The following is a 143,782-nucleotide window of genomic DNA, read 5'->3' on the forward strand; positions in this document are numbered from 1 at the left end:
TCGCCTCTTTCTCCTCTTGTCTTCAATCTTTCCCAGCATCCAAGTCTTTTCCAATGAATTGGCTCTTCACATCAGGTGAGGTCACTGTTAAAATCTTTCTTCAGCCAATGTCTCATGTCCTGAGGGAAATTAATGATAGTTACAAATCCTGAATGGCCCCAAGATGTGTCATTTCAAGTAGGTGCCAACTTCCAGCTTCCTCAAGAAAAACAGTCTTTTTAAAATGCCGGGTAAAGCCATCCAGTGAGTCCAACTGAAAGAAATCGGGGCCAGCTGACAAGTTCTCAGGCAGCCGGGCAGCCAGGCGGAGAGGGAGGGAGCTCGTGCAGCCTGAGTGAGGCTCACACAAAACCCGGTTCACAAGGAACCAGTGGGGAAGCACAAGCGCAAGCAGTCTTCCCGGCCGTCACAGACTGTCCACTTTGGACGGAACAATGGCTGCTCTTGTTCTTGCCGTCCTGTTTGTTGGCTTTCGTGTCCTCCGCTGTGACACTGGTGGATCCGGCCTGATCGATGGGGACAAATGAAGTGCAGGCTCTGGCTTGTGTTCCCTTCTGCATCAGGCCTTCTCCAAACACTCATTTCATAAAATCATATCCTTGAGGTGTGTGCAGGGAATTGGGACTGCTTCTATACCATCGTTTCTGGTCTTCTGCAATTTAAGAAGACGTGAGACACACCCTTGATAAGTTAAACACCATGCCTTTTGTAAGATCTTCTTGTTACAAAAAAAGGTCAAATACACCTAAAAGCAGAGAAAAATAGCATGATAAAACCCTAAGTGTCCGTTCCCCATGGGCTTCCCAGGTGGCTCAGTGGTATAGAATTTGCCAGCAGTACAAGGGACATGGGTTAGATCCCTGGGTCGGGAAGATCCCCTGGAGGAGAAAATGGCAACCCACTCCAGTATACTTGCCAGGAGATTCCCATGGACAGAGAAGCCTGGCTATAGTCCATAGGGTCTCAAAGAGTCAGACACAACTATAGCAACTTAGCGACTTAACAGCAACCCATTACCCAGCCTCCATAATCATCAAACCCAGGTCATGTCGTTCCCAAGTTCATTCATTTAGGAAAAAATGATCGGATACACATTCCATCCCAGGATGGCTTTAGGTTTTGGAGACACAGGTCTGAGTAAGGCATAGTTCTGACACACACTGGGCTTGAAGACTCAGGGGAAATGAACAGTCAGTGTTACAACACAGGGCAGGAAGTACTGTGGTTAGAGAAAGCAGACCCATCCTGGGCGAGATCCCAAGGAAATGGCATCTAAGGTGAGTGGGAGATGGCTCTTGGAGAAAAAAAGAGGCCTCCACGGGGAAAGGGGAGGGACTGCGGTAGAGGTGACAGTCTATACAAAGAGCAGGAATGTGAACGAACAAGGGGATTTTAGGAACTGAAGGAATCTTAAAATGATTGGAACTTCGAGTATAAAAGAACAGTGAGAAACTTGGGTGAGTCAGCAGAGTGTCAACAAACCAAGAAAGGTCTTCTATGCCCCACTGAGTCCTGCAGAGATACCACGAGCCACTGAATGGTTAGATGGAAAGAGTGAAAACATGATCACATTTGCCAGCAGAGACATCACCCCTCATGCAAGGTGGGAGTGGATTAGACTGGACAGAAGCTCAGTGTAGACGCCAAGGCGGGACCTGTGAAGGAGGCAGCTGTAATTTAATTAGCGCGCTGGGCAGTCCCATGGCGAATGCTGAAGTGCACACTTGGGAGGCCCGCAGGCTGTAGGGCTTCCTCTGTGGATTCTGCTCTGCATTTCCACTTAAAAGAGAAAAAATTGATGTGCACCATTTTTTAAATAATTACTGAATTTGTTACAATATTTCTTCTGCTTTATGTTTTGGTTTTTTGGCTTGAAGCCATGTGGGATCTTTTCTCCCAGACTAGGGACCAAATTCTCACCCCCTGCATTGTGAGGGGAACTCTTAATCCCTGCACCACCAGAGAAGTCCCTGGGTCTCCACTATAAGGCAGGGCCAAGGTTTGGATCTGGGGTTAGTGATATGTGTGTTTAGGATTCAAATGACAACGGCATGGGAAACTTCATATACACATACATACCAGTCTGATATTTTGGCCACCTGATATGAAGAGCCAACTCATTAGAAAAGACCCTGATGCTGGGAAAGACTCTGAGAGCAGGAGGAGGAGGGGATGACAGAGGATGAGATGGTTGGATGGCATCATGGATTCGATGGACATGAGTTTGAGAAAACTCCAGAAAATAGTGAAAGACAGGAAGCCTGGGGTGCTGCAGTCCATGGGCTCACAAAGAGCTGGACATGACTTGCAGACTAAAAGAACAACAACAACACAGTGAAGAAAGAGAATACTGATGATCGTGAGCATCTCTGTCACCTGCACCAGTCAAGCCTGCACTGGTCTCCACCAGCTCTTAGGGTTTTAACAAAAGAGCTTTTCATTTCTTGAAGTTACTGACATCAAATCTGGAAAAGTCTTGGGATGAAATATCACAATATAAATCCTTTTTTAATTTATTTTTTTTATTGAAGGGTAATTGCTTTACAGAATTTTATATAAATCCTTCTTGACCTGCTCCTTTGTCTTCTTAAGAGAAACTTTATATGAAGTGAAAAAGAAATGCATGATTTACAATTACATTAGACTATGGCTGTCAATCATTTTGGAAGTCTTGCCGCTTCTAAATTTTCTAAGACTGAAAGCTTTCTTGCAAAAAAATAAGTAAATAGAAACTTTGGACATCATACAGAGTCAACTATATTGAATTTCATTTCAGAATAACAATGTTCTGTATTCCATGGATTTAACTTACCAAAGGTGTCTGACTTTTATGAGGCTGACTCTCCTAAAGCTTTGGTGTAAATCCCTCACTAACTAAATTATCAGAGGCTTCTCTGTTAGGCCCTAAAGTTCTATTCCTTGCACCATGCTCAATCACATCTGACTCTGCGACCCCATGGACTGTAATCCACCAGGCTCCTCTCTCCATGGGATTTCCCAGGCAAGGATACTGGAGCGGGTTGCCATTTTCTCCTCCAGGGGATCTTCCCCGACCCAGGAATTGAATTTGCATCTCTTGCTTTCCCTGCCTCTTTACTACGGAGCCACCTGGGAAGCCCCCAAATACTATTCCTTAAGTTCAGGTAAATCAGGCTATTATAGAGCCTTTATTATTCTTTTAGGACCTCAGAGAACTAAACAATTTAGTAGGGAAATAGAGAATTAACAGCCATGTGATGAATTGACTTGTACCTATAGAGTTGAACTCAGTCATTCAATCTCATCTGCATGTTTGGAAGCATAACTAGTCTTGGAATCCTCACTACTGAGTATGAGAAGAATAAGACATTGGAATTTTGATCATAGAGAATCAGTGTGGTCAGATGTACATAATTACAATGGGAAACTATCATATTCATTTGGAGACTAGGAGTTAACACCATCACTGTCACAGATTACTGTCACTGGTGTCAGTAAATAATAAGCACATGTCTGTGGATGTGGGGCCACAGAGCATTATGCCCAGGAGTTGTAGGATGGGGCCCAGCTCTGCTTTTTCTTTGCAGGGGGTGGGGGTGGGGTGGGATATAGTTGCTTTACATTGCCATGTTGGTTTCCGCTGTACAATGAAGTAAATCAACCATATATGTATATATATCCCCTCTCTCTTGGACCACCCTCCTCCCCACCTTCCCTACATCACCCTTCTAGGTCATCACAGAACACTGAGCTGAATGCCCTGTGCTATACAGCAGCTTCCTACCAGCCATCTATTTTACACATGGTAGTGTATAAGAGGGAGAAGGTAGTGGCACCCCACTCCAGTACTCCTGCCTGGAAAATCCCATGGACGGAGGAGCCTGGTAGCTGCAGGCCATGGGGTCATTGAGTCGGACACGACTGAGTGACTTCACTTTCACTATTCACTTTCATGCCTTGGAGAAGGAAATGGAAACCCACTCCAGTCTTCTTGTCTGGAGAATCCCAAGGACGGGGGAGCCTGGTGAGCTGCCATCTATGGGGTTGCACAGAGTTGGACACGACTGAAGCGAAGAGACTTAGCAGCAGTAGCAGCAGTGTATAAGAGAGCTCACTGGTCATAGCAAACACCCTCTTCCAACAACACGAGAAGACTCTACACATGAACATCACCAGATGGTCAACAGCAAAATCAGACTGATTATATTCTTTGCAGCCAAAGATGGAGAAGCTCTATACAGTCAACAAAAACAAGACCAAGAGCTGACTGTGGCTCAGATCATGAACACCTTATTGTCAAAATCAGACTTAAATTGAAGAAAGTAAGGAAAACCACTAGACCATTCAGGTATGACCTAAATCAAATCCCTTATGACTACACAATGGAAGTGAGAAATAGACTTTAGGGACTAGATGTGATAGATAGAGTGCCTGATGAACTATGGACAGAGGTTCGTGACATTGTACAGGAGACAGGGATCAAGACCATTCCCAAGAAAAAGAAATGCAAAAAAGCAAAATGGCCGTCTGAGGAGGCCTTACAAATAGCTGTGAAAAGAAGAGAAATGAAAAGCAAAGGAGAAAAGGAAACACATAAGCATCTGAATGCAGAGTTCCAAAGAATAGCAAAGAGAGATAAGAAAGCCTTCCTCAACGATCAATGCAAAGAAATAGAGCAAAACAACACAATGGGAAAGACTAGAGATCCCTTCAAGAAAATTAGAGATATCAAGGGAACATTTCATCCAAAGATGGGATCAATAAAGGACAGAAATGGTATGGACCTAACAGAAGCAGAAGATATTAAGAAGAGGTGGCAAGAATACACAGAAGGACTGTACAAAAAAGATCTTCACGACCCCAGTAATCACAATGGTGTGATCACTCACCTAGAGCCAGACATCCTGGAATGTGAAGTCAAGTGGGCCTTAGAAAGCATCACTAGGAACAAAGCTAGTGGAGGTGATGGAATTCCAGTAGAGCTATTTCAAGTCCTGAAAAATGATGCTGTGAAAGTGCTGCACTCAATATGTCAGCAAGTTTGGAAAACTTAGCAGTGGCCACAGGACTGGAAAAGGTCAGTTTTCATTCCAATCCCAAAGAAAGGCAATGCCAAAGAATGCCCAAACTACCAAACATTTGCACTCATCTCACATGCTAGTAAAGTAATGCTCAAAATTCTCCAAGCCAGGCTTCAGCAATATCTGAACCGTGAAATTCCAGATGTTCAAGCTGGTTTTCAAAAAGGCAGAGGAACCAGAGATCAAATTGCCAACATCCGCTGGATCATGGAAAAAGCAAGAGAGTTCCAGAAAAACATCTATTTCTGCTTTATTGACTATACCAAAGCCTTTGACTGTGTGGATCACAACAAACTGTGGAAAATTTTGAAAGAGATGAGAATACCAGAGCACCTGACCTGCCTCTTGAGAAACCTATATGCAGGTCAGGAAGCAACAGTTAGAACTGGACAGGGAACAACAGACTGGTTCCAAATAGGAAAAGGAGTATGCCAAGGCTGCATATTGTCACCCTGCTTATTTAACTTCTATGCAGAGTACATCATGAGAAACATTGGGCTGGAAGAAGCACAAGCTGGAATCAAGATTGCTGGGAGAAATATCAATAACCTCAGATATGCAGATGACACCACCCTTATGGCAGAAAGGGAAGAGGAACTAAAAAGCCTCTTGATGAATGTGAATGAGGCGAGTGAAAAAGTTGGCTTAAAGCTCAACATTCAGAAAACAAAGATCATGGCATCTGGTCCTATCACTTTATGGCAAATAGATGGGGAAACAGCAGAAACAGTGGCTGACTTTATTTTTCTGAGCTCCAAAATCATTGCAGATGGTGACTGAAGCCATGAAATTAAAAGACACTTACTCCTTGGAAGGAAAGTTATGACCAACCTAGAGAGCATATTCAAAAGCAGAGACATTACTTTGCCAACAAAGGTCCATCTAGTCAAGGCTATGGTTTTTCCAGTGGTCATGTATGGATGTGAGAGTTGGACTATAAAGAAAGCTGAGCACCGAAGAATTGATGCTTTTGAACTGTGGTGTTGGAGAAGACTCTTGAGAGTCCCTTGGACAGCAAGGAATCCAACCAGTCCATCACAAAGGAAATCAGTTCTGGGTGTTCATTGGTAGCACTGATGTTGAAGCTGAAATTCCAATACTTTGGCCACCTGATTTGAAGAGCTGACTCATTTGAAAAGACCCTGAAGCTGGGAAAGATTGAGGGCAGGAGGAGAAGGGGAGGACAGAGGATGAGATGGCTGGATGGCATCACTGACTCAATGGACATGAGTTTGGGTGGACTCCAAGAGCTGGTGATGAAGAGGGAGGCCTGGCGTGCTGCGACTGAACTGACTGAGTGTATATATGTCAATCCTAACCTCCCAGTTCATGTTCTCTATGTCTGCACCTCTATCTGGATGCCACACATATGTGTTTATATATGTTTTTGTTTTACTCTACCTGACTTACTTCACTCTGTTTGACAGACTCTTGGTCCACCCACATCTCTACAAATGACCCAATATCATTCCTTTCTATGGCCGAGTAATATTCCATTATATATACATATTGCATCTTCTTATCTGTCAATGGCTATTTAAGTTGCTTCCATGTCCTGGCTATTGTAAATAGCACTGCAGTGAACACTGAGGAACATGTGTTTTTTTGAATCATGGTTTTACTTGTCCTAACAAACATCATCTAACCTCACTGCTCTGCAGTTTCCTCATTAAATAGAAGGGGGGTGGGGGCAGGGGAGTAGCGATTAGTCGAGTAACATACATGAGAACATTTTGAAAATGCTCACACATCAGGGTAAAAAGAAGTCAATATTTTTTATGATAAAAGTACGTGTGCAAAATATAGTGGAAATTTTATTAGGGGACTTCTTAGGAATAGCTTATTTGGTGTCTATCTATTTATATATATTAAATTATACATTATAAAATATTATATAGCATTATATTATGTATAATTATTCTATAATTATAAATTATATAATATATAATTTTTAAATTGTAATCATTCATAATTTTTAAAAAACTCTACTAGTATAGACAAATGTAATTTTTATAGATTTAGAGACCCCCAAAAAATCACTAAAGCTTCAAAAATGAGCTTTGAATTTTTCTTTTTAATTTTCTTATATGTAATTTAAAAATTCCCTCCTGATCTCTGGATATATGGAATATTACAGAAGACAGTGCAGGCTTTAGTTTACTTTTCTTTTCCTTTCTTTTCTTTTTCATCCTCTTAAATGAGCTAACAAATAAGAAAGATGGGGGAGAAAGATTTTGAAGTCTTAGGACTTTGGTACATGGATCCTTTTTTCTTATCATTTACAAATGCTTCAGTTCATTTACATTTTTAATTAAAATATTCAAAATTAGAACCATGCAACCCTGCAGTTGTGAACTAATATGATCGTTGTGGTCATGGAAAAACAACTTCTACCAATGACAGAAAATTAAAATATATAGTATGGCTAAACCACAGCAAAATAAAATTAAAAAATAATAAAGTTCAGGAAAAATAGGTCAGCTCAAAAAATTAAATCTAACTTCAAATTCCATTCTGTGATTTTCATTTAAAGGCTCTCATAAATTTTTGGTAAAAAAGTAGTTTAATTCCACCGTGGATGTTTCCTTTATGAAATGTGCTATTTAGGGGTGAATGACATTTCTGAATTTTCCTTTTGAAGGGAGTGAGACTCTGTTCATATTGACTCTGCAGTTCAGTAAGCAACATGAACAGTTAGGAAGGTGGATTCCCCATCAGAATCAGGGATTCCCTAAGACTTCTGGAGTCCCTGGGAACAGTCCTTTTAGGAATACAGATTCCAAGATGATTCCATTTGGAACTGTTTCTTAAACTCTTGGACTGTCATACAGAACCTGGCCTAGAAGACCGGGCTTTTCGGCGTGATCCGCGCCGCCTGCGGCTGAAGGTCTCTCCTCGGATAACTTTTCTCGGATGGAATTTTGTGGCTGCTTTAATATTCCGTGCTCTGACCTTGCCAAAACGAGCAAAGGAAGTGGCTGGGTTTCAGGACCCGATGCCTCCAGCCTTCACATCCCCGCTAGTTGGAGAAGCCGGCGGTCCTTCGCAAGACAGGAGCCAGAACTGGGGGAGCGGACTGCTGCCCTAGGGAAAACACCGCTCTAGAGAAGAGGAAGAGGTGAACTTCTCCAGAGGCCCAGAGGAGCCGGGCTTTTATATTCTGCCTGCACATGTCTGCGGTTTCCCTCACAAGCGTCTCTGTCTGGGCTCACAGGACCGCAGCGCAATGCCTAATGAAGCGTGCCGAGGAAGGGGCGTCCAGCAACTCCGGAAGAAGGGCTGGGGCGGGAGAAGAGTCAGGTTACAGGTTCCATGTTCTCGAAAAACCACTTGAAAATCTGATCTAGAGACTCAAATTCCGGGACCCGCGAAAGGCCTGTGGAGCGACCTTCGGGGCCCCGGCAGCCGCGAGCGCTCGGCAGAGGTGCGCCTGCGGCTCCGGTTCTGCGCTCTCCGCTCTGTTCCAGCGCTTGCCTGAAGCCGGTTGGGAAGGCCGCGGGGTGGGCTTGCCAATTCCGGGTCGCCGGGAACCAGGCCTGTTTTCTCTTGACTTGCCTAGCATAGTGGCATAGGCCTGCGGACACGGGCACCCCTCTGGAGCTGCCGCGGCCGCTGGCCCACGGTCCCCGCAGGTGCGCCCGGGGCTAGCGGCATCCCGCCCAGATCCAGGGGCGTAGCCGCAGCAGAGCTCTCCTCCCACCCCCCGCCCAGGGGCTGGTCGCCTGCGTCCCTCCCCGAGAGACAGACCCTGGGCGCCGAGGCCGGCTCTGGGCTCTTCGGCATCTCTCACTTCCCCCCTCGAGTGAGCCTTTGGCGCGCATCCAGAAGACTCGGGGATTTCCGGGTCCAAGCCCTAAAATAAACGCTGCGGAGGTCCAGAAAGCGGGGGAGGGGAGAGTAGCGTCCGCACGCGGAGATGAAAACACTATGAGAACGACCCCGTTCTCTAGGAAAAGGTAATGAGAGAAGCTCAACAGTGAACTTGCTCGGAAATGCAAACCCAGCTCCACTCTCGCCGGGCGCATACCAACAAGCGAAGGACGAATCAGCCGGAGAGCCCGGCAGCTTCCCAGAAAGGGCCTCATGAATGAGAATGGGTTGCTAGGTTTCCTCGCTCCCTCCTGACACCCGCTTCCCACCAGAGAAAAGGAAGAGGCCTGGCCCTGCCACTGCCGAGCGGGGACGCGCGGCCAAGCCCACGCGGCCGCTCCCGCCTTCAGGACCCTGGAGAGCGGTCGCCGCGCCCCGAGGACGCCCGCCACGCCCCCGGGTTGCCTGTATTCGCTGCTTCCCGCCTCCACCTTTATTTTTCTTGGCAACCACTAGCTCTTGCTTTTCACACACATTTAATTGTCTTTTCACTTTGCTTGCGGGGGCTGTTTGGATTGGCTGAGTTAGGTTCCGGTTTGTAACTTCACTAAATGTTAGTGGATCAAGAAGCTCTGAGAGCTCCAAAAACCTGAACAAGGAGGGTGACCTCAAAAAGCCAAAGTTCAATCCTTTTACTGCGTAAATGAATCGGATGAACTCAAAGAATAAGAATTTCCAAAGGTTAGCCATCGCGTTGGTAGCAAGGTAGAGTCCTGAGGCCCTGAGTTCTAAATTAACGTTTACCTATACATAGCAAGAAAAAAGTTTATCTTTACCTTAGCCTCTTAGACCTCCCACGCAACAAGTGGAAGGTGAGAGGCCTGCCTCTCAGCTGGAGGCCTGCCTCCAGCATTGGCTGGAGGAATAGATGAACACAGGGTGTGTGGAAAGGGGGCTGTAGATTGTGCTAAGTTCTGGTCTCTCCTGACCCCAGTACCCAGCACAACCGAAATCAAATCGCCAGTGCATTTTCCTCCAGCCTGAAGGCCTTCAGTCTCCTGCCTGTAACCAGGCCTCCCCTGGACTCTTCTCACAGGCCCTGGTGACCTCATCCGTCTCTAGTAGAGCTCTGGGCACTTTGGACGGTGGAACAAGACAGAGGGAAAGAGGCAGGATGAGAGGAGGAGGCAGAGTGAGAGTTGCAAAAGTGAAGTAGATTTTCAACCATATTCGAAAGAGCCAAGAGAGGTGAACTCAGACACTGCTGTGCACTGCACCTCACAGGGAACAGGTCTCAGAATTCCCTGGGAATGTTAACATTCCCATTCTGATGCGGTGGGTCAGGATAGGGTCTGAGATTCTGGTTTTCCAACAAGCTCCTAAGTATTATCCAATCTTCGGGTCCAAGGACCACACCTTAAGTAGCAGGCAGTTAGAAGGGGGTGGGAGGAGAAGGCGGTGAGGCGGAGAGGGAAGAGAGGGGAGGATTAGCAGCTGGGAGAAACTAAGCAGAGTCCTCTTCCTCTTGCTCTCACCGACTTCTCTTGCACCCCCAAAGTAACGCCTCAAAATGCCGCAAACTGGTACTCTGCACTTCCTCTTCGGTCTGCAGCAGGACCCCACAATGACCTTGTGTGGTTTTGTCTCTCTCCTCCCCCGCCTCTCGCCCTGCCCGCCGGCCCCGCACAGCTCCCAGGTTCGCCCGCTGCCCCGACGCTGCTCAGCCTCCTCTTCGGCACGCTCTCCGGCCTCGCGCGCTTCTTCGCTCTCCTCCTTCGGCGACCCCCTCCTGAGGCTCCCCTGCGGCACCGGAACTTCTCCGCCCTGATCCCGGCCCTGCCAGCCGCCGGGCTCTCGCCGGGGCAGGAGGAGCGGCCCGGCCGCCTCTCGCTCCTGCTCAGGGCAGCTCTGGCACTGCCTGGCCGACCCTCAGGGGGACGTCTGCCTCGGGAAGTGGACGCCAGCGCCGGGCAGAGCTCGCCCATACCCGTGAGTACTGTGGTCTCACAGTCCGCGACCTCGCCGGGACGCCAGCATCCCGGGTTCCTCCCTAACTCGGACTGGCCCACTCCACGTGGAGCCAGCAAGGGGAGAGCGGGAGGGCAAGCGAGAAGGTCAGACCCGGCAGCGCACGTTCAAGGAAAAGACGCCGGCTGCCCGCCTCACACCCCTCCCCCCAAGAGACCCTCGAGGCTACTTTTCCCTGACCTCTTCCTTCCAGAGTCTATGGAAGAGGGAGGGGGCCCCCGCCGTCTGCGAGGCGGCTTCTCAAACTCTCAGTCTTTACGCGTCGCTCTCCTCCCGCTACTCCAAGCCAACCGGGGACAAGTTTCCGCCCCCTCCTCGCGCTCCCACTCCCCAGCCCCCGGCTATTGCGGGCTTGGGTGGACAGAGAGGAAATGACGTGATGTTATTTTAGGGTCAGGTCGGCTTCCAGCTTCAGTTCAGCTCTCCGCGCTCGGGCGCACGGCCCCGGCAGTCAGACTGCGTCTCGATCCCGAGGGAGCGCCGCGGTCTTAAGGCCTCCGCGGCCGCAGAGCTGCACGGCGGGTTCCCCCCACCCTTCAGGTCTCCTCCTTCCTCGGATTCCAGTCAGGAGTTAGTTATCCCCCGCTCGCTCCCACCCCCACCCCGCAATCCAGCCAGGTGGGGCCTTCGACTCACTCGGGCGGGTAGGGAGGGGTGAGGAACCCCTTTTCAGTATCGGGCCGTTGGCGGCTGAGGCTGCAGCCTGAGAGGGTGGGGGGCGAGCTGGGAGAAGCACTCGGGGGAAAGGAGACGGTGGGGACTGCCCTCCCGAGGCGGACAGTCGGCGGCCGAACTCTCCAGGTAGCAGCACCTGGGCGCGCGGCCCACCCCTGCGCGCATACTGGCTCCTCCTTCCCACCGCTCCATTCATAAGGTCCCACGCTCTTTCTCCCGCACGCCTGAGTCCCATCCAGTCCCCGCGAACCCCAGCGTAAGGAATAGCCGAGGGAGTTCTTTGGCGCCCACTCTCCGTACTTCCTAATCAGGGGCTGGAGAAGGGGACCAAGGTCCGGGCGTGGATGGGGACCCCCAGCTCTCGCGGCAGAGGAGCGCGCCGCCGGAGGCGGGCCCTGGGATCGCGGAGCCAGGGAGGGGGAGAGAGGGGTGGGGAGAGGCAGAGCCGAGGGAGGGAAAGAGCGAGAGAAGAGGGCGACTAGAAAGGCCGAGAGCCAAAGGCAGAGGAGAGCCAGGGAGGGCGATCGCGGGCTTAACAAGGGCTGCACTTGGAATTATAATAAAAATCAGGCACTCGCGGGACGCATGCGCACAGAGGACGGAGGCGAGCTGGCCCCAGCCGCCCCTCCGGCTCTCCGGGTGGACAGAGGAACCGTGAGTACCGCTAGCTCAGCTGCTCCTTCTCCCTTCCGGACTCGCGCTCAGACCTCGGATACCCGGGCGGCGGGGGCCGGGCGGGGAGCGCACGGGGGGCAGGACGGCGGTGGCGGGAGCAGGCCTGAGTCAGTGCGCAGCGGGTGTTGGGCTTGGACTGTGACCGCGTTTTCAGGGTCCCCGCCGGGGAGTCCGCAGGATTCGACCCCGGTGGCCCGGCGTCAGTGAGTGGGTGGGCTACTGACACCCGAAGCGGATTTGAGAAACTTTGGGCGCCGGAGGCCGGCAGTGCGCCCAGGTGGAGAGGAAGTGGAGACTTCCACTCCGGCTGGCGCGCTCCACGGAGCCCCGGGGGTCTGACTCTGTGTCGGCCCTGAAGCTCTTGAAAACCCAGTGGACAGAACTGTCTGCACCCTCTGCCCGCGCGGAGGAGGTGCAGGCGGCGCGGCGGGTGTTTTGCTTGTAGTAACCGCGCGGTTAGTCGCCCGCGCTCTCCCGGCTGCGCTCGGAAGTTGGAACGAGTCTGGCACTCCGATTGCGGAGATCTGAGCGGGCCCGGGGCTGGAGTGGACCTCTGGGGCAGCGGCGCGAAGCAGGGAGTGGGCTTTGGGGGGGTCGGTGGGCGCCGCTACTCCCCTCCTTGGATTGTGGAGGAGTGGGCAAGGGAGCGGTCGCGGAGGAGGCGGGGCGCCGGCGGGACTGGATTGTGCGCCCGGGGCCCTACAGCGGTGGGGGCAGCGGGCTGGAAGGAGTGGGCAGCGGGTGTGGGGGGTGGTCTCGATGCTGCGGGAGCCGACTAGGGTAGGGCCTGAGGGCCCGAGTGGCTTGCGAGCCCCCGGGACTGGCCAGCGATGGGGAAAAGCCTGGGCACCGGGCAGGGGGCGAGGCCGGGAGTGCAGCTCTGTCCCCGCGACCCCCGCGGTTGACCGGCTGCAGGAGTGGGCTCCGAGGCCCAGCTTCAGTCTGTGAGGAGGACGGAGCTCCGGGGGAACTCACCCCGACTTCCCTTCCTCCGGAGAATCCGGCCGAGGCCGAGCGCTCTTTGTCTGACCCCGTCGAGCCGATTGGCCAGAGGGCGCCGGGTGTCCCGACCGCAGCGGATGCCTGCGGCGCCGGCGGAACGCCCCTCCGCCACCAGCGGGCCGAAGCCGTCATTCGCCCGTGGGGCTCGCTCTGTCCCCGGAAGCGGGGGCTTCTTCTCGTCACCCTCCGGCGTCAGCTCCCCTCTTCTGGAGCGCAGGGCCCCTGCGTGGCTGGGCTTCAGTTCCCTTCTGGTGGTTCCAGATCGCGAAGTTGACCAAACGAAGGTCCGAGTTGACGAAATGGATGTGACTTCTTCCCCAGACTTGGCAAAGGAAATTGTAATGAAGAGGACCTGCCTGTAAAGTCTTAGCTTTTTTTTTCCTTTTGCTCACGACCTGATTTTCTCCTGGGCCTCGTCCTGTATATTTAGTGGCATCTTTTGTATCGCGTGTCAGTATTGCGTAGGAGGCACAATATTTCGTAATAGGTAGAAGGCCTGGACTCAGGAACTGTCTAGATTCAGATCTCCGTTTAGCTGTGTGACCTCAGGCAAGTTACTCAACCTCCCTGTGCCATAGTTTTCATCGTCTGTAAAATAGAGATAAGAAAAGTAGGTATGCCTCCGGCGCCCAAAGTTTCTCAAATCCACTTCGAGTGTCAGTAGTCCACCCACTCACTGGGTTGACTGCCAGCATTCAGTAAATTCCCTGGAGAAGCAAATGGCAACCCACTCCAGTATTGTTGCCTAGAAGACGCCATGGACAGAAGAGCCTGGCTGGCCAAAGTCCATGGGGTCGCAAAGAGTCCCACATGACTGAAGCCTCTTAGCACACATTCAATAAATTAATGCAGTAGAGCCCTGTTCAGTTCATTTCAGTTCAGTCACTCAGCTCAGTCGTATCGGACTCTTTGTGACCCCATGAATCGCAGCACGCCAGGCCTCCCTGTCCATCACTAACTCCCGGAGTTCACCCGAACTCATGTGCATCAAGTAGGTGATGCCATCCAGCCATCTCATCCTCTGTCGTCCCCCTCTTCCTGCCCCTGATCCCTCCCAGCATCAGGGTCTTTTCCGATGAGTCAGCTCTCCGCATGAGGTGGCCAAAGTATTGGAGTTTCAGCCTCAGCATCAGTCCTTTCAATGAAATAGAAGATGTCCATCAAAATTAGGAAAATATAAAATGTTTTCTGTCAGTATCTAAATTTAAAAACAATACATTTCTACATTATAAGGACCCTTTTATTTCAAATAATTACTTTATTTATTTATAAACTTCAAATAGCATTTTAAGAATATTATCTCAGGACCTCCCTGGTGGTCCAGTGTCTAAGACTCTGTGCTCCCAGTGCAGGGCACCCAGGTTCAATTCCTAGTCAGGGAACTAAATCCCACATACTACAGCTAAGAGTTCCAATGGCTCAACTAAGACCCAGTGCAGCCAAATAAATAAATAAAAAAGAAGAAAAAATTATCTCTAAACTTCAAAATATTTCACTTTGTAAAACAAATATGCATTAAAACTATGTTTTAGGTCACGCTATATTTGGAAAATCCAATGTCTGCATTAAAATACTACACTGAGTCCATTTTAATTAAGAGAATGTGGAAACTTGGGAGCTAGAAATGCTAACTTTCCTAAAATCCAATCAAAGTCGCTCAGTCATGTCTGACTCTTTTCAACCCTATGAACTATACAGTCCATGGAATTCTCCAGGCCAGAATACTGGAGAGAGTAGCCTTTCCCTTCTCTGGGGGATCTTCCCAACCCAGGGACTGAATCCAGGTCTCCTGCATTGCAGGTGGATTATTTACCAGCTGAGCTACCAAGGAAGCCCGATATCAAAAGTATAGAATGATAAAAGTCAGATTACTCACTTACTTCACTTTACAGAAGTGGAAACATTCAGAGAGGTTAACGGCCTTGTCAGACATCTCCAGCTAAACAGAAGCCAAATGAGATTAGAATTAGATCGGACTCGATGCCCAGGGCTCTTACACACCAAACAGATGATTTTCTGTTGACTGCAGATTGATGCATGTGTGTGCTCAGTTCCTCTTGCAGACCCCAGGACTGCCAGGCTCCTCTGTTCATGGGATTTCCCAGGAAAGTACTGGAGTGGGTTGCCATTTCCTTCTCCAAGGGATCTTCCCAACTCAGGTTCAAATCTGAGTCTCCTGTATTAGCAGGCAGATTCTGTACCACTGAGCCACGTGGGAAACCCTTGCAGATTCATGAACCTCTAACAAATAGGAAACCAGAAGGAAAAAATATACAAGCATGCGTTATCTTCAACTTAAGAAAGGCCAGGCAGTAATGTTGTTACTACTGTCAGACCCCTTAACTGTGGTCCCTCACACCAGAAGATATGACCACGTGACTTGCTCGAAGTATGGAGAGGTGTCAGATCAAAGCAGAGACAGCATTAGAATTTCAAATCCCACATTTTGCTGAGGCAGTCTGAGCATGGGTTGGAAAAGAATTCCCAGACACAGCATTTCAGAAGGGAGAAGTTTATTAAGAACAAAGAGCAGAGATAAAGTGGGCACTGTGAGCACAGCAGTCTGACCACCTAATAGACCAGGGAAAGCCGACAGTGTTCGTGGGTTAATAGTAAATTTTTACAGCCTCAGACAAAATTCCTTCTGGAAGGTTGGCATTAGGTGATTGGTTGGAGTGCTATAGGGTATTTACTGGAGTGGGCACCTTTGCCTAATTGGGAGTCAGGAAGCTTGTCAGTGATGATCAGGGGGCTTTTGGCAAGGTTACACGGTGGCTCAGTCAGCTTCAGAGGTGACCTTGATTCTGGGCTTCGCTTCTGTGGCGTTGGTGCGAGGCCTTGCCCCTGTGGCCTTCGGGGCAGGACTCAACACATTTGATTGATTAATCCCTTGTAGCAGTTTTACATTAGAAAACATTTTTGACCTTTTCTTAGATTTTTAATCCCCTTTCTTCTGGCTTTTGAAAGTCTTTAGCCTGTAAAGTCTTCCAAGATTGGGCTGCCCAGGTGGTTCAGTGGTAAAGAACCCGCCTGCCAGTGCAGGAGACATGGGTTCGATCCCTGGATTGGGAAGATCCTCTGGAGAAGGAAGTGGCAACCCACTCTAGTATTCTTGCCTGGGCAGTCTCATGGATCCAGAGGAGTTTGGCTGGCTACAGTCCATGGGGTTGCAAAAGAGTCATACACAACTTAGATTATATACAAGGAGATTTTATTATTCCAGATTATGTAGACAAACAAGAGTGAGAGAGGTAAAGAAGTTTTCTTATTTTAATACAGTGGCCCGGATGGCTGGTTTCATTTCAAACACTTAAACATCAGTTCCCAAAGTCCTGGTGTTCTTTCATTTCTGCATGGAGCCGGCTCATGACATTCACCTTTCACTAACAGATGCAGCTTAAAGGTCCAGACTTCACATAAGTGGTTTAGAAATGACATGACGTGTGTGCATGCTAAGTCACTTTGGTCATGTCTGACTCTTTGTGACTCCTTGAACTGTAGCCTGCCAGGCTCCTCTGTCCATGGCATTCTCCAGGCAAGAATACTAGAGTGGGTTGCTGTGCCCTCCTCCAGGGGATCTTCTTGACCCAGGGATCGAACCCTCGTCTCTTAAATCTACCTGCATTGGTAGGTGGCTTCTTTACCACTAGTGCCACCTGAGAAGCCCCCAGACTTCACATAAGTGGTTTAAAATGACATGGCAGAGCCTTTCAAGTGAGTGGTCTTGCAAAGTTATTCACAGGAATGATGAATCTACCATGGAAAGTACTTCTAGGAACTGCATCTGCATCCTTGAAGGAGACCATGGTTCTCTCCAGTTGTGAACTGGATATCTTACCCTCAGTTTTGCATTTCTGTACACTTGTTCATAGATGGAAATCCATGGCATTAAGCAAGGAGTGACTTTCTAGCAGGCTCCTAAGTCAGCTCAGCAGAACTGAGTTTTGAAATCGCATGTATCAAGTCAGCCCCTTATGATTATCATGTGAATCATGGTCCAACTGGGAATACAGCAGATTGGTTTGCTACAACACCAGGTGACTCACAGGGTGTGCTTCTATTCAGATTCATTTAGTGTCAGCAGCAGCTAATAGGGGTCAGTCGAATCAGAGCCTAGCATTCAGTACATTACGCGTGAGTCACTGACTCCCCAGCCCTTCTGAGATGGTCCCTGAATGTTACCTTGAGCAGCCACTGTAAGGGACAGCACTGCCCGGCGTGAGTTAGTTCCCAGTACGACTGAATGGGCTTCTGCAGCAGCTGTTCACAGGCAAGTCTGATGCGACTGAGTGCTCAAGGTGGTGTTCCGCAATTACAAATTCATAGAACCCAGCTGATTTCATTCTAGCTATTTGTGCGGGGAGTCATTTGTGAAAATTGAGCAATATGCTCCATTACCCGGCAGTGATATTTCACTGGAGTTATTTCAATGATTATTACAGCTGATTGACCTTGCCAGTTTGGGAATTCTCAATTTCCAGTTATTAATAAACTTTACACTATAAAATCCTTCTCAAGTACGTATCAGTGTTTGGATTTTAGACAATGGTATCTCATGCAAAGTCATCTTGCAGTTGAACTTCCTAATGTCCTGGGTTGACTGTGTGCACCTCAGTCCCACTGTGAAGTGGAGGGAAACATCTTGTTTTCTTGGTTTTTCTCTGTTTGTGCGCCTGTCACATCTGATGCTAACTGGATGCTGTTTGCTCCAGAGAGCCAGAACACGAGTTTGCAGCAATACATGCAGCGCTCCCAAGCCTTCTGGGGCTGTTTGACTAGGTCCATGCAAGCTTGTATTGCTGTTCTGATGCAAGTTGGTGGAAAGAATTGTTCAACCCACACCCTACCCAACCCTTGTAGATGACTTTCATGTCTGGCGGGAGGAGGTTGATAATGAGATTTAAGGTTTTGTATTTATTTGGCTGTGTCCCGTCTTTGTTGTGGCACATGGAATATTCGTTGCATCATGTGGGAACCTTCCTGTCCACCTACAGGTTCTTTAGCTGTGGCACCTAGGCTCAGTAGTTGCAGCCCTTGGGCTTACTTGCTCTGCGGCATGTGGGATCTTAGTTCCCAGACCAGGAATCAAACCCACATCCCCTGCAGGGCAAGGCAGATTCTTAACCACTGGACCACCAGGGAAGTCCCAAAATACAAATAATTTTTACATTAAGTTTCCTGTTAGGGCTTCCCAGGTGACTCAGTGGTAGAAAATCTGCTTGCTGATGCAGGAGACACAGGAGATATGGGTTCAATCCCTGGGTCAGAAAGATCCCCTGGAGGAGGAAATGGCAACCCACTCCAGTGTTCTTTCCTGGAGAATCCCATGGACAGAGGAGCCTGGTGGGCTACAGTTCATGGGGTTAAAAAGAGTCAGGCATGACTGAGTGACTGAGCTTAAGATGGAAATAGTAGTCCTGGTGGGTGGTTGGGCGGTTCCAGAGTTGCCTGCCTCTTCAGCCCCTGGCCAGGGGGACAGCGCTGTGGTCCTACATTCCTGAGGTCAAAGGCCCTGCTCAGAGTTCGGTTGCTCAGCGTGATGGGGGCCACTGGAGCTGGTTTTGCTGCTTTAGCCTCCAGACTCCGAGAGGTCTGCCCTCGTCACAGCAGTGAAGGCTTGAGAACTGTGGGGTCTCAGGACTTCCCTGGTGGTCCAGGGTCCTTTGCCTTCCACTGCAGAGGGCACAGTTTTGATTGCTGGTCGGAAAACCAAGATCCACATGCTGTGCAGTGTGCAGCCAAAAAAAAAAAAAAAAAAGAATTATGGGATCTAGTTTTACAACAACCTAGAATTTATCAAATTCTCATTAGAGCTAAGTCTCTGCTACAGAAAATAAGGCATTTCTAGACCTTTAAATGACCTGGAAGTTCTGTACTGTACTTCTGGCAAAATGAAGTACTTGCTTATGAACAAAAATATCTGAACAGCATACCAGACCAGGTGGAATAAATGTGGGTTAAACAAGGGTGAAGAAAATGGTACAAGAGTTATGGAAAACGTTTGCAAAATCTAATAACATGAACAACTTGCCTGTTCAGGTTAAACGCATCATAAACTAACCTCCAAAAGATACCTCTTCTGTTATCTTCTAGTGATGTATTCAAAATCCTGAGGGTATTAAGCTATAAGTTCTAATTTTGATAGAGCACTTTTTTGTTAAAATATATCAAATGTAGTCTGAGAATGCAGAGACTGCATAGAGATTATTTTTAATGGAAATTGTTCCTTTATGAGCCTTTTATGCATCCTTTAGGATGGGGTTTTATTCCTAGTTCCCTATGTCTGACTTCTTTATGTGGTCACACAAAAAGAGCTGAATGGCTATGGTTCTCTACAGTCTAAAATGCATAAGCATTAAACATTCCAACTCACTGAGAATTTTTGCAATTTTGGATCTGCTTGTTCAGCATATCTAGCCATCTAATACTTCATGCCGACAGGGCGTGGGGTGGCAGGGAACCGAAAATTCAGGAGATATTTTGGTGCAAATCGTAGAAAACCAAAACAGAGATTTTGTCACACATGTCCTAGGAACAGCAGACAATAACGTCCCAACAGCTCAGCCCCTGGAGAACTGTCTTGGGAACAGGAAGGCAGTGTGGAACTGACGTGAAGGTGTCCTGGTATGTCTGTTAGCCCATTCTCATCAGCAGCAGACCTGCTGGAAAAGGACTCCAGAGGCATCCACTGATGGGCATCAAAAAGTAATCCCAGTCTGTCTAAAGGTGGCCCATGTACAGCTGTGGGGTGAAGAGTGAGGCTCTGTGGGTGGATGGTGTAGATCTGAGTCAGTGTGGAGACTGCCCCACGGAGTAAACAGAAGTAATGTGTGCTTACTACTCCATCTGCTCATTCAGACAAAAGGGAAACTGCACATAGGTTGGAAATGATTGAGAGAAAGCAGGCCCTGATAAGGAGTTAAGATTTGATTCTGGTGTCAAGGATTACCATTAATGGCCACAGGAGGGGGACTAACCAAGACTGGATTCTAGATAAAAAGAGTAAATATTTTGGGCTTTGAGAGCCACGTGGTGTCCATTGCAACTACTCAACTCTGTCACTGCCCCTAAAATCTGTGGGGGAGAGAACTGGAGATGGACTGCCCATGGCCACTGGACTTACTCTCTAGTCCTTTACAGACAAAGTGTTACTTCTGACCCATAATCTAAATGTCAGTGTGGAGTACCACTACCAGGATCTTGTAGGAAACGGCCTCTAAAAAAGTAAGTTCAACCAATAACAATGACATTTCCTAGAGTGATAAGGCACTCTCAAGAAAAAAAAAAAAATTCAGAAGGACAGACCACGAATCCGGTGAAAGACAATCTCCTATAGGAGATAAAAGCAAAGGATCTAATTTAAGTTTCCTTCTGGTATCCACCATTTCAACATTCAGCATTTTCATATGAATGGGAAAACTTAATGACAGTTAGCAAGTCCCAAAAGTACTAACGCAGCGACCTAAATGGGAAGGAAATCCAAAAAAAGAGTGTGGATTTATGAATACGTACAGCTGAGTCACTTTGTTGTACAGCAGAAACTGACACCACATTGTAAACTATTCGCCCTAAATAAATAAATAATTTTTAAAATTGATGCAGAAAAAAATGACACTGGAGGCAGGAAATAATTAAGTACAGATATTTTATTAAATTTGGTATAAAATATTTTTTAAAAGTCATGATGAAGAAAGGAGAGGGAAATGATCCACACAAAGATTTTGTGGATGGGCGCTCAGACTGTGAAGGCTCTTAGGGATTCAGATTACAGCCTAAAAGCTTTAACAGGATGGGAGTGAATATTTCATATCATTTATAATAGGATTATCATCACAGATGAAAATTCTAACTGATAATGTACAAGAGGCCAAGTCTGACTAGCCAACCCTACCATCCAGTCACAGATGGTGGAGAATTTCCTATGGCGACAAGTAGAATTTTTTGGGGGGAAAAAAAGAGATAAAAAGTTTGCCTAGACAGACCTGAAGGTAGAAAAGCCTAGTTGAGTGACGTACGAACACACCTTTCTGTAACTTTTATTATCCTTGGTTTGCATGTGCATTAGTACATTTCATAACCCATCTGCTGTAACTGGTGGAAAAGAAGTTCTTCAACCAGCAAATATTCCTCCAGGCCTGATGTGTATGAGGTTTGTGCTCAGTAAACACAGAATGGGTCAGGAGAGCCCGCAGACTGGACCAGACTACAAGACTGCAAGGGAGCTTCCAGAGGACCCTCTGGGTTTCCCTGGTAACCACCATTTGTCTCTGTTTGTACAGATTGAACTTTTTTTAGATTCCACATGTAAGCGATACAGTCTAGTACTTTTCTTTCTGTCTGACTTACCTCACTTAACGCGATGTTCTCAAGGTCCATCCATGTTTTTCCCAAATGGAAGAATATCTTCCTTTCTTGTGGCCAAATAATATTCAGTCCTGTACATATACCATCTCTTTTTTATCCACTCATCCTCAACGGGCACTTGGGTTGTTTCAACATCTTGGCTGCTGTGAATAAAGCTGCAGTAAACCTGGGTGTGCCGATAAGATATCTAAATCTTGTCTTCATGTCCTTTGGGTATCTACCGGAGTCAAGTCGAATTGCTGGATCATCTGGTAGTTCTATTTTTAGTTTTTGGAGGAACTTACATATCCTTCTCCATGTAAGTGGCCACACCACTCACGTTCCCACTAACGATGCTTCAAGTTTCCTTTGTCACCGCCTTGGCAACGTCTATTGTCTCTTGTCTTCTTGATGAAACTGGTTTCTCTCTTAATGCTCTTCTGCTTTCATCAGCATTTCAGGCACTTTCATAGAAGTGTGGACTTGTAGAGGCTTTACATTCATGTGAAGTTTCTATTCACATTCTCAGGGTTTCACTGAAGCACATGTAATCCATGATACCCTCCAGGCTCTAGTTTTATTTAGATTTTAAAGCCAGAGGTAGAGATGAAATACGTATGAGACTGAACAGAATCAGGACTTATATGGCATTCATTGCACTTACCCACTGTCTTCCCTATTAAGTAAAATCTGAATTGTAGTTAGTTACATTCTGTTCATTTTGTTTCTCAGGGTGCACTTTGGGAACCCACTTCTTCCCTGTGGATTGTAGGAAAGGCTATAAATATCAAAATTCTCTGGGCCAAAGAGCACTCAAATGCTTTTAACCAAGAAAGAGCTTGCATTCCTGACCTTGGTGCTAACCTGTGTGGATAAAGGAGAGCACAGGGATGCTGTCTCGCTGGCCCAGCATCTTCATCTGGACTCCCCACTGTAACATGCCATGCAGGGAAAGGATTTCTGTGGCACTTTCCCCCAAAACACACAATTAAAGATTTGTGATAAACACCATGGTTCTGGACTGGGCTGCAGCATTTCCCTCTGGAGCCAGGCTCCGGTCCCCATACGGACCATGCTCCAGTGCCGTGGGGTGCTCCATTCCTGTCTCCCCAGCGTCACCTTTGTTCTTGGCATCACCACTACCCCCCATGCAGCAGCACAGCACAGGCACTAGTCCCCACCACCTTCTCTCTCCCTTCGTCCTTGGATATTTCTCTTTCCTTTTCTGATGTGTCTCAACTTTCAGTCATGGGCTGGCTTTATCATTTCCAACCAAATGACCACTGTCTGGTTAGTTATCGTTGTTGTTGCTGTTGTTCAGTCGCTAAGTTGTGTCTGACTCTTTGCGACCCCATGGTCTATAGCCCTCCAGGCTCCTTTGTCCATGGGATTTCCCAGGCAAGAATACTGGTGTGGGTTGCCACTTCCTCCTCCAGGGGATCTTCCCAGACTAGGGATCGAACCTGCATCTCCACTGGCTGGTAGATTCTTTACCAGTGAGCCACCAGGGAACCCCAGTTAGTTACTACACCTGAGTCGAGTGAACTTGATGAAACAGAAAGCAGGAATGACAGCCACCAGAAGCACAGTGCAGGCAAGTGACTTATGTCAGAGGACACCCATTAGACGTGTGCAGTTTAAGGACTGTTAGTAGATTCAGAGTGAGTAACTATCACCGTTATCCACTTGAGAACATTTTCACATTTGCATCATTTCAAGAAGGAAGCCACCTCTGTCAGCTGTCACCAACCAAGTCCCTTTCTTTTGCAACCCCGTTCGATTTTTGACATTCACTTGTCTGTGTTGGAAATATTTATTCCTGTTTTTTCTGTAATTTGCAATGATTGCTCAGAAATTCTTAGAGAGCCAGGTGGCTCAGTGGTAAAGAATCTACCCGCCAACGTAGGAGACGCACAAGATTCAGGTTTGATCCCTGGGTCAGGAAGATCCCCTGGAGGAGGAACTGGCAACCCACTCCAGTATTCTTGCCTAGGAAATCCCATGGACAGAGGAGTCTGGCGGGCTACAGTCCACAGGGCCACAAAGAGTTGGATGCAACCAAGCTCGTGTTCCTTGCTTTGAAAAGAAGTGGTACAAGTTGGCAGAAATTCTTACCCAAACCTGGCACATTCTTTACCAGTTTGAAGATTGCCTGAAACAGCCCTAGAGACAAAGATTTAGTAAATGCTGAATTCTTTCAGAGGTGCCCTGGGCTAAGCAGTCATCTGTAGTCTCCTTGAGAAATCCCATGGCCTCATGGGGTAAGGAATGCCCACGGTCAACATTTCAATCAGTACTTGCAAAATACACTGTAACTGTTGATTGGTATTAAGAAAGAACAAGTAAAAGCATGTATAATTCATTTACTTCCTTCTGATCATACTTTAATTTCCCAAAGGCAGTTGCAAAAGTTGAGTTATACAATATGTTCATTTAATAATGACAGAAGAAAAGCGCATCACTATCCTAGTCTTAAAAACCGTCAGTGTGGTTCAAGTTACAAACCTGGTGACAACCAGTTAAACAAAAGAGTAAAGATTTCCATTCAAAGTTACTGAAAAACAGATGGTCACTTAAGTAGTTCTTTTAGAAGCTAAGGACAGATGTGATCATCCATCTGGAAGTAATTATAATTCTAAAAAGTCTATTATTATTAAACTCTCAGTTGATTTCCCCTACTAAAATAATGAACCAGCTTTTCCCTAAAATAGACCCAAAATTATTCAGGCAATAAAACCAAAAGGCAGAAAAATTTGAAAACTAGAGGACGCATTAAGATCTCTTGCTAAAACTGGTAGGTTACTAAACATTGATAGCTTTCTGTGTCCTGTGAAGTGGAAGACACAGATTTGATTTGACTTTTGGTCTATTAACTGTGCTGAAGTCAGTGCAAGTAATTCTAGCTCTTCATTAATATTTCATGAGCCAGAGTGAGTTGGATTTTTTTTCTGGTGATGACTAGACCACAGGATTCACACACTTAAAATCAGCTGACTTCAAGATCCCACGAAACAGTAGAAACACCGTTGTTGACAGGATTCATCTTACTTCTCAGCCACTAATACTAACAACAGGTGGGAGCCCTGGGCAGGCTGAGGGCCTGTTTGTGACTTAATTGGCACCAGCTGATTGGTGTTTATGCCTGGAGTATGTCATTCAGAGAAAGCCACCTCCACCTGTTGCTATTTTCAGAGTAGGCAGCTAACTCCAGGGAGAGTTCTGCACTGTGTGATCCATCCACCCTCTACTTTCAGTTGGTCTGGTTTTCAAACCCCACTGTGTAAATTCCCTTTTTCAGTTGATTTACTGTGTTGTGTTACTTTGCACTGTACAGGAAAGTGATTCATTTGTATGTTCTTTTCCATTGTGGTTTATCCCAGGATATTGAAGGTAGTTCCTTGTGCTCTACAGCAGGACCTTGGCTATCCGTTGTGTGTATTCTTTCTTCCTCCTTCCCTCCTCTCTCCTTTCTTTCTCCCTTCCCTCCCTGAGTCTCCCTTGCTATGCGAGGGTTTTCTCTAGTTACAGTGAGCAGGGGCTACCCTCTACATGTGGTGCACAGACTTCTCTTTTCAGGGGCTTCTCTTGTTGTGGAGCTCTCGGATGTATAGGCTCAGCAGCTGGAGCACACTGGGCTTCGTTACTCCAGGGCATGTGGAAACTTCCCGCACCAGGGGTCAAACCTGTGTCCCCTGCACTGATAGGCGGATTCTTAACCACTGAGCTACGAGGAAAGTCCCACTGTGTAGATTCTTCAGTGAAAGACAACAAGAAGCCGAAAAAGACTTCTTGTCGGATTCATCAGCCTCAGAGCCACTCATCCTTAGAAACAGCTCCTCTGGGTTCTGGAAGCCTGCGTGCCTGGCATACCAGACTGCTCTCTCCTCCCTCACGAGTAAGGACATCTAACAGTTCCTTTCCTCAGCCTGTGCCCTAGATTTCTTCCAGTTCTACCAGGAGTGAGGGGCTCGGGCTGAGAGGGTCCTGGATCACAGCTTCCTCCACCCCACCCTGGGGTGAGTGCCGGACCTCAAGGAGAACCTGTGGCAGCCCTACCCCACCCTCCACCAGGTACCACCACTGAGAACTCCCTGGATGCACTTTCCCTGCAGGCGGGGTCGGAGCAGAACCTAGAACTGACACACATCTGCGAAAAATCATCCTGCATCTGGGGGAAGGGTGTTATTAATAGAAAGAGTTTTCCCAGGCTGGGAAGACTTAGAAGGCAGAAAGACCGAAAGGAGGCTAAAATTAGGAGCAAATGGGGCTAAGTCCTCAGAAATGTTACTGCAGAGAACAAGGGAAAGAGTCTCAGGAGGATGCAGAGAATGTTCCTGGAAGACTGTTCTCTTGATGATGTTGGTACCCCTTGAGGGGAGCTCAGGAAGGAGCCAAAGGGAAATGAACAGATGTGGCCATGGAGGAGAGGAGCTCTATTCTGAATTCAGAAAAGCAACAAAAACCTGATCCTTTGAACAGGCTCCAGGAAATATTGGGAGAGACTTCCCTGGTGGTCCAGCGCTTAAGACTTCCTCTTGCAGTGCAGGGAGTGTGGTCGGGGAGCTAAGATCTCACACCCTACCTCGGGGCCAAAAAACCCAAAACAAAAACAGAAGCAGTGCTGTAACAAATGCAATGAAGACTTTCAAAAATTATCCACTTACTTAAAAAAAAAATCTTTAAAATAGTATTTGTTGTTCAGTCGCTCAGTCATGTCTGACTCTTTGAGATCCCATAATTCCAGCATACCAGGCTTCCCTGTCCTTCACAATCTCCCAAAGTTTGATCAAACTCATGTCCATTGAATCGGTGGTGCCATCCAACCATCTCATCCTCTGTCACCCCCTTCTCCTCCTGCCTTCAATCTTTCCCAGCATCACATAAAATATTAGGAGAGGAAATCCAGTCAATTAATGTGCTAGCATAATGTGCTGCCTCTGCTCAGTCGCTCAGTCATGCCCGACTCTTTGGCGACCCCATGTACTGTAGCCCATCAGGCTCCTCTGTCCATGGGATTTCCCAGGCAAGAATACTGGAGTGGGTTGCCATGCCCTCCTCAAAGAGATCTTCCCTACCCAGGGATCAAACCCATGTCTCTTATGTATCCTGCATTGGGAGGCAGATTCTTTACCACTTAGCTACCAGCAAAGCCCCATAACGTGTATGAGAGGTGGTCAGATACTATGGTCTAGGCGGGAGCATCTCCATTTATTAGCTAGTAAACTTTTGTAAGGGACTTCCTTGGTGGCTCAGTGGTAAAGACTCTGCCTGCTAACGCAGGAGACTCAGGTTCTATTCCTGGGTCAGGAAGACCTCCTGGAGAAGGAAATGGCAGCTCACTCCAGTATTCTTGCCTGGGAAATCTCATGGACAGAGGAACCTGGCAGGCTACAGTCCACAGGGTCGCAAAGATTTGGACACGACTGAGCAACTAAACAACAACAAGCAAACTTTTGATAAAGAGAAATTTCTCCTTATCAACTCTTAGGTTACCCTGGAGTCATGTTTGTGTTGAAAAGGATAGGATAAAACCTTGATTCTCTGTCAGTATTTACGAGTTTTCAAAATCAGTTTGTTCCCTAACATTTTCTAAAAGTAACAGTGAGTGTTTTTGCATCACTGTGAAATCACAGATTCACACACATCTGATGTTTTTTTCATTGCAGTTAATATTTTCTTTCTGATACTTAAACTTTCCCACACTTGGCAGGGGCAGCCTTGTTTATATTAGCTCATGGCTCCCAAGTTTAGAATTTTTATATAGTCAAATCTGCCAATCTTTTATGGTCTCTAGGGGGAAGAGTAATTGTGTCATGATATGTCGAAGCATCTAAAGTATGAGAGCCTAGTCACCTATTAAATGAAGGAGTCAGAGCTACATGTCCTATTCAGTAAGATTTCTGATATATTTTTAAAGCAAAAAACATAAGGCATGGAGTCATACATAGCATCCGAGGCTGTTTAGATAAGCATTACTAAGACTGTGTTTTAAACTAAAGTTAATTATGTGTTCTTATAATCATAGGAATGGTTCTGGAGGGACTTCCCTGGCAGTCCAGTGGTTAAGATTCCTCACTTCCAGCTGAGGGTTCGATCCCCGGTTGGGAAACTAAGATCCCAGATGCTTCGTGGCACAACCAAAAAAAGAGATAAAGAAATGGTTTTGGAAAGAATCCCATCAAAATCTTAATAATGGTTATTTCTGGGGTTGGGAGAAGGATTAGAGAGTTCAGCAGAGCTGTGATTTCTCTGTGTTCAGCATGGAAGCCTGGTTGAGGATTCATCAGCATGTATTCCTTTTTTCATTGGGGATTTTCATTTTTTAAAATAATTGGTTTTATTGGAACTTCCCGGGTGGTCCAGTGGTTGAGACTCCACGTGTCCACCGCAGGGGGTGTGGGCTGGATCCCCTGGTTGCAGAACTAAGATCCCACATACCGCTCAGCAAGGCAAAAAAAAAAAGAAGTTTTGTTTTCAAATTCGGTTTTAAAGTTTTGCCTTTGATGAAATCTTATATCTGCAATTACATTTGCAAGTGGTTTCTGCATTTGGGGCCAAAAGAAATGAAAAACTGATTGGAATAGCTAAATACCTAAAGTGAAAGTGAAAGTGAGGTCTCTCAATCGTGTCCGACTCTTTGCGACCCCGTGGACTGTAGCCCACCAGGCTCCGCTGTCCATGAGGCTCCGCTGTCCATGGGATTCTCCAGGCAAGAATACTGGAGTGGGTTGCCATTTCCTTCTCCAGGGGATCTTCCCGACCCAGGGATCGAACCCAGGTCTCCTGCATTGCAGGCAGATGCTTTAACCTCTGAGATATTAATGTTTATAAAAATATCATATTAAGTCAGACAGAGAAAGACAAATATCATATGATATCACTTACATGTGGAATCTTAAAAAATGATACAAATGAACTTTTTTACAAACAGAAATAGAGTCACAGATGTAGGAAATAAATTTACGGTAACCAGAGGGATTGGGGAGAGGGATAAACTATAAGTTTGGGATGAACACATACACAGTACTGTATATAAAATGGGCTCCCCTGGTGGCTCAGATGGTAAAGAATCTGTATATAAAATAGGAAAAAAGGACCTACTGTATAGCACAGAGAACAATATTCAATATCTTATAGTAACCTACAATGGAAAAGAATCTGGAAAAGATTATTCAAAGTAACCAAATCACTGTTGGGCATCTGAAACCAACACAACATTGTAAATCAACTATACTTCAATTTCAAAAATGGTTACAGTTTTTTTTTTAAATGTAAAATATGTAGTCTCAAGGGAAGAAGCATAATGTATAGGAAATAACATGAGTCACGTGTGTGTGCATGTGTGTGTGAGCTGTTTGTAGATTCTGGTCGCTTATACACTGTCAACTAGCCAAGGGGCCATGGAAAAGTCGCTTAGCTCCCTTGGCCTAAAAATTAAGTAGATTAGATAACGTACAGGTCAAAGTAAACATCATAACTAGAAATATTGGCACATTAGTGTGTTATAAAATGCAGGCATCTGAAAAAAAGAAAAATGCGTGTGTTTGTGCTGAGCTGTCAGATTTCTGAAGAAGGCCCTTGGATTGGCAGACTGGCATGAAGAAAGACAATGGGCTTGGCCACCTGGGCTACAGGTCCATCCGAGGCAACTCAGGGATGAGGTAAGCCTCTTTAAGCCTTGGTCTCTTCACCTGAGAAGAGGAGCTAATAACTGTCTTTCTTGGCTCATGGAAATGTGGGGAAAAATACAAATGAGGTAATACATATGAAAGTCTCCTGTAATCTGTGAAGCCCCATAAAAATATGAAGCATTGTTCTCTTAATTAGCCTTGAATATTGTTCACACTCGTAAATGTGGCCTTATTTGGAAAAGGGCCTTTGCAGATGTAATCAGGTGCAGATGAGGCCACACTGGACCAGAGTCTCCTTATAAAGACCAGGGTGTCCTTGTAAAGGTTGTCCTTATAAAGGGTGTCCTTATAAAGAGAGAGCACTCCCAGCTTGAAGGGGAGTTTGTCTCTCAAATTTCCTTATGTTCTGGCTTAACTCTTTCAGGGCCCATCACTTCTTACTGATGGTGAGATCATCCTTCTAAAGATCGCTGGGGATGGTTTTAATGTTATGTCCTTGAAGGTTCTTGGTTCTCCTTTATCAGGCCCTTGTCTATGATTCTACAGCTTAGAATCAGGCCCTTTCAAGAGAGAAGGTTTTTTTTTTTTTTTTTCCCCCGTGCAATGCTTGTTCTTTCATCATATTCCCTATGTGTAATTGAATAATGTCTATTTTCAGAATTTGGAAACCATAATGAAAATAAATAGCTATTCATGGAATCCAACTGCCAAGTTTAAGTTTACAAGAAAATAACTTTTCTGAGAAAGTCACTGTTAGGCTAAATTTTTTTATAACTAGTTGCTCCTTTCAATCCCAAATTACCAAATATTTTGATCAAGATTAAGAATTTACTTTCTTTTTTTCTTTACTTAATCTTGAAAAGAGTTCTCTTAAATGTTGGGTTCCTGGGAATGGAAAAGCCATGTTTGAGTAGGATGATCTCTTAGTTGAGATCTAAATATTTAATAGGGCCTCCCAGGTGGCTCAGTGGTAAAGAATCTCCCTGCCAAGCAGGAGACGTGGGCTCGGTCACTAGGTTGGGAAGATCCCCTGGAGAAGGAAATGGCAACCCACTCCAGTATGCTCGCCTGGAAAATCCCATGGACAGAGGAGCCCAGTGGACTACAGAACATTTAATAAACTGCCAACCTGTTTTCTACCATTTCCTCAGGCTGCCATAAATTATAGAAACAGTTTCTGAGGTCACTGACATTGGCTTTACATTCATCCAACTTCTAAGCCTCTGGACCCTCAAACAAAGGCCAGTTGCTGGGGCCTCATGCTTGGATCATGCCAACAGACACTGAAATTATGGCCAGTAGTCTGTGCCACACATAGCCCACAAGAGGAATAGAATGGCAGTGTCCAAGGAGTACTGATTCTGTGTTGCTTAGAGCAGATGGAAATGAAATGTATTCAGAGTTCTCCCACACATATGATGGAGGCCACAAAAAAGATGCACAAAGCTCGTCTGGCAAATCAGACCACATATCAGTGTCTGAAAGGATGAGCTGAACTAACACATATGACAAAGGCATATTTTTAAAATCTTGTATATAGGTAGGTATTTAATATATGTTATTAGTCTTCATATTAATTAACTATGACACTTGAAAACTTAATTCTCTACAAATATTTAGTGACACACAACTCTCCCATAAGTTACTACGTTTGCATTTTGAACAGGCCTGCAATAATTGAAAGCGTCTCGATCAAATAATTAAGATAACCTATAATGACAAGTTCCAGTAAATTTGAAAATGCAATGAAAGGGATGGCTTATTTTTCAGGAAATGAAAAATACCCACACTGACTCAAAGAGAGGAAGAAAGTGTGAAGAGAACAGAAATCAAACTTTAAGACCCAGTCTGCTGACATGACCACATCACAATCCTTCTTTTTTTTTTTTTTTTTTTTGAGAAACAAGTGGGATTTTAAAAAATATAAAATTCCTTATTTACTTTTGGCGGTGCAGGGTCTTTGTTGCTGTTCAGGGTTTTTCTAGTTGCAGTGCTCACGTTCCTCATTTTGGTGGCTTTTCTTGTTGCATAGCACGGGCTCTAGAGCACCTGGGCTCAGAATTGCAGGTCCTGGGCTCTGGAACACAGGCTCAGTAGTTGTGGCACGCTGGCTTAGTTGCTCCGCGGCATGTGGGATCTTCCCAGATCAGGGACTGAACCTGTCTCCTGCGTTGGCAAGTGGATTCTTGACCAGTGAGCCACCAGGGAAGCCCTGGGATTTTTTTTTTAATGAGGCAAGTTGCATCAGTATCTTTGAGAAAATAACAGTTACCCAGAGCATCTGTGGTTCAAAGCTGATTAGTCTGGAGACTGTGCTGGCTTGTCCTTGCCCCTCCACATCCTAAATGAAGTGAAAGCATTGTCTGTCTCTGGCTCCACTGAAATGCCACTGATGCGGTGAGAATTGGGTCCACCTGGGAGGATGGACTGCCCAGGCTGGTGCTCTGGACAGGTGTTGTGAGCATTGTTCTGCCTGTGGATGAGGGACAGTACAACCCTCTGATGAGTCTCTTGTTCCGTCCTGGAACGTACATCCCCATGTAATGAAAAGACGAGGGCTAATCCAAAGGTGTTGTTAATGAGTTTTAATTCATAAAGAGAATTTAGCCTACTCAATATGAAAATACATAATAAAACTATGATAATTAAAACAAAGTCCAATAACGTAAAAAGATAAGTTATAGTAAGAATAAATCAATCTAATGTTGGAATGGAATAGCAAATACAGAATTTAATTCCAAAGACCTATTTAAGGTTCTTTAACGACTTAAAATTTTTTTTTCCTTTTACTCTGCCAACAATTTTTTAACCACTGTATCAAAAGTTAAAAATGGATTCAGCAATTTCTCTTTCTTATGCTGCTTTTATAGTTCTCTCCTGTAGACATTCCTGTAGTCCTCAGAAAAGGGGAAGGTTGAAGGGGTTTCCGGTGGCACCATGTCCGGGGAGGAAGGCCAGGGCATCGTTTCTGCAGGTGGCAGCACGTTTGTGGAGGGGGCGTCACTGTCTCCTGGGTGTGCCCAGAGCATCACTGAGCAGGACACAGGCGCGGCTCCAAGAGCTTTGCCACTGTGATCCAGTCAGTGCAGTTGCCCCCACGTGCCCCACGATGTTGGTCCAGCAGGGGTGGGGTTGGGAGGCGCACTCAGACTGGGAAACGCACCTGTGGGAGGTCCTCACTGTGATGTCAAGGGATGTCCTGTCAGCATCCACCTCCTTGATGAAACTGTGAGCAATTTAGTGCAGGGACCTCCATTCGTTGTTTCGCTACTAGAATTTATCACAGCACATGGCAGATTCTAGACAGTGAATAAATGGTAAATGAATGGATTCTAAGGGTTTCCCAGGTGGCGCTAGTGGTAAAGAACCCACCTGCCAATGCAGGAGGCATAGGAGACACGATTCAATCCCTGGGTTGGGAAGTTCCTCTGGAGGAGGGCACCGCAAGCCACTCCAGTACTCTTGCCTGGAGAATATGGACAGAGGAGTCTGGCAGGCTAAGTCCATGGGTCGCAAAGAGTTGGACATGACTGAAGTGACTTAACACACACGCATGAATAGGTTCAAAGGACCAACTTTTACCAGAATTAGCAGAGATGACAGGATAGAGTCACACTGCATCTTCTCAATGACACAAACAGTGGACTCTCCAGCTTACCTGATGCTAACTCTGCCCCTCCACTCCACTTCTCCTGTTGCAGCCAATGGGGTCAGAATGGATGGAGATGCGGAAGCGGCCCGTGTGCGCAGCCCAGGAGCCCGCAGCCTGCGCTCCTGGCCAGCCCGGAGTAGAGAACCAGGGGTCCAACGCTTGCTGCTTCTGCTGGTGCTGCTGCTGCAGCTGTTCTTGGTAAGTTGGTGGCTTTGTTATGACCATGCTTATGATAAGAAAACGGTGCCTTGAACAGTGCCAGCTTATGATGATTCAGTAAGTGCTTTGTAAGCAACTGCTGTATGGCTGACACTGATGTGGGTTTTGTAAAGGACCACAAAAACAACAAAACAAACAAAAAACCAAGACAAGGGCTTCCCTGGGGGTCCTGTGGCTGGGGCTCTGTGCTCCCAAATCGGGGGCCGGGGTTCAATCCCTGGTCTGGGAACTAGATCCCATATGCCTCAGCTGAAAGATCCCGCCTCCTACAGCTAAGCCTGGGGTCAGCCAAGTGATTAAAAACACAAGGTCTTCCCTGGTGGTCCAGTGGTTACAAATCTGCCTGCCAGTGCTGGGGACATGGGTTTGTTTCCTGGTCTGGGAAGATCCCACGTGCCATGGGGCAGCTGAGCCTGAGAACCACAATTACCCATGGACTCTAGGGTCCCCGGTAAGGCAACTACCGAGCTTGTGTGCCTCAGCTACTGAAGCCCGTGCACCTAGAGTCCGTGCTCCACAACAAGAGAAGCCACCACAATGAGAAGCCCACACCCACCACAACTTGAGAAAAAGCCAGCCTAGCAATGAAGACCCAGCATTGCTAAATTTTAAAAAATAAATAAATATTTTTAAAAAAGACAAGGCTGCATCCTAGCTCTGAACGGACAAAATCTAGTCCCTGAAATCAGGCTAACTAATATGTATCAAATGTCTGAAGAACAATCTAAGCTAGCTGATAGTTGAATGTTAACATCTGGGCAAAAATGGTGCCTATATTGTCAAAAAGGAGTGAACTCAAGGCCCTCTACTTGGAGATAGAGAGTTTTTGGAGGAGTTACGATTTAATCTGGGTCTTAAAGATTAGGGTTATGAAAGAGCATGAGCCTGCATTTTATATTCTGCTGCTTCTGTTCTATTAATACTGTTTTTAATAAAGAAAATTATTAAAATTTATGCTGGACAGAGAGAGGAAAAGCTAAAAATATAGGCTAACTTACTCGAAGAGGAAGATACACATTCATTGCTTAAAAAAAGAGAAACAACTTGACTGAGTCACTGCTGAAGATCTGGAGGAAGGAGTATGATTTACACTCAGAAATCACATGGGCATTAGATTGCATCTCTGATATCTTGTATATGAAACATACCTCCTGCCAACCAAATGTGCGTGTAGCTTTAGTCAATGAAACCATTGTAATGTACTTGGGCTTGACTGCAAGTTCAACCCAGACCATGCAGAAGAAACCCTGGGATAGATCAGTGACAGAATCACACGAAGTGATGAGGGGACCAGAAGGTTGAAAATGGAAAGCCCAGGACAGTTTGTTTGGTCTGCTCCTGCTTGCCTTGGGCTGGCATTAATTTCCAAGAAGCTCCACTCTGGTGGGTAGGCCTAGAAGTGCGACCCTCCGAGAACAGATGGAACTCGATGCTGGGAGGTCTGTCTATTCGGAACAGAACCCCAGACTCTGGTGGGAATACAGGGCTGAGTGGCCTGGCATTCGAGGCAAACCTACAGCCCTGAGTAGAAGTCTAGAGGACCCAGCAGGGGACCGGAGGAAAGGGTGTGTTGGCAGCCCCTGCACCACGTGTGTCCAGGACCCCCTAGTGGGAAGAAGACCACATTTAAGCCCCTTTTTCTGCACTTTTCACTCTGCTCATCAGGCTCAGTGAGATGGTACCTGAAAGATGCTTGGAGATGTCCCCGTGAATGTGGAATGACGCTGGCATTTATCCTATCTATCCAGTCCACGATCTGCTGCCTTGGGAGGCATAGGAGGCAGGATTGTGGCCTGAATAAAGTCTGGGACTGATGTTATGGCGGGGGGCGGGGGGGGGGGGGGCGGGCAGGTGGTGTCGGGCCTCAAAGCAGGCTCCTCCTACTAGTAACAGCTATGATGAATAAAATATAAATCTATGCCTGGACATCATCATCACAGCCAGGAACCAAGTATCATGTGGTATGTGCGCCTGTGAAAGATGAGAGCAATGTCTTCAAAGTATGGGAGCAAAGTAACAGAAAATTTAGTCGAATTATAACTCAAGAAGATGTCTCCAAAGAAGATGGACAAATAGCTGGTTAATACTTGAAAAGATGCTCAGTGTCATGGGTCATTAGCAAAATGCAAATCAGACACACAGCATGATACCTTTCGTACCCACTTACATGGCTAGAATTAGAAAGACAGACAATAGTAAGGGCTGGTCTGGGTGTGGAGGAACTGGAGCCCGCCAGCGTTGCTGGTGGGAACGTGACACGGTGCAGCTGCTTTGGAGGAGAACAGTGTGGGACTTCCTCAAAATGTTAAAAATAGAGTCATCATGTGACAATATTTCCACTCCTGAGTGTCTACTCAGGAGAAATAAAAACAGACATCCACACAAAATGACTACAAATAGCCCCAAAGTGCATACAACCTAACTGTTCATTTGTTTTACGAAAAGCATTATTATTCTAAATGTCAACTGTCCCACATTCATGTAGACCAGAGTATTATATATAGAATTTATTTTGCTGATACTTGCTTGTCATACTCTTGGTTTTCTTAAGAAAACAAAGCAGAGTCATTTGTGTCAAGAAAACAAGGAACTTGTCACTTGATACAGAATGATCCCAACCCTCATCTCCTTTCGTGCAGTCTCACTGTAAGAAACCAAGAGGAACAAAGACTTAGAAGGACTTCCTATGAAGTCAGAACAGAAGACCTTCCCACCTGTGAAGAAAGGTAAACTCTCATAGTGTTTAGCTTGCTGAATAGACAGAAATGCCAGCCTTACTATTTTTAATTCCTTATTATTTTTTCTTCTTCCAATTTTTTTTTTGAGATATAGTTGACATCCAGCACTGTATAATCCTACGGTATACAATGTAAATATTTAACTTGCATACCTCATGAAATGATGATCACAGTAAGTTTAGTGAACATCCATCATCCTATGGATGCCCAGCTGGAATTTTTTGATGTTTTGCATTATATGTGTCACTAGAATAGTTTATCTAGCTGCAGTTTAATATCAAATCATAATGTTGCATCACATTTTCACTCTGCACAATTCCTTTAAATTATTATTTTTTAATTTAAAAAAATGTTTTGACCGCATTGCATGTGGGATCTTAGTCCCCTGACCAGGGATTGAACCCATACCTGTGCTCCTTGCATTGGGAGTTTGGAGTCTTAACCACTGGACCGCCAGGGAAATCCCAGCAGATTCCTTTCAATTTATTGTGTGACAGGGAGAAAAGTCAGTGCCATTTATTAATCTAATGCCTGTTAACCACAAATATAAATTGATGCTTCTTGGCAAAACATGTGATATATTTTATTTTTATGTGATTCACCTTTTTAAATAAAAGAACATAATGAAATACACATCATGTTGAGGTTCAGGAAAATTTTAAAGGTCCATTTTTTTCTTAACTCTTCTTTTATGCTTTAGCTAATATATTATTTTTTGAAGTGTTTTTTTTTTTTTAAAGTTGGAAAAAACATATAAATTACTTTCCATAATGCCAAATTTAAAAGTGTCTTTTTTCTTCCTGTATTATCAATGGACTTATTTTCACTTATCGACTCATACCTTTTCTGCATGTGTCTGTCTGTATCCAAATCCCCCTTTTTATAAGAATACCAGTTATACTGAATGAGGACCCTCCCTAATGACCACATCTTAACTTGGTTAAATCTGCAGAGATCCTACTTCTAACACAAGGTCCAGGGTCAGGACTTCAGCAACTCTTTTTCAGGAGACACAATTCAATCCATGCATCTCTTTTTTAGGAGACACAATTCAATCCATGCTCGTATTTTTGCTGAAGGCTTTAGGAATGAGGACAAGTCTTTCTCAGCCTGAAAGGGCCTATGTGCACATTTTCATTCTCAGAGGGAAAAAAGACATCTGTCCAGGGCTGAATTCCCATCAGCTCCCTATCCCGCAGCTCCCCACAGCCCTTTCTCCCACCCCCAGCCCGGGTCCCACCCTGGAGGAGGCCAGCGCCTGGGCTCAGTCCTTCGACAAGCTCATGCTCACGCCCGCGGGCAGGAACGCCTTCCGGGAGTTTCTGCGGACCGAGTTCAGCGAGGAGAACATGCTCTTCTGGATGGCGTGCGAGGAGCTGAAGAAAGAAGCGAATAAAGCCATGATCGAAGAGAAAGCGAGGGTCATATACGAAGACTACATTTCTATTCTCTCTCCTAAGGAGGTAGGTGCCCACCAGAGGTCGAGGCCATGGGCCCAAAGGACCCCTTCAGTGTCTCGTCGCCTGGCCCGCTTACCGCTGCTCCAGAATAAGGAACCCTCCTGCCCCCTACTCATCATAGACTTGGGCAGTGGTCCCACCAATGGGTACCAAGTGCCCTTGCTGCTGCTGCTGCTAAGTTGCTTTAGTCGTGTCTGACTCTATGCGACCCCATAGACGGCAGCCCACCAGGCTCCTCCATCCCTGGGATTCTCCAGACAAGAACACTGGAGTGGGTTGCCATTTCCTTTCCCAGTGCGTGAAAGTGAAAAGTGAAAGGGAAGTCGCTCAGTCATGTCCGACTCTTAGTGACCTCATGGACTGCAGCCTACCAGGCTCCTCCATCCATGGGATTTTCCAGGCAAGAGTACTGGAGTGGGGTGCCAGTGCCTTCTCCAAGGGGATGGAGAGGGTGGAACAAGCCGAGAGAGTAGCATGGGAACATATATATATTAGCATGTGTAATAGACAGCCAGTGGGAATTTGCTGTGTGACACAGGGAGCTCAACCCAGTGCTCTGTGACCACCTAGAGAGGTGGGATGGGGAGGGAGATGGGGAGGAGGTTCAGGAAGAAGGGGACATAGGTATACCTGTGGCTGATTCATGTTGACGTTTGGCAGAAACCAACACAATACCACAAAGCAATTATCCTTCAATTAAAAATAAATAAATTTTTTTAAAAAAGAAATACAGCCCCCATAAGCATCACTTTACCAGCATCGCCGAGAACTCATGGGAGATGTAGATTCTCACCCGCACCCAGACCCACTGAGCCAGAAGCTCTGCAGGGGCTCCACCCGGTTTAACCAACCCACCAGGGGCTTCCAACACCTCTGAAGTCTGGGACCCCTGTTCTCTGTTCAGTTCCTCCTTTGGTAGCTTAGCACTGGGGACGATCTTGCTTCGTTGGGATTTTTATAAAGCCAAACAAGCTGTGGGAGTCGGGGGTGGATGTCCAGAGAGGACCATGTCTGACAAGCCCGGTGTTTCCCCCGTCTCCACCAGGTCAGCCTGGACTCACGTGTGCGGGAGACCATCAACAGGAGCATGGCCGAGCCCTCCCGGAACATCTTCGATGATGCCCAGCTGCAGATCTATACGCTGATGCACAGGGACTCATACCCCCGCTTCACGAACTCCGCTCTCTACAAAGACCTGCTCCGCTCCTTATCCGAGAAAGCAGTGGAAGCCTAGGATATCAAAGATATTTATTATTAATAAAATAATCCAAGAACTCGTGGGCTCCGTCTAGGACAGGGACTTTAGAGGCGGTAGTGTCTTCTGCTGGTCGTGCTCGGGCTGTTTTAATAACAGATGCTTTCTTCTGCAGAAAACTGATACATGCACCAAGAAAACTGCAGCCACCTTTCCTGATCCTTTTGGAAAGACTGGGGTATGGCTGTGTAGAGAGGTTGTGTAGCTACATTTACGGTGACAGTAGTGTGTTCTCAAGTGACAAAGGATACACAAGAAGATGCCACATTGCCTTCAAAGAGTACATCATGGGAACAAACAGGACCCAGATTCCCATTTTATAAAAATGTGACCGCTACTTGTAAAATTGGTACCCTGCTGTATCTTAGGATACATGTATGTATTGCTAAATGCGTATATATGTTTATGTGTATCTTACATGGTTGATGTAAAGTGCTGTGCTCTTAACTGGATCAGCCTCAAAAGTTTGGTAAGAGAAGCAGTGTTTAGAAAATCCTTTTGTTGACAAGTTACCTTTATTTTTTATTACCAGAGCCTGCCAACCTAAAGAATGAATTTTCAACTTAGTGACATTCATCACAAACATTCAAATAAGCATATTTCCTTTTTTAGTACTGAAAGAAACATGGGCATTTTCACTCTAAAAAAATAAAGCACAAGAGTTTTATCTCAGCCTTTCTTTTGTACATGTAACTATTTGAGAAATAGATGGGGAAACAGTGTCAGACTTTATTTTTGGGGGCTCCAAAATCATGGCAGATGGTGATTGCAGCCATGAAATTAAAAGAGGCTTACTCCTTGGAAGGAGGGTTATGACCAACCTAGATAGCATATTAAAAAGCAGAGACATTACTTTGCCAACAAAGGTGCATCTAGTCAAGGCTATGGTTTTGCCAGTGGTCATGTATGGATGTGAGAGTTGGACCATGAAGAAAGCTGAGCATGGAAGAATTGATGCTTTTGAACTGTGGTGTTGCAGTGTCCTTGGACTGCAAGGAGATCCACCCAGTCCATTCTAAAGGAGATCAGTCCTGGGTGTTCTTTGGAAGGAATGATGCTAAAGCTGAAACTCCAGTACTTTGGCCACCTCATGGGAAGAGTTGACTCATTGGAAAAGACTCTGATGGTGGGAGGGATTGGGGGCAGGAGGAGAAGGGGAGGACAGAGGATGAGATGGCTGGATGGCATCACCGACTTGATGGACGTGAGTCTGAGTGAACTCTGGGAGTTGGTGATGAACAGGGAGGCCTGGCGTGCTGCGATTCATGGGGTCGCAAAGAGTCGGACACGACTGAGCAACTGAACTGAACTGAAGATTAACTAAGTACAGACACACTCAAGATTCTCTCTTAGTTCCCAGACCAGGATTTCATCTTTAGAGCCCACTGTTTTTTATCACAGGTGAACAGAATAAATTCATAGTTCACAGGTGAAAATACAGGCTTACAGATCTAAACCATCACTATAATGAGTGGGGAAGAGATGCATCCAGAACGTAATTTGCATGAAGCTCAGTCAGTAAAGAACCCGTATGCAATGCAGGAGACCCAGGTTCAACCCCTGGGTCAGGAAGATTCCCTGGGGAAGGAAATGGCAACCCCCTTCAGTATTCTTGCCTGGAGAATCTGACGGACAGAAAAGCCTGAGGTCACAAAGGGTCAGACACAACTTAGCGACTGAACCACACTTGTGCCTCAGCCTTCACAGGATGGCCTTCCTCTTGGTCACCCCCTCCCTGGCCCTTCAGTCTGAAGATTTCTTCATTATACTCTTCAAGCCCCTGGTCCTCATTCTCAGCAAACACCTCCCCTCCTCCTTTACTGCGACCATGGCGCCCCCCAAGCCTCCATCGCCCTGACGACCTATACATCCGCGTGGACCAGCATCCATGCCCTCTCCTGAGCCCAGCCCCACTGAAGGTGCTCTTTCCCCCTTTCCAAGACGTTAAACTCTCTCGTGTCCTTTTTTGTTGTTGTTACAGTTGATTTACAGTGTTAATTGATTGCTGCTGCACAGCAAAGTGATTCAGTTGTACCTATGTATATTCTTTTTCACTATGGTTTATCCGGATGTGAGAGTTGGACCATAGAGAAGGTTGAGCACCAAAGAATTGATGCTTTCAAACTGTGGTGCTGGAGAAGACTCTTGAGAGTCCCTTGGATAGCAAGGAGGTCAAACCAGTTAATCCTAAAGGAAATCAACCCCAAATATTCATTGGAAACACTGATGCTATACTGAAGCCTCAGCTTCAGTACTTTGGCCACCTGATGTGAAGAGCTGACTCACTGGAAAAGACCCTGATGCTGGGGAGGATTGAGGGCAGGAGAAGAGGGTGGCAGAGGATGAGATGGTTGGATGGCATCACTGACTCAGTGGACATGATTTTGAGCAAGCTCTGGGAGATGGTGAAGGACAGGGAAGCCTGGCATATGCGAGGTCACAAAGAGTTGGACAGAACTTAGCGACTGAACAACGAATGGTTTATCCCAGCATGTTGAATATAGAGTTCCCTGTGCCCTACAATGGGATCTCGTTGCTTATCCTTCCTACATAATGAGTTTGCATCTTGATTCTGACTCCATCTCCTAGGGTCTCATGTTTCTCCTTAGACAGAGAGGATGTCTTAGGGATTGAGGCATCGACACTGCCCTGCAGCCACTTACACCTGAGTAAGGATGATAGATGTGTGGGGCAGAGACAGCAGCCGCTGTGAGTACTGGTCCAGAGAGGAGCTGAGCTCTCGAAGCCTTCTAAGTGACAGGGAGCTTGTGAAGATGACCCGAGCTCCCACCAGGCTCTGGTCCACCCCTTCTCACCTGGGAACCTGGTACTGGCTGACAGCGCCCGAGAATCCCCAGGGGAGCATCCTCACGTCCAAGTGCTACCTTCCTGCTCTGAGCCCGCCCACCTGGCCCTCACGATCCGTGTGCCTCCCACCCTAAGCTCTTCCCTGGGTTCATTTGAGTGCCCCTTCCATTTCTCCCAGAAGTGTCAGTTGTGTCTGACTCTTTGCAACCCCATGGACTGTAGCCCACCAGGCTCCCTTGTCCATGGGGTTCTCCAGGCAAGAATACTGGAGTGGGTTGCCATGCTCTCCTCCAGGGGATCTTGCTGACCCAGGGACTGAATGCCCATTTCCTGCATTGCAAGCAGATTCTTTACCATCTGCATCAACAGGGAAGCCCACCATGAACAAATCCAGTGTGTGAATCTGTAGGGTCATCTGTGTACATGCAACAATCTTGAGATAAATCAGCCTGCTATTAACCTGGGACTTCAATGCTTCTTCTGGATCAAAAACACTTCTGTAGTTTAACTGGAAATCTTAGCAGTGTTACCACAGGTTTTGATGTTGTATTCTCTCACTTTTATTTAGAATCATGCATTTACTTTGAACTCAAGTATTCATCCTAAACCATTTAATATGAAAACATCTTTCTTTTTTCAGCTGCTTGTTATAGAAGTCTATTTTAAACTAGCATAAAGTAAATGGACCAGCTTCCATTGACAGAAGTCCAGGGTAGTTGCAATGCCTGCAACTACCTGACCTCCCTTCCCCATCTCAACTTCCCTTGGCTCATCACACAGAGGGTCTCTGCACACAGCGGGTAGAAAGTACAGGGAGCCCAGGGGCAGCTCCTCCTGGCTCAGCTTGTCCAGTGGAAGCACTTGTCTATCACCCCACCTTTCATACAGTAACCCCAGGGAGGAGCACAGGTGAGGAAGGGCAGAACACTGACAGACCCAGCAAGGTCACATGGGGATGAAGTATCCCTTAAATGAATCAGATGTTTGGGAACTAGCGCCAGAGAGACAAGAGATACAGCAATGCTCTCCCTTCCCAGGGCTCTCACAATTCTGCTTTTTGATCAGCTACCCTTTCTAACAGCATTATTACAAAGGTAACTTGGATACACAGTCAGCTGCATATAAGAGTGGAAAAGCCCTTTCGTGTCAAAGCAGCTGTCTTCCAATTATGGAAACACCTGGGCTAATTTAATCAGACTCTATGGCACATCATATATGAAATGTTGTTTCTCTCTGCAGTTGGGGCCATTAAGGAAAAAAAAAATTAGCTGTCTTTTTACAGCACTGGGGAGAGGAATCAGAACAGTCATTGGAGGCAGTCATCTGTGCTCTCACCTTCCATCCACCACTTAGATAAACAAGCACCAGAGTACACAGGTTGATTTGAATAAAATTTTTAATTAATAATAAACCTGTTGCATCACTTTGCAGAACCAGAGTGCCAGAAGAGACCTCCCAAGGCTGGAGCTTGTTACTTCTTCCTGGAACTGAGTCCATAACACTGCCAGCACTGGTTAGCTGCCCTCCCCCAGGTCCACAGTCGTGGGACTGCCTTCATGGCTCAGCTTCCCCAGTCGAGATATAACACAAACAGAAGCAAGAAAACTATTCCATGAGCCTCCACTGGGTGCACCCATTCTCCGAGGTGCTGAACACAGCAGTGAACAAGTTTCTCACAGAAATGCATGGGCTCCACCTTCCCCAACTCACAGCTGCTCATCACAGCTGTTGCGCTGGACTGGTTTCACCTGTGTCATTCAACCTAGGAACTACGTAGGGGGTGAGGGGAGCCCCCACAACCAGTTTGACCTAGGAACTCGTCAGGCAGTACCTCTGTCCTACTCACTATGAAGTAGCATCTTCAACATTGGCACTTTGCTTATTTCTGAAACACGTGGATTTTTTACATCAGTGACTATTCATCTTACATTTCCTGGTGGGACATTCTTGTTTCACTTTTCGGCTGTATCCTATGGCATATGGGATCTTAATTTTCTTACCAGGGACCAAACCTATATCTCCTGCAGTGGAAGGTAAGTCTTGACCACTGGACCATCAGGGAAGTCCCTCAATTCTTCTTGAATGGCTAATTTTCTACATACAGCTAAATGGGGTGAGGTGGAGGGCTGCAGGGAGCAAGAAAGAGTAACTGTTGACTAAAACTCCTTAAATCTCATCACTTTGTTGTTTTTGATACCTCAAATCCCCAAATTATACTTTGAACTAGAGGCAATCATTGTGGAAGTCTAATGCTAACACTTTAAACGTTGTTCCATCTGTGAGGCACGTAGATTGTGACGCACGTGTGTCTGTGTGTCAGAACTCTTGCCGTGGCTCCCCAACACTTACATGAACACTCATCACTCTCAAGGGGAGCTGGAAAACCAAGGTGATCTTCTGCCTTCTGGGGATGGTTCTTCATTAACTGTCACTACATCTAACTTTATGATCCAACTCTCATATCTGTACATGGCTACTGGAAAAAAACATAGCTTTGACTATATGGGACTTCTGCCAGAAAGTGATGTCTCAGCTTTCAATAATATGCTGTCTAGGTTTGTTATAGCTTTCCTCTGAGAGCTGGACCATGAAGGCTGAGCTCCAAGGAATTGATGCTTTCGAACTGTGGTGCTGGAGAAGGAGCAAGGAGATCAAACCAGTCAATCTAAAGGAAATAAACCCTGAATATTCATTAGAAGAACTGACATTGAAGCGGCAATACTTTGGCCGCCTGATACGAACAGCCAACTCATTGGAAAAGACCCTGATGCTGGAAAAGACTGAAGGCAGGAGAAGGGGGTGACAGAGGATGAAATGGTTGGATTGCATCACTGACTCAATGGACATAAATTTGTGCAAACTCTGGGAGATGGTGAAGGCCAGGGAAGTCTGGCGTGCTGCAGTCCATGGGGTCACAAAGAGTCGGACACAACTTAGCGACTGGGCAACATCTTACTTCCTCTATGTTAATTTAACACAGTTGCTTTGTCCTAGAAATAGACATTATAATAAGATATTACCCTTGAGAACTGTTTACTTCCAGTTACTTTATAACTGGCTGGCGTTTTCCAATCTAAGACTCCCTGTTTGGTTTTTCATATCACACTGAGTGCACACAGAGGATGCACGCATGTACTCTGCTCTGAACCAGCCTGAATCCCTCTCTGGGGTCCAGGGAGGAGACAACAAACGTGCTCTGCACCACTGCTCGATACCTGTCCCTTCATACCTACAACCAGGCAACCATTAGTTAAAACTGCACTTTAAAAACACCTTAATAGTTGGGAAAGCAGAACTTTTTAAACAAAAAATAAAGCAAGTATAGATATCCAAATAAAATGACAAAATGTGATACATGTTTAATAACAAGAAACTTTATTGAATTACAAATTTAAAAATGGCTCACTTAAAAGTGGGACTATTTTAATCTTCTTACACCCATTCTTTCAAAAATTCATGTTATTTTCCAAGTGATAAAAGGTTACTCTGTGACCTGACAAAGTAGAGGTGGGATGGCACCAGTGGCCAATTCTTACATGTGGTGTCTTCATGTGGACTTCTGGATGTTTTCTCTACTGCATCAAACTGACCTGCGGTGAGCAGTGGGGAAAGGGAGGGAGGAGGGGCATGCAAGCTGGTGCTGAAGTCTTTCCATAGTGGTTGGAGAGGGGAGATGGAGCAGGATGAGATGTGGTCCTCGTAGTTGGAGATTCAAGATGTGCTACAGCCAGTGAGATCATTCTTCCTTATTCCCAACCAAGCAGATGGCACACACTTAACTGCAAGGTCCGTCCCATAAACGTGGGCCATGTTATAGCCCACACACTCGTCTGTCCCTCAGCCTTACTCCTGTGTAACAGAGGCAGCAAGTCAGTTAGGACAGAAATGTGCTCCATCAGTCTCCATATGGAAAGACCACAGCTTAATGATCTATATAAGCCTTAAAGTCCTCAGTCAGGACAGATTTCCAAATCAAAGTCAAGTCAGGAACTGTTCACAGGAACCACACTATTTTAAAATGCTAACATCTTCCTCCCAGTGTGTCTTCCTACAAAAGGTAAAAATGGTCCAAACTTTCCACTCTTTGCCTGTCTGGGATTTATGAAAAGCATACCAAATTACGACGGTGTTCTGTAAAACTAAAATACACTACAAAGTCAAACAGGTAAATAAACAACAAACCAAACTGATTTCAACAAAGTCAAGTCATATTTCCAAAAACTAAAATCTATTAAGAACAAGTAATACACATGTACAAGAAATTACAAGAAATGAGGATCACAGTTAGTTACAAATGCAAAATAATATCTAATTATCCCAGACTTGTGAACAGAATAATTAAAATCAATTTCATATGCTAGTTCAAATATTATATACAATTTAGATAAGCTGGTCAAGTATTACTTGAATACACACCATGTCTGATAAACTTATAATTACACTGCCTCTTATCCTTTTTTAATATTTGCAGGTACATGCCAATATAGGAAAAAAAATGTAATTTCCACTTGCGTGTTAACTGAGAAGAGTAACATTCTACTGCGTATGTTTTATATTGTATAAAAGTTGTTACATTTTCTTTTAAGAAGGAAAAAAAGGTAAAAATTAACTGCCAAAAGTTTATAAAAATGAAAAAAAAAAGTTTTGAAACAGATACCATTATGTGGTCTCCCTACTGACCTGAAACTACAGAAGGCGTTTAAGGAAGGGACACTATGTCAAAACCAGAGACTAACCCAAGGGAGGCAAGTTACTTTAAAAATCTGATTTGCAGGAAAACTAGCTAGTTGACCTAGTCTTTAAAGCTAATTAATTACAAAATCCATCTTCTTAATGGTCCAGGTGTTTTGCCAATGCTTCCAACTCAACAGAACTGTCAAAAAAGAAGAAATATTTTATGAGACCTTTAAATACAGACAATGGGGTGAACCTCCTTCCCTGTTCAACACAGCATACACATGACACTGCTAAACAAACAGGCATTTTTAAAAAATATGCTGTTTTTTCCAGACATGAACAGTCACCTATATTGTGTTTGACTCTTCCAATTTAGAATTGCTAAGCATACATAAAGAAATAGTATAAAATATTTTCTTATTAAGCACTTCTCTCCTTAATTCTTAGGTTAAAAAAATTAATTCCAAATTTGAACTTCCAGAGTAAGCCACCATAGGCATCAGCTTTCTACATTACATTGAATTTTCTTAAATCCAACAGGAACTGTGTCAGCACTTTGCAGCAAACTGCCTGTATTCAATACAAACTGTGATATACCCAGTCTTCCTCCTCCTCCTGATGCTAAACAAATCCAGCAGAGCGCTGGAAAAACCGGGTTTGCCCAACAGGATTGAACAGCATGAACATCTCTCCCGTAGACCAGTTAAAGAAACTACCAGCTCCAGACAGGAGACACTGCTTCAAGCCATGAAGACACTGTCAGCACCATAACCTTCAGGCCCAAGAACAGAATCTCTGTGTGTAATGTAACAGGCACTGGCCTCACCCCTGGAACCCTGCTGGAGCCCTCCGCCCACTGTCTTTTTTGTTCACTTCTGATTTCAGGAAATGCTTTAACCTCTGTGACTGTTTTAAAGTAAGGAAAAGTCTAAGGTAAGAATAACTTGAAAAGAAGCTTGTAGAATTTTCATACACACACATAAAACTAATCACAAATAGAAAGCATTTTTGGAGTATCAACAATGACCAGGCACTTTTAAATCTATCATTTCTACTACTCAGCATGACCTGTAATGTGGGTCTTATTTATATTTGTCTGTGAGAATATCAGTTCAGCAACAGTAAGGGGCAAAGGAGCCGAAAACGTGTCTGGCTCCAAAGCCCACCTTCCTCCTGTGGGAGCCCCCAGTCACACACTCCTCGTTTCCCTACCTCTGTTTTAGGTGATGTTTCTGTGGCTCACAGAAATCACTGAAGGATGGATCATTCATGTAACATTATTTGCCTGTGTGGGGCTAATTTAGGAGAACACAGGCAACACAAAAGGCTTCGTGAGAAGCCTACCAGATCATGGCAGTGCTCATCTGGATTTCCTAGAATAAACACTGAAACCAGTGGGCTGGACTTCAATGAGGCACAGCAGTTTCTCCAGGATAAACATTTATGCAACCATACACACATGTATGTGTTCCAGAAGAACAAGCATGGGAGCGCCTGAAAGGACAGCGTGCGCACAGGATGGCGACACAGTAGCTACACCTCTAAGATCCAACCTTGACTCCTGCACCAAGACCACGCAGAGGGCAGTGTCCGAAGTCACTGCCTAGTTCTAGCAGAGTACCAAATAGTGTGATCCACAACAGACGCCAGCCCTAGCCTCCCCAGCATGGGGCAGTGTGAGCATGGGACACACGGGACAGCCCCCAGAGAAGAGCCAGTGTAACCACCCCAGGGAGAAACCACCCCACAGAGCCGGGTGAAACAGGAAACCCCCGGGAACCCTACCTTCCACCGGTTTCCACACTCGTTGCAGACGACAAACGTTGTCATGGGTTCATCAGCACTCCGCGTTTGTACCTATGGCAAAGTTGGGTGAAAAACACTGCTTTTCACAACACTACAGAAAATCCAACTTAAATTAGGATATCCTACATCAACTACAATGGTAGCACTATAAAATGTGTAACAGTCTAAAACAAGCTATTAACAAATTAGCGAAATAATAAGGAAAGAACACACATTTCTAAACAAAAGTCCTTGTCTTCTCATCTTTATCCCAGATAAGTGGGAAAATCATCTAAACTCGCACATTATACTACTGATAAATGGCTAACAAATATGAAACATTTTAATCATAAGCAGCACAGAAATACTAATTAAAAGACCTCTCAGTTTTCTTACAAATTCGCAAAAACGTAAAAATTACAAATACTTCATTCTGACAAAAACTGCCAAAACCTTTCTAAAAGTCAGACAGCAACAAGAGCCTTCAATACCCATCCTCTGTGACTGAGGAACTTGACATCTGCTCTAATATAAGACTGTAACTAGAAACACAAAGTTACTTTGATATGTTTTGAAAGAGATCTCAAGTAGAAGGATGCATTCTTAATACTAACAACAAATCCAGCTAACTGAAAATACGTTGGTGTTTGTCTTGAAACAGGAGTCGTAAGCCTCTTAGTATGAAAGTCCATCTATTAAGTCACAAACCTGGGTGTAAGTGCAGTTCTTCTTTTTACATTTGCCGCACGTGAACAAGTCTGTCTGGGTCCCGCCCGTCTTGGCCATCTGGTGCTCTCTGATGGCTTCTTTGGTCAAGTTTTTCCGCATCTCTTTGAGCTCATCACTAGCCATCTCCTATCACAAGGACAGCAATACCACCCAGTTACAGGCACCTTCTACATACATGCAGAATGCTGTTTATGCTCTAATAGTTAAACAACAACAGGATCAAAATCAACTTTTAAAATTTTGAAAGTGAAATATCATATTTTTCCTCAAAGGACTCATCAGTTTGTTTACTCTTACATTTTTCCCAAACACTCAGAAGTCTGTGTGTGAAAGCTGCATTTAATGCAATCCTATAGTGATGAGCGTATCCAGACCATGGACTCTAGTACCACACCCACCTCCTTCACCGGAAAAGGAACCAGGGGCCTCAGAGGAATGTTTGGTTCCAGTTTTGAGTCAAGGAATGCACAAGAAAGGCAGAGTATCATCCTGTGCCAGGAAGCGAAATAATAAGGAAAGAACACACATTTCTGAGCTGCCTGACCACTGTGAGCGCATCACTGGACAGAGGGGCTACGTGACAGAGCTCCATTGACCAGACAGAGGATAATTTCTTTAGCCACCATGATAAATCACTGAAAAGATCAACCCCACTGGATAAATAAAGTCACAAGTCTGTAACGACACTTAAAAAAGTAGAGCACAAACACATGCAAAAATGGCAATAAAAGCCCCCGTTGGGGGTTACTGGGGCGCCAACCACTCCTTCTGACAACTGTTAACCAAAGGGAAGAATTACACATTCACCTGCCTTTCCTATCCTAACCAATGGCCTTAAACTCAGAGCAAGTGCTCCTTTATCAAAGAAGTCTAGCTAAGAAAGGTGAAAGGACTTTCAGAATTCTAGAAATCTGTTTTGCAGTTCCTAATGACATCACCAGTTCAGGCAAGGATCATCAGTGGGTGAACAAGCAGATGAAAGGCCAGTGGAGAACCTCACAGAGAAGGGATGAGACTGTCTGTACACAAATCCCTGATAAATTTCCACACCCGAAGAGAGCAAGATACATGTCTCCTGAAGTGATGCAGTATGAAGTAAGAAGGACCACTGATGAAGCATTTGTGCAGGGAAAGTTAAACCTGTATATAATCTAAGCTACAAAACTAGCTTCCAGTTCACAGAAAAGAATGGAGACAGAAAAATTAGTGTAATGAGGAAGAAATGGGCAATTCAGTGTGAGATACCCAAGAGATAAACCAGTTTCTTCAATAGGTCAATGTCATAGAAGAAAAGGGGGCTGGAAAAGGAGACTTAACTGTGTTCATACACAGCCTTAAGAGACCAAGCTTAAGGTGACATCTAGACTTCAGATCCTGATACAAAGTAAATGTACAACCAGGAACATACAATGACTATAAACCAGGTATCAGATACACCAAGGAATCATCACTAGACTTGCTGGATGCAGTGATGCTATGAGTGTAGTTACATAAAAATGTCAGATTTTTACAGATTTCTCTGAAGGATAGAGAGGTGGAAAGATACAATGTCTAGAATTTGCTTGAAAATAATTCAGGGGAAAAGAAAGAAAAAAAAGAAGAGACAGATGATAAACAAGTGACAAATTACTTAATATATTTGAAGCTTAGGTGATGGGTAGATAATAGGACTTCATTACACTATGCTCTGTACTTTGGGAAAGTTTAAAATTATTCAAATGAGGTTTTAAAAAATGAATCTTATAAATATAGTTTTCATTAGTTATACAGAGAGACAAATTCACTTGGATGCTCAGTAAGACAGTGAAACTGTAGACACATTTCAGCTTATATCTATGAACTGCTACATCTAAAAAAGCAAACAATGAATTTCATTTTCTGCATCACTTTCTAAATAAATATAAGGATAGTCAGTAAGATGTAGCCAATCTTATAGTATTTAACCAAGAAAAGAGCTTAGAGGTTACAAAGTCTGTTTGCAATTAGAAATTTAATTCTGATTCTACATGAATCTACAATAAATAACACTTTTATTTTTTGATAATAATTTAATAAGGCAACCACTCAAAGATCACGGTACAGTTATGAAAGGGACAAAGTACTAATGCTAACAGATTCAATCACCTAAGTTCTTGTCTAGTATACTGTATATACTGTGTATAAAAGTGTACTAGGATAGCTATTACAGATGTAGTATTTATTCAGTACTTCATGATTTAAACAGACTTTACACTTGACATCATGGAATACCACCACAGAAATGTTCTATTCAAATACACTCACCTCTGCTGTCATTCTAGCAAACAAGTCAGGAGGAATGTTCCCACACAGCACGTTTTTCCTTAAATTTGGATTTTTGGCATCCTTAAGATTTGATATCCTACTTCGTACTCTATTTTTGTATTTCATGTCTGTATTCCTTATTTCTTGATAGATAGGTACTAGGCCGTTAAGGAAAAAGGTTAAATTATAAAGGTCCTAAGATCATTTTTTTCAAATTCTGCCACGATAAGAATTCCTGAAATTTCTAAGCAGTATTTCCAATTCAGATTAAATTAATAAGGCACTGTTTTCCTAATAAGGCCTGATTTCCTGATCAGTACCTGGCAAAAAATAGTGATTTTATGCTATGAATGCTATTAAACTTTCTCAATGCTTAATGCCAAGTGACACAGATTAAAAGGGTTTAAAAATGTAACTCAGGTATTCAATCTGAGTAAGAAAACTTTAGAAAAAGAGCTTGAACTCATACATGCTTTCCCTGGCCCAAATCTGCATTCCGCCAAGGATCCTAAAAGCCTCAAAAAGACCACACAGCCAGTTCGTAGTGGCCTGGAGGTTCATCTCCTTCCGGCTCAGCAAGAAGCCAGGTTAGCAGGAGGTTTTTCTCAATGGGACAGGCTCCAGCAGAGGCCCAGCCCTAGAGCAGCCACCCCTCAGCCAGGACAGGCCTGCAGTACACTGTCACCTGTCACCAGATGGTCCCTGCTGCCGGACCCATGTGCAAGACTCCCTCTCCCCAACCAGAGTTCTTTCTGAAGCAACCAGCATGAACACACAGGATGACAAGCTCAGGGGATTTCTATGCTTTGCTGAGGGCCCCCTCTCCACAAGGTGAGACCCCACTTTACACTCGCTAGCACGTGTCCATGAGACGTTACGGTCTCAATTTGCAAGGCGGAAAAATAAAAGCACTATCACCATTACGTGTCTTACTTTTGCATAAGAGGAAAACAAGAATAACATGTCACAGACAGCCTTTCCCTTTCCCACCAAAACAATCAAGACAAAAACTGTAGAATAAGATTTTCTCTTCTTTACAGGAAGAAAAAATAATCTAGTGGATTCTTGACACCATTGTGAATATACACGCAAAGGATATCTTCCTCAATCTGAGATCCCAATTCTTCCTCGTCAGCTCCAATGGCGATGTAGTCATCTAAACACAGACACAGAGCAGTGTCATGAATGAATGATTACCACACATTAAAAGAAAATTTCAGTACAGAGCCAATTAAACTGTATTCCTATTTCTTCAGCCCCACTTGCCCTGTACAAAGAATCCTTTCAGTATAGTTTCCTTAGAATCTGGTCTTCTTTGTGACTCCCTCGGCTCCTCCTCTGGATTCAGCTAGTGTCCACAGGGCTCCTGCATGGATGATGCCTTATCCCTCAGGAGTCGGGGAGTCACGCATCCAGCAGGCAACCCCTCATTTCACAACTCCAGAAATTCTGGCTGTTCCCACAGAGAGCAGAGAAACTTATGCAAAGTACTGTCTTGTCTCCTTCCCGCTTCAGACTTCCATGCGAAGAAACCATTCATTTCATCGGCCAATCACATATATGGACACACTCAAAAGACTTCTAGGCAAACATTCAAAGCGACAGAAGGAACAAAAAGAAACTAGAAAGAAACAAGAAAATATACATAAAGAGATAATAAAGGAATCAGAGTAAAGAAAAGGCAGAGTAAGAAGAAAAATAGGTCATACTAACTAGGGCTCAGGATAATAGAAAAGGATGCATTTTTAGAAGACAATAAATATATATTCCTATATATGAAACTTTAAAGCCAAATTTTACATAGGAATGAATACCTCCAGATTAAATTAAAGCTCCCATATATAAACCAAAATCTCTTTCCCACTTAAAAAAGTAGGAAATGAAATTATGAATATAAAACTTATTATATGTCACAGTAACATTTAACAACAGGACAATAATATGTATCATTAACTCTCAATCTGAGGGGGGCAGATACTGAGTTTGCAGATTAAATGTGAGGAGAAAAAGGATTGTGAAAAAGAGTTTAAATAACGACGACTCAGGGGAACATTCGCCAGAAGGAAGGAACCTACTGTTTCTGAGAATCCCCCGTAATAAGCAGAGGCCTGGATGCCTGCGCCTCACTGCTCTCAGTAACGTCCGGCACAACAGCCTCTCCCTCGGCCGGGCGGTGAGGGGCAGCGACCATCGGGGTCCCACCCAGAGGATGAAACGAGATGGACAGGGCAGCGGCGGCCTTGGTCAAGGGACTGAGCAACAACATTTACCTCCTGTTCGGAGAGCAGCAGCAAGCATCTCCCTGCACTTTAACCGCACAGAATCAGAAGTGCTCGGCGCCCGAGGGAAAGATGAGACGTACGTGTCCCGGGCATTGGTCTCGTCCTTTCTGCTACTCATGTTGCCACTGGAGCTGCTAGAATATACACACAGACACAAAAAAAAAACAAAAAGAGAAGTCAGGAAAACTCTCTTAAAGTGAGTATCATTACCATTACTCTCTAAAAACAGTAATTCTGGGCCTAAATAAATGAAATAATATTCCAGTGATTCTTAAATGGAAAAAGAAAAAACCTGCCTGTATATAGATTAAAAAGAAGTTAAAACTTTTAGTAAAGATGAGACAAGTCTTTTATTTTTTTAACTTTGATCCTCCTTTTAAATGTTAAACAATATTTTTAATACAGAAAATACATGTTACGCCTCAATACAGCACATGAAAAGACGGGATCTCAGTTAGGAGCAGAGGTGGGAGGGGAGGGCACAAAGACTATGATTGCTCTCGACCAAAGCCAGAGAGAAACGCTGGCAAACCCTGCTCCAATCAGACAATCAGTGAGGCTTATACATGAGACACCACTTTAGGATAAAAACCACATGGAGTGAGGAGTTGTGAAAATACAAACATCTCTTAATATCTCCCTAAAAACATCAATACCATTCCAACAATTAATAACTCTTCCAGTCAACCTAATCACTTCAAACACTCCTGATTTAACTTGCTATGTTAGATTCTTACTGAAATATTTTCGGACTAGTGTCAGTTAACTTTTACCACAGTAAAGATTTCCGCCAATTAGTTCTGCCAAACTAATCCTGCCTTTCACTACATGGACGTCACCTGGTGCTCCCTACCGGCAGGCAGCCCCTTGCCCTTGCCGGTAACCCAGCGGGCCTCCACACAGGGCCTGCATGGACCTGGCGGCAACTCCACAGGCCTTCTAAGGTCAGTCCTGTGTTTTCTGAAGCCTCCATGACCCCTGTCTCCCAAAACACATGAGCTTCCATGAAGTGAAATACCTTTCCTCTCTTGCTTCAGGGCTATTCTGTGACGTAACTGCAGTATCTTTTTTCTTTTCTTCAGAGTCTTTATCTGTTGATGGTCCATCTGAAAATTTATGAAATTCCTAAGTTTCAGCACTTGTTAAAACAAAACAAAAAACAGGACTACTACATGTTATCAAGCTATTTATGCAAGCAAAAAAAGAAAACAAAAACCCAATAAAATCCTAAGCTTTTAACAAGTAAATGAAGTTTACGCAAGCTATTCTATTAGCCAATGTACATGGAAAAAACACTGCACATTAAAAAAAATTAAAGTGCAAAGTATATATAACAATGTTGTTTTGATAATTTTTCATGAAGTAAAAAAATTTGAGGTGGTACTCAAAATACAAATAAATATTTCAGAGATAGTAAACAAAGAAGATTTTCATAGAATATACTTCAGGATTATGAGTTAGGCCTACTTAGCATCTCCTCTATCTTAAACAATCTGAAAACTAATACAGGTTATTAATACTAACAAAGCATAAGCTTTAAGACTTAAAGAAGTGAGTCATCAGACACGGGAAAATAAAGTACATAAAATAGGTTGGGTGAAGGCAACACTGCAAAGAAACATTCACGTTTATATCAACCAAAACAGCTGTGAAGCTGGGTTCAGTAATATTTGGCCCCTGAACTACCCCAGTTTGGTCTACTTTTTGATCCGTACACGAGTCCTAGAGCTGCATGAATAACTCAGTTCTCCACTGCCCTCTGTACAGAACATGGAAGAACATTCACCCTTGAGGCAGGACTGCCCAGGCAGCTCTAAGCTCCCACCCCAACACTCCATCCAGCTCCTGGAGGAGAAGGGGGCTTGACCGTCCCCAGATGACACTAACACGCCACTCTGGACAGGACTGACTGACGGAACACAGTCCCAAGCACAACTCCAGAACTATCATGGGAATCAGTCCTCATGACACATGTCAGTTCTCAGAGACCAACTGTATTGCCCCCTTTACTCTATAATTCCCTGGAAGGCCTAAAGATGCTATGGTATCGTGAGGAAGAAAGCATGGATCAGCGATGACATTTCAGAACAGAGCAAGGACCAAGACGTGTTCCCAAGACGGGTAGGAGGCTTCAGAAAGGTCACATGATGCATTGTGTCCGACTCTCTGCAACCCCATGGACTGTACAGCCTACCAGGCTCCTCTGTCCATAGGATCCTCCAGGCAAGAATACTGGAGTGGGTTGCCATTTCCTCCCCCAGGATCTTCCTGACCCTGAGATCAAGCCCAGGTCTCCCACACTGCAGGTGGATTCTTCACCATCTGAGCCACCAGGGACAGGTAATACAATCAGGCAGTACCGTCTAACAAGGTCCAGTGCTGGTGGGGGAGCTGTAACGCTGCCATGGTGCAGTGAGCACTAGGGTGGCCCTCTGAAAAGGCAGGGCAGTAAGAGGCAGGAACGGTCATAAAAACACTCCAACCTCTGAGCAGAGGATGGTGAGCCACGCAGCAAAGCTCGGCTCACAGGGCTCAGACCACTCCCTAGCTCAGCCAGTCAGCACCCCTCCTACTGCGCACAAACAAGGCACCTGATCTCTCAGTCCCTCGACTGTCTCAGCACAAAGTGGGGTTACAGCAGCCCCTCGACTGTCTCAGCACGAATTTGGGTTACGGCAGCCCCGAGCACGCGGGACAGCTGGGAGGACTAAGTGCACTAATACAGGCCCACACACAGTGTGTCTTAAGTATTCAGAACTGTGCTAACCAGAAGCAGTAGGAAATCTCCCAGAAATCTAGCTAACAACCTAAACGGCAATGCTTTCTGGTTTGGAATCTAATACAGGATCGTCTATTTAGTTAGTTTTCTTAAGGCTGAACTTTCTAAATTTCATAGGCTTTATAATTCTTGGTTACTAGCTTCCAAGCTCTTATATGTTATAGGTCTTTTATTATTACTGCTGCTATCTATGAAGTTTTAAAAGCTTCACTTCTTTTATTTTCTCCTCCACATGAGAATGGTAACTGCTCAGGAGATGGCTGGTTCCAGGGCTGGGACAGATGAGCCCAGCATGTTGCATGGTGCCAGAATGCAGGAAAGAGGTTAAAAAACAACAACAAAAAAGAGCAAGGAGCTTGTCAAAGAGACAGAAGCCAGTCTGCAGGGGTGCCCACTGGTCAAACCTAGGACAATGTAACTATCAAAATAAATATGAGCAGGAATGGATTATAATCCATTATATAGAACAGGAACCTATGCGTCCACATTCACAACAGAAAAAGAACTGGGAGGCAAGAAGAGGGTTCTTCTTACAGAATGAGGATGTGTGAAAACAGAAAAAGTAGAAAAACTAGAAAATCATAATTTTGCAACTGTCACTCGAAGAATGGTTTGGGCAGTAATCGGGGGATACCAAATGGGGGTGGGGGAAGGTCTGACAGGGAGCACCATAGTTTCAGGGTCTTAAAGTGATTCCCACAGAACTCCTATTAGACACGAGGAAAAATCATCAGTGATGCATTGTACACCTTGGCTGAGTCTCAGAAATAACACCGTCCTATCTCTGTACGCCACACACCCCAGAAGGACATGACACACATGCGCAGCACCCCAACTGCAGACACACAACCGGATCTAGTCAGGAGAAAATGACAGATAAAGCCCGAACAGGGAACGTGGCGGTCCTGGTTAGGCCTCAGCGCGTTCACTGCAGTGGGCCCAGATCCAGGCTCTGGCTGGGGAACTAAGAGCCTGCAACATGCACTGGGCAGGCCAAAACCAGACAAGCCCCTACACACAGCAACAGAGGGAGGGGAGGAGGGGGCATGTGTTTTCAAAAGTCAATGTCCTAAAAGACACAAAAAAGCTCAAGGATGAGGAAAAAGCTGGAAAAGTAATTACTGGGTTAACTGACAAAACTGGAACGACAGCGCGCTGCAGATTAAGGTAACTGTACCAATGCTAAATTGCCCGAATTTTCTGTATTAGGATTACGTAAGAAAATAAACTTGTTCCAAGAAAACACACACTTAAGTTTTAAAGAGTCAATAAAGAAGAGAGATCCACCTATTCTCAAGTAGTTTGGAAAAAATAAAGTGTAAGCATAAAGAGAAAAATGAGAAGAGACTATGACAAAAGAAACATGGCAAATATTAAAGATGAATGCCCTAGAAAAATGACAGGTGAATTATTTTTATTATTTTTGAAAACTTTCTCTAAGTTAGAAATAGTTTTTTTCAAAAAGTGGGACACCTTCCCCTCGGGGAAAAATTTTCTTCTTAAAGAGGCAATCCAGGGGAGGAGGGAGGTGAGAAGTATGGAGAGTAATGTGGAAACTTACACAACCATATGTAAAATAGATAGCCAATGGGAATTTGCTGTATGACTTGGGGAACTCAAACGGGGGCTCTATGACAATCTAGAAGGGTGGGATGGGGAGGGAGGGCACATGGGTCTACAGATGGCTGATTCTTATTGATGTATGACAGAAATAAAAAAAATTCTGTAAAGCAATTATCCTTCAATTAAAAAATAAAGTGGCAAAAAAAAGAAAAAAAGGCCATCCAATTATAAGTATTAAAAAAAACCAAGAAAGTTAAATCTGACTAGCTTAAAAAGCAGAACCCTCAAGGTCAGACTAAAGCCCCCTCCCAGATTATAAAGTACAGATTTCAAAACACCTATATTCACTAAAAGAAAAAAAAAATTCAACAACCCAATGTTTGAATAAACCAGATCATAAATATATATAAGGGAAGATACCTAATAACTTTTTCCAGGATTTGATGAGGGACTTTGCTAAAGATGTAACTTCTTCATCTGTGCTCTGCTTGCGAATAGCATTCACTGACATTCCAATTCTTGTGGACTGCAAGGCAATGACAAAAAAAATGTACACAAGCAATTTTATTTCAGGCAATTCGTTGTTTGATTTTCTTGTTTTCCAGATGCCTCTTCATTTTAGAACAGAAAAAACATCAACTGTATGAATTCTTTTAGCAGTAGACTGTCGACGTAAGACACACACATCAAGGGTCTCACCACCGAGATCTGCAGGCATGTTAACTCACTACTGAAGTGAGGCTGGTCAACGAGTAAGATGAAGTCAGTCTCTCTCACAAGAGAACAGAACAGAGTGTCTGTGTGTGTAGGCAAGGCAGGCGGATGCAACCATGGCTCACACACACCCACTTTGCCTCTTCACATTCTTCTGTACAGATGACTATGTGCATCACGCGCTGCACCTTATAAGGAGGACACCTAAATAAATACTACCGTCCACACGAGATTAAACACCAGCACACGATCACAGATACTAAAAATGGACTTCACAGAATACAGAAAACTTAACTTGCGGTGACATACGTGCTCAGGGGCGTGCTGGGAACGCCCATATTCATCAACCATCCCAAGATCCTTTAAAATCGAGATCATCATCCCTATTTTAAAAGATGAAGAGACTGGAAGTGTCAATAAATAACCTGGCCAGCAGCACACCATTACTAAATGGCAAAACTGGGATTTTAATCCAGGTCTGTCGCCTCCAAAATCCATGCTCTTTTCCCACACATCAACTGTCTTCAAACTGTGCTGAGAGAACATAAAGGCTCTGATGGCCAATTATGGATGATAGATAAAAAATGGTGACTTAATTAGTAAATTCAGGTTGTCAGTAGACAATCTTTCAAAATATGGTTATAGAAAGAAATAAAATAACAAAAGGAACTGTTAGTGAGATACAAAAGGGAGCCCCTGCTATAAACTTTAAAGCTGAGAAATAAATGGATCCTTAAGGTTTCCTTTTAAATTATTCAATGCACTCAACAAAGAGATGTAGGGCAGCTGTTGAAGAATCTAGAATATGTATCTGACTGGACTGTCCTGTGTTCTCTCTCGGAGAATGGAGCACAGCGGGGGGAGTTTCCACAGCAAACACAGACAGGGGATTCACCACTCTAAAACCCCAAGGTGGTTTGAGATCAGCATTTGGGGGACATTTTCCCCACAGAAAGTGATTCCTTTCTTGTAGAAGACAGTATGTTCTAAGAACTTTTCTCAGTGAAGAAAAACTGTTAGAACTTTAGAATGCTTTACAACTTGTCTAAAGCACTGCCTTCTCAGCCAGTGGGGCATGCACTTGAATGCAGAAAACCTTTCAAAAAAGCAGGCAACATTTTTCTACGATGGTAACGCAGTAGATTACTAATTTATGTTACCACCTTTAAAAAAAACAAAAACAAGTTAATAATGTTTTACACTATAAGAGGAAAATACAAAAAACTTACGTTGGTATTGAAGATGTTTCAGTTATTTTATGACAATTACCTATTCAAAAATTATGACATATGTTAGCACATACCTGTAATAGTTCCAGGGTCATGGGAATATTCTTAAGCTCCTTCAGTAAATCCAATGCTCCAGCCTATAAAATAAAATAATTTCAAACTAAGTTCTCCAGAGAGTAAAGCAAAGAGTAACCAGAGATTTAAATGTGTGTTTTCCTATCCACAATTCACTGAGAGTCATTTATTCATGTGAGGAGAATGGTATATAGAGATACAGATACACAGATGAAAGAGGAAAAGAAGAGAGAGGAAAGAGTTTTCCAAATAGGCTGCAACTCACTAGAGGATCATAAAATCCATTTATTGGGTTACAACCAGCACCTACGTGTTGTCGTGTGAAAGTTTACTTTCAGTAGTATTTGTTTATATGTCCCAACTAGAAATATGCAATGTTTCTCACTGTGGTGGTACAATACCCCCAGACTTCCATGCAGGGCAATTAGCTATGGAAGCAGGAGTGGGAGAATGGTGGTGGGGGCACCGCTTCTCTACAATTCTCACCATGCCTCTGCACCTCACAGCTCAGACTCAAGGACACTGCTGTCTACCTGGTTCTTGCAAGGTAAGAAGCAAATTTTGAAAGGAAATCCAGAAGTGAGGTCTCTGTTAAGCTCGCAGGCCCATCTTCTGCCAGGGCTCTGATTCCCATCTAGAATCAAAGGCTCCCATGCAGCTGATGACATGCGACTTAGCACTGCAGCTAAGGGGGCTGGAATTTCTTGAGAGGCAACAGTGCCACCTACAGCTTGTGGCCAACTTTCCAACGTGATACTCATTCAATCAACCACATTTCAGTTCAGTTCCGTTCAGTTCATCTAATACATTTAACTTAATCAATCATATTCCATTTAGTCTAATAGTGACTTAATATTTGGACAGATCATTATTCTACATACCACTAATAAAAAAACTACTAAACTATCATAAACTTTTCTTATCACTTCTTTTTACTTTTGCAGTTCCTTTAGACTTGGAATTTTTGTCATATTACCTTTTACATATAGAGAAATATAATCAAAACTAGCTAAGGTGGTGGTTCTAAAACTATTTTGCAGAGTTTAACACTTATGAATTGCCTATTGACTCAGATTCCATAATATCGGATTTTAGCCCACAAAAAGCTGTGTCAAAACACTAGTAACACAACATTTCACAAAAGAATCCATAAAAGAGCTCCCAGCTCTGAACCATCAGCTCTCTGCAGGCACCAGGGTGGGCTCTGGGTGTGTGAGCCTGCTGCCTTTACCAAACTGCTCTTCTCCCACTGGCTTCTCGGGGGGCCAAGAGCACCCCGCTACTCTCAGATTTCCTTCCAAGTCACTGACACCTGCTCCACGATGTCGATGCTGGGCTGGATGTTCTGTCTGTGAAAGCACATCTCAACATCCATCTGGCCAGCAACACGTGTAACTCATTCTGCTTTCTGAAATATTAAAATATGAAAACTAGGCACTCCATGAACCAGTGAAACACACCACACCCTGGGAAAACAGAAGGCCCAGAGCACGGAAGAAGCATGGAACCTCATGGTATCACCCTATTTCTTAAGTTTAAAATCAAGCAAAGGTTTCTAGCCAGATAATTCCTCCACTTAAAGTTAACAGATATGGCCCTGGAGAATAAAACAGTATTAAATTTTCTTCTGGCAACAGATACATCCTTTTAATTTAACCCAGAACCTCCTAGCTAAAAACAAGTTCAATAGAAATTATGAAACAGGTCATTATAAAGGATTTTAAGGATCTACCTCTTAGAGATTCCTCCTGACTATAAATTCTATAATTTCTTTTTATTTAGAGACAACTAAAAATTGTAAAACATTAGAGTTGTTAAAAAAATAAAACACTGACTTTAAATTTACTGTTAATCAAGAATTTTTATATGCGTGCCATTTTTGTGAGCAAGTGTCTTTAATCCTGTATCTGCAAATCCCCAAACCAAAATCCTTTAAAAACCAAAAGATTTCCCATACATTTTCAATAAACTCATTTGGCAGTAACATCTAATCTCAACAGATGTACAGAGCTATTTAGTTCTATTTATCCTACTTAATCTGTGAATGTTACATTTCACTATAGAAATGCCAATGTCTGATTACCGGGAACTGCCCAGCTCCCACTGACGATACTATGAAATATGTGATGTTTGTACTATACCAATACCTTTATAAACCTGGAAAATTTGGAATTCTGAAATACGTCAAAGACTCTGAAGTTTCTGATTACGAGACTGTTTGCCTGCACCCTTATCTACCGTAGATATCTTTCTTCTGCTCAAGTCTCTGTGGTCTTTTTGAAAAACTTCTGACCTAAGATCAATTAAAAGTGAAGAGAATCACAATTATAAGAGTCCCTTAAAAAGCAGGGTCTCCTTAGGTTTACATAAAGCTGGGTTGCATATAAAGTTGACTCTTCTAACACATCAGCAATGTGGCTTAAGGTCTAAGCTGTTTTTCAAGCAGAAGGAAGCAACAGATTTGCATTAATTTCATCACACTCTCCTTTTTCACTCGGATCTCTTTGGTGAGACTGGGGTTAGAGATATAGGCTATGGAAGGAAGGAAAAGTTAAATAACACTTATGGGATAAAAGTATGACCTTTCTCAGAATTACAGTGTGTTCTAACCAAATAAGATGTGTATTTCAATCAAGGTTCTTTAGGAAATAAACAACTATTAATATGATGATCTGGATGGGTGAAAAGGGCAAAAAAGAGACAATCATATGTTAATTCAGTGACAAAAACTTTTTTGAGGGTTACCATGTGCCAAGCACTGTATACAGTATCTCATTTCATCTTTACAATGAATCCTATGGAAGCAGGAATCCTATTATTCTCATTTTACAGATGAGAAATTAAAAGCCCAGAAAAGTTAAGAAACTTGCACAAGGTCACATGATTTACTAACCAGAAAAAGTGAGATTTACCCCATTCTGTCAAATGACACACTCCCCCTTAACAAACACCCATTTACACCACATGCCAAGTTCTCTGCTGTGCTGAGGACACAGCAATGGGCAAAACAGAAACCGTTTCTGACCTCAGGAAATCTAAAAATAAGCAGAAATCTTTGAGCCTCCACTTCAAACCCTCAATTAAACAAGAAAAACAACCAAAACCCTGAATTCAGAGAAGGTAAGTAATTTGCCCGAGGCGATACTGATGGGTACTGCAAAGGGACAAGAGCCCAGTTTCCTGGCCTTACCTCACTGCTCTGTCCATTCTACAGCCCCACCCTTGGGGCAGTTCTGCTCCTTGTGAGCTCCAGCAAACAGCACTACTAAACAGTCCCTAATCATCACCTGCTTCTAAAAGTCAAGTCTATTCGATTGCAGCATCTCCTACAGACAATGATGCAAGAGAAAGAAAGAGTCTGCCTCAACTTCCAGAGTTAAATTTAGTTCACAGTACTGGCTAAAAGATAAACAGCTACAGACTACTTTATTACACCCTTGGTACTACTACCTGTCATCAGAGAGATGTGCTTTATAAAATATGGTATGATGAGAACCCAGTATATACAAGACTGTACAAGATCCAAACAGCCTTCTGTTCAAGGAGGAGAGAAGGAGCAACACAGAACACAAAGAGCACACATGTACATGGTAGGTCTAGATTAAAATCCAGGCTCTGTCAATTCCCAACTGTCAGATCTTGGGCATGTTACTTTGCTTCTTCAAGCTTCAGCTTCTTCATGTGTAGATGAGCATATTACACTAAACTTTAGTTAAGATGATCAAATGAGGTAATGTAACACCTAAGAAGTATCAAATTAGAGTGCCTGACATATGAGAGATGGATGGTAAGATACAAAATTTATACATAAATTCAACTTTATAAAAATTAAAAGCTTTGGGGGATTCCCTGGTGGTTCAGCAGTTAAGATTCAGTGGTTTCATGGAGTGGCCTGGGTTCAGTCCATGGTTGGGTAAGTAAGATACTGCAAGTCACACAGTGCAGCCAGAAAAACAACAGTTTTTATCTTTCAGAAGACACTATTAAGAGAGTGAAACAGCAGCCCACAAAATGAGAGATAATATATGCAAACCCTATCTCTGATAAGGGTCTAGTATTCAGAATATAATGGAGAAGGCAATGGCACCCCACTCCAGTACTCTTGCCTGGAAAATCTCATGAACGGAGGGGCCTGGTGGGTTGCAGTCCATGGGGTCGCTAAGAGTCGGACGTGACTGAGAGACTCACTTTCACTTTTCACTTTCATGCATTGGAGAAGGAAGTGGCAACCCACTCCAGAGTTCTTGCCTGGAGAATCCCAGGGACGGTGAAGCCTGGTGGGCTGCCATCTATCGGGTCGCACAGAGTCGCACACAACTGAAGCAACTTAGCAGCAGCAGCAGCATTCAGAATATAAAGAACTCTCACAATTTAGTAATACAAGTATTCAATTTAAAAAATGGGTAAAGGATCTGAACAGACATTTCTCCAATATGCAAGGGCACCAAGTACTGAAAAATGTTCATCATTAGTCATCAGAAAAATGCAAATCACCACAATGAGATACCACTTTATACTCAATACGAAGGCTATAATCAAAAAGCCGTAATAACAAATACTGATGAAGATGTGGTGAAATTTGAACCCTCACGCTACTGGTGATAATGTAGAATAATAGTTCAACTTTGGAAAATCGTCTGGAAGTTCCTCCAAAGGCTACATAGACACAGTTATCAGATGACTTGGCAGTTCTACTCCTACAGAAATGCATACACCCAACAGAAATTAAAATATATGTCCACACCAAGACTTGATCAAGAATGTGCTTAGATTATTCATAATAGTAAAAAAGTGGAAAATGCCCAAATGTCCATCATACGATGAGTAAATAAACAAAATGTGATACATCCATCAGAAAAAAGGGATGCTATTCAACAACACAAAGGAACACAGTATTGACATGCTGTTAACACAGATGAACTTGGAAAACAGCAAGCGAAAAAAAATAAAAGGCCACTTATTGTATGATTCCATTTACACGAAAAGTTCAGAATAAGCAAATCAAGAGAGAAAGAATGTAGATTAGTGGTTGGGGGCAGACATAGTGACTATGTAAGAGGCTATTTAACAGATAAGTTTCCATCCGGAGTGATGAAAATGTTCTAAAATTAGATAGTGGTGATAGCTGTACAATTCTGAGAATATATTAAAAACCATTGAACTGTATACTTTAAAGGGTGAACTGTATTGTACGGCTATATAAAGCTGTTATAAAAGATTGTGTTCATATCAGTTCAGTCGCTCAGTCATGTCCAACTCTTTGCAATCCCATGAATAGCAGCACAAAGACTGGGTAGTCATTCTAAATTCTGATTTATGCTAATTAATCTAACCCTGATATGGAAACCACAGTTTGTTTTTTCCCCAACCCAGGTAAGATTAAGACTTAGAAATGTACATATTTCAGGTATCCCTGCACCTAGATTCTCTCTTTGCAATTTAATTCTACTCAGCCCTGAGCCTTCAGTGAAGAAAAAAATAAACAAATCTCAACATCACTCACATTATTAAATGTGTCCATGAACTTGAAAATTCTAAGTTCTCACTTGATTCCTCTAAGTCTAGTGATACAAATCCTTTACAAAGACAAACCAGAAGATGTTTTTCAGTTCAGTTCAGTTGCTCAGTCGTGTCCGACTCTTTGAGATCCCATGGACTGCAGCATGCCGGGCCTCCCTGTCCATCACCAACTCCCAGAGTCTACTCAAACCCATGTCCATTGAGTCAGTGATACCATCCAACCATCTCATCCTCTGTCGTCCCCTTCTCCCATCTTCAATTTTTCCCAGCATCAGGGTCTTTTCCAATGAGTCAGCTCCTCGCATCAGGTGGCCAAAGTACTGCAGTTTCAGCTTCAACATCAGTCCTTCATATCCTAGGTACTGCCAAGAGTTTTATATTCATCTAATCTTTACTAAATTGTATCCAATTTACTACCAAAAAAACATTTTAGACCCTAACAGCTAAAGTTCAGAAGAGTCAGAATTTGAACCAAGATTAGGAGACAGACTTGCTTACTGACATTAAGTCAAAATGGCAAGAAAAAGAAAATCTATGTAAAAAATTGCTAATATCTGAAAATTTAGAACTAATTCACATGATTCATCATGGCCTCAAAGTGCACCCTGTTTAAGATCAAGTGCACAGACAGGGCAACATTCTGGGCAGCACCAGGGTCAAGATATTGCGGGGATATTTAGAGAAACCTGTCTGCCCCACAACAGCAAACACCCTGGTTGCCCAATGTACCCAGACAAGGTTCAAGACCCAGATTCTAGAGAGATGCTTGGAGTGGTAGATGCTTGAACAGAGTGGTACTGTCTTTGACGCAAAACAGATTCAGATTTATATCATTTGGCCACTCTGTAGCTATTAGACTTGAGAATTCACTCAAGCGCCTAAATACTTCACTTCCTCATTTTTTTTTTAATATATATTTTAATTTATTTTTTGGCTGCACTGCACGGCATGTAGGATCTTAGATTCCCCAAAAGGGATCAAACTCATGGAGTCTCAGCCACTGAACCGACAGGGAAGCCCAATTTCCTCATTTTTAGAATAGAGATTAAGACTTAGCTCAATAAACTGTCTGAGGAATAAATCAGATAAGGTAGGTACTGAGAAGAATTCCTAGCTCAGAGTAATAGCTCAATAAATGGAAGCTGTTTTTACGATTACTTAAAAGCGACACCTATGTTTTTACTATGATAGTAAAGCACTATCTAACAACAGCACTTAAACTTCAATTCAGAGGAAAACTATTATTTTTTTAGCAAAGTTCATTTTTTCATAGTATAAAAACAGTATAAAAAATAGCTTGTAGAGAAAATCTGGGAGCCACACACACGAAAAATAAACAAATCTATCATAATCCTACAATTCCCCAGAACAGCTTCTGTTAAATTACTGAACAACTTAAAAAGCTTTCATGGGCTGCTGGTGGGCCGGGAGGTAGAGTCATTTAGACTGTTTCCCTTTCTTTATTTCATCTGCCTATTTGAATTTCTGTAACACAGACAGGAAAAGAGAGAGGAAAAAAGTAAAAGAGCCAGTCAATTTTACCTTTCTTTAAGGGCGGGGCGGGGGGGGGGCAAGTTTTTATATTGGTAAAGTTTTGTACTACCAGAAAAATAGAAGATTTGAGAAGAAAAATGAGACTTGAGGCTTATTTGTGATACTTCTCATTCTTCTGTTGACGCTTTATGTCCTTATAATTTGAGAACTGCAGATAAGCATAAACTGGTCTTCTCAATACTTGCTCACTAGGAAATACCTCATTTTTGGGAAATATCTATTACAAGGAAAGGAAACAAACACAAGCATCACTAGATGATTAAAGGATAGATTATATAGCCCAAGTCAGAGAAAACAATTATCCAACTAACAGCCTTTTCCCCTAGGCTACGCTTCTATTGTCGGAGAAGGCGATGGCACCCCACTCCAGTACTCTTGCCTGGAAAATCCCACGGACGGAGGAGCCTGGTGGGCTGCAGTCCATGGAGTCGCACAGAGTCGGACACGACTGAGCGACTTCACTTTTCACTTTCATGCACTGGAGGAGGAAATGGCAACCCACTCCAGTGTTCTTGCCTGGAGAATCCCAGGGACGGGGGAGCCTGGTGGGCTGCCGTCTATGGGGTCGCACAGAGTTGGACACAACTGAAGTGACTTAACAGCAACAGCATTCCCTATCGGAAGGACTAATGCTGAAGCTGAAACTCCTCATGCGAAGAGTTGACTCATTGGAAAAGACTCTGATGCTGGGAGGGACTGGGGGCAGGAGGAGAAGGGGACGACAGAGGATGAGATGGCTGGATGGCATCACCGACTCGATGGACATGAGTCTGAGTAAACTCTGGCAGTTGGTGATGGGCAGGGAGGCCTGGCGTGCTGCGATTCGTGGGGTTGCAAAAAGTCAGACACGACTGAGCGACTGAACTGAACTGAGGCGTTCCCCAGACAGAGAAAAAAACTTGCCAATTTAAGCAAAATAACAGAAATGTTCAGCGAATGAAATACCCAGAATTCATCACTTGCATCAGGCAATGAATGGCCTATGAAAAAACAAATAGCAAAGGCAACTGTCTAGAACAGAAAACAAACAGGAAATACTTTAAAAGTCCAAAATTGCAAATGCAGATTAACAGGCTATGAAATCACATGCTAGGCAATGCACCTGTGAAAGGAAAAGAGGAAGAGACTAAGTTTGAAGCCTGAAGAATTCGGTGTTTAAGGTTGCTTCCTGCTTTGGCATGCAGTCCAGCAGAACACTCAGCTCCTGGCTTAATCCACAGTGTACCCTTCATGGAAGCTGGGGAACTACTTGGCCTGACTTGGTTTCTTACTCTGTAAAATGGATGCAGCACAGCTGTGTCTGGAGTCCCAAAATGCCGCTGCACAGATGCTTCGTAAAGTGCTTTCTCTAAAGTGCTATACAAACCAGAGCACCCCTTTCCTCTCTCCAGTTAGTTTGAGAATTCAGTTTAGCTGAAAAAAGACGGCTTTGCAGTGAAGGACAGGGAAGCCTGGAGTGCTGAAGTCTATGGGATCACAAAGAGCGGACACGACTGAGCGACAGAACAGACAGCTCTGAAGCAAGGGACTGAAAGTGGCACAGGCAGGTGGACAGAAATGCAGAAACTGGGACATCTCATACAAACCACAAGAGAACACATCCACATAAACATGTTATCAGTGACAGAAAACGCTGCTGGCATCAACAGTAAAGCGCCCAGAGAGGCCCAGCCAGGACACTTGTGCAAACCCGCCCAGCAGCACACTCTCGTCAGGGTGTGTGCCTGAGACACAGCCCTTCTGCACTCTACTGCCTAAGGAGATCCACTTAAAAAGAAGTTTAGCAGCTTGCCAAACACACTGGCATCGTTTACCTTTTTAATTGCTAAACAAACATGGAAGACAGTTGAGATAATCCAGGGCATGTTTAGCCCTTTCCAAAAAAAAAAAAAAATGATCCGGGAATTTCACGTTTTGCTTTATCAGCTTCGTGTCTGAAACAGATCACAAACCGCTGTTCGAAGTTTTCTTGTTTTTAGCCAACGAGCCCGGAAAATGAGGACGGATTCTTTCAAACGGCGAGGGCTGTCTGTACTCTTGGGCTAAGCCAAGAGGCTCGGCCACCGTCAAGTTTATAGTGAGAATGCCTCGATGAAGTTCACCCGGCTGCACCAGCCCCAGGGGCCTCAGCGCTCAGAGCGGGCCCTCGGCCGCGGGATGGAGTTCCCCACCCCCGAAACCCTGTGCCCGGGATGTGGGACAGAGCACCCCCCGCTACCAGAACCCTCTCCCAAGAACACGGGATAGGATTCCTGCCCCGGGACCCCCTCCCCGGGACGTGGGACAGGACACCCCCCAGGACTCCACCCAGGGCCCCTTCCCCGCGATGCAGGACAGGACACCCCTCCCAAGAACGCAGGATAGGACTCCCGTCCCCTGACCCCCTCCCCAAGATGTAGGATAGGACAACCCCACTCCACCAGAACCCTCTCCCAAGAAGGCAGGATAGGACTCCCGCCCCGGGACCCCTCCCCAGGATGCGGGACAAGACACCTCCCCAGGACCTCCCTCTCCAGGGACCCCTCCCCGCGATGCGGGACAGGACACCGCTCCCAAGACACCCTCCCAAGGACGCGGGTTAGGACTCCCACGCCGGGACCCCCTCCCCGCGACGTGGGACAGAACTCGCTCCCCAGGCCTCCCCTACCAAGGACGCGGGACAGGACCCCTACCCCGGGACTTTCTCCCCAGGACGCGGGTCAGGACTCCCTCGAGGGCCCCCGCCCCAGGACGAGGCCTCGCCGGTGTCAAGCAGAGAGGGCGGGCGGCGCGGGCCGCGAACCCCGTCAGGCCGCCAGGCTCCCGCGTCCGGTCCCCGCCCGCCACCCGGCCTCGCTCCGGCCCGCGCCGCCCGCCGCGCTCACCGCGTTCTTCTTCTGCACCATCTTGTCCATCTTCTTGGCAATGCGGATCACCTCGTCCTCCATGGCTCCGGCGGGCCTGCCCCGCGCCCGGCCGTGTGGGACGGGAAGTACGCGAAGCTGGCGGGCAGCGGGCGAGTCCAGGCGTCTGCGAGGCGCCTCAGCAGGCCGTGCCCAGGCGCTTCCTCACCGACCGAGCCCGCGGCGGCGGCAGCGGCGGCGGCAGCAGAGGCGGCGGCGCTCCTCCCCCGCAGGCAGAGCCAATCGAACGGCGCGCGCGCCGAGCAGGCGTCACCAATCGACAGAGACCAGCTGGGCTACAGGCCCGACGAGCCGCAGGTCTTCGCCGGCTGTCGTGAAAGTGGGCGGGCTGCGCCGCGGAGATTCGCTCGCACGCCCTGCGGCCCCGCCCCCACCCCCCCACCGCGGTTCCCTGGTGCTCCAGTCCCCCTGGTCTGCTGGTCTTCCGTCCACGAGCCGTGGCGCCCGCAGAGACCATCCCCCGGGGTCCCCCCGGCGGCTTTGGAGGATGGGACGTGGTGAGAACCCCAGCTTTTTTCCCGCTGTCGACCGCTGCCTGGAAATTGGATTCTCCATCCCCCTCAATAGATTGTTGTAAGGATGTGGCATTGTAAGAGTTTCCTCTTTAAAGTCGTTTGTAAACGCCGTGAGGACGGGGACCCAATCTTGTTTGTTTCCTGACTCAGAATGTTGGTCGCTGTACCTTGAATATAGTAGAATAGTCGTTGACAGTAACGTTCTCATCAAGGAAATTGATGAAGGCGTCTCACCTGCTCTGAAGATAAGTGAGGAAGTTGAAATGTAAAAAGTTATGACTAACAACCCAAAACCGAGGTAGAAAATCGAAATAATCAATTCTGGAGAGTGTAGGCTCCTTCCGTAGATCTTTGCCCAGTTAATACCCTGGACTACCGTCTCTTGCTGACATATTGAGTGCAGCACTTTCACAGCATCATCTTTCAGGACTTGAAATAGCTCTACTGGAGTTCCATCACCTCCACTAGCTTTGTTCATAGCGATGCTTTCTAAGGCCCACTTGACTTCACATTCCAGGATGTCTGGCTCTAGATGAGTGATCACACCATCGTGATTATCTGGGTCGTGAAGATCTTTTTTGTACAGTTCTTCTGTGTATTCTTGCTACCTCTTCTTAATATCTTCTGCTTCTGTTAGGTCCATACCATTTCTGTCCTTTATCGAGCCCATCTTTGCATGAAATGTTCCCTTGGTATCTCTAATTTTCTTGAAGAGATCTCTAGTCTTTCCCATTCTGTTTTTTCCTCTATTTCTTTGCATTGATCGCTAAAGAAGGCTTTCTTATCTCTTCTTGCTATTCTTTGGAACTCTGCATTCAGATGCTTGTATCTTTCCTTTTCTCCTTTGCTTTTCTCCTCTCTTCTTTTCACAGCTATTTGTAAGGCCTCCCCAGACAGCCATTTTGCTTTTTTGCATTTCTTCTCCATGGGGATGGTCTAGATCCCTGTCTCCTGTACAATGTCACGAACCTCATTCCATAGTTCATCAGGCACTTTATCAGATCTAGGCCCTTAATCTATTTCTCACTTCCACTGTATAATCATAAGGAATTTGATTTAGGTCATACCTGAATGGCCTAGCAGTTTTCCCTACTTTCTTCAATTTGAGTCTGAATTTGGCGATAAGGAGTTCATGATCTGAGCCACAGTCAGCTCCTAGTCTTGTTTTGCTGCAGAGAATATAATCAGTCTGATTTTGGTGTTGACCATCTGGTGATGTCCATGTGTAGAGTCTTCTCTTGTGTTGTTGGAAGAGGGTGTTTGCTATGACCAGGGCATTTTCTTGGCAAAACTCTATTAGTCTTTGCCCTGCTTCATTCTGCATTCCAAGGCCAAATTTGCCTGTTAACTCCAGGTGTTTCTTGACTTCCTACTTTTGCATTCCAGTCCCCTATAATGAAAAGGACATCTTTTTTGGGTGTTAGTTCTAAAAGGTCAATATGCCAGCAAATTTGGAAAACTCAGCAGTGGCCACAGGACTGGAAAAGGTCAGTTTTCATTCCAGTCCCAAAGAAAGGCAATGCCAAAGAATGCTCTAACTACCGCACAATTGCACTCATCTCACACGCTAGTAAAGGAATGCTCAAAATTCTCCAAGCCAGGCTTCAGCAATACGTGAACCGTGAACTTCCTGATGTTCAAGCTGGTTTTAGAAAAGGCAGAAGAAAGAGATCAAATTGCCAACATCCTCTGGATCATGGAAAAAGCAAGAGAGTTCCAGAAAAACATCTATTTCTGCTTTATTGACTATACCAAAGCCTTTGACTGTGTGGATCACAATAAACTGTGGAAAATTCTTCAAGAGATGGGAATACCAGACCACCTGACCTGCCTCTTGAGAAATCTGTATGCAGGCCAGGAAGCAACAGTTAGAACTGGACATGGAACAACAGACTGGTTCCAAATAGGAAAAGGAGTACATCAAGGCTGTATATTGTCACCCTGCTTATTTAACTTATATGCAGAGTACATCATGAGAAACGCTGGACTGGAAGAAACCCAAGCTGGAATCAAGATTGCCAAGAGAAATATCAATAACCTCAGATATGCAGATAACACCACCCTTATGGCAGAAAGGGAAGAGGAACGAAAAAGCCTCTTGATGAAAGTGAAAGAGGAGAATGAAAAAGTTGGCTTAAAGCTCAACATTCAGAAAACAAAGATCATGGCATCTGGTCCCATCACTTCATGGGAAATAGATGGGGAAACAGTGAAAACAGTGTCAGACTTTCTTTTTTTGGGCTCCAAAATCATTGCAGATGGTGACTGCAGCCATGAAATTAAAAGACGCTTACTCCTTGGAAGAAAAGTTATGACCAACCTAGATAGCATATACAAAAGCAGAGACATTACTTTGCCAACAAAGGTCTGTCTAGTCAAGGCTATGGTTTTTGCAGTAGTCATGTATGGATGTGAGAGTTGGCCTGTGAAGAAGGCTGAGCGATGAATTGATGCTTTTGAACTGTGGTGTTGGGGAAGACTCTTGAGAGTCCCTTGGACTGCAGGGAGATCCAACCAGTCCATTCTGAAGGAGATCAACCCTGGGATTTCTTTGGAAGGAATGATGCTAAAGCTGAAACTCCAGTACTTTGGCCACCTCATGTGAAGAGTTGACTCATGGGAAAAGACTTTGATGCTGGGAGGGATTGGGGGCAGGAGGAGAAGGGGACAACAGAGGATGAGATGGCTGGATGGCATCACTGACTCGATGGACATGAATCTGAGTGAACTCTGGGAGTTGGTGATGGACAGGGAGGCCTGGCGTGCTGCAATTCATGCGGTCGCAAAGAGTCGGACACGACTGAGCCACTGAACTGAACTGAACCATCTCGTGCAGTTTGCAGACATACCCCACACCCAATTTAACCATCACTAATCAAAACTCACCACCTAATAATGTTTCCTCTATACTAGGATGTCAGATATTGTTCTAGCTCAGTTATTTGGGTGAAAGAGTAATTTGAACCATGCCCTTTTCTCTTTATTTCGTTTTAGATTTAAAATTATCTTTTCATCATTGATTTCTACTTAGGTATACACCTAGGTATTCTTTCTTCTTTTGGGCAATGGTAAATAGTATTGTATTTTTAATTTTGGATTTCACATGTTCCTTGCTAGTTCCTTGACTTTTAGGTCATTTTTAACTGTGTTTCAGCTCCCAAGTTAGTTAGATTCATGCAGCCATTGCTTGTTGAGTTACCCAAATGTTTATCACTCTGCCCATTCTTTGCATCTCTCCTTTCCTCTAATTCATTTTTTTCTTTTTTCTCATAAACTTTCTATATCAAAGTGGTTTTCTTTTGCCCTCACTGTAAAATGAATTCACCTCTAAGTTTATCAGTTATCCTTTCTCTTCCACTTTTATGTTATTCCTTTATCTTCTGACCTCTGGTGGTGGTGTTTTGTTAAAGTGTGATGCGACTCTTCAAGTAGGCTCTCTCTGGTTGCTGTTAAGATCTTTTTCTAAAAAAATAGAATCTTTTTCTATGGTATTCAGTTTTGCTTCTCACCATGAAATGTCTCTTTAGAAACTTTTTTTTTTTTTTAATTTTTTTTCTCTTTTGGCTCCACTGGGTCTTGGTTCTGGCACACAGGCAGGCCGTGTGTCATGTGGGATCTCAGCTCCCTGCCCAGGGATGGAACCCACATCCCCTGCGTTGAAAGGCGGATTCTTAACCACTGGACCACAAGGGAAGCCCCTAGAGCCTTAGTTTTGTTTCTTCTGTTAGTAGCTCATGTTGCTTCCTGAATCTAAGATTTCTTACCTTTCCTGAAGTCTGGAAAAATGTCAAGTCATTTTATCTTCAAGTATTGCCTCTCTGCCATTCTGTGCTCTGCAGCTTCCATGAAACTTTATGTTAGACCTCTTCATTTTGCTTTTCCAGTCTCTCACCCTTCCTTTTGCTCCCTCGAATTTCTTCTAATGAGTTTCTTTCATACACAGTTTCATGCATACAAGTCTTCTGTGTTTAATATGCAGTTTAACTCATCTATTTGAGTATTTTTTTAGGTCATATATTATAATTTAAACTCAAGGAGTGTGGGGTTTCAGTTTGGGAAGCTGATTAAAGTTCTGGAGGTGTACGGTGGTGATGGTTGCACACACTACTGAACTGTATACTTTGAAAGTGGTTTAAATGGTAAATTTTGTTATATTTAACCACAATTTTTTAAAAAATCTGAAGAATAAAAAAAAGTATATCCAAGCCTGGCCTGCTCCCTTCCTGTCCTTACCGGCTGCATCCCTGCCCCAGTCATGCTGTGTAACCTGCTTTATCAGATCCTTCACATCCTTCTCACATACGGGTTTCTTTTTTTTTTCATGCAAATCCTAGCCAAGTGAAATATATCGGTGTTATTTTCTCCACCCCTTTGTGTTTCATACTTCTTTATCAGTAATGTATTCTGAATCTTTCCCAAATTAATTTTAACAGCTGTGTAACAAGCCATTGTACAAGTGAAGAGTAATTTATTTAGCTGGGCGACTTTTATTCCACATAGGGTTGTTTCAAGTATTTTACCCCATCATAAATACCATCATAAATAATCCTTTTCCATGAAGATTTCTCACTGGAGTGTTTATGTTGTCTACAAGTTTGCTTTTTCTGATACTGTGTGCTTTCACCTGTCTGTCCTTTTCTCTGGTTGGTTGAACTCTCTCATACCATTAGTTTCTCCACGTTCCTCAGAACCCAGTGATCCCTCTGCCTTTTGTGTCACCTGGTACTCACCTGTGCAGGTAGTTTTCTCATCAGGTTTGTCCTTTAGGGGTGCTGAGCTCACTTTTGGCAGGGCTAACTAACCAACCTGGGCTGAGAATACATCACTGTCTATGGGAGAATCTGTTTGCCTCTTCCAGGTACCAGAGGGGCAGACACAGTCTCAGGAAAATTTTTTTTTGGCTCCATCCTGAGGCTTGTGGGATCTAAGTTCCCTGATCAGGATTTGAATGAACCCTGGCCACTGGCAGTGAAAACAGAGTCCTAGCCACTGAACCACCATGAACCTTTCCAGGGAAATTCTTGTTCATTAGAAGCTTACGTGTTTCTAGGCCACATTAACAGTACAAATTCAGAATCCAAATATCTGTGAGGAAAGCTTGTGGTTTTAAGGAAAGGGCTCCCCTCTTTTTCGCTGTCAGAGCCCAAGCCAAGACAGACAAATTCCTCCTATCCCTTCCCAGGAGTCAGATTTTTCTCCGGTTCACCCGGTGACAGAGTGGAGCCCCTGAAAGGATGCCTGCTTCATCATGGTGAGTTATTTCTGAGCCCCCAAATTAGGTGTGGCCTGTGGGGTTTAGGTTCCTTTTCTGTTCTTTCTGCGCTTTGGAGGATGCAGTTTATTTAGGGCAAGCTGAATTTTACCCCAGTCTATTCGGCATTACTTGGTGTTTTGAATGATATGAAACAAGTTTTTTTTTTTTTTTTTTTTTTTTAATGTTTAGAAGCATGTAAATTAGCTCCTGGGGGCACAGAGCATGGCAGGGGACTACAGGGTAAGGAAAACACATCATCTTGAACCCTGGTTTCTACACATACCAGCTCTGGGACCAGGGGCAAACACTTCATCTCTCCAAGTATATTTCCTCTTCTGGAAAATGAAGATAAGGTTGATGTGAGGACTATATGAGTAAAGGATATAAAATGCCTAGTACAGTGCCTGCCTGGAACAGACTAAGCACTTAAGTTTTAGTAAGACACTGCTGTTATCTGTAGATAGATTTAAAATCATGCTTGGACCACACCTATTTTTGAACCAAGAGTTTCAAAAGGATGGTGAAATAAAAGGTTATCACATGAAATAAGCCACTGCTGTGAAGGATAAATCTAAGAGCGAGCTAAAGCTGGAGACAAGATTTCAGCACAGAACTCTCTTAAGCAGGAAGGCCACCCTCAAATGGAACAAGCAGCCTCACAAAAAGGTGAGCTGGTTACTTGATTCAAAATCAAAAGCCAAAGGACTGTTTAAAAGGCAGACAGGATTCCTTTACAGGGAAAAGAAAGAAATAGCAGTGAAATAAAAGGAGAAAAAACCACCCAGATAACTGATTTATGACACTAATTTTAAAATCCCGTGAAACTATTTGAAAGGAGAAGACAGAAGGACACACCACAGAAAACGTCAATAGTCCAGGAACCCTTAAGATCAAACTGGAGATTTTTTTAGCTCATTAACACTGGCTCCCACTTGACTCCACTCCACCATCGATCTGCTCTCTCCACCTGTATTCCTGTAACTGCATCATTGTCTTCCTCCGTTTCCGTACAGCCATTCCAAGGCAAATTCAAAAGTCAAAGACATTCCAAAGAGCCAGTCACAGCAAAGTCAGAATTCAATTTTATTTCACATTGATAGAAACCGTGAAAAAGATTTACATTTTCCCACGTTATAGCACAGTATTTCAATGGACTATTTCTTGCCATAAGTTAGATCTTGCTGATTTGTGTCAGTGAAACAACAAGTTTATATTCTTCAAGGTAAAGCAGAATGACTTAGTAAATGATTGTTTAAAAACTGTGAATCCAGACATAAACATATGGCTTCATTACTCACATGCTCTATGTAGTCCATACCAAGTCACTTCCATCATCAAATAGCACCCATTTATGAAGATGCCATCCTAACACTGTCCTAGTCAGCTGGAATACAGCAGAAAAACGACCAGCTCAGAAATATCAAGTGTACATTTTTGGTATGTATTAAATTGTGTGGTAACTACACCACATGTATTGAGTTCTGACTAACTTTTGTTACCCATAAATTTATTTTCAAGTAATTTTAACCGATAGTTTGAAAAATCTGATTATTTAAAATCAAATAATTGCTATTTTTACATTTGCACAAAAGCTAACTTAAAAATATCATTTGACTACAGTGAAAATTTTAAATGAGTCTGTTGGCAGAGAAGAATAAAGCAAAATTTTTGAAATGATTGCTCATTTCCTACAGCAGTCGGTTTCAAACATGTGCAGAATAAGTAAATTCTATGCTATGAGGAGAATCACCTTAGAGCAAATCATCTTAGAGATTACAGTTTTTAAGATCAGTTTTAAATATTCCAGAACATACTAGAATATGAACTAACTATTCTTTCAGTTAATTACAGGAAAATACAACCACAGAATTATTTTCATTTCCTGCACTGAAGATTCTAGTAACTCTGAAGGTCCAAAATGTGGACTAAACTCCAGTTTAGGAAGTAGTGTACAAACTCTGAAGGGAAGTCAGGTTTCTTTCTATAAGTATCAATACATTTTTACTCCACCTCTTCTGTGATTCAGAATGTCAAATTACAGCATATATTGACTGCAAGTGTCTATGGCAAGGAGGCAATATTTGGTCTGTTATGAAGGATAAAAAGAAGAAAGAACATATTTCTAGAGAGGAAAAAAGAATATTAAATAGAACAGAAATCATATTCAGCAAAGAAAAACCTGGTCCCCAAAATAAAAGGGCCATTAATTCTAGAGAGCAATATTACTCTTTATGGACACTTAGAAGCATTATCCCTCTTATAAGAAATAATGTAATAACACCTCATTCTTAATATTATAATCACTAAGTATATAAGAACACATATATAAAAATATGGATACTGCATGGTAACTATGTAATTTGGGGATATGACCATAGTCCTAAGTCACAGCACGTATAAACCCTTTATGTCTTAAATCCTCATTTACACCTGAACAAGTTTTCATTAAGCATACTAGTAATTTTCAAGTGATCTAGTAAAAAAAAGTCCGGTTGCAGTATTTTATGATTTTGCTGAATTACATTTGGGAGAAAGAAGCTGGCTGCTTCATCTATTTTAATACTAGTGTATCCTGGATCATATACAAATACATATAGAGAAATGTCAAAGATCATACATTTCCCACGAGGAGATTTATTTAGTCTGTGTCATTGGTGTATATTTGCAAAACGTTTTAACACTGCAAACATTAGAGGTTTCAAGGTCGGGCACAGGAAGAAGTGTGTGCTCCACTGGACGATGCTGGTGTGCACTTCTACACAAGGCCTCTTGGCGGTGTCAGTCAATGGGAGGTAGGAGCTTATCAATGAACTGCTTGATGTCCATCATTTCCTGTTTGGAATTAAGAGGTCTGATAAGCAGTTACACAAATCAGAAATGAAATCCCTACTAAATTCTGCTAACTAAATCCATGGTGTGCACAGATAAGGTGAAACCACAGTTTTACTACAGTTACATAAAAAGTGGTGACAGAGAAATGAAGCACCAACAGAAATCTGGGAATACTTTCTACGATGATAGTGATGATTGTATTAATACATTCAATGACTGCTCTCGTGTTATGAAGTCCCAGGAAAATGGTATGCACTTTGTTCTGCTGGGGGTCAGGGGGAAGGGGGGTTGAGAAGTGACAATAACCACCTGGAGAAGACATGATACACACACACAACTATTGTCAACTAAGCATCAGTGCCCAGCTTCTAACACACCCCCACTAAAACGATGATGCTATACCAGTAGCACCAAACACTCTGTGCCTTCATGAGGAATCACACACAACCAGCCACCTGAAGGAGGGAGGGCAGGTGCCCAAGACAGGCCTAGAGAGCCGTGGAAGAGAGCCCATCCCCGAGGACATAGCTCCATGCCTCCTACCTGCGGCTCCACCTTATCACTGCCCCAGAACAGGCTCCCTGCTGTTACCCCTGGTGTCTGACCTCACAGATCCAAACCCCAGCACACAGAGACCCTTTACCGGTATCACCTCCAGCCTATTGTACATCCTCTGTGGTCCCAAAGGTCCCTGCAATGCCACCTCCTCCAGCCCCACCGCCTCTCACTTTCTGCCTCAAGCTGTCCATCCACTGTCCTCCCATTTAGTGCATAGGTCCCCTCCACACAAACACAAGTGCCCAGGTGCACCCCCGAGTCCTCAGTGTGCTGACCCAGAGGCACTGAGTTTGGGGTCCTGGCTTGGGTGTGTGTGTGCTAAGCTCGGGGCACCTGTGACAGGATGCCTGCTGTGAAGACCACTGGTTTCGACCTGCAGCCCCTCCCTCCTGGGATCTGGCTGCCAGCCTTGCCAAATCTGATACGTCATCAGGGGTTCAACTGCCTTCTCAGTCACACCTAGAGTCCTAGGTCCCCCGTCCTTCTGGATAAATCTTACTACTTGCCTTCCCTGCCCTTAAAAGTAGATGATTTAGCCAGGCTGACAGGTGCAAAAAATGTTAACTTGGACTGCCTTGGTGCTGAGCAGTCAGTTTTTAGTCTCGGCCTTTTAGAGCCTCTGAACCTATCCTGACGTCCTTCATTCTTAACAAGCGATCATCTTTCTCAGCTTTTCAGAGAACTTTTAAAAAACTTCTAACATAACATACATCACAGTCTGCTCGCTATATAGTCACTTGGATATATACTCTTCTCCCCTATCAAAAATTCTCATTTGAGGGATGTTGTGGGGAGGGAGGTGGGAGGGGGGTTCATGTTTGGGATCGCATGTACACCCGTGGCAGATTCATGTCAATATATGGCAAAACCAATACAGTATTGTAAAGTAAAATAAAGTAAAAATTAAAAAAAATTCTCATTTGAGTTAATCTACTTTAGATTTTAATAAAGGAATGTTTTTTTGTCCTTGAATTACGTACAATGTTTGCAAGTGGGAAGTTGATGAATGAATGTTGAATTAAACGAAATAAACTTTGATCTAAGTCCTACTAACCTATGATTCAATGTGAATTCATTCATTAACTTCTTTTAAACCCTTAAGCCATCAAATGTTATTTATCCTAAAAATATCACATGCAAAAAGTTGCAGAGGTATGCCTGTCATCACTGCTTCCTGTCGTTTACCTGTTGACATGAACTGTGCATCATGCCTGCGTAGGTTCTGAAGGTCACATTGGCTGGATTCACCAATGTCTTCAGCTTCTCAGCAGTGAGAGAACCAAACATCAGGGGGACTAGAGGATCCAGGTCCCCGTGGCACTGAAGAATAGAAATGTCTCTGTTCACGCCACCAATAGGGCCCTGCAGACAACACGACAGAGCTGTGTTATTCACTCAAAGGGGTGGCGCGCTGTGTCAGGCGCGTACAACCAGAGACAGGCACGTATCATACGGCATGTTCTTACATCACAGGTGACATCTGGCCACAGAAATGAAACTCCCTCCATCCTTGTGCCCCCCACCTCTTCATTTAAAGGACATAGGATCACCCTGCTTATATTAAATGTTCTAATGAATCAGTTCCTCAAAGCACATTGTATCCTAGTCATATGTCCAGAGTCTGGACTCAGTATGTTTTAGCTGAATCATGTTCTTCTCAGCTCTTACTTGATTTAAATAAGAAGGTTAATGAACAACACTATGTGCAAGACACCAAAGAGTTACTATATAGTGACATGGAAAAAAGAAAACGCTAGATTTAAAGATGAATTTGAAAATGTCCTTATCCTTTGGTACTGCTTTACATATTGAGTATTTAAAAACTAACATTCTCTGGCAAAATTCTGCTGTTAAGCAGTGAGCATACTGAGCATTCCAAAAACATTATTTCTATGTATTAAAAATAGCCCTAATTTTTGATATAAATCTTACAGTGTACCAAAGACATCAAATATAGAATTCATGACAGCAGGGACTTCTTTCTTTCTTGTTTTAAGGACTCACTCATTTCTTACATTTTCTGCAATCCACAGTAAAAGCAGTGTAGTGTGCAGATAAAGTCTAAATAAATAGATCACAAAGTAAACAGATACTTTCTGTACTTTCAGTTCAATTTGTTGTAAACCTAACACCGCCCTAAAAATTTAAGTATATTACTACTACTAATATGGGGCTATTCTCAACAATATCTGCCATCTCAGAGCTCAGCGATGCCCCGCTGCACGCACGCGTCAGGCACCTGTGGAAACGAAGCCCGCAGTGGCAGCCAGCAGCTGAGAGCGGTGACCCCGGCCAGCTTCTGCTGTGTGGTCAGAGCCGTGTACAGAGATAAAGCTCCTCCCTGGAGAGACAACAGGCAGAGTCAGTGGGGCGGATCTACTGCCAAGAGCGGTGGGAGTGATTCTTGTTATCAATACCATCTGTTAGGAAAAAAGTCACACTGGATGGCTGACATCTAATGAAATAGGCAACCTGGTAGAAACACACGCACCCTCGAGCAGCACGTCCTTCAGGACTTGACTCTCCACCTTGAAGACAGTCATGAGACCCCAGTGACGCCCCAACCAGCCAAGATGCAGTTTGAACAGCAGAGTTCATGGCTGTCCTGACAATGCTTGAGGGGTAGTCCAAATTTATAGTCACTATCCTCTCTGCAAAGTCTTGGGTAGAAAATCAAATCTGGTCTTAAACTGGTATTACTTTCCAAAACAAGAATTCAGGATGATAAGGACTGTCTGGGGGGCCACCTCAGGAGCACTGGCTGGGAGCTCACAACCGCACCCCCCCCCCCGCCCCCGCCGCCCGAAGCCTGTATTCACTCTGGCCCACAGCTTCCAGGGCCACACAAGGATGTGAGAGCCTTTCTCATCTGAGAAATTCACTGACTGTCACGGTCTATGTGGCTGTAACATGTAACATGTAAGCTCAAGAATGGGAAAAGCGAGAGGAAGCAGAGGCCAACCACAGATGGCGAAGCAAGTGAGGCCGACGGGCAGAGAGGCAGACGCCGGGGGAGAGCTACCTGAGTCTGAGCTGCCTCTGAAAGCCTGGCTTCATTCTCATCGCTGGCTTCTGGGATGTGACCCTAGACTCGTAACTTACTCTTTCTTGCCTAAGATGTTAGGATTTAGTTTCTGTCTGCTCTAATCTACGAATCTCCTTAACAGACTCCTGTCTGAACCAAGTGTTCATTCCTATAACCACATTTATGTCACAGTGTGTGCACTACAATGTACATTACCCGTGACTTCCAACAAATACCACATTAACAGCACGTCTTTTTACTGTATCATATCAACAACCTATGTTTCCACTGAATTCTAATTCTAAATGATTCCATAATTCCGACACTGCCCTAATTCAGGTCGTCTGGACACTAAACTGTTGCCTTGGAGGATTTACAGATTGGCAGTGAGGGCAGTTTGAGGGGGTGGGGGGGTGACATGGCAAACAGGTGATGAGCTGAAATTAAGATGTAAATGTCAGTATGTCATAACTGTAGAAAAAGCACCGCAGGTGGGAGAAAAAGTACAGGAAGAGAAGAAAGATGCCAAAAGTAAACATCATACACTTTCATCTAAAACCTGTTCTGCATGACAAGAAAAAAGAGGACAGAATGACATCACCAAGACTGACTTGGCTCCCCTCACCAGAACCATCTACTCCAGAATGGGAACCACAGAGGGATTCTCGAACACAGGGTGTGGCTGGAGCAGCCCCGACCTTGGGACCAGCACAGACGCAGGGGTGGTCAAGTGGCTGGCTCAGCCCCCAACTGGGGTCCCCTTTGTCGGGGCCCCTACTCTGATCCCACCCGACTGGGATTCCAGGGGGTCCGTGGGGCTCGACCCCTGGGAATTTGTGAGAAAAAGAAGGAAGGGATTTTTCTCTTCTTTGACCTTATTTCCCATCAGTCATCTCCTGGGACAGGGCCTCGTACCTGTGTTTCAGCAGTTTTATCTAGAGCTGTTATCATGTAGCTGTTAACAGATACAGCTACGTGTGCGCTGTGGTTACTCAAGAAAAACACATTCCAGGCTCCAATTGATTTCCTTAAATAAACTGACTTTCAAGTCGTAATCTTTAGAGTAAAGCCTATCACTGACAGAGAAAACTAAAAAAGAACTTTCCAGTCCAATCAAACTTAATTCAGCATTAAAGGTAAGGAGTACATCATATTCTGTAACATCTTCTAAAAACAGGACTCCCATAAAAACAGGATTGAGACTTCTAGACAAATACACCAATGACACACCACGCAAACTTTTATCTTACCTGAGAAAATCCTCCCAAAATAATTCTGTTAGAAGGAATGCCGTTCTTCACCTCTTGATCTATCAAAGCTTTTACTAAAAACAACATAAAAAATAAAATCACCAAAAATTAAATCACCAATACTTTCAAAGATAAGTCCACTGATGTGCTTTTCCATTATTAATTTTTTCCTGTTTAAATTGTATCAGTGTATTAAAGGTCAAAACAAGTGAACAACTTGAAGCACTCTCTTAAAATACAAAATTAGAATGTATTTTCAAGAACTCAATTTCGTAGGCACTGCTTAAACTGTTCAATTATTTGTTACGTGATTTGTGAAGCAGTTTTTTCTCTCATCAGTGTAGAGGGATATGAATATTCCTTTATCCACGGTCCATTCTGCTCATATACATTCTATAGTTCTTTCTCTCCAATGAACCCCAGGCTGCTGCTGCTGCTGCTGCTAAGTCGCTTCAGTCGTGTCCGACTCTGTGTGACCCCACAGACGGCACCCCACCAGGCTCCTCGGTCCCTGGGATTCTCCAGGCAAGAACACTGGAGTGGGTCGCCCTTTCCTTCTCCAATGCAGGAAAGTGAAAAGTGAAAGTGAAGTTGCTCAGTTGTGGCCGACTCTCAGTGACCCCATGGACTGCAGCCCACCAGGCTCCTCCGTCCATGGGCATTTGTACCTAAAAGCTGTTATTTTAAAATCACAGATAGTTAAGTACTTTACGTGGGTCGTGATTTACAGTGCTTGAATACTTTGCCTTATTATTTAAAACCCCCAAACACAGTATTAATTTTCCCTATAGCCAATAAATAATGGGGGGGGGGGCGGGGAAACAGATGAATTCTTTTATTTCCGCAAAATATTTCAACACATGCCACTAACTATATTACTCAGTAACTCTCTATAATTCCATTTTTCTTTATAATACTATGAGAATCACAGCACCTTTTACAAATTTACCTCCTTTCACTTTTGATATATATGTAAGAGTTTCACCTTTTTAAGATGAAAATTTCCAAATTTAACTGGCCACAAGTATGAAATATTCTGTGACTTTCTGTTTGCCTACATCAATGAAAGCAAAACGATGCATCTGACAGCATTCAAGTTTGATAAAACGCCATTCCTCCCCATCCACCTCATCTTCATGGACCATAATTAACAGTCCAACAAGGTAAGAGTGATCAGAAAAGAGTGGCATAGTGCCACCACCTGAGTTTAGACAGCTGCATAGTTTTCATCAACAGCAATACAACAACCAAATCTACTATAAAACTTCCCTTACTTACCATTTTCTGCTGCCTGTTTAATTCCAGTTTCATCCTCCAGTGAATCTGGCGAAAGCCCAATAATGTCAAACCTGGAAAACAAAGCAAAGTCCTAAAAGAATTGTTTGATTCTAAGAATATCTACCTTTGATAACTACCTTTGATGGTAACTTCAGAGAAAAAACGCTAACCAGAAATATTCTCTAGAATGTTAAATTCAAAACTAAACTGTTTCTGGGCTTCCCAGATAGCTCAGATGGTAAAGAATCCACTTGCCAATGCAGGAGACACAGGAGACATGGGTTTGATCCCTGGATCAGGAAGATCCCCTGAAGAAGGGCATGGCACCCAACTCCAGCATTCTTGCCTGGAGAATTCCAAGGACAGGGGAGCCTGGTGGGCTGCAGTCTATGGAGTCACAAAGAGTCAGATACAACTTAATGACTAAATAACAACTGTCTCTGCAGGCCAAAGAGTCAACTTAAACGTGTGAATCTGATATCCTGTGAGTTCCTTTTGCACTAAGTAGATGCAGATGCTATTAGAAAGTCACTATCACATAATTTAAAGTTAGAAACACCTGCAGAATGACCCAGGCTAACCTGACACCTGGGGAGGAATCTTCAGCCCTTGAGACACCCGAATAGATGCCATCTCCTCACTTCCCTCCTAGTCACACTGGCTGGAGAGCCCTGCACCAGTGCGGCACCTCGCGCGCAAGGCCTGCACCTGCTGCACAAGGCCCTCGGGCCGCCTTGACCACAGTCTGGAGAGCCTATCACCACTTGACCCTGAATCTGGGTCTGCCCCGCTATCTACTACATGCTCAGACTAAGGTCAGGAGCAATGTGAGGTGGAAGTCTTGGTGCCAGACAGGAATGCTGTCAGAGAGGGAAGACAGAAGAATCAGAGGCCACCGTGGGCAGGAACCTGTGAGAGTTGCCAAGGAATCTCCCATAGACACAGATGAACATTCAGCTAGGTTAGAGGGGGTGGGGACAAGCAGAGGATAAGGTGGCAACACACCAGAGTCCCCACGATACCTTGACAGGAGTGTGGAGACAGGGGAGCAAGTATGCCTGCTGGTTAGGCCTGAGCTAATTGCCTTCAGAGATGGGGCAGCTCCAGATGGCAGAGCCCAGGGGAGATGTGGGAGCCTGAGGCTGAGACAGGAAAAGGTCAGCGGGAAAAGAAGAGTCCTGGAGGCAACAGCCACTCAAGGCTGTGAACGGGCCATGGACATTGGATCCCCCAGTCACCAGAAAGGTAAGACGTTGGCAGGAGCTAGCTGGAGGAAAAAGGAAAACAGGACCCGGGAGTCGGAGTCGTCATTTCTGAGCAGAACTGAGGGCAGGGCTCTCAGAGCAGCAGGAAGAACACGTGGCCTGGACGCGGCTCAGAGAACAAAGGAGCGACTGTGAAGCACACGGGGAACGCCTGGCACCCTGAAGACCCCCAGAGGGCTCATCAGGAAGTGGTCTCCCTACACACCCGCTAGCTTGCCAAGAAGCCGAGGCGGGAGGTGGACGCCCCGTCTGGTCACGGCAGTGAGCAAAGGTGTGTCAAGTGGTGAGAGAGACTCTGCGGCATTTCTATCCACCCGCTCCCTCCTCTTCCTCTACCTGCTGTCGCAGCTCCTTAGGTTTACCCCTGAATCTAAATCATGAGAACCAAGACAGTGAAATAAACGTTACATTTCACTTTAGAACTTTGCAACTTAAAGACAGTTCATTAAAAATTGGATGTATGAAAAAGCAATTCTGATTAAAACAAAAAAAAAGAAAAATTTACACACACAAAGAAAACCCTAAGTAAAAAGTTCTTAGTAAATTAGTGGAGTCTTACTTACCATGATGGCATGGCCATGTTCATATTTAATGTTACAGGCATAACTGGCCTACATGGGGAAGAAAAAAGAAAAACAAGAATAATACACCATAGCACAGAACCTAGTCAACACCATCTTTTGCAGATAATTACTTGAGGCTCACACAACATCGAGTGTGCAATTTTAAACAGATGATCTGCTTAGCTGCATGCACACCTGTACAACTCTGTGCTCTACACTCTCCAAATGGTTCTTGAGACAAGAGCGGCCACTGGGATGGACTAAAGTTGGCAAACAAATATCTTTTTTTATCTACACCTTTACTCGATACTTTCAGACCAGACGTGAGAAAGAAAACAGTGGCCAACATGGCTGGAAATGTCAGACTGGCTAAGGGCAGGGGGGGAAGGGATGCAAGCAATGTACTGCACAGAAAAGGTGACATCGATTCCCGTAGGCTCAAATGACATGTGTGCTGATTTTCTAGTTCTCACCTGCTTACAAGACCTCTAAATAAATAAGGAAAACATAAGCTTTGCCTGAGTGTCCACTAAACCCAACTCAGTTCTGTGCTGACAATGTTGGACCACCCGCCTGCAGCCAGGTACCAAAGGAGAAAACAGACACACTCTAACTACACCTCACCACCATCCTTCTTACTTGAGAAACAAGTCCACCTTAGATGTCACAAAATCTTAGCAAAATTTCCTTGAGGACATAAACTTGCTTCCCTAGGTTCAAAGATAGGTTTACACCAAATTCAATCTGGGGGCCAATAACAATAGAGCAGAAATTCCAACAGCATCAAGAATCCTGTCTCTGGCCTGAGTCATTAAGAAGCACACAGCAACTCTGGCCACATTATGCAGCTGTCGCTGACAACGGTTAAGATGAAGCCTGTACTACAGGATAAGAAGAGGAGGGAACCTTTTCTTACCTAGACTCAGATATTCTTCCTCTTTCATATTTATCCACTCTGCTGCTATGACCACTTCCGAGGCTGAACTACTGACCTGTCAGCACTCGTCTCATCCCACTGGCTTCTCCACGGCTACCACTCCTCAGCACCCTCTGATCTAAGATCTGCTCATCTCAGGGACTTTCTGAATTTGCTCAAAACTTACTAGTATCTTTTGGACACCTAAAAATATTTTCAGGATTCAAAGCCAAATCTTACAGACTCCAAAGTATGTGTTCTCTCTGTGCTGCATCATACTGTCTCTAGTTGATGGAATTTCAAAGGGTTTTCAAGGTAGTCACAAACCTGACAGGTAAATCCCCTTCTGAGACAGCTCATGGATATCCTCAGAACTTAACAGTATCTGTGTATCTACAGGAATTTTCCTGGCTGGGAGTTCAATCAATCTCCAAGAGAACATTATTTTAAATTTCTCAATTAAAAAAAAAAGGGAAGAAAAAATCAAGGTAACCAGGTCACATTTATATTTTAAAGAACTTACTAATCTTTAGTTTGAAGCTGAACATATACAAATGCTTTTCTGGAAAAGTAAAGCTATTATGATGCTTCTTCTCTGGACTCCAAATCGCAAGCCTGAAAACTGGAAACACTTACGCATGCGGGCAGATGTATTTGATGTGGGAGCTTCTGATCCCGGCAAAGGCTTCGGCCCATCCATGCCTGGTGGAGAAGTAACGCCATTAGATACTGTTTTACAGTCCCATTAGTAACAGAATAAATAGTTACTTACATTTGTAAGGACAAATTTTCACCCCTTAAAAAATCATTGCCAACCTAGAAATAACCCAAAGCATGTGATTTCAGCTTTACCATGAGAAGCTCTCTAATGTTTCCTAGAGAGCAGTGTTTTCTCTTTCATATACTTCACTGGGCTTTCAAATCTACAAAGTGTATTTTTTTTAAACTCTATAATCTCCCAACCATGTGTCTAACAAAAGAGCCAAGATAGATGATATAATTCATTTTATATGACGAAAAAACCCTCAGAGGGGTAAAGCAACTGTCTGCTATCTCTCTTTTGCTACTACACCATCAAAAGTAAAACAAGTTTAACATTCGCACCTTGTGCAAATGTGGACATATGTATGTTTAAAATGGAGTAACAGAAAAACTAGAAAAATATAAATATCATCAAAATCCTTCCAGCCAGAAATAAACAGTTAATCTTTTAACATATTTTTTTCCAAGTTCTGCATGCTATCACTGGAGAGGTAAACACAGATTTAACAAGAATGGGATCGCACTACAAACACACAGCTCCCTACTTGCTTACACCTGACATTACACCTGGTACTTTCTACATGTTACCTCTGTGTACACAGATGCTTAGGTTGTGTCCAGCTCTTTGTGACATTATGGACTGTGGCCCGCCAGTCTCCTCTGTCCATGGGATTCTCCAGGCAAGAATACTGGAATGGGTTGCCACGCCCTCCCCCAGGGGATCTTCCCGACCCAGGGATTGAACCCACATCTCCTGTGGCTCCTGCACTGCAGGCGGATTCTTTACTACTGAGCTACCAGGGAAGCCCCATTACCTCTACTAAAGGGTAAAATAAAAGTAACTTAAGCCTTTTTTTTGGATAAAATGGTTTTGAAATAAACATTACCTGCTTTTCTGTTAACTACTTCTCTATTTTAATCCACCTTCCCCAAAAGGGTTAAGGACACAGAAACCTGACTGAAAAGGCAAACACAGAGAGGGCTGAAACGATATTGCAGACCGCCAGTGAATACACACAGAACGAAGGAATGTTTTAGAAGAACACTATTTGGCAACCATCACAGTAACAGATGCAGACAGCAATCATTAATGGATGCTAAATCCAAAGGTGAAAAATGGATGAGAAACAGACATTTTTATGAAATCAAAGCATCTCCCCACCAAATACTTTTAAAGTGCAATTATACTTACTAATTTTATTCTGGAGACACTTGGTAGATACTATCTTAACCAGGTAGTGAAACATAAAATCATCATCAGAAGCACAAAAATCAACCCAGTGTGGGCCTGGGACCCGCATGGCACCCTCTGTGGTGTCCCTACCAAAAGTGACGAAGTCACATAAACCCGACTGAGGGCCACCCCACCCAGGAACTGGTTCGTCGGGGAGAAGGGTCCAGGTCACCAAAGCTAAGAAGATGGACCGATTCAGACTGAAGGAGCCTTAGGAGATTTGACAGCTCAACCTGACCAGCTCACTTGTGATCTGGACCCACAAAGGACACTGCTAGTCAGAGCAGAGGGATGTGACTGTGGACAGTGGGTTTGATGGGAGCTTCAGGTCAACACGAATGGCCTGACTGATGGGTATGCTGTGGCCACATGGCCGTCCCTTCTGCTTACAAAACACACTGCGGCTCTGTGGAGTAACGAGGCAACAGGCCTGCAACTTTATTCTTGAATGTGTGAGAAATGTTAACAACTGGGTAATCTGAGTGAAGGGCAAAGTGAAGTCGCTCAGTCATGTCTGAGTCTTTGCGACCCCGTGGACTGTAACCTACCAGGCTCCTCTGTCCATGGGATTCTCCAGGCAAGAATACTGGAGTGGGTTGCCATGGACCTCTAAATACTACTTCTGTAACTTTCATGTAACTGTAAAGTTATTTTAATAGAAGCAGCTAAAATTTTACACAATGATGGAAGATAACCTGTTAAGTGATTCTATGAGTCCACATGACAGAAGTGAGGAGGGTCAAGCCAAAACCACCAGGGGAGTGGCAGTTAGAGAACCACGACACACTAACACCTGCCTCCAGTGAGACTCACCCACGCAAAAAGCCCTGGGCGAAAGTCCGTTGTACGATTTGCATCATCTAAAAGCACCTCCTCACGACTTGCGCTTACCACACAGGGAAAACCCGGCGGCAGAGAAGCCCGAAACGAACAGACCGCCTTCACCGAGTGACCCGGGACGGCATCAGTAATGGCACAGAGGACCCCATCTGGCTCCCAGCGTGAGGCAATGAATGGGGCTGAACCTCCATGTGAGGAAGTGCCACACAAACCTAAACGAGGGACCAGTCCCATCTGTGCAGAAAGGTAGACATCCTGAGCACCAGAGAGGAGCAGAGGGACTGTCCCAGATTAAAAGAGACTCAAACGCTGCAGCTGCTCAGGGCAGTGTGGCAGGGACTAAAGGGCAAGCGGAGAGGATTACTACAAAGGACATTACTGGGGCAGCTGCCAAGGTCTGTTAGGTAACAGGGTAGACCGATAAGAACATTAAAGAAGTGCTACGCTTCCTGAAGCAGACACTGTTCTGTGGTTATACAGGAGACTGCGCTCATGCTTAGCAGGTAAGTGCCAAAGTTGGGAGGTAAAGGGTCATGGTACTGGCAACTTTTCCAAGTTTAGGCAAACACAGTAACATGTTAGATAGAGCTCAGTGAATCTGAGTAGAAGGAATCGAGGAATCTGTTTTATTCTAGCATATGCTCAGTCACTCAGTCGTGTCCAACTCTTTGCGACCCTATGGACTGGAGTCCACAAGGCTCCTCTGTCCGTGGGATTATCCCAGCAAGCGTACTAGAGTGGATAGCCATTTCTTCCTGCAGGGGATCTTTCCGACCAGGGATCGAACTAGTCTCCTCTCCTGGCAGGTGCAGTCAGGAATCACTGACTCCTGACTGAGTCACAACTGGGTCACTCAGTTACCACTGAGTCACCTGGGAAGCCCCTTTATTCTTGCAACTCTTCTATACCTTTGAACGTATTTAAAAAAAAAACAGTTTAAAAAATACTCTCAAAAGTATTTATCTTTTGGGTTGTAGGATTTCAACTGATTTCATTCTCTTCTCAAATATATCTGAACCTGAATTTTTTTTTACAAGACAAATGTAACATTTCCATAATCATAACAAAAGCTATCTTTATTTTGGAAGGAAAACTGATCTCAAGCAATATAGTGTGGACTAACACATTTTATTACACAGGTTATGCAGAGGAACATGTGGTCAGATGTGTTTCTTGCAGAACTTTTCAGAGCTTTAAACATGCTAGTGCCCACACAGTAAAGCTTCAAAGGGAGAATAAGCCATATCATATTCCCTTTACACTAAGACATAATCTAAGTGGCACCACTGAAAAAAATCTTTTTATAAAAAAAAAATCACCATCATAATAAACACATATAAGATGAATACCAATCTCAGAAACATAAAAATGTGGGGAAAATGACATATGGGAATTGAGAAACTATGGAATTACACAAGGTCTCCCAATCTCATTTGGCCACCAAACACTTTTCATGAGGAATCTACAGGACATAGACTGCTAGATCCAAGTTAAGACAGCACACCTTGGCTGGCCCTGCAAAAAAGAACCTTAACCAAAAAAAAAAAAAAAAGCTGCCCATTTTTATAGCAACAAACTGAATCGCTTAACCCTCTTCACCCTGCAAGTCAACCTGACAAAAGAACTTCAGTTCTCCAAAAACTATCTTAAACACTGAATTACCATTTGTCAGACAGGCTGGTGCTGAATTTTCTCACGTGTTAATGGAACCAGTTAAATGTCAGCTTTCTTTGGTGCCACCCCACCAAGCACTGTCAGAACTGAGACCTCTAATTTTTGTCCTTCAGACTTCTAATTTTTTATATAAACTTCACTCTTAGTCAAGATGTCACAGCTGCTCTCAGCCTTTATAATCTCACGGTGGTCATTTTCGTCACCATCTCACTCTTAACTTCTGTCTAAAGTATCTGGCTACACTGGGGTCCACACAGAACCTTCCTCCAAATGAAGCTTTTTTCTCTTGGCCTGATTCTTCAGGCCTCAAAGCTCTTTATTGGGAAAGTTGCAGGGGACCAAGATGCTCTCTGTCTGTCAGGTAATGAAACAGGGCTTCTCTAAAAACCTCTGGATTAGATAAATGGATAAATAAAGAGGAAAACAAGTCTGTCTTTTTCATAGGACTACCTGTTGCCCATAAAGTCCTATAACCCTTCCCATAACTCCATGTAAGGCATGGACCTCCACTTGGGAGGCCTAAAAGGATACTAGGAATCAATCGCTTTTAAGACTTAATCTAAATCTAGCCCAGTGCCTCCTTGTAAAGACTCAATAGTGTCTTGGCTCCTTTATCAAAATTTGTTTCACTTTCCCTCCAATTCTGTAATTTTGTAACAATTTTATAACAACAACTTGACTGACATTTCAAACAGATAATCCAGGATTCAAATTTTAAAAAGCCCTCAGGACTTCTCTGGTGGTCCAGGGGTTAAGACTTGGAGCTCTTAATGCAGGGGGCCTGGGTTTGAGCCCTGTTCAGGGAATTAGGTCCTCATGCAGCAAGGAAGATCTTGCGCACTGCAACAAAGATCCTGGGTCCACGCAACTAAGACCTGGCATAGCTCCCTGGCTTCCCCCCCCCCCCCCCCCCAAAAAGCTCTCAATACAGAGAAAAGCTGAGTGACAGATAAACCACAGGGCTAAAGCCATGTGTCTGATAAGCCTCCGAACAAATCTTTACACTGCATCCTCTGCCCTTCAACTGATTTGTGAACAGAACATCTAAGATTTCACTCAGAATACTCACATTGATAGTATCTCACTACACAAAATCTACCAGTTCTTCTCAAACTGCCTTGAAATTTCACCTCCAGAAAGTTCTCAAGTGCAAGCCCTACAAACATACCTCCCAACTCTGGCATCCAGTACCCATGGCAACTCAAGGAGGAGTTTGCAGTTATATTATGTTCCAGAAACAGGAGTTGATGCATGACAAATTAAGAGGATGGGGTAAACTGCAGCGGGTGGGGCTGGGAATCAAAAAAGAAAGGATTCTATCTCATGACCCAAGTGTAAGAAATATGACTAGCAGTCTTTTTTTACAGTCCTAGAGTTCTTCAACAGTGAATTCTTGCTCGTGTAGGGGTGCATGACCTCCTTCATCAGGGTACTAAGGATGGTACCTACCCTGTGTCTCCCAATCCATGAAGGAAGATCACCTAGAAGAGAAAAGAGCAACGACTGATTAACACCCCAAGAAACCACCAGAATGTCACAGCCCGGGGCTCTGGTTAAACTGGATACCAGGAGTCACAGAACACTGCCTTCAGCAAGTTAATTATCTCCACAGACCTCGCTGAAGCGGCAAAAATACTTAACTTCTCTCTTTAAAGCTCCTCAGATAACTTACGTGGGGTTTTAGCACTTCTTGAGGTTCCAGTTAGACATGCTTCTGGGCAAACGATCACATTCTACAGAACACAGTTGTCTCTTTCAGGTCAGACCGTGAGAGTCTCACCTACACGGTAGAATTTTTCCATCACAAAAAAGGAGCTTCCCGGGGTAAAAGTTTGAGATCCTCACGCACAAGTTTCCTAAGCAGTGGCACCCCTGATTGGAAACGACACTAAGCCTTCAAACTCTGAGATAAGGGGTGTGAGGTGCGAAAATAAAGTCCTGTTCCTGGGGGCTTAAGGCCTTTCCCATCCACAGACAGGCAGAAACCTGCTCCAGAGCTGCCTGGGGCTGGGGCGCCGTCCGCTCACATGGTGGCCTGGGAGTGGGGTGCCGGGCGGGGTGGGGGAGGTCCCGGGGCCGGGGCGCGGGTGGGGGACTCTGGATGTGGGCGGGGGGCTCAGGATGGGATGGGGGTTCGCGCTGGAGGTTCAGGATGGGGACAAGTGGATCGGGACTGGGGACGCAGGATTGGGGACAAGGGGATCGGGGCACGGGCTCAGGATGGGGACACGGGGATCTGGGCTAGGAGCTCAGGATGGGTACACGGGGCCGGGGACTCAGGATGGGGATGGAAGCTCGAGGGTGGGAAAACAGCCTCCCGCTCGCCGTGACCCCGCGCTCTCCGCACACACCCGGGCCAGGCGGCGTCTATCATCCCCGCCCGACCGCACCCGACCCACCGGCCAGGCGTCCCACCCCCTCCCCCCAGCCCGCGGGCTCCCCGGCGCGCGCCCGCGACCGCACTCACCGCGGCGGTGGCCTTCCGGGCGGCAGGCACGATGGCGGGCAGCGGAGCCGACATGTTATTGCCGCACATACACCGGCTCCAGCGGCCGCGCGTCGGAAGCGGAAGGCGGAGCGGGCGCCCGGCCGGGCCCAAGGGCGTGCGAGCGGCTAGTCGGGCCCGCCCCCGGGCGCGCGCTCCGGCGCGTGCGCGCCCCCCGGCCCCGCGCCGCCCCCCGGCCCCGCGCCGCCCTTCGGCCCCGCGCGTCCCTGCCGCCCTCCGCGCCGCTGCCTGCGCGTCACAATGTCCCGCCGAGTGGCGCCCGGTTGGCTGCGGCCGAGGGCTGCCCGAGTTGACCTCCGCGCGCGGGCCGCGCATGCTCCATGTGGGCGGAGGGCCTGGCGGGCCGGGGCGCGCGGTCACTGCCGACCCCGGGCATCGGGTCTCCGCCCTGCGAAGGTGCGGACTTGGGGCAGCTTTCGCGGCGTTTCTTTTAGGGGCCGCTCCACTGTTTACTTCGGGGGTCCGCTCCCCTCCTTCTCTAAACTGCAGCTGGAGAGGGAAACGGTTGTCACCGAGTTTCCACGGTTCACCAGTGGGCGGATGTGGAGTTAATACTGATTTAGGCACCCTACCACGGGAGGGGGCCCAGTGCCTCTCTACTACCTGGTGAGGTCTGGGAGGAGCAGAGATGGGCACACTTAAAAGTCAGAGTGCCCTGACCTTCGGAAGGTTACAACTGACCACTGGTGAAAAGCCACAACTTGTGAGCTCTGGTCCCGTTTTGTTTGGGAGCTCACTAAGGACTGTACCCTGAGACACAGCCTCTGAGGGCTGAGGAGCATCTCTGGAAGGGGGGCGTGGGCGAGGTCAGCTTCTATACGATTTTGGTCCAAGTGTTGAGATGGTCAAGCAGCATTTCTGTAGGTTTCTGGTAGTCAGGAGAAAATACGGTTTTGGTGCTTTTCTGAAGGTGGGAAGATACCAGTTTGGGTTCATAAAAATTTTCCCCTGGAAGTATCTACTATCTGAAGGCCTGTTCTTTGAGTTTTCTCCTGAAATACAGATGCCTCCTTCTTTACTGTCTGAGCCACCAGGTAAGTCCCTGGATGCCTCATTCTTGATCTCCACCCTGAACTCCTTTCAGGGGGTATTGAAGGTCAGGGACGGTTGACTTCATTCTTGTAGAACCAGACGGCAAATGACATTGTCTTAATCTAGTGGAGAAATTTAAAGTTATATTGTTGTCTAGATGCTAAGTCGGCCCCATGGACTGAGGCCTGCCAGGAACCTGTGTCCATGGGATTCTCCAGGCAAGAATACTGGAGTGGGTTGCCCGTTTCCTCCTCTAAGGAGGAGGTCTGGGTCTTCCTGACCTAGAGAGTGAAGTTGTGTGTCCTGCATTGCAGGCAGATTCTTTAACCGAGCCATCGGGGAAGCCCTAAAAGATATATGCAATCTGTCAAAAGAGTAACAACCAGCCCCAAATGGAACCAAGCCCTTTCTGCCAGGCCCGCATCATCACCAAACTGAAATTCACTACCTGAACTTGTCGGTTTCAGTCTCTGGCAAGAAGATGTCAGAATCAGTCTGGAGTTTCCTGGTGGGCATGAGGGTGTTAGAGAGCCTGGTAGGATCCCTTCCATCTCCCCCCCAAAATGAGTTAATCTGCTCCCTCTTGATGAAAGAGGAGGGTGAAAAGGCTGGCTTAAAACTCAACATTCAAAATACTAATATGGCATCCGGTCCCATCACTCCATGGCAAATAGATGGGGAAACAATGGAGACAGTGGCAGACTTTATTTTTGGGGGCTCCAGAAATCACAGCAGATGGTAACTGCAGCCATGAAATTAAGACACTTGCTCCTTGGAAGAAAGCTATGACCAACCTAGATAGCATATTAAAAAGCAGAGACACTACTTTGCCGACAAAGGTCCGTCTAGTCAAAGCTATGGTTTTTCCAATAGTCACGTATGGATGTAAAAGCTGAGCGCTGAAGAACTGATGCTTTTGAACTGTGGTGTTGGAGAAGACTCTTGAGAGTCCCTTGAACTGCAAGGAGATCCAACCAGTCAATGCTAAAGGAAATCAATCCTGAATATTCATTGGAAGGACTGATGGTGAAGCTGAAACTCCAATACTTTGGCCATCTGATGTGAAGGGCCAACTCATTGGAAAAGACCCTGATGCTGGGCAAGATTGAAGGCAGAAGGGGACGACAGAGGATGAGTTGGTTGGGTGAAGCACTGACTGGATGGACATGATTTTGAGCAACCTCTGGGAGTTGGTGATGGACAGAGAAGCCTGGCATGCTGCAGTCCATGGGGTCACAAAGAGTCGGACACGACTGAGCGACTGAACTGACTCTTGTTCCCACCTTCTTTCTACCTCTAAAAGTCCTCTGTCTGTGCAGCTCTTCAGACCTCCTTTTTATTTGCCATATGGGATGCTGCCCAATTTATTAATGGTTGCATAAAGCCATTAGTTTTTAATTTACTCAGTTGAAGTTATGTGTTTTTCTTTTAAACTGAAGGACAGTTGCTTTACAGTATTGCATTGGTTTCTACCAAACATCAACATGAATCAACCATAGGTTTACCCATGTCCCCTCCCACTTGAACATCCCTCCCACCTTCCCCCAACATCCCAGGCTTCTAGGTTGTTACGGAGCCCCAGTTTGAATTTTGTTTTTAACAGTCCTTAGGGAGTCCAGAGTAAGGAAGATAGTGAGCAAAGATTTTTTAAAAAACCAAAAAACTTCACATTACTCACATGATGGCCAGAATGCTGAGTTGAAGGTCTTATACATGTTTTTTTTTTTGTTTGTTTTTTCAATCATTCTTGTCCTGAAACTGAGTGCTTAAAATTTTGTGGGCTCTCAAAACTCTTAAATTGATGCTGATTTAAAAAAAAAGGGGATGTGTGGCTTTTGGGATTTTCATTGAGAGGTTCATGAATCTACAGACCAATTTGAGGAAATCTGACAACTGAAACTTTTAATCTAAGAACTGATAGATATTAATTTTGATAATGTTGGATTTCTGTCAGTAATGTTTTATACTTTTTATCATATAGACCTGAATAGCATGAAAGTTGCTCAGTCGTGTCCAGCTCTTTGCGACCCCATGGACTATACAGTCCATGGAATTCTCCAGGCCAGAATACTGGAGTAGGCAGCCATTCCCTTCTCTAGGGGATCTTCCCAACCCAAGGATCGAACCCAGGTCTCCCGCATTGCAGGCAGATTCTTTACCAGCTGAGCCACAATGAAAGCACAAGAATACTGGAGTGCGTAGCCTATCCCTTCTCCAGGAAATCTTCCTGACCCAGGAATCGAACTGGGGTCTCCTGCATTGCAGACAGATTCTTTACCAACTGAGCTACCAAGGAAGCCCCACTGGCCTAATATTTTGTCAAATTTGTCCCCTCAAAATCCATATTTAATGCTGTTTTAATTTTTAATGATCATCATGTGGGATCTTATTTCTCCCACCATGAATCAAACCCTTGCTGCCTGAAGTGGGAGCATGGAGTCTTAACCACCAGACTGCCAGGGAAGTCCCACTTCATTCTTTTACATGACTCAATGGTCACTATTAACCAGGGCTGGAGTCAGGATGAACTTAAATAGTTGCTGAGACGTTTTCTTATTCCAAGGTCTCCTTAATGTGATTTAAACAGGGGTAGCACAACATCCCAAGCATGTGGGTGGTTCATAAACATTATCTTGCAATGATAATAATGATGAAAAACTTCTATAGGCATAAAGATCAATGACTCATGACTTATTCACCACACACCCTTAATTTTACATTCTTAAAACATAGGTGAGACTCATCAAATTATTTTCACTTTTATATGCTTGGTCAACATGTTGCTATGGGATAAATTGGAGTCTACAGCTAAACACAAATAATTACTACTTTTACTATTATTAACCGATGTCCACCAATAACATTACATAACCTATACAACAGAAAGCATCTACTTCCCAGAAGTGCAGCACACTGTTTTATGTTTCCTGTATCTCATTTATTCAATAGAAATTTTTTTGATGATAAACAATATTGGAAATGAACACTCACCCAGAAGCTCATTACTTAGTGAAAACTATGATTTTTCTAGATAAGCGGGGAAATTGTGCTTCTTTCTGGAGATTAGGACACATTTGGCAACATATTTTGCAATTTTCTTCCCAGAAGTATGAAATTTCTAACAGAAAGATGATGAAATATATTGAACTGAGAAGCGTTAAGGTCAGGAACTAGCTTTTATTTTTTCACTGTATTTCTTTCTATATTTCTAAATAGAATCTGGTCTTGTATCTTCACACTGTTTTACGGAACTCATATATTTGTATTTCTTTTTTTTTTTAATTTACTTTTCAACTGAAGGATAATTGCTTTACAGAATTTTGTTTTTTTCTGCCACATATCAACATGAATCAGCTACAGGTATACATATGTCCGCTCCCTCTTGAAAGTATTTGTGCTATTAGCTTTATAAAAGGCTTTTTTAAACTTTTCAAAAGTACTCATTTTTGGAAGATCTCCCTTACCTTCAAATAATCTGGAAACAAAACTTTTGACTTCCTCCATGTATATTTTTGTAACAAGTTAAGTAGCTTGCTCAAATATTGCTCAAATAAAGGAATGAATGAAACTTTTTCTGTAGTTTTTTTTCTTTTTTGCCCTGACACATGCAACTTGTGGGGTCTGAGTTTCCTGACCAAAGCTGGAACCCCAGGCCCAGCAGTTGAAAACTCAGAATCTTAACCACTGAACTACCAGGGAATCCCCTTTTATTTTTTAACACTTGATTTAAAATAACTTCAGAAAGGTTTAGTTAAACATAGAAATAGCTGCCCTCCAAAATTTTATTTCCACCTTCACTACTTGTGATCACCAGTAGGAACAAACCCCCAGCAAGAGGGTGAAACAAACAAAAAAAACAGTACAGGAACGGGGCATGGTCTGTATCACACTCACTTAAGACAAAAATAAGGAAGCTGATATTTCTGAGTGAAAATAATGTACTTTGGGCTGCAGATATTCAACTTTTACCATTTAAAAAAAAAATACTGTTACGTGGTAAGAGGCAGTGTATGAATCCTGGCTGCTTACTATTAGAATCTGGTTAAGCTACCATCACTTCATGGGAAGTAGATGGGGGAACAGTGGAAACAGTGTCAGAATTTATTTTGGGGGGCTCCAAAGTCATTGCAGATGGTGACTGCAGCCATGAAATTAAAAGACACTTACTCCTTGGAAGAAAAGTTATGACCAACCTAGATAGCATATTGAAAAGCAGAGACATACTTTGCCGACTAAGGTCTGTCTAGTCAAGGCTATGGTTTTTCCTGTGGTCATGTATGGATGTGAGAGTTGGACTGTGAAGAAAGCTGAGCGCCGAAGAATTGATGCGTTTGAACTGTGGTGTTGGAGAAGACTCTTGAGGGTCCCTTGGACTGCAAGGAGATCCAACCAGTCCATTCTGAAGGAGATCAACACTGGGATTTCTTTGGAAGGAATGATGCTAAAGCTGAAACTCCTGTACTTTGGCCATCTCATGCAAAGAGTTGACTCATTGGAAAAGACTCTGATGCTGGGAGAGATTGGGGGCAGGAGGAGAAGGGGACGACCCAGGATGAGATGGCTGGATGGCATCACGGACTCGATGGACTTGAGTGTGAGTGAACTCTGGGAGATGGTGATGGACAGGGAGGGCTGGCATGCTGCGATTCATGGGGTCACAAAGAGTCAGACACGACTGAGCGACTGAACTGAACTGAACCAGCCTTGCCAAGTCTGTCAAAGGTCATAACATCTACCCAACAAGGGGTTGTTTAGTTAATGAATCAAGCCAGGGTGGCTCCTTCATTAACAGCAAGTGAAGTCAGCATCTCTGACTTGGTCAGAGCACCACAAGTGCACCTGGGTGGGGTGCAGAGTTTGAGTCTTAAGCACAGGTTGGTACCAGCCAGCCAGTGGTAATAGCTCAACTCTGGGTACTATTATATCTCAGGGTTGCCAACTGAAAGGCACTCACTTTCTGCCTCTACAGGGATGAAGTCAGGAGCCACTGCAGCCCCTGTCTTTCAACAAACCCCTCAGCTCAGAATTCAGGTCTGAGATCAGGAGTGAGGCATCTGTGTTCTGGGAAAAACTGACAGAACAGGCCTTCATATATTCAGACATTTTCAGATTTTACAAGCCCAAATTCTTGACTTTCCTTGTGTCTAGAAAAGCAGTGAAATCATTAATGGGGACACCTGCTCCTTACTAGCAGGAGCCTCTGCAAAATGTGCTTGACTCCATTCATTTCAATTGCTCAGACGTGTCCAACTGCACGCCAGGCTTCCCTGTCCATCACCAACTCCTGGAGCTTGCTCAAACTCATGTCCATCCAGTCGGTGATGCCATCCAACCATCTCATCTCTGTCGTCCCCTTCTCCTGCCTTCAACCTTTCTCAGCATCAGGGTCTTTTCCAATGACTCCTGACTCCACTAAAATAACATATAAGCCGACCTCCCCCCTCCCCCACTTCGGAACTGTTTCTCAGAGCTGAGTGGTTGTCTTCTAGGCTATAGCTCTCGTTTTGCCCCAAATAACTCACAGCTCTGTGTTGTACAATTTTTCAGTTGACAGGGCGTATAATCAGCCCAGCTCCCAACTCCAAACCGGAACTTCAGCTCCGAGTATATTATTCTGGGCTCCACGTGGAGCTCGGAGACCTTGCCTCTCTAAGCACCAGACTGTGAGACAGCTCAGCAGTGACACCAAGTCCTACAACGCGCAGCGTTTCAACAGGTGTTTGTGCGGCGAAAGAAAACGCAGCACATTCTAAGCCAAGAACAAGGCACGATCTCTCAAAATACGGTCTCATCCCCAGTGAACTAAACACAAAGCCAGCTCAGCTCGGAGGAGATAGCCTAGCGTACCCGCCGCCGCCTGGATGGAGACAGGCTCCCGGCGTGCCCAGAGGCCGGCGGCGCGGCGCTCCTGCTGCACGACGAGGGCGGGGCCGCGGCCGTAAAGCAGCGCCCGAGATCACGTGGGTTTGGGTGCCAGGCGCCCTTGCGGCGTCTCGTGCAAGCGGGTCATGGCCGGCCCGGTGCGGGGCGCAGCAGGGCCCTGGGCCCTGGACCTGCTTCGGGCCCTGCCTCGTGTGAGCCTGGCTAACCTGAGGCCGAACCCGGGCTCCAGGAAACCGGTAAGGCGGGGGATGGCGCGGGAGTCCTGCGGTCGCGGGTCTAGAGGCGCTACGGGAACGAGGGGCCTGTGAGCCCCTGCTCTTGAGTGATGCGAGAAGCCTGCCCCGGTAGTCCCAGCTCTCAGGTCGGGTTTAGAGGAGTAATTGCGTTAACCTGGGCGGGGAGCGAGGTCGCAGGAAGTGCAGATGGTTGTCTCATTCAGTGTTAGGTTAGCATGAAGTGCTTTTCCATTATACCTTTATCGTAAGGGGAAAGATATTTTACATTCTGCAAGTCACTGAACACAGCTAGAAAAGCTGTTATGGGCATACTGTCACCTTAAAAATCAACTCGTTGCTTTCGCCAAGTAAGAAAAAAGTTTTCTTTATAATTTGGTGTCTTGACCTCAGAGCAGTTCGAATAGTGCCTGGCACGTAGTGGGTTTGGCTCGTTGCTGGCTGGAAGGATGAATGAGGGCCTTACCAACCTGACAGCGCAAAGGTGAAATATACTTTTAAAAGTGCATCTGCAGCTCATAAAACATTCTTCTCTCCTTCCAGGAAAGACGACGAAGAGGTCAGAGAAGAGGTAGGAAGTGTGGCAGGGGCCACAAAGGAGAACGGCAGAGAGGAACCCGGCCCCGGCTGGGCTTTGAAGGAGGCCAGACTCCATTTTACCTTCGAATCCCCAAATACGGGTTTAATGAAGGACACAGGTAAGTTTGCTTTGTTTGTGGTTTAATTTTTTTGCTTTGCTTCTTAGTGTAAAAATTTGTGATTCTGAGAATCACCAAATGATAGCTTGGTAGAAATTTAAATCCACTTCTTTAAAGCAAACTTTTGCTACCCTTCCTTTGAACCATTTTTGGTAATGAAGTTTAGCCTGACTTAGTAGAGGAAAAAAGCCAGAGGTTACACCCAGACTTGCAGAATGGAGGTAATGGTGCATGCTCCGGAGGTTTAGAATGATTTTATGTTTAAAACTCTGGCCCACTATCGTCACCCAGTAAATGGTAACTGCTCTTACTTTGAGATCCATTAATGCATAATTCAGATAGTATGTTAAATTTTTCACATATTTATTTGTATAAATGAGTGAAGTAAATGTAGGAGTTTTATTTTAAACCAACTAAATTGATGCAGGAAAGCATGGGACAGAACTCTGCGTTTATCTGGAGGTCTTACAGGAAGATAAGTCTGGCTGAGTTTTCCATCTGTTGCTGCTTTTTTTCGTAGCTTCAGACGCCAGTATCAGCCTTTGAGTCTCAATAGGCTGCAGTACCTGATTGACCTGGGCCGCGTCGATCCCACACAACCTATTGACTTAACCCAGCTGGTCAACGGGCGAGGTGTTACCATCCAGCCATCTAAAAGGGACTGTGGAGTCCAGCTGGTAGAGGAGGTAAGTCTGAATTAAATTTTCTTGGTAAGTTTCATGGATGACTGTTTCTGATTTCCGTATAATCAACACTGTGCCTCCTTCATTTTTATCTCTTTTGAGTTGTAACCATTATGTAGTGGTTGATTGTGTTATATTCAGTTGTGGTTTTAGAAAGCCACTGTTCCCTTGTCCTGGGTGTTCTTCTGTGTATCCATTCAGCTTGCTCCCTCACTTTCTTTGGTTCTCTGTTCAGATGTCATCCTAGTAGGAGGATCTTTTTAACTTTTTTTTTCCTTCCAAATTATTTGAGGCTTAAATTATTTTTATTATGGAGTTGTTCTTTATAAAGGAACACTCTCGTATCTGACGGTCTGCCTTATTGTGCCCAAAAGGGTTTTTCTTTGAATATATGAACACCTGATATTTATTACCAGGCAGTGCAGGCATTTTTCATTGTCTTCCTCACTGTAATGTCAGTTCTTTTGAGTGCAGGTGCTTTGACTCATTGCTGTATTTTTAACATTGGAAATACTGGCTTGTGATAGTCACTCAGTATTTATGGAAGAAAGGGATGAATGAAATCCAGTTATGATTGTAGGGAAGAGGTTTTCTATTTAGAGAAGTTGGCCAGGAGTTTTATAGGCAGATGAACCTGTACGTTGTTAATCAACTAATGCCCCCCCCACCCCCTTTTTCTTCTGTGTCAATAACACAGTTGATTGCTGTGTAAGTGACTTAGCGTCCACTAGAGGGAAGCATAGTTTATGGGAAAACCTTTCAGATCTTTGAAAAAGTAAACTTGTCGATAAAAGTTTTCCAAATTAATGATTTGAAGAGAGAATACCAAATACAGGATTAAGCCTCAATATTCTACTTTAGGCATATCAAGGAACATGGTTATAAAGTAACAGAAAAACCCATGAACTCATGAGACCTTAAACTGCACATCCCAACAGCTTTGGACATATGTCTATTAAACTAGCAAAAATCATTCTGAAATCTATTGGTTGAGTATGTACAGTTATTCATCATTTACAGCTTTGTAAACCAGTTGCCCTTTTCTGGATTTCAGATTTGCAGTCAATATTGGGTAAATAAGATGGTTTTGATCTTTTCAGCATAAAATCACCAATTTAGGAACATGTGTCCTAAGGTAAAACAAGATAAAAGAAACTTAATTGATATAAAGAAATACTAAATAGGCTTCTTACAGCATTGAAAATGCTGGAACTAACACTAGTGCCCAGAGACAGGGAAATGGTTAAGCAGTCTATGGATAGTAATGAGAAATGTCACGTAACATGGCAAGACCTTGTTTATTGAGTCAAAGGCCCCATTGATTGTAAAAATCCCTACCAGTATCAGAGAAGGGAGAAATGTGTCTTATAATTGATGGAATATTTTGAAACTGGGAACCACCTTGTTTCAACCACACGAAAATAGCAGAAAACTTTTTACCACTGCAAAAAGAATGGTAGTGCCACCATCTTTTTATTTTTGTCAGAATCTGTTTTGAAATTAGGCCTAATGAAATTGACCAAAGACAGGACTTTAAAAAAGTTCAGAACTATTTTTACTTCTCTTGTCTGCCTCTTTCACTCAAGAGGGCTGGCCCTCCAGAGCTCAGCTATTTTGTTCTTCCGTTGGCTCCAACGTGCTTGTCCCCCTGTTTAAACCATCTCTTGGCCTCTTGCTTACTTGTAGGTCAGGAATTTCCGGTAACTTTCTGTCTGTAGCACATGACATAATGTTGTGGTTAGGAACACAACCACTGGGACTAGGCTCCCTTGCTTTATGTTCTTGGGTAGGTTGCCCAGGCTCTCTGTGCCACCATCTATGGCATTGGAGTCACAGTAATTCTGTTGGTTTAGAGTTGTTTTGAGGGCTAAACAATCTGCTGTTAAGGAGGTGTTGGGAATGGGTGCTTACGATGGTGCCTGCTGAATATGTAAAATGGAAGTCTTATCATCCCTGCTCTTAGGGAATGAAAACTAGGAAGATAGGGTGGCCTAAAGAAATGAGGAATGATTTGGTGGTGTTTAATAGGACCTCAAAGCAGAGATGTTAAAGCAGGAGTAGCTGCTGCACTGGAGGCACTCCGGAGGAGAAAACAGGGCAGGGAGGAGGCCCTAATGATTAGTTTGCTGGCAGCGCAGCCATTGCCTCACACACTTTGTTTTGACGGATGACAGGGCGCTGACACCTTTAAGGCAAAAGTTAACATAGAAGTTCAGCTGGCTTCTGAGCTGGCCATCGCTGCCATTGAGAAGAACGGGGGTGTCGTCACGACCGCCTTCTACGACCCACGAAGCCTGGGTAAGCTTGTCCTCTCGGGGCCTTGTGTGGACTGCCTCACCAGGGTTTGACTTGTTCAGACACCTTGGTTCCTGTTTTGGGAATTTCTGCTAGTGGTGTGGCTGGTGGGGCTCTGTCTTCTGATACACCTCAGCTAGTATGTCCTAAAACTTTTTAGAAAAAAAAAACCTGGAGCTCAAATACCCTATGTTTAGAAATTCACTAATTGTTGGTAACCCAGGAGTGACTTTGACCTTCAAGATGCAAACTTTTGAAGATCAAGTGTTTCCATTTGTTTACTTAAGTCTACTAAGTTAAAAAAAAAAAAAAAGTTTTTGGAATTAAGCTCTCATCTTGGAAATACTTTAATAATTAAAAGAATATCATTAAGAGAAAACCGGTGTATATATCACCAGTATTTGCATCTCTCTCTTTATTAAAAATGTTTTTTAGAAATTCTATGCAGACCCATCCCATTCTTTCTCCGTGGACAACCCATTCCCAAGCGGATGCTCCCCCCCGAGGCATTAGTCCCCTATTACACTGACGCGAGGAATCGAGGCTACCTGGCGGATCCTGCCAGATTTCCCGAAGCGAGACTGGAGCTTGCCAAGAAGTATGGCTATATTTTACCCGACATCACTAAAGACGAACTCTTCAAAATGCTCAGTACTCGAAAGGATCCACGGCAGATTTTCTTTGGTCTGGCTCCCGGATGGGTGGTGAACATGGCAGACAAGAAGATTCTGAAACCTACGGATGAGAAGCTGCTTGAGTACTACAGCTCCTGAGCTTCGTCCAGGGGAGCCAGTGGTAGGAGGGCACTGGAAGGGGTGGTGACACGTGTCTCCCACTGCATCGGCTCAGTTTGTGTTTCTGAGGAGGAGGATGTTTTCTGTGTAATCACATCTTTCTTTTTTTTTTTAATCAAAATTAAAAATACAGTAAGCAAGAACTACGTGGAAGATGTGGATCTGTGTGTGTCTCAGCAACCTGAGCTTGCTGGCACACTGCTCGAGGGAGTGGGCAGCTCTTAGACCATTTCCCCTTGAGTTTTCCATCATCTTCCCATTCAGGTCTGGTCTTATTGTTGCAAATCAAAATGAATGCAGATGGGCTGGGCTTGCTTTGTTGTCCTCTCAGTCGGTCGGGGTCCGAGGGCTGCTGATGAGCTGGTGTGCCTCTTGGTTAGCCCTGAGGAACCTCTTACCCAGAGTCAAGACAGTAAGCCTTCAACCCAGACTGATGAAGTTGCTGGATGTGAGTGTAAGGCTGGTGAATAGTTTCTAAGTATTGCAGTATTTGCTGGCAAGATTGAAATGAAAATTCCAAGTGAATTCATTTTTCTCAGCTCTGGCAAAGCTGTCAAAAATGATCAAGCCGTTAACATTTTTTCTTTGAAGAAGGTAAATGTTCCAATTGATACAATTTTACTTATTTCCTAGACTTTGGAAACCTTTGTTTTGCAGTCATTTTAAATGATTTTGAAGAAAACGGTCAGTGGTTATATAAGAAATAAGAACAGTTGGTAACGTGAAAATTAAACTGTTAATGTAAAAGGTTTAGCAGTCAGTGAGCTTTTTTAGCTTTGCAAATATCTGTTGTATCTAAACCACGTGGAAGCTTAATTTATCCTGATGCAATTAAATCTTGAATAATTCCTGGTAATTCTAAAGTAGAATTAAAATGATTCCTGTTTATTTTATTAAAAATTTTTTTAAAAAAACCTAAACAGTGCATTATTTTGTCAATTTATCTACCTCAGATATTGCTGGTATAATATTTAGTCAATGAAGTAATTTATATACCAAGAGGATATTTCAGTTTATGTAGGATTATTTAGTTTGGCTTGTTATTAAGCCATTTCATAGTATCCAGAACTCATAAGAATCAGTACTAGGATTACCTTCTCTGATAGTCACCTGTGAATTTCAGAGGATAGGCAACAATTGTAAAACATGCTTTTATTTCCAGGAGACCCAGTGACAAGAGCTGGCAGTGTTGGGATTAGATTTGGCTCCACTGATTGGAGCCCCAGGTCTCAGTGGCTTGAATGAGATCAGGTTTCTTGTTCTCTCAAGTGAAGTGTGGCAATCACTGTAGGGTCGACTGGTCTCTCAGTGGCTGGCTTCCCCCAGTCCTAGAGAGAGGTGCATCTTTAGGACCCAAATAGAACCCACACAGAGCTGCTTTCCCCAAGACGAGTCTGGAAGCTGCCACACAAAACCTGCACTATACCCATACCCCTGGCCAAAGCTTGGCTACAGCCCTTTTCTAACACAAGGGGCTGAAGTCTTTTCTTTGGCAGCTTGTGTTCTCAGCTGAAAAACCCTGTTGTGATGGTTGAATCACAAGTGGAAATGTTGACAACCAGCAGTGGGGGTTGACACCTCCTGGTATTGACCAAACTTCAACCCTGAGGTTAATTGATTTAAATTAGACAATCAAAAAAAGTACAGAATTCATTATTTCTGTGCTTAATAGTAGGGGTTTCTGAGGTGGCTCAGTGGTAAAGAACCTGCCTGCTAACGCAGGGAGGTGCAGGATGCGTGGGTTTGAGTCCTGGGTCAGGAAGATCCTTCGGAGGGAGAAAGGGCAACCCATTCCAGTATTCTATCCTGGAGAATTCCATGGACACAGGACCCTGGTTGGCTGCAGTCCGTGAAGTCACAAGAGAGTTTGCATGACTGAGCATACAAAAGCATGTGTTTAATGGTATATTCACAGTTCTGTTCAGTAAGTTATAAAACTAAGTGATTAATTCATCAATCTGGGTAAGAACGATGTTTTTGAAGAAGAATGATAATAAAGAACTAGCCACCATCTACTTTTTTCCATGCCTCCTTTTTCTAAACATTTTGACCGTCAAGCCGTCTTAGGCTTCCTGTGTTAGATTCTAAAAAGTTATATTGGAATACTGTATGTGGAAGAAGAGAGGTGATAGATTGCAAAGCAAAACAGCAAGGTACACAGAAAACGTTTTTGATGATTACAGTGATTGATTAAGAGAATACATTTTCATTTTTTAAAGTCACTGGGAGAGGTCCTCAAAAACTTTCTATCATGAAAATAGCCAATGCCTGTTTTGAAATTATGTAATACTGAACTCTAAAAAGTGAAAGTCCATATTGTCTGTTACTGGTTCCTGACCTACTTCCCAGAGGTGAGAGAACCATTGGTTTGTTTGGAGTCTTTTTTTTTTTTAAATCAAAACGGCATAGACCGCAAATAAAGGCAGTTACCTTGTTACATCTAATACTGTTTCAAAAACACTTTCCATTAGGGTAAACGGCACCTTTTTTCTTTCTTTTTTTTTTTTTAAATTATGAAAGTATAATAACACATTTATAGGAGACTTGGAAAATACAGACCAAAGTTACTTTAATTCCACTGCATAATTACGATTTTTTTTAGTAGATTTTTAGTTTTGATGTCAAACTCTCAAAAATTAATAGAATATACAGAAAAGTGGGTATAGTAGACCTGAAAAGCGCTATGAACCAATTCAACATAATTAAGATTTGTACAGTTTTCATACAACAATCAGTTCAGTTCAGTTCAGTCGCTCAGTCGTGTCCGACTCTGCGACTCCATGAATCACAGCACGCCAGGCCTCCCTGTCCATCACCAACTCCCGGAGTTCACTCAGATTCACGTCCATCGAGTCAGTGATGCCATGCAGCCATCTCATCCTCTGTCGTCCCCTTCTCCTCCTGCCCCCAATCCCTCCCAGCATCAGAGTCTTTTCCAATGAGTCAACTCTTCGCATGAGATGGCCAAAGTACTGGAGTTTCAGCTTTAGCATCATTCCTTCCAAAGAAATCGCAGGGTTGATCTTGCAGTCCAAGGGACTCTCTCAAGAGTCTTCAACACCACAGTTCAAAAGCATCAATTCTTTGGTGCTCAGCCTTCTTCACAGTCCAACTCTCACATCTATACATGACCACTGGAAAAACAGCCTTGACTAGACGGACCTTAGTCGGCAAAGTAGTGTCTCTGCTTTAGAATATGCTGTCTAGGTTGGTCATAACTTTTCTTCCAAGGAGTAAGCGTCTTTTAATTTCATGGCTGCAGTCACCATCTGCAGTGATTTTGGAGCCCCAAAAAAGAAAGTCTGACACTGTTTCCCCATCTATTTCCCATGAAGTGGTGGGATTGGATGCCATGATCTTTGTTTTCTGAATGATGAGCTTTAAGCCAACTTTTTCGCTCTCCTCTTTCACTTTCATCAAGAGGCTTTTTAGTTCCTCTTCACTTTCTGCCATAAGGGTGGTAGCTAAGGGTGGTACCCTCATCTGCATATCTGAGGTTATTGATATTTCTCCCGGCAATCTTGATTCCAGCTTGTGTTTCTTCCAGTCTAGTGTTTCTCATAATGTACTCTGCATATAAGTTAAACAGGGTGACAATATACAGCCTTGATGTACTCCTTTTCCTATTTGGAACCAGTCTGTTTTAAAGATTTGTACAGTTTTCATACAATAGGATACAAATTTGAAGTTTCCATAGACTATAAGCTAGGAGACACTGGAACATATCCAGGGACATAAACAAAGGTGCATTAAGTGTCATAGTGTAAAAGTATTGAAACATTACAGTCTGTTCTGTCATTGTGGAATTGTTTTAGAAATCAATATCAAAAGTAACCCACATATTTTCAAGTGCAATGTGGCCTTTACTGAGAGAGATAACTTGACTCAGCCGTTGAAAGCCTCAGTGAAGTTAGACTGAAAAAACACAGGGTGATTGCAGAGAAGAAAGCATTTAAATGAGAAATTAGTATCAAACGTATAAAACCCCATGTATTTGGAAATTAAATGTCCACTTCTAAATGATGTCTACTCTTATTCTTCACTAAGCTATTCACATAGGCCTCCCTGGTGGCTCAGATGGTGAAGAGTTCACCTGTAATGAGGAGATCTGGGTTCAATCCCTGGGTCAGGAAGATCTGGAGAAGGAAATGGCACCCTGCTCCAGTGCTCTTGCCTGTAGAATCCCATGGACAGAGGAGCCTGGCCGGATACTGGTATTGACCAAACTTGGGGTCATGGGGTCACAGAGTTGGACGGGACTGAGTGACTAACAAGCCGTTCACACAGGGTGCATTAGATAAGTCCCTTCACCTGCCTGGCTGAAGTGTAGTGATACGTACTCTTTGTAGCACAGGCTCAAATACCATGATGACTGAGTTGTCTTGGGCTGAGGAAGGCTTCTATGACCTCAACCTTTTGTGCAGAAATGAACTTCCTTACATTTAAGCACATCCTGTCCTGTGTCCATCTGGAGTGGACCACTTGTCTCTGCAGAGTGGACCTCGCTGTAGGTGGGCTACTACCACCACCCACCCCCACCCCCTGGCCATGCTGCCGGAGCTTGGCTTGTGATTCAGTTCACAGCTGTGCTGGAGGGGCCCCGACAGGCAGTTCTTCAGGAGACGTGAAGGGAGGAGGTAATCACGGGCAAGCGGACGATGGGATCTCAGCTTCCAGCCCCAGGAAGTACTCAAGAGGCCCTTAGAGTGTCCCCCGCACCCAGTAAATGACTTAGCTACCCGGAGCCACAGTGAGAGTGGAGGAGGAGGCGGGCAGACACCAGACTTGCTGAAGCTGGTGGTCTCGGGCCCTCCAGGTGGAGGGAAGTCAGGAGAGAACGATAAAGGGAAGAATGAAAACAGGAAACAGGTGCCCGGTGATGCGTCATGCTGGGGAGCACTTGCTCGGGGCGCGGGGCTTAGTCACAAACAGCTGTATCCTGGCCTTAATCTCGTAGTCCTGCAGCTCATTCTCAGCCAGCGCAGGCACGTTCCACAGAGTCTGTCCACTCTGCTCTCATCCGGGTCAGCAGAGAGACTGGAGCCGCGTTATGTAACAGTGCCCTGTGCCAGGTCATTTCCAAAGCAGCAGATCTAAGTAGGAAAGCCACATGCCCTCCGTCTACATCCCAGTCCTGCCTGGTGTGACTTAAGCTTGTTCTCACCGGATGTGGCCTGTGCGTGTCTGCAGAGAAGTCTTCAGTTATATGGGTTAGAGAAGATCTTTTAGTGCCTGAAAGTAATTACTGTGGATTGCTTTGGCTTATTTTCCTTTTCTTTGGCCGTGCCTCTTGGCATGGGGGTTCTTAGTTCCCCAACCAGAGGTCGAACCCACACCCCTTGGCAGTGAGAGCGTGGAGGCCTAACCACTGGCGCGTCAGGGCTTTCCCCTTTTCCTCTTTTAATGCCCCTTTGTCCTTCGGGTTGCAGGTAGACTGCAGTGGCAGAGCAAGCGTCCGACTGCAGCAGCTGAGTATGTGTCAGAGCAAAGCGCACTTCCTGGCGCCAGTGAGCGTAGACCCTGTGCTGTGTCGGGGGATTGGCTGTGGTGTGCATGGCGCAGCCTCACGTCTGTGAACCTCAGTGCTGATCTAGGCTTCCATGGAAGCCAGCTGACCCGGGGCGCATCCTCTAACTGCAGCACCCCCTCCTTCTGTCTCCTTCTGTGGCTAGGGACTCACTGGGTTACCTGGGCAGGAGACTCACCCGGTCACCTGGGCAGAGGCTCCAGGCGTGGAGGCCAGTGTGCAAACTGGTCAGGAGAATTTTCCTGGGCTCAGAATCTAGTACTAGTTATGTGACCGCTGCTTAATCTCTCTGAGCCTCCACTTCACCATCTGAAAAATGCGGGATAATGACAGAGCCTAACATATCCGGTGATGATTGGGACTGAGAGAAATCAGTGTGTGAAGCACTTCCCACTGCGCCTGGCACAGAAGTGCCTCTTAAGTGTTCATGAATTAAGCATCTTACGTGGCCCACCTCTTATGTGATTGTTTATTATTCAGTCACTCAGTCAGGTCCAACTCTTGCAATGCCTTGGACTGTAGCCCACGAGGCTCCTCTGTCCATGGGATTTTCCAAGCAAGAAAACTGGAGTGGGTTGCCATTTCCTTCTCCAGGGGATCTTCCTGACCCAGGGATCGAACCTTCATCTCCTGAATTGCACAGATTCTTTACCTCTAAGGTTCCGGGGAAGCCCTGTGTATATCTTTTGGTTTTATAAGCATCAAAGTGATTTTAATTTCTTTTATAGAAATATATTACTTAGTCATTCACTTCTCCAGGGGATCTTCCTGACCTGCTCACTTGGCCAAAGGGCAGAAATCAGACTGCACTTGACCTTCTAACCCATGCTGCTCCATGCTGGTCACCACAGAGGATGTATTGACACTTGAGTTTCCCCAGATGTGAAATGGGAAACACATTTACTGTGCAGAGCAGTTGTCAGCATTTCTGGCTCAGGATTCAAGTTCCTTGTGAATTACAGAATAACCTGGGTACTGTTGGAAGACATCAAGAAATACTAGGTTTTGCCTTCTGATCTCTTATCTCGTAAATAAATTTGAATGCTACTAGTCTAGGTTTTATGAGGTTGCATTTTTTAAATAATTACTTTCACATTGAAAGCATTTTAAAAGGTTTTTAAAGAGAAAGTTTTTCCGTTTGTTTTAGTGAGCTCTAGACACTTGCATCTTTCAAAGAATAAATCCTTTTGAGACCAAAAGGCAAAACCTGGTGGGTTAAGTGGGTTGGGATAAGACGTCTGTCATCCACTAAGCCTAAGCCCCAGTGCACGCTTTCGTCAGAGAGCCTGGCAGCGCTCACTGCTCTGAATCAATCACAGAAGTAGCCATGATCTTGCTAGTCCTTGTAAACCCAGGCTCAAAGCGTTGTACAGTCCCTCTGCAGGAAAGGAATTCTCGTCCCCAACAGGAGAGGCTAGTCGGGGGCGGTGTGTGTGTTGTGTCAGTGTCTTCAAGCCTCTCCTTTGGTGTCCTCACAACTTTGTGTGTACCGTCTGCCTTCTTCCCACTGCTGTGGTTGTTCAGTCACCCAGGTGTGTCCAACTCCTTGTGGCCCCATGGACTGCAGCACGCCAGGCTTCCCTGTCCTTCACCGTCTCCCAGAGTCCACTGAGTCGGTGATACCATCCAACCATCTCGTCCTCTGTCATCCCCTTCTCCTCCTGCCTTCAATCTTTCCCAGCATCAGGGTCTTTTCTGATGAGTTGGCTCTTCGCATCAGGTGGCCAAAGTCCACAGCTGTGGACTTGCTGGCAAAACTTTCCACAGGGCCCTTTCCACTGTAGAGTCAACTCTGTCCTCCTCCTCTGTGGCCTGGCTGATGTCTGTGTCTCTCCAATAAATACTGCCAATGTCTCTTCCTAAGAACTCTGGCTTATTGAGACATGAGTTTTGTCCAGGAAAGGTGTTCAGGTGTCCAACTGAGTTGTGACACATTTGTACACTCAACTACCCTCTCCATGGTTACCTCTTGTCCATTTCTAGTCAGTTCCTTCCCTCATATCCTAACACCTGGCAACCAGTGATCTGGCTTCTGTCCCCATGATTTTGCCTCTTCCAGAATTTCCCTCCTGGGCTTTGTAGCATCCTGAGGGTGGCTTTCTTCACTTGGCACAAGGCCTGTGGAGGGCTTAGCCATGCCAGTGTTTCTGCAGGCAGTTCTGCCCTTTGACTGCTGAGTGCCTCTCCGTCTCGTGGCTGTGCCATGGCCTGCCACCATCATGATAAGCTTCAGACCTCTGCACACTGATGTGTGTATAAGTAGTGGTTCTTTCCCCCTGCAGCACACGTGTTCCATTACACAATCTGCTTACTCATCCACCTGGAGAAGGGTAATTGCCTCGTTTGTAGTTTTTGTCTATCACAGATCAAGCTGCCATGAACATTTGTGTACCAGTCTCTGGGTGTGTGCTTCCTTTGCTCATGGGTAAATGCCTACCTCACATACCAGGCTGTTGTCTAAAGTCTTTTAACCATTTTTCATCCCCCTCCCACCCCTGAGCAAGATCCCATGTACTGCTCGTTCTCACCACTTGCAGGGCCAGCTTGTTCAGTTCTGACTCTTGTAATAGGTCTTATGGCATTAGTTAAAGAAACCTCAGCTGTTTTCTTGAGTGTTTTCATCATCAGTTGATGTTGAATTTTGTCCATTTCTTTTTCTGCGTCTTCGAAATGATCATGTGGTTTTTGTATTTTATTCTATTTTGGGGGTGTTACATTGATTTTCAGATATATTGAACAAGCCTTGCAGATCATTGATAAACCCTACTTGCTTTTTTGTTCTTAGATTTGGTTTGCTAGTATTTTGTTCATGATTTTTGTGATGTCTTGGTCTGGCTTGGTATCAGTATAATACTAGGCAAATAGAATGATTTGACAGTATTTCCTCCTTGTCTTTTTTTTTTATTTTTAAGAATCTATGAAGAATTAGGCCCCAGCTCAACCCCCTGGGGATGCTGGTCCTGAGCCCAGTCCCCCTGTGGAGTCACATTGACTGGAACTAAACTCATCCCCTGCTATTGGAAAGGGAGCCATCCTAATGCATCCGAAATGCTCACATCTCCAGGAATGGAGGGAAGATTTCCAGAGAAAGCCCAGGCACTGCCGGCTATTGTTTGAAGTTGGAGAAGCTGTTGTCAGAGCCCCTGTCTCGCTTCCACGTGGGCCCCTGGTGTGTACCCGTGGCTGCGGTTTCTGAGACAGGGTATGTGTCCAGACCTGGGAGAGGTTGCTGCAGACCTCACACACACACCACACACACCACACACGTACCACACACGTATATACCCCCCCATATATACCCCCCACATATACACACACACCACACATGCACACACCACTCACCACACACACCACACATGTCCCACACATATATACACCCCCACATATACACACACACCACACATGTACCACATACATATACACCCCCACATATACAACCCCCCACATATACACCCACACATACACACCACACATATACACATACATACCACACATGTACCACACACTACACACACACACACCATACATACACACATGCACCACACATATACACATATACACACCACACATGTACCACACACATATATACCCTCCACATATACACCCCCCACATATACACACACACACCACACATATACACACACATATACATTCCCCACATATACAACCCCCATATACACACCCCCCACATATACACACACACACACACCACACATACACACCTCCCCACACACACCCCCCACATATACACCCACACATACACACCACACACACACACACACCACACACACACACACACCACACATATACACATACACACTACACATATACACACCACAAATGTACCACACACATATACATCCCTCACATATACACACCCCCCCACATATACACACAGACGCCACATATGTACCACACACACACCACGCACACAACACATATACACCCGCACATACACACCACACATATACACCACACATGTACCATACACATATATAGACCCCACATATACACACACGCACACATACACACCACACACACACACCACACACACATATACACCCACACATATACACATACATACCACACATGTACCACACACATATACAGACCCCACATATACACACCCCCAAAATACACACATGCACACACACACCACACACACACACACCCCACAGATATACACCCACACATACATACCGCATATATACACATACACACCACACATGTACCACACACACCACACAGACACAAACACCACACACACACCACACATATACACACCACACATGTCCCACACACACCATACATATACACACACACCACCCACATACACATACCACACATAACACACACCCCCACCTATATACACACATACACCCCACACATACACATACACACACCACACATATACACACACACCACACATACACCCCCACAGACATATACACCCCCCCACATCCTTAGCCTTCAGAAATGAAGCAAGGCTGCCACCTAGTGACCACATGTGAGACTGCAGGCATTTCCCTATGTGACCTTGGTCCTTCTTGCTGCTGCTGCTGCTAAGTTGCTTCAGTCGTGCCGACTCTGTGCGACCTCATAGACGGAAGCCCACCAGGCTCCCCCGTCCCTGGGATTCTCCAGGCAAGAACACTGGAGTAGGTTGCCATTTCCTTCTCCAATGCATGAAAGTGAAAAGTGAAAGTGAAGTCTCTCAGTCGTGTCTGACTCTTCACGACCCCATGGACTGCAGCCCACCAGGCTCCTCTGTCCATGGGATTCTCCAGGCAAGAGTCCTGGAGTGGGGTGTGGTCCTCCTTAGTTAGGATGTACTGATGCTCTGTGCATTCAGCACACCTGGAGCATTCACACAGCGGGCACAGCGCTAGGCACTGGGTCTGCGACAGTGAGAAAGGTGGAGTGATTGGCCTACACAGACCAGTAGAAGGGAACGGGGAGCTAAGGGAAGGGGCAATGAAATCACAGAGCCCAAAGTGCCACACGTAGCCTGCTCCCAACACTCTGGTTCTTCCTCAGTTTTAAAGGAATTGAGACCTGCATGCGGGCACAGCAAACCCAAGCTCTTCCTTGGCTGCAGTAGGTGACGAAGGAGGAGGAGGAGGAGGGAGGAGGGAAGGGGGAACCAAACCCAAAGTGGCAGCAAAGGATGCACTCTGATTCTCACCCAGCTCTCCCTAAGGTCCTGTAAAGCTTGAGGTGTCCGCTTGCCTGTTTCCAACACCGACATTCACAGCACCTCCTAACATCTTAAGAGTACGGAATAGACAAACTCTTAATTTCTAGGACTGTATATCCTCACTCACATTTGAGAGCTGGCTGCAGACTACCTAAAAGAGATGTCCCAGGAAGTGTGTGCTCACGAGCTGGGGTTACACGTGGTGGCAAAGTGGTTTAAAGTCACAGGTTTTGGATGAGGTGGTCCCGTGGGGGCTGCTTCCCCAGGGGGCTTCAAAACTCAAAACTCAAACCTCAGCGGCCTCCCCTGCAAGACAGCAAGAGCATGATCCCCTCCTCAGACGGCTGTGAGAGAGAGGTGTGCGTCCTTGGCAGGTGGTGGGCAGAGGAGAGGTCCAGGAAGCAGGGGAGCTTGTTATCCTTGTGAAGACATCGGGTGGACGGCTTCAGGGAGGATGGACCCAGTGACACAGCAGAACCTCGAGGTGCACACTCGCTGGGTCCATGCCTGCCAGAAGGGGTTCATTGTGTGCCCACCTGCTTTAGTTCCCTCATCTGGAAAATTCATCTCCCAAGATCAGTGGGCTGGGCACCTGCTATAACTCTGCCGATGACGCCTGCCAGGGAGGTGAAATAGAACACAGAAAGATTGCTCTCAGAGCTGCTCATAGTAAGGCCGTGGGCGCAGGAACAAGTGAACGCATTCTAAATGTTGTACAGTAAGTCCCCTGCGCACGAACCTTCACGTTTGAACTTTCGAAGATGCATACGTGCCCCTGTATGCCAGCTGTTGTACTGTACTACTGTACTTTTGAAGGGCCTTGTACTGTAAAGGGACTTGAAATGTTTTCTTTATTTTTTATGTTTGTTTTTGAGTATTATTTGCGTGGAAAATCTTATAAACCTGTTACAGTACAGTACTATATGACCAATTGTGCTGGTTATACTGGGTTAACATTGTTGGACTTAAGAATATCCTCTCAGAATGGAACTTGTTCATATGTAGGGGACATATGGTATTAACAAAATAAGGGTTGAGCATTAATGGGGATTCACTTAGGGCAATAAGCTTTTCTGCAGTTAGTAATCAATATCACCAGTTTGACTATACAGTGCCTTTTGTAGAAAATGGAGGAAATGAGTCTGACTTTAGAATTTTTACCAGGAAAAGGTCTTTGTGAAATGTTAGTCTCTTGGTCATGTCTGACTCTTTGTGACCCCATGGACTGTTGCCCACTAGGCTTATCTGTCCATGGAATTCTCCAGGCAAGAATACTGGAGTGGGTTGCCATTCCCTTCTACAGGGGATCTTCCCTACCCAGGGATTGAACCTGTGTCTCCCACATGGCAGGCAAATTCTTTACCATCTGAGCCACCAGGGAAGTCCTTACATGTAATTACAACCTTCTAATTCTTTTTAGACGACTCAGTTCAGTTCAGTTCAGTTACTGAGTTGTGTTTGACTCTTTGCAACCCCATGAACTGCAGCACACCAGGCCTCCCTGTCCATCACCAACTCCTGGAGTTTACTCAAACTCATGTCCATCAAGTCGATGATGCCATCCAGCCATCTCATCCTCTGTCGTCCCCTTCTCTTCCTGCCTCCAGTCTCTCCCAGCATCAGAGTCTTTTCCAATGAGTCAACTCTTCACATGAGGTGGCCAAAGTATTGGAGTTTCAGCTTTAAGCATCAGTCCTTCCAATGAACACCCAGGACTGATTTCCTGTAGAATAGACTGACTGTATGGCCTTGCAGTCCAAGGGACTCTCAAGAGTCTTCTCCAACACCACAGTTCAAAAGCATCAATTCTTCAGTGCTCAGCTTTCTTCACAGTCCAAGTCTCACATCCATACATGACCCCTGGAAAAACCATAGCCTTGACTAGACAGACCTTTGTTGGCAAAGTAATGTCTCTGCTTTTCAATATGCTATCTAGGTTGGTCATAACTTTCCTTCCAAGGAGTAAGTGTCTTAATTTCATGGCTGCAATCACCATCCGCAGTGATTTTGGAGCCCCAAAAAGAAAGTCTGACACTGTTTCCATTGTTTCCCCATCTATTTGCCATGAAGTGGGGACCAGATGCCATGATCTTAGTTTTCTAAATGTTGAGCTTTAAGCCAACTTTTTCACTCTCCTCTTTCATTTTCTTTTTTCTTTTTTTTTCCTCTTTCATTTTCATCAAGAGGCTTTTTAGTTCCTCTTCACTTTCTGCCATAAGGGTGGTGTCATCTACATATCTGAGGTTATTGATATTTCTCCTGTCAATCTTGATTCCAGCTTGTGCTTCATCCAGCCCAGCGTTTCTCATGATACTCTGCATATAAGTTAAATAAGCAGGGTGACAATGTACAGCCTTGTCGTACTCCTTTTCCTGTTTGGAACCAGTCTGTTGTTCCATGTCCAATTCTAACTGTTGCTTCCTGACCTGCATATAGATTTCTCAAGAGGCAGGTCGGGTGGTCTGGTATTCCCATCTCTTTCAGAATTTTCCACAGTTTATTGTGATCCACACAGTCAAAGGCTTTGGCATAGTCAATAAAGCAGAAATAGATGTTTTTCTGAAACTCTCTTGCTTTTTGATGATCCAGTGGATGTTGGCAATTTGATCTCTGGTTCCTCGGCCTTTTCTAAAACCAGTTGGAACATCTGGAAGTTCATGGTTCATGTATTGCTGAAGCCTGGCTTGGAGAATTTTGAGCATCACTTTACTAGCGACTAGACATCGTCAAAATCATGGAAGTTCCATGAACCAGCAGCATTGGAATCTCCAGGGAGCTCGTTAGCAGTTTAGAATCTCCAGTCCTCCAGTCCTTTCAGCTGAGTAAGAGTCTTCCTTTTAACAAGATCCCAGATGATTTCCGTACACCTTCAAGTTTGAGACGCTCTGGTACGAGATACGAAGCTTGCATGTTGCAGTATCTCGTCAAGACCACTAGGAGGAGCCATTTCCTCAAGATTTTTGTACTTAAGGGTGACTTTAGACCCATAGCTGTTAAGTCTTTTTTTTAGTGTTTTTTTTTCTTAATAATGTTATTTTCCTCTACTGAAATAACGTTTTGCTCTTTAAATGAAGAGAAAACAAATATAGTAGTAGCAAAAACTGTTATGTACAACATATAAAGTTGTATTTGCGGAATAATTGTGGAGAAGGAATATTTTAAAGTCTAAAACATTTTAGAAAGACTGGCAAAATGTTTGCTCTAAAAGTCCAGGCAAATATCGGAAATGACATGACATTGTTTGTATGATAGTTTGTGATGGTGCTACAATAAAAATAGTTATAGTAAATTGAAGAATTTTGGCTTTTAACTACAGGTGTCCTGTGTGAGTGTGTGAGTGTGTGAGTGTGTGTGTGTGTGTGTGTGTAGTTTATTTCAAGAAGTACATCCATCAGAGAAATGCGGAAAAAAATGTAAGAAGAAGGATGGCGTCATTTTATCAAGACATAAATAAACCATGATGAACCTTTAACCCGTGAAACCTCCTCATCAAAGACTTCTAGTCAAGGTCACCGGTAAAAATGAACTTCCCGCTTCTTTCCTTCAGAATAAACAAAGAAATTTATAAATTGAGATTCCAGGCTTACCAGCTCCGGGGACTCTGTGGCTGGGCTAAGTGACAGAGAGGAAGCCTGGAGCAGCCACTTGCCCTGCACTCCTGGGCCACCCTGTGATGGGAGCCCAGCCCTCTGGGCAGAGTTAGGCCCCCTGGGAGCTCCTTGGAGCACTTTTCTGCTCCACCTCAAGGTTTCAGGAGCGGGTTCCTTGGAGAGAGGTTCCCAACTCACTGAGCCCAACTGCCCTGGAGAGTTGAGAGGCTCTCTTCTACCAGCATCACTGACTCAACGGGCATGAACCTGAGTGCAGGCCTGGCATGCTGCACTCCATGGGGTCACAAAGAGTTGGACACAATCAGGGACTGAACAACAGTTTCAATCAGCGACTGGTCCTCCTTCAGTCCGAGCGGATATTCACCTCTTTGCTGCCGGGGTAAGATACAAATGAAGCCTTACCCCCTAACCTGAGAGAGAAACGAGAAGTTCAGTTGTTCATGACTGCACGACGCCTGCAGCACTCACCAACGATGCAGTAAAAACCAAAGAACCTGGGGGCTGTGGGCAAGCGTGGAGCTGGCTCTCTCTGACTCCGTGCTGGGACTGCATCTGGGCACAGCTGGGTGGTATTTACTGAAATGCCAAATACTCATGTTTTGGGCTCAAAGCCACATCCTGAGCTGTCAATGGCGTTGGAACACTTGAAACCTGACATCTGATGCTGGCCTCTGGATGCTTTGTTGTGCATTCAGCTCTTTGCAGCCCCGGGGACTGCAGCACGCCAGACTCCTCTGTCCTCCACTCTCTCCTGGAGTTTGCTCAGATTCATGTCCGTTGAATCCGTGATGCCATCTAACCATCTCATCCTGTCACCCCCTTCTCCTCCTGCTTTCAATCTTCCCCAGCACCAGGATCTTTTCTAATGAGTCAGCTCTTCACATCAGGTGGCCAAATTATTGGAGCTTCAGCTTCAGCATCAGTCCTTCCAATGAAATTCAGGGTTGATTTCCTTTAGGATTGACTGGTTCTATCTCCTTGCAGTCCAAGGGACTCTCAAGAGTCTTCTCCAGCACCACAATTAGAAAGCATCAATTCTTTGGCCCTCAGGCTTCTTTATGGTCCAACTCTCACATCCATACATGATCACTGGAAAAACCATAGCTTTGACTAGACAGACCTTTGTTGGCAAAGTATTATCTCTGCTTTTTAATATGCTATCTATGTTTGTCATAGCTTTCATTTCAAGGGAAGGCAAGTGCCTCTCTTCCCCTTCCTCTTCCTGGGTGCCTGCCACCCAGGCCTGTGCTGTTGATTCTCATTTTACAGACAAAACAATGAGTTTTGGTCCCTGTAGCTAATGACTCATCAAATCAAGATTTCAAAGTATTTCCCTTAGAAACACCAAATTGCACCAGAGGCAAATGCAAGGGGAGGGACTGATGGTTGTAAAGGGTCAAAGGTCTTCCATTTTTCACAAAGGATTGTGAAATGATGGCTTTTCCAGTGGGGCATCAGCTGCCTCCTCGTGGCCCCCGGTCACTCATGCAGTAGGCACCGGACACTGGAAGAGGGTGTCCTGGCCCTTGTTCCACAGGCTCCTCCGAGGACCCCACCCAGGGGAGGGCCTTTCCCATCTCCCACTCTGCTTGTATATGGGGGAGGGTGTGTGACCCGTCATGGTCAGGAATAGGATTCAGTGTTCCGAGTCCGTTATCACACAAAAGAAAACCATCAAGGCTGTTCTGGGCTCCCAAGAACATACGCAATCACAGAGCTAAGCTGAAATAATTAGAGATGGAAAAAACTGTACGTATGCACTTGTGCCGACCCGTAAAGAATGTGCCTCCCTTGCTGGGATGCCTCTGAGCCGACCTGAGTCCTGGCTGCTGGATACACATCTTTGAACTTCATCCCAAGGAGAGCAGACCTCAGGCTACTTGGCAGAGCTGAAGAAATATGTATATGTGTATATTTCAGAGTTTTCCCTTAGAGGTTATTATAAAATATTGAGTATCATTCCCTGTTGTTGCAAGTGTTTCTTAAAAGCAGAAAAGAACTGGGCTTCCCTGGTGGCTCAGTGGTAAAGAGTCTACCTGCCAAGGCAGGAGACACAGGTTCAATCCCTGGTCCAGGAATATCCCACGTGCCGCGGAGCAACTAAGCCCACATGCCACAACTACTGAACCTGTGTTTTAGAGCTCGGAGCTGCAACAGGAAAAACCACTGCACTGAGAAGCCGGAGAACCAGCTAGAGAATGGCTCCCAGTTGCCACAATTAGAGGAAGCAGCAACGAAGACCCAGCGCAGCCGAAAATTTAAAACTAAATTATTAAAAAAAATTTTTTTAAGCAGAAAAGAACTGATGTCTATTGAGTGCTGATGGTGTACTAGGACTGGGCTCCGTAAAGAAGTGAGCTCAAGGTCACGACCCTCAGTTGGGGCCCAGCAGGAATGTGACTCCTTGCTGGGACCCGAGGCACCGCCTGCCCAGCATTTAGCATCCGGCTGTGGTCACCCCGGGCTGGTCTTGCTATGCATGCTCACGAGTTCCTGGTGGCCTGGAGGATACAGAAACCCTCGCTGTCTCAGGGGGGCAGATGGATTGGGGGTCACTTGGACTTGGAAAGGCCCGTAGCCGTGCTCTGGAAGCTGGACACTTCTGGGAGATCAAGAAAGCAGCAGTAAGAAAGCGACGCTTGGAGGAGTGGTGTCTGAGGCTTGTCGCAAGTCCAGGAGGAGATGGTGCAGAAGCGCTCTGCTGAAATGCTGCTGGGGCTGCAGTGCCCGGGGTGCCAACGGCCAGGCCAGCAGGCCGTGGGGAAGGTGGAGAGCTGCGCTCCGAACTGAGAACAGGCTAGACATCTGCTTCATCAGCTCAATGCACATGAGTTTGAGCAAACTCCAGGAGATGGTGAAGGACGGAAGAGACTGGCGTGCTGCGGTCCATGGGATCACAGAGTCGGACAGGACTGAGTGACTGAACAACAGAAGTCTCCTAATTGATTTATTTTTCCTTTTAATGCCTGTGTAAGAGTGGCATAGTAAAAACCTGCATCTTAAAAGATATAAGATGGATTCTTCACTAAATATAAAATCAAAAATTGGAACAATAAGAAAGCACTAGGTCATAGTGGTTTTTTTTCTTCCTGCTTAGTTGCTCATAAAATAGCACATCTTCCAACTGGCAACATTTTAGGCTTATTGCAATGTATTTTTAAGGTTATTTTACATAGGAAGGTTTGAGGCACAGAGAAGTTAAGCAACAAGCTCAAGGCTGCACAGCTAGTTGGTGTTCATCGCTTAGTCAGGTCCATCTCCTGTGACCCCATGGACTGCAGCCTACCAGGCTCTTCTGTCCATGGAACCAGGCAAGAATACTGGAGTGGTTTGCCATTTCCTCTTCCATCGGGTCTTCCCAACAAAACAACCTGCCTCCAGGCTGGTCCACTGTGTGGGGTGGTGTGTGTGCTATGGTCCTGCTGAGATTTTGGCTGGCCTCCCGCTGTCCGGCTTGTCTTTGTTCCTACCAGTCTTCTGAATCCGGGTCTCCAGGTAGGCTGAGCCTGAATCTGCCAGGATCAGCTTCTCCTGCTGATGGAGACGCCTTGACGGCTGGTGTGGATTCACCTGGACTGATCAGGCCCTGTGGGCATGGGGAGTAAGAACTGTGCTAGAGCACCCTTGGCTTTTGTTTTCCCTTCAAGTTCCGTGTCTTGGGGAGGCCATCAGGCCTTCCATATTTCCCACTGAGATGCACCCCAGCTTTTTCTGTAGCTTTCCTCTTCATGTTCCTTAAGTCTGCAAAAATCCACGCCGTCATGGTGCCCAGACTGCATGTTGACCTGGAGAGCGCACAGTGTTCCTCTCTTTATAATTGTTCGTTGGGTGTCTCCCTGCCCCATTAGGTCAAAGTCAAAGGGATAGAGTCTGGGCTGTCTTAGGCCTGCTACCAGATGAGTGCTCAGAAACTATATCCATGACCCGAACTTTTAGAGCCTGAGGGCCTCAGAGGCCCTCGATCAAGCATTGCTGATGCACATACGTAGGGAGGGCTGGGGTCTGGGGCGATGACGCACCTGGTCCTCTGTCACCGCGGGGGAGGGACTGTCCTTCCCGGGACCCAGATGACATCACCCTCAGCTCCTAGTTCCATCCGCCAGGCCTGGGTCTCTGTCTGGGCCCCATTGTATACATCCTTCCTGAATATTCTATAGAGAAGAAGTCAGTGCCAATTTATTAGAGCCAAACAGACGTGTTTGTAAACGTCACTTTGCCGTGGTTCAGCCGTGGGTTAGGAGGCTGACGGAGGAAACTGAACAATGGGTGAGTTGAGGGTGAACCCGGGCACCCTGGGCAGGAGCAGGGTGAGCAAGAAGAAAACCTGGTGGCTGCTCGGCAGCGGGGCAGGGATGGTCCCCGCTCAGAAAGCTAGTGTCTCAGCTCTCAGGAGCTGCTCAGAAGCAGGAGACATGCGCCTCTTTGCCCCGTTTGTTCCCCAGACCTATGAATATGCGTTGTGTTGCTTCAGCAGAGGCAGTGCCTGCTGTCTGGGGCTGCTGGGTGGAGAGTCCTGGCTCTGAGGCTTCTCTGATGTAGCTGCTGTTTGCATCAGGCTGGAGCTTGAAATCCCTCCTCCTCCTGTATGGACCTGCCAGCTCCTTTTCCTAGATCGGAGCCTTGGAACCCCTGTCCTTGGGCGAGCGTACCCCCCAACCTTGCCCCTAGGACAACAGCAGCTTGACTAGAGTCCCTAGACTAGGGGCACGGGTCACCCACACTGTGGTCTTGAAAGGAGCCTCTGTCCAATCCTCAGACAGACACAGTGGCAGTAGCATCAAAGGCAAATTGTGTGGGATGTGGGCTCAGGAAAGGTGTAAGAGGGGCCAACACTTGGCTCCAACGTCCTGCCTACAATTCTGGTTCACATGGAACGAGGAGGAGAAAAAGACCAGAGCTCAGGGCTCTTCTCAGACACGGGGGATCCTAGAGGAGAACTAGGGTGAATCTGACAGTGCAAAGATACGTAGGCTTCCTAGGTAGCTTAGTGGTAAAGAACCCGCCTGCTGATGTAGGAGACACAGGAGATGGGGGTTTGATCCCTGGGTCAGGAAGATCCCTGGAGAAGGGCATTGCAACTCACTCCAGTGTTCTTGCTTAGAGAATCCCACGGACAGAAGAGCCTGGCGGGCTGCTGTCCACAGGGTCACACAGAGTCAGACACGACTGAGCACACGCACTAAAGATTTGTGCAGGGTGTGCCGCTGGTCTCACGTGCTTCCTACTTGACCTCAGGGACGTGGGCCCGGGGATGCTTAGGAGTGGAGCTCAGGACAAGGGTGAGAACAGCTGACCATCCCGCCTCCAGCCAAACCCAGCTGTGGTCTCCTTCTCGTAGAAAGATGGGAAGAACTCTAGACGTGTGTCTTGTCTCTGTGTGAGGGAAAGAGAGAGAGAGGCTAGGAGCCACAGAGCCTAGGAGAACACAAGCCTAGTCAAACCGTTGCCTCCTGTTTTACAAGAAGGATGGAAGCTACTGAGGGGTCTGGTCATATGAGTGGGAGGCATCACTCATTGGAAGCAGGTGAAAGTCAGGGTCCAAGCTCCAAGCTGGAAAGAGGTGGGTGTGTTCACAGGGGTTCTCACTAAGGACGTGGCTCCTCACAAGACCCTCGGAAGGGTTGAAGTTAACCTTCAGCTCTGACAGGTCCATCTGCTCTCGAGCTGGCACACCGGTCCGTCCACAACGATGCTCCTTATTTACAAGTGGGGACGCATGCAGCCCCTAAGTGGGAGATGTTGCGGGCGAGGACCTGGGACTCTGTTCACACACACAGGCAGAGTCAGGCACAGAGAGAGGTCTTTGAAAGAGAGGAGAGAACGTCACCCTCTGGCCTGTGGTGCTGTCTCCACTGGTGGTAGCTGTGTGGGTCCGAGGAGGAGGCTGGGGCAAGCGTGCCAGCTCCCCTCCCCTGGACTGCCATCCCCCGGGGCGTGTCTTCCCTGGACACCGAGTTTGGCGACGCATCATCTCACGGCCCTGACTTCTTTCTTCACTGACTCTCTTCTGCATGGCGGCTGCTGGGGACATAAAGCCTTGGGGTCGATGGCCTTAGTTACCCCCCACAATGCTCCCAGGCTCTCTGTGGGGCACAGCGAACACCCCTTATCCTCTCCCCTCAAGATGCTAAAGGGCGTTAGGGTCATAGGTTTTCAGGCCTCTATCCCTCGCCTATGAACCACTGACTGTTTGCTTTGTAGAACCCCTAAGTTCTCTTATAACAATGTTGTGACAGTTTCAGATGAACAGCTAAGGGGCTCAGGCATACATATACATGCGTATCCATTCTCTCCCAAAGCCCCCTCCCGTCCAGGCTGCCATATAACATTGAGCAGAGTTCCCTGTGCTGTGTGGTATGTCATTTTTGGTTATCCATTTTAAATACAGCAGTGTGTACGTGTCCATCCCAAACACCCTAACTACCCCTTCCCCCCGGCAACTGTGAGTTCGTTCTCTACATTTGTTGAGTCTCTTTCTGTTTTGTAAGTTCACTGGTTTTCAGGATGATGCTCATGTACTCAGAACCCAGAGGCCAGTTCCCTTTCCAGAAAGAGAATCTGCTGGAAATGGTTGCGTTTCTTTCTCCAGCTCTTCAGTGTCACGATGACAAGTGGCTCATAGGTGTGGGGTCTGTGTAGGAAGTCTCTGACATGGCCACGCTGAGAATGTTTATTGTAGAAAGGGAACTTTTGCCCTGTGAGGTCACCTCCTCCCAGCCACCGCTGGCGTTCTGATATTCTATCACAGGAAATGCCTGGTGGTCCACAAAGCACTCTTCCGATTGCAGCTGCAGAGAGAGAGCATAATTGCTGCAGTGGACAGTAAGGTCTGGGGACCCACGTCCAGGGGTGGCCAGCACCTGGGCCCTGTGAGACACAGACTGGGAGGCTCTTTGTACAATCTCAACATAATCCCAGGAACCCAGGTCAGCTGACCTCTCATTGTCACACATCTCACGTGGAGAAAAATGTACCAGAGAAGGCCCTTTCTGTTCAGCCGTGCTGTGGGGAATCAGATTTAGATTTGGTTTGTTGAGGCTGCAGTGACTGCCCATCCCCCTCCTCCATCTTTTACCCAATTAATTTGACATTGATTATCCAAATCTCACCTTCATCATTTTCGTGGGACAGTGGCATGCTGGAAGCATCAGCTTTGACTGGAAAACTGTCTCGGATCAGTGATTTTTGACCCAGAACATTAACATGCACCAAAAGTTTACAATCCTTCTCTAAAACCTCAGTTCCCTGTGTGACACAGGCCAGCCCCTGGGTTCTCTGGGCCTCAGCTTCTGAGCACCAAAGAATTGATGCTTTAAAGCTATAGTGCTGGAGAAGACTCTTCAGAGTTTCTTGGGAGGCAAGGAGATCAATCAGTCAATCCTAAAGAAGATCAACCCTGAATATACACTGGAAAGACTAACGCTAAAGCTCCAATACTTTGGCCAGCTGAAGCGAAGAGCCAACTCACTGGAAAAGACCCTGATGCTGGGAAAGATGGAGGGCAGGAGGAGAGGGGGATGACAGATGATGAGATGGTTGGATGGCATCAGCAACTCAGTAGACATGAGTTTGAGCAAACTCCGGGAGATGCTAAAGGACAAGGAAGCTAGGCGTGCTGCATTCCACAGGGTCACATAAAATCAGACACGACTGAGCCGCTAAGCACACAGAGCTGGCCAAGTAGCTTGAGTTGGTCCACTTTGAAGGCTGAGGTTTCATTTGATGTTTTTGAGGAGCTATCAGAGGACTGGCCTGGAGAACTTGAATGTGCCCAAGATTCTCTGCAGTCAGATGGAAGACCAAGGTCAGGCAAGAAGTGGACGTGAACCAGAGGGACTAAGACCATGGTGGGTGGAGAAGGAGCAAGTCCGCTGTCTATGTGGCCTTCAGCGGGCAGCCTGGGATTTTGGGCCCCCACTGGCGGCTGCTCTACACCTCCCAGCAGCCACAACAATTCATGGAAATTAATAAATGCATTTATTGGGAGGGGTCATGGGTAAAACAGGAAAATCAGTCCCCCTGCTTCTCAGACAAATACTCCAGGATCGAGTTTCAATAGAAACACGGCCTCCTCCACAGTGCTGAGTATTTATAGCAAACAGAAGTGGTTCAAGCTCTCAGGTAGTTCAGCAAGGTTAAGTATGCTTCTTGTGTTTGTTTAGTTAACAAATGCATTTGGCTGAGGTTTGTGTCACAACTTACCCAGTACTGGAAATTCAGGAATGTGAATGGTCTCATTGCCCTCTGCTCAGGCTGTGGTCAGAGCAAAACAGAATTATTTTTGCTTAAAACTGACAAAAGAGTTCCATAGAGTGAGAAGGGTCTTTTCCCACACATGGTGCCTGGAGAAGGGCTATCCACATGTAGAAGAGTGAACGCTAACCCCTTTCTTAACATCACATACAAAATGAAGTCACAATACATCATAAACTTAAGTGTCAAGACTAAAGCTATTACATTTTTAGAAGAAAACATGAGAGTAAATTTCTGTGACCTTGGGTTAGCTAATGTCCATTTAGATGTGACCCCAAATGCACAAGCAATCAAAGAAAAAAATAGGTAAATTGGACTAGATCACCATTTAAACTTTTTGTGCTACAGATAATGTATCAAGAAAGTGAAAAGACAACCCACAAAATGGGAGAAAACATTTAGAAATCATATATCTGATAAGAAACCAGTACTCAGAATATAAAAATAGCTCTTCACATCAACAAAGAGACAAGTTACATAGTTTTTAAGGTGGCAAAAGATATGAACAGCTATTTCTCTAGAGATGATATACAAGTGGCCAATAAACACATGAAAATATGCTCAACATCTTTAGCATTTTATTCAGTTCAGTTCAGTAGCTCAGTCATATCCGACTCTTTACAACCCCATGGACTGCAGCATGCCAGGCTTCCCCGTCCATCACCAACTCCTGGAACTTGCCCAAATTCATGTCCATCGAGTCAATGATGCCATCCAACCATCTCATCCTCTGTCGTCCCCTTCTCCTCCTGCCTTCAATCTTTCCCAGAATCAGGGTCTTCCAATGAGTCAATTCTTCGTATCAGGTAGCCAAAATATCGGAGTTTCAGCTTCAGCATCAGTCCTTCCAATGAATATTCAGAACTGATCTCCTTTAGGATGGACTGGTTGGATCTCCTTGCAGTCCAAGGGACTCTCAGGAGTTTTCTCCAACACCACAGTTCAAAAGTATCAATTCTTCAGTGCTCAGCTTTCTTTATCGTCCAACTCTCATATCCATACACGACTACTAAAAAAACCATAGCTTTGACTAGAGAGACTTTTTTTTTTTAATTTTTAATTGAAGGATAATTGCTTTACAGAATTTTGTGGTTTTCTGTCATACATCAACAAGCATCAGCCATAGGTACACCCATGTCCCCTCCCTCCCAGAACTCCCTCCCAACTCCCTCCCCACCCCACCCTTCGGCCTGTCGCAGAGCCCCTGTTTGAGTTCCCTGAGTCATACAGCAAATTCCCATTGGCTTTCTGTTTTAACACATGGTATTGTTGATTTCTATGTTCCTCTCTCTATACATCTCCCCTTCTTCCCCCTCTCCTCCCACCTTGTCCGTAGGTCTATTCTCAATGTCTGTTTCTCCACTATCACCCTGAAAATTAGTTCATCAGTGCCGTCTCTTCGGATTCCATATATATATGTCAGTATACAATATTTATATTGTTCTTTCTGACTTACTTCATTCTGTATAATGGGCTCTAGTTTCACCCACCTCATTAGAACAGATTCAAATGCATTCCTTGTTTTGGCTGAGTTATATTCCATTGCATATATGCACCACAGCTTCTTTATCCATTCATCTCTCAATGGACATCTTGGTTGCCTCCATGTTCTAGCTATCGTAAACAGAGCTGCAGCGAACATTGGGGCACACGTGTCTTTTCAGTTTTGATTTCTTCAGGATGTATGCCTAGGAGGGGGATTGCTAGGTCACATGGTGGTTTTATTCCTAGTTTTTTAAGGAGTCTCCATACCGCTAGACAGATCTTTGTCGGCAAAGTAATGTCTCTGCTTTTTAATACGCTGTCTAAGTTGATCATAGCTTTTCTTCCGAGGAGTAAGCATCTTTTAATTTCAAGGCTACAGTCACCATCTGCCGTGATTTTGAAGCCCAAGAAAATAAAGTCTCTCACTGTTTCCATTGTTTCTCTATCTATTTGCCATGAAGTGATGGGACTGCATGATCTTCATTTTCTGAATGTTGAGTTTTAAGTGAGCTTTTTCACTCTCCTCTTTCACTTTCATCAAGAAGCCCTTTGGTTCTGCCTCTCTTTCTGCCATAAGGGTAGTGTCATCTGCACATCTGAGATTATTGATATTTTTCCCTGTAATCTTGATTCCATCTTGTGCTTTATCCAGCCTGGCAGTTTGCATGATGTACTCTGCATATAAGTTAAATAAACAAGGTGACAATATACAACAGGCTTGACATACTCCTTTCCCAATTTGGAACCAGTCTGTTGTTCCATGTCCGTTTGTTATTGTTGCTTCTGACCTGCATACAGATTTCTCAGGAGGCAGGTAAGGTGGTCTGGTATTCCCATCTCGTGAAGAATTTTTCACAGTTTGTTGTGATCTATACAGTCAAAGACTTTAGCGTAGTCAATGAAGCAGAATTAGGTGTCTTTCTGGAATTTAGGGAAACATGAATCGAAACCACAAAGAAATACCACTTCAAACCCACTAGGATAAGTATAATAAAAAAATCACTAGTGAATGTTGGCCAAGAGGTGGAAAAAGTGGAACCCTCCTAGAATGCAGGTGAGAATGTAAACTGGTGTAAACTGGGTAAGAAAAGTGGTTTGGCAGTTCATCCAGATGTTAAACGTAGAGTTACTATATGCCTCCTCTTGTACGTGCCCAAGAAAATTGATGCCATACAACCACACATAAACTTGTACATAAATGTGCTTAGCAGCGTTATTCGTCATGGTCGAAACACAAAACAGTTCAAGTGTCCGTTAAACAGTGAGCAGATACACACCAAGGGGTGCATCCATGTGCGGTGCACGACAGGTGTTATTTGGCCGTAAAGCAGGATGACCTGCTGACATGCCCTGCACCACGGAGGAGCCGTGAACACACTGAGCTGCATGAAGGAAGCCGGGCAAAAAGACCACATACAGTGTGATCCCGTTTGTGTGGACTGTTGGGAACAAGCAGAGCAAGAGACAGAAAGCAGATCAGCGGTTTTCTCGGGCTGGAGTCAGGGGTGGTTGGAGAAATGGCTGCTCACGGGTCTTGACATTTGGAGTGGTGTCGTTATCCTAAGCTCAGACCGTGGAGACGGTGTACATCTCTGTGAATATTCTCACACTATTGAACGGTGTATTTTACATGGGTGAATTTTTTACATGGAGGTAAATTCTATCCCAATTTGTCTTTCATATAACTGACGTGCAGGGAGGGAGGGAGGGAGGGAGGGGATGAGACAAGATGGAGTGGTCACTCTGGGCCTCCCACACCCCGCACTGCCTTCCCCTCCCCACCCCGACGCTGACCCCAGCCCACCACAGGGAGGCCTTTTCCAGCTGGACTGTGAGAGGGGAGGCCCCCCATACCCTCCTCCTACCTGACTGAGTCCCACAAACATAAAAGAAGAAGTCCCTCAGGCTGTTTTTGGTTACGGAGAAAGGAAAAACATGATGGATCCCACTGAACAATTTACAGAGATTAGCATGGCTTTCTCAGCAGGATTTAAAGATGGTTTTTGGTTCTTCATAGAATCTTTTTAAAGTATAAATATTTACACACTACAAACTTGATTCTCTGTGTGACACTCCTTTTCCTTTTCTCTATTCACTATCCTTGCATATATATATATATATAGATACATACTGAATCTGTACCTAATTTTTGCTGTTCTATTTTTCTGCTTCAGTCTTAATCCCTTGCCTCCTCATAATATGATTTATTATGGACTCTTGTTGTTCTGCACAGGAATGTGGGGTCACAAGGATGCACCTTGTAAGGTTTCTGCTCTCAGAGAGTGTGGGTGGACCCAGCTCCACTGGCTGACATCTGACCCCATCTCCATATCACATGGAGGGCAGGCAGCCCAGCCTGAGGGCTCCCAGGGGTCCTCAGGCCAGTTCCAGGGGTGACCAGACAGGCCTCCTTGGTGCGAGGACTCTGTCAGCCTCAAGGAAGCTATCCCAGAGCTGTGTGTGCTCTCCCCTTCTTCATCCGTCCGCACAAAGTGGGGCCACATCACGTGGGCTGCACCCTTGGGTGCCCTGGTCAGTGGGACACTGACCCGCATCTGTGTTTGGTTTTCTGGACCACTGGCATCTCGACAATGGTGAGGTTTTAACGCAGAAGGCTCTGACAGTCCAGCATTGGATGGAGCTCAGTCTCCCCCACTCACAGGTGTCCGGTGTGGCCGGGGGTGGAAATAGCCTCCTCCAAAGCTGACCGTTCGCCCTCCTCTCTTCCTGGTCCACACACCTGAGGGAGGCCGTTTGCTCACTGGATCTCACAGTTCCTGGGATGGAGTTGTCTCCCTTCTCAGCTTCCAGGGCAGTAACCAGGATGAGCAGGAGGAGCAGGGTGACCATTAAGAACCAGGAGGCATGTCTCCTGCTTGCAAACTGAGAGCCTAGCCTCATCATTCTAGCGCTGCCAGCAGAAGACATGTTTACAGCAGTGGAGGGGCCCGCATGTGCAAAGACAAAAGCATACTGTTGGCACCACCGGATGTCTTCCTGTCCCCTACCTCGTTTCTGGCTACTGTAGCCATGGCCGCACCACCCAGTAGGGTGAATGGAGGCTGCCCACGGGCGACGTGTGCAGACCTAGCAGGTTACAAGGGCTGCTCTTCAGGCAGTCACTCTACTTGCTTTTTTGGCTGCACTGATCTTTGTTGCAGTGTGCAGGCGCTCTACTTGTGGTGCTCGGGCTTAGTCGCCCTGTGGCATGTGGGATCGTAGTTCGCCAACCAGGGATGGAACTCACATGCCCTGCAACACTGGACCATCAGGGAAGTCCCCAGTCATTCTAAACATAAGGGCTAGACTCCATTTTTCAGGCTGAACTGGGACCCGCAGACGTACCAGCTGAGCAGCATACCACTGCATTGGCCTTGTCCATCTCTCACACTCACCTGGTGATGTGGGTTCTATTAAGTGGCCCCTACAGCTGTGGGCATTCTCTCCGGGGGTCTGGTGTATGCTCAGTGCTCTGCATCAAATCTGGAAGCCTAGGGTTAATCTTCCTTTTTCATGACAACTCGGGGCCTGACTTCTAGGAGTGGTTCTAGGAGACCTGAAGGTATTTAGGAAAATACCACCAGGAGATCATGTGGCCTTTGGATGGTGGTGGAGGCCCTTTCCCAAAGCAGCTGTACGCTGGGTCTCAGGGGTGCACTGTAGAGGAATGCTGGCTTGTTATTTATGCACTGCTGTGGGCACTTTCTCCTGTGGTGTGAAGCATCCAGTTAGGAGAGGTGGTGTGGAACCTGCCCCTGGTTTTACCTGAAGTAGTCAGTGCTGTGACCGCATCCCTGAAGGCCAGTTAAGTTGGGCTACACTCATTGGTCAGGATCGTTGTGGCTAATAAAATGTCCTACATGTTCTCTTGGACCAGAATTAATGCCTTGGGCTTGTATTCAGTTCAGTTCATTTGCTCAGTTGTGTTCAACTGTTTGAGACCCCATGGACTGCAGCACGCCAGGTTTCTCTATCACCAACTCCTGGAACTTGCTCAAACTCATGTCCATCAAGTCGGTGATGTCATCCAACCATCTCATCCTCTGTCGTTCCCTTCTCCTCCTGCCTCCAATCTTTCCCAGTATTACTGTCTTTTCCAAAGAGTCAGTTCTTTGCATGAGGTGGCCAAAGTATTGGAGTTTCAGCTTCAGCATCAGTCCTTCCAATGAATACTTAGGACTGATTTCCTCTAGGATTGACTGGTTTGATCTCCTTGCAGTCCAAGCAACTCTCAAGAGTCTTCTCCAACACCACAGTTCAAAAGCATCAGTTCTTCAGTACTCAGCTTTCCTTATGGTCCAACTCTCACATCCATACATGACTACTGGAAAAACCATAGCTCTGACTATACAGACCTTTGTCGGCAAAGTAACGTCTCTGCTTTTTAATATGCTGTCTAGGTTGGTCATAGCTTTTCTTCCAAGGAGCAAGCGTCTTTTAATTTCATGGCTGCAGTCACCATCTGCAGTGATTTTGGAGCCCAAGAAAACAAAATCTCTCACTGTTTCCATTGTTTCCTCTTCTACTGGCCATGAAGTGATGGGACTGGATGTCACGGTCATTGTTTTTTAAATGTTGAGTTTTAAGCGAGCTTTTTTACTCTCCTCTTTCACTTCATCTCTTTAATAAGGGTGGTGTCATCTGCATATCTGAGGTTATTGATATTTCTCCCTACAATCTTGATACCGTCTTTTGGTTCATCCAGCCCGGCATTTCACATGATGTACTTTGCACGTAGGTTAAATAAGCAGGATGACAATATACAGTCTTGACATACTCTTTCCCCAGTTTGGAATCAGTCGGTTGTTCCATGTCCAGTTCTAACTGTTGCCTCCTGACCTGCATACAGAGTTCTCAGGAGGCAGATAAGGTGGTCTGGTATTCCCATCTCTTGAAGGATTTTCCACAGTTTGTTGTGATCCACACAGTCTAAGGCTTTGGCGTAATCAATAAAGCAGAAGTAGATGTTTTTCTGGAAAAAGCAAGCAGTCACTTGCTTTTTCTATGATCCAGTGGATGTTGGCAATTTGTTCTCTGGTTCCACTGCCTTTTCTAAAACCAGCTTGAACGTCTGGAAGTTCTTGGTTCATGTACAGTTGAAGCCTGGCTTAAAGAATTTTGAGTATTACTTGGCTAGCATGTGAGATGAGTGCAATTGTGTGGTAGTTTGAACATTCTTTGGCATTGCCTTTCTTTGGGATTAAAATGAAAATTGACCTTTTCCGGTCCTATGGCCACTGCTGAGTTTTCTAAACTTGCTGGCATATTGAGGGCAGCACTTTCACAGCATCATCTTTTAGGATCTGAAATAGCTCAACTGAAATTCCATCACCTCCACTAGCTTTGTTCGTAGTGATGTTTCCTAAGGCCCATTTTACTTCGGACTCCAGGATATTTGGCTCTAGGTAGTGATCATGCCATCGCAGTTATCTGGGTCATGAAGATCTTTTTTGTATAGTTCTTCTGTGTAATTTTGCCACCTCTTCTTAATATTTTCTGATTCTATTAGGTCCATACTATTTCTGTCCTTTATTATGCCCATCTTTGCATGAAGTGTTCCCTTAGTATCTCTAATTTTCTTGAAGAGATCTCTAGTCTTTCCCATTCTATTGTTTTCCTCTTTTCTTTTCATTCATCACTGAGGAAGACTTTCTTATCTTTCCTTGCTATTCTTTGGAACTCTGCTTTCAGATAGATATATCTTTCCTTTTCTCCTTTGCCTTTTGCGTCTTTTCTCAGCTATTGGTAAGGCCTCCTCAGACAACCGTTTTGCCTTTTTGCATTGGGTTAAGTTTCCTTAACACAGAAAGTTAAGGGAAAAGCCACTTTGATTTCTAAGGGAGACCCTGACGGTCTGTGGGATTTGTTCAGCTGGTTGGATCCAGGACCCTGCGGGGTATGATTGGGGTCTGTACTTCAGTCTGTCCTCCCTCTACTGCTCAGGGTCCAGGAGGTCTTAACCTTAATTAATTGCTGTATGAGACTAACTGAGGAGGCCTAGCCCCAGCCTCTGTGGTCAGATAAATTGGAGAGAATGACAGTATTTTTTATAGGAAAGTCTATTAGAAACCAAGATGGTACAGAAATGAGGGGTGGATACTGTTTGGACATAAATAATTCTTCATGGGTCCCCTGGATTCCTGCAAACCATGCAGCAGAAGTACTGACTCACTGGACTTCTCTGAGTAAGAGGGAGAATTGGGTACTTCCCTGGTAGTCCCGTGGCTAGGACCCGGGCAGGGTGCCGGGTTCCATCCCTGCTCAGGGAACTAGATCCCACATGCTGCAACTAAGACCCAGCCCAGCCAAATAAATAAATATATATTAAAATTAAAAAATGAAAAGAAAAGAGGGAGAAATGGTTGGCAGGTCTGGGTGTGATGAGATGTGCAAGATGGCTCTGGAACCAGCACTGAGAGATGGGTGAGGAGGAAAAGGAGGAAGCCAGGGCTTTAGGGGCTCAGCCGGGGGCGTCTCTGGACTTGTCAAGAGGTGGTTGGATTGTGCATTTTAAAGGTGAAACCACCAAAATTTGTTGATGGATTAGATGGGAGTGTTCGAGAAAGAAGCGCAGATTTCCTGTAGGACATCCTTAGTTTTCGGGGCCGTGATGTTTGCCATTTGTCAACTAATATGAATATTCAGTGAACAGCAGCTGCTGTGCAGCACACGCTCATGTTACCTTGCCCCTGTGTTTGGTAAACTAAGATGTCACCTGCCCAGGTGCCATTCCTGATGCCCTCGGTCAGGCTTTGGTGTCTTCCTCCTGCATCTGTCGTCCTCTCTTCTTGGCACATGGCTGCCTGTGCCAAGCCCTGTGGACTGTTACTGCCCCTCACCTGCTTCTGCCCCTGTGCAGATGGCAGCCCCCACCCCCTTGTTCATCACTGAGTATGCTGCACCCAGGATCAAGTCTGGGAGACACCAGTGGTCAGCCCAGGGGTACTGATTATCAGTAACAGCTTAATAACAATCATCTGTCCTGGGAAGAGTGGTTGTTCCTTCATCTCTAGAGTGGAGTCTGGGGTTCATCCACAGGGGTTCCACTTACCCTGAAGAGCTCAGAACAGACAGTTCTCACCCTGGCTAGCTATGGGCCGAACAGAAGGGGCCAAAGCCTCATGGAATGGTTGGTATTAATTTTTATTTATTTAAAGAATTGAAGAAGGAAATGGCACCCCACTCCAGTATTCTTGCTGGGAGAATCCCATGGACAGAGGAGTCTGGTAGGCTACAATCCATGTAGTCGCAAAGAGTCGGACACGACTGAGCATGCAACACTCACTCACTGAAAGAATATTTCAATAAGATGGCATTTATCTTAATTACTAAGTTTTTTTGGTGTCTCTGGGAAATTACAGTGTGTGTTGTGTCCTGGCCGTGCTGGTGAGGCAGGTCGGTGGCAAGGAAGGTGCAGTGGGGCATAGTTTCAGGGCATGGCATTTTTCTGAGTGTTAACGTGGAGAGTTTTTAAGAGAAAGTTCTGAAAGCCCCAAGCTGGGTGTCTGAGTCTGCGAGGGTGGCCCCAGCAGACTGGGCGGCTTCAACAGAGGCTGAGCATCTTCTCATGATGCTGGAGGCTGGACGTCTGAGAGGATTCTGGTGAGGACAACGTCCTGGCTCAAGATGAAGTCTTCTCCTCTGTGGCCATGGAAGGAGAGAGATCTTGGGGGCTTATCCTCTTCTCTAAGAACTTCAGTCTTATCGGATGAGGGCTCCACCTTCATGACCTCGTTTAACCTTAAAGTGAAAGTGTCAGTCGCTCAGTCGTGTCCGACTCTTTGTGACCCCACGGACTGTAGCCCACCAGGCTCTTCTGTCTGTGGAATTCTCCAGGCAAGAATACTGGAGTGGGTTGCCATTTCCTGCTCCAGGGGATCTTCCTGACCCAGGGATGGAACCCATATATTCTGCATTAGCAGGTGGATGCTTTGCCATTGAGCCACCTGGGACACCCACAAAACAGGTTAATATTTTCTTACCTCATGGGGAGGTAAAGAGGCTAATCTGATATACCTCTATATTTACAGAGAGACCTTGAACAAAATCCTGTATATGTTAGGTTCCCGCCCTTTGACAGACTGGTTGGAGTGCAGGAAAGAGAAGCTGGCACAGTGATGAACTGAGGGAGGCGGTTCTGCTCACAGGCCTCAGACCCGAGGGCTGGAGGGTGACCATCACAGGCTAGCTGCCATTTTTCCAAATCTCAGCGGCTGCCCACCCTGACCCCGTGCAATGTTAGATCTCCAAGCAGACACCGGGCAGTCATCCCAGACCCCCCAGATATCCTCAGGTCGAACAGGAAACTCTCCCCAGCCCTTGGATGGGAGGGGGGAAAGTGCTGAGTCATGACTTCGCTTCCTCCTGATTCCATGTGGTTCTTATCGTGTGCTCCAGGAAACATCCCCACACCCAGCTATTAATAATGATGATGAAATGAAGTGTCTGACTCCATGGGACTCGATCCGGGGTGGAGGTGAGGGTCACCTGCCCGGCTGAGCTGCCCCTCTCTCTGTCCAGGAAGGTGGGTGGTGGAGATGGCAGAGGCGCCAGAGACGCCCATGGGCCTCAGCCTCACGCAGCAGCGAGGCCGAGGCCGTGGGCCATGGGTGGGGGTTGGGTGGGGATGTTGTCATTGGCAGCTCTTCTCAAGCATTTCCAAGATCCCTTAGTGGGCAGAGAGCCAGTCAGAGAAACGCCATCCATGACCTTACAGGGCCCTGGAAGAACACGCCGCAGGATGGAGGGTTTGTCCAGGTTAACAGGGAGCTACACCCACAGCCTCACAAGGCAAGAAAAATCTTCCCGGGGAGGCGGGGGGGCAGGCTCTCACCCTTGTGCCTCTTTTCTGTTCAAGCACGACACTTCACTGATGCAGTCCCTCCCTTCCTGTCCTCCGGTCCCCAGGTCCCCTTCGCGGGCCTTCCCAGGGACGACAAGCAGGACCGCTGTCAGATAATGATTTCTGTTTGGTGCCTAGAACTTTCTAGAAGTGATGGTCACACGAGTGACTCACAGCAGAGGCTTAGGTTCTGTTTTTTTCTCCCAGGAGGGGAAAGACAGCTATGGCCATGCCCCTTCATCAGTAGATTTTTTGGGGGTATTGCATTATTGACTTCAGCAGCTCATCCTATTACCCAGAACCCAAGTGGAAAACTTCACTCAAACAAGGGGACTATATATATATACTATTATATGATTATATATGTATATACATATTTGCCCTGATTATATATATATATATATATATATATATATATATACGTATATATATATATATATACTCATTGCCTAACAAATTCAGACCTCCCTGACATAAGGGAAGGTTTTTGTCAATTATTCTTGGTCCCTTCCCCTTATTGAACTCATACTTGAGAAGTTTTTGTTACAGAATTTAATTTCCAACATTGAGATCAGGTTGATGATTAACTCGAGGAACCAGGGAGGAATTCTGGTCACAACCGGTTACCACAATGGAGGAGTGGAGCTTACTAGAGCAGTGAGCCTCAGCAGTCATGCCACGCCTGCACCTGCACGGCTCACCCCCGCAGCCGCCAGCCAGATGTGGCTCTCTAAATTTAAACTAAAATTAGTTACTGCTAAAGAGGCAGTTCCTCCGTCATGGAGACACATCTCACGTGCTCACCAGCTCCAGGGAGCTTGCTGCTCCTGCCTCGGGTGGGCAGATCCGGAACCTCCTCACCATCCTGGGAAGTTCTCTGGGACGGCGCTGGTCTGGGCTGTCTCATCTCTGGTATCAGATGAGGTGGCATGTGGGGGACACCCTGTGCACAGCGAAGCATAGCACACGTGTGTCACTGCTGACTGGGGTGGAGGCAGAGGGCGTCCCAGATTTCCTGAAGAGAAGTCTGATGGGATGATGTGGCTGTAGGGCACACGTCCGGTCCTCTCACGAGGCAGCTCTGCTTTTCCTGTGACCATCCACAGCGATGTTGTTTGTTGTTTATTCGCTAAGTCATGTCTGCCTCTACGACCCCATGGACCGTAGCCCACCATGCTCCTCTGTCCATGGGATCCTCCAGGCAAGAATACTGGAGTGGGTAGCCATGCCTTCCTCCAGGGGATCTTCCTGACTCCAGGATTGAACCCAGGTCTCCTGCATTGTAGGTGGATTCTCTACCGCTGAGCCACCAGGGTGATGAGCTCTCTTTCCTGGGAGAGAGGGGAGGAAAGCCTTATCTCTGTAGCTACCAGGTTCCCAGGTGGCCCTCAGACAACCAGCAAGCCCCCTGGACAAGCCCCCGAGGCTTCTCTCTGCCCAGCCCCAAGCCCCAGGTTCTGAGACAGCGCAGAGCCTGTAAGGGGCATGTGGCTGTGTTCCCCCCACCCCCGGTCACCCCAACAAGATGCAGTAGAGGTGGGGACCAGAAGCGGGGCTGACCCTCACCTGTGTCACCGCTCAGTTGTGTGACTCCAAATGTCTTCACTTCTTCGAAGCAAAGTTTTTGGTTTTGTCTCCTTTAGTCAGTGTAAGCGGGGATAAGACATTCCCTCAGCAGGACTTGGGAGGAAGCAAGGGAACTGACCGGTGTGGGATGCTCAGCACAGACCTGCACACGGGTTCTGGCGCACAGTAGGGCTGTGAGGAGGCGCAGCTATGTTGACCCCAGCACCGGCCTCGGTTCTGGGAGACATGGTGTTTTCCTTTCTCCTGCAAAGCAGTGGGAGACTCTCAGATTCCTTGAAGTCCAGGTTTAGATCTGTCTACACGTCTGTGGGATGGGGCTGAACAGCTTCAAGTAAACTTTCCAGTGACCAGGCGTGTGTTTCCATAGACGTCCACCTGACAGCCCCCACCCCCTTTTCCCCCTTGATAACAGAGTCCAGATTTTGTTTCACTGTCTTGCATCCTGGGCTCCTTCCTTAGGTCTGGAATGTTGAGTGTTGATTGGTCCAGGTGCTCAGGTTAATATTTGTCTGGCTGGTGACATAATTCTGAGAATTCTGAGAATTCTGAGAAGTGAAACATTGGGTGGGGGAGGGGCAGAGCCAAAGATGATTGACCATAAAAATGAAGGCCTGACACTTGGACACACTGGGCCCTGGTCTTCCATCTGATGTGTCACGTGTAGTGACTGTTCTCCTCCTGTGTCCATGAGGGGACAGCCCCGGGACAAGGCCAGTGTCCCGGGCAGCCAAGGAAAAGGAGAGACCCTAGTCCAGGAGGACATCTTGGCTGTTGCGTTAACCAATGTACAGTCACCCTATTTCTAGACTTCTTAGTGAGATAATGTTTGCATGTCAGTGTCCAGTCATGTCCAACTTTTTGCGACCCCACGGACTGTAGCCCACCAGGCTCCTCTGTCCATGGAATTCTTCAGGCAAGAATACTGGAGTGGGTCACCATTCCCACCTTCAGGAATCTTCAGACTCTTCCTGACCCCAGAATCAAACCCGGGTCTCCTGCATTGCAGGTAGGTGCTTTACTGTCTGAGCCACCAGGGAAGCCCCAGTGAGATGATACAATTATTTTATTCATTAAACCAAATGAGAAGCTGTAATTTTCTAGTATTTGCTGCCAACAGCATCTTAAGTGACACATGGTACAAATAACCAATACATTTGCACTTGCAGCTGCTTACAAGTGTCTTATATTGCACACTCGGCTCTGTGTGCTTCATCCTGTGAGATCGTGTAGCACGTTCTCAGGGTCATGCATGTAGTGAGCATGTGACACATCGTTGTTGGACAAACATGGATGTGGGATATGGCCCTGAGGCTCCCGACGGTGTCCGAGGGACCCTCGGCCCTGACACCGTGGTAGAGACGGCCGGTGGGGAGGCCAGGCTGCAGGCTGTTACGCGTGATTCCACCTCATTGTGCTTGTGGTGTGTCACCCTGCCGCACACTCTGACTTACACGTTCGAAACGGACTTTGACTCCTGCCTTATTGTTTATTCCTCGAGTCACAAGTGTTGCTGACCTGTGGTTGTATTACGTTGGCCTTTCAGTTTATCCAGGGTAATCGGGTTTTAGGGAAAAACTGGCTTGTACTGTCCAACCAAGTGAAATTGGTCTGAGACAGAAAGTCATGTAGCTTTTTTCTAACAGGAACTGTGTTTTTCAGGAGAAAAGTCTATTAGGGAAGCAAAACCAGGAGGACATGTTGCCTGGTGGATGGGTGGGGACAGAAAATGAAGGGCCCATCATGATGGACAGACCCCTGGATGCTGGTTCCTGGTCTAGGCAGCCCCCACTGCCCGCTTCTCCCCACATACCCACACAGCTGCCCCCTGAGTCCCCCTTGCTGTGGGTACACCTACGAGAAGCTGTTAAGAGCCCTTGGTCAATTCCAGATTGCTTTTCAATGAGTGATCATTTCTGATGATCCAGACATGAATCCTCACTCTTCTAACGATGTCAGCGTCTCAAAGGCTGTGTTTTGGCTGCACAATAGGCTCCCTCCTGGCTGAGCATCATGCCTGCCCACCATTCTTCCCAGCAGGCTCCTGGGCAGTGAATCTGAGCTCCCTGGGAGAGCTGTCCCCGGGTAGGGTTATCCAGCAGGGACAGTGGCTTTCTATGGGATGTGAGGCAGAGCCTTGTGTAAAGCTGTGAAGAACTGTGCAGTTCTACCCTGAGTCCTGCTGCTTTCTCCTCAGCAGCAGCTTTCTTGGTTATTGGTCTCATCTGAAAAAAGTAAGTAGATTTTTCAGGATGAGCTCTCCCTGGAATGCTGGGATTCTATCTTTGTATCAAGAAATTTGGACTCCTTTCTCCAGACTGAAGAAGGAAGAAACGAGTGGAAGAAGAAAGAAAACGTACCAAGGAGGGGAGTAAAAGAGAACACAGATCAGGAAAGAGAGCTTAGTGGTGAAAAAATGAATAAGGAAGACAAAGAAAGTAGCTAGTTGATATACAAGCTAGATAATCAACAAGCACTTCCTGTATAGCAAAGGAAACTCTACTTAATACTCTGTAATAACTTATATGGGAAAAGAATCTGACAAAGAATGGATATATGTATATGTGTGACTGAATCACTTGGCTATACACCTGAAATTAATGCAACATTGTAAATTGACTATACTATAATACAGAATAAACTTTTAAAAAGTTAAAAAAGAAAATAATTAGTTAGAGGCTTAAAAATGAGAAAGAAATAACCACAACACTGAGAGCAAAGAAAATTCACTTATAAAAAGAAAATAAAAATGGTCCGTGAGATAGAAAACAAAAAACAACTAATGATCAACCAAAGTGAAGAAGATTGTCTTACAAAAGGAGGCTGACCTTTTACTTGACCAGTTTCACAAAAAAAAAAAAAAAAAAAAAAAATTTATGGTGCATTTTAAACTGTTGTTGTTTAGTTGCTAAATCATGTCCAACTTTTTGCAACCCTATGAGCTGTAGCCTGCCAGGTTCCTCTGTCCATGGGATTTCCCAGGCAAGAATCCTGGAATGGGTTGCCATTTCCTTCTCCAGGGGAGCTTCCCTACCCAGGGATCAAACCCATGTTTTCTGTATTGGCAGGCAGATTATTTACCACTGAGCCACCAGGGAAGTCTTTAAGCATGGTTCAGTTCAGTTCAGTTCAGTCGCTCAGCCGTGTCCGACTCTTTGCAACCCCATGAATCGCAGCACGCCAGGCCTCCCTGTCCATCACCAACTCCCAGAGTTCACTCAGACTCACGTCCATCGAGTCAGTGCTGCCATCCAGCCATCTCATCCTCTGTCGTCCCCTTCTCCTCCCAGCATCAGAGTTTTTTCCAATGAGTCAACTCTTCCCATGAGGTGGCCAAAGTACTGGAGTTTCAGCTTTAGCATCATTCCTTCAAAGGAAATCCCAGGGCTGATCTCCTTCAGAATGGACTGGTTGGATCTCCTTGCAGTCCAAGGGACTCTCAAGAGTCTTCTCCAACACCACAGTTCAAAAGCATCAATTCTTCAGTGCTCAGCTTTCTTCACAGTCCAACTCTCACATCCATACATGACCACAGGAAAAACCATAGCCTTGACTAGACGGACCTTTGCTGGCAAAGTAAATGTCTCTGCTTTTCAATATGCTATCTAGGTTGGTCATAAACATAGTTACCAGTTGCCTAATAACTGGTAAATTTTGTGATGATACTATAAACAGAGAGAAATAGCTTTCTTAATGTTATAAGTGAAGTTGTCTGCTATGCGCTTTTCCATCCTTTTCTTTATA

At 45.3% G+C, this 143,782-nt stretch overlaps 4 protein-coding genes across 8 annotated transcripts; 2 read left to right on the forward strand and 2 right to left on the reverse strand.

Moving 5' to 3' along the window:
- Nucleotides 1-10,335: 10,335 nt before the first annotated feature.
- On the forward strand, nucleotides 10,336-39,220 carry RGS20 (regulator of G protein signaling 20). 2 transcript variants are annotated; one of them, XM_069600034.1, is made up of 5 exons: nucleotides 10,336-10,859; nucleotides 32,926-33,074; nucleotides 35,735-35,821; nucleotides 37,062-37,296; nucleotides 38,339-39,220. In XM_069600034.1, exons 2-5 carry the CDS (start codon nucleotides 32,929-32,931, stop codon nucleotides 38,525-38,527), a joined length of 657 nt encoding a protein of 218 aa, XP_069456135.1. In that variant the 5' UTR covers nucleotides 10,336-10,859; nucleotides 32,926-32,928; the 3' UTR covers nucleotides 38,528-39,220. The 2 variants fall into 2 exon arrangements, with proteins under 2 accessions (XP_069456135.1, XP_069456134.1); XM_069600033.1 differs by having other exon boundaries at nucleotides 10,481-12,227.
- Nucleotides 39,221-44,714: 5,494 nt separating this feature from the next.
- TCEA1 (transcription elongation factor A1) lies at nucleotides 44,715-69,764 on the reverse strand. 4 transcript variants are annotated; one of them, XM_070292510.1, is made up of 10 exons: nucleotides 69,411-69,764; nucleotides 59,472-59,534; nucleotides 57,875-57,980; nucleotides 54,131-54,218; nucleotides 53,101-53,243; nucleotides 51,930-51,986; nucleotides 50,831-50,985; nucleotides 48,527-48,673; nucleotides 47,819-47,890; nucleotides 44,715-46,229 (listed from the first exon to the last, which is right to left on the reverse strand). In XM_070292510.1, the coding sequence occupies exons 1-10, from the start codon at nucleotides 69,471-69,473 to the stop codon at nucleotides 46,221-46,223; spliced, it is 903 nt and encodes a 300-aa protein (XP_070148611.1). In that variant the 5' UTR covers nucleotides 69,474-69,764; the 3' UTR covers nucleotides 44,715-46,220. The 4 variants fall into 4 exon arrangements, with proteins under 4 accessions (XP_070148611.1, XP_069456131.1, XP_070148610.1 ...); XM_069600030.1 differs by having other exon boundaries at nucleotides 53,101-53,246; XM_070292509.1 differs by lacking the exon at nucleotides 44,715-46,229 and having other exon boundaries at nucleotides 47,553-47,890.
- Nucleotides 69,765-76,288: 6,524 nt separating this feature from the next.
- On the reverse strand, nucleotides 76,289-95,682 carry LYPLA1 (lysophospholipase 1). The gene is made up of 9 exons (XM_069600029.1): nucleotides 93,883-95,682; nucleotides 92,865-92,896; nucleotides 87,542-87,607; nucleotides 85,990-86,037; nucleotides 84,162-84,232; nucleotides 82,884-82,957; nucleotides 80,848-80,949; nucleotides 79,794-79,970; nucleotides 76,289-78,050 (listed from the first exon to the last, which is right to left on the reverse strand). Exons 1-9 carry the CDS (start codon nucleotides 94,234-94,236, stop codon nucleotides 77,997-77,999), a joined length of 978 nt encoding a protein of 325 aa, XP_069456130.1. The 5' UTR covers nucleotides 94,237-95,682; the 3' UTR covers nucleotides 76,289-77,996.
- A 5,186-nt stretch (nucleotides 95,683-100,868) lies between these two features.
- Nucleotides 100,869-106,459, forward strand: MRPL15 (mitochondrial ribosomal protein L15). Its single transcript, XM_069600032.1, has 5 exons — nucleotides 100,869-101,072; nucleotides 101,613-101,767; nucleotides 102,288-102,453; nucleotides 104,625-104,748; nucleotides 105,181-106,459. Exons 1-5 carry the CDS (start codon nucleotides 100,962-100,964, stop codon nucleotides 105,516-105,518), a joined length of 894 nt encoding a protein of 297 aa, XP_069456133.1. The 5' UTR covers nucleotides 100,869-100,961; the 3' UTR covers nucleotides 105,519-106,459.
- The last annotated feature ends 37,323 nt before the right edge of the window (nucleotides 106,460-143,782 follow it).

Source organism: Ovis canadensis, chromosome 9 (assembly GCF_042477335.2).
Source record: "Ovis canadensis isolate MfBH-ARS-UI-01 breed Bighorn chromosome 9, ARS-UI_OviCan_v2, whole genome shotgun sequence".
Taxonomy (NCBI): Eukaryota; Metazoa; Chordata; class Mammalia; order Artiodactyla; family Bovidae; genus Ovis; species Ovis canadensis.

Coding starts and splice junctions, on each gene's coding strand:
- RGS20 (XM_069600033.1), top strand. CDS start 12,159: ATGCGCACAGAGGACGGAGGCGAGCTGGCCCCAGCCGCCCCTCCGGCT. Junction 12,228..32,925: donor TCCGGGTGGACAGAGGAACC/GTGAGTACCGCT, acceptor CTCCTGTTGCAG/CCAATGGGGTCAGAATGGAT. Junction 37,297..38,338: donor CTATTCTCTCTCCTAAGGAG/GTAGGTGCCCAC, acceptor CGTCTCCACCAG/GTCAGCCTGGACTCACGTGT.
- TCEA1 (XM_069600028.1), bottom strand. CDS start 69,473: ATGGAGGACGAGGTGATCCGCATTGCCAAGAAGATGGACAAGATGGTG. Junction 59,535..69,410: donor TGGTGCAGAAGAAGAACGCG/GTGAGCGCGGCG, acceptor TTTATTTTATAG/GCTGGAGCATTGGATTTACT. Junction 50,986..51,929: donor GGGATCTCAGATTGAGGAAG/ATATCCTTTGCG, acceptor ACGGCCTAGTAC/CTATCTATCAAGAAATAAGG.
- LYPLA1 (XM_069600029.1), bottom strand. CDS start 94,236: ATGCGCGGCCCGCGCGCGGAGGTCAACTCGGGCAGCCCTCGGCCGCAG. Junction 87,608..92,864: donor CATGGATTGGGAGACACAGG/GTAGGTACCATC, acceptor CTTCTCCACCAG/GCATGGATGGGCCGAAGCCT. Junction 79,971..80,847: donor TGCGGGCTTCGTTTCCACAG/GTGCCTGACGCG, acceptor TGTTGTCTGCAG/GGCCCTATTGGTGGCGTGAA.
- MRPL15 (XM_069600032.1), top strand. CDS start 100,962: ATGGCCGGCCCGGTGCGGGGCGCAGCAGGGCCCTGGGCCCTGGACCTG. Junction 101,073..101,612: donor ACCCGGGCTCCAGGAAACCG/GTAAGGCGGGGG, acceptor CTCTCCTTCCAG/GAAAGACGACGAAGAGGTCA. Junction 101,768..102,287: donor GGGTTTAATGAAGGACACAG/GTAAGTTTGCTT, acceptor TTTTTTTCGTAG/CTTCAGACGCCAGTATCAGC.